Consider the following 144,179-nt stretch of genomic DNA (forward strand, 5'->3'; position numbering starts at 1 on the left):
TGTTCCTCCGCTTCCTTCTGGGCCTCTCATTGAAGTCCAATCAGACTCTCCTACGAGGCCTACTGACACAGACAAGTAGCAGCTCACAGACCAATGAAATGATTGTCAAGTACATCAAGGCAAAGATCAGGGACAAGCCCACCTCAGAGAGATGCATCAATCTGTTCCACTGTCTGAATGAGTTGAATGACCATTCTTTAGTGGAGGAGATCCAAAGCTACCTGAGATCAGGAAGTCTCTCAGAAGCCAGCCTCTCATCTGCTCATTGGTCAGCTCTGGTCTTTGTGTTGCTGACTTCAGAAGAGAAGCTGGAAGTGTTTGACCTGAAGAAATACTCCAGATCAGAGGAAGGTCTTGTTAGGCTGCTGCCAGTGGTCAAATCCTCCCGAACAGCACTGTAAGTACATGGATATTAAAAACATAAACATCTGAAATAATGTTTATATTTACACCACAATAAAACATAATTACTGTTTTTTTTTTTTATCAAATAACATGGCACGCACACAATTGTGAACATTTCCTATTTCTACTTTCCATTTAGGCTGAATGGATGTAACCTCGCAGACAGCTGCTGTGCTTCTTTGGCCTTGACTCTCAGCTCAAACTCCTCCCAACTGAGGGTGCTGGACCTGAGTAACAATGACTTGCAGGATTCATCAGGAGTGAAGCTGCTCTCTGCTGGGCTGGAGAGTCCACACTGTCAACTGGAGACACTGAGGTCAACATGTACTTATTATAGTTCCACTATACTGTAGGCTGATACACACTAAACACAAACGCTTCTGTGCCCAAAACAAAAGGGTTATTTGGCTTGTTGCCATAGTGGATCCCGTTTTGGTTCTCTATAGAACCTTTTATGAATGTTCTATAAAGAACCATGCTAATAAGGTTCTAAATGGAACCTATAATGAACCCTTTCCTATTCACCCCCAAAAAAGTTCCCCTTTCTTTGGTTCTTTAACAAACCTTTATGGAGAATGGTTCTATAGAGATAGATCCTATTGAAGAACCACACATATATATTTTTTTAAATTCTGGCTATCCATATTATACACATTTAAAAAACGGCTGAATAAGATTTGTTAGTTCTGTAACAGCAGGGAGTCTCTGAGGAGGTCATTATGAACTACTGAGTTACTCAACCGTTCTCAATTGACAGAAGGACATACAGTATATGACGCTATCCCAAGACACCGTCACAGGCCACAGTCATGTGATGGCCTAACACAACATTAGATATACTGGTAAACACTCTCACGAGTGCACAAAAAGAGCTGTTTGCAAACCACGCCCCAAAATATTAGAATGGGCCACCACCCTTACATTTTAATTATCACTCAAAGAGGAAAGGGACCCTTTTGTGAACCGCAAAGAACCATTAAAGGTCCCACATTTCCCAAAGAGCCATTAAAGGTCTCAAAGAGTTCTTAAAGGTCTCAAAGAGTTCTGCGAGGTTCCATTTTCCCAAAGAACCATTAAAGGTCTCAAATTTCCCAAAGAACCATTAAAGGTCTCAAAGAGTTCTGCGAGTCATTATGGTTCCACATAGAACCATCACACTTCCAAAAGAACCCTTGAGGAACCTTCTTTTCTTAAGTGTGTACCAGCCTAATATATTTGGGCATGAGAACTGAGTATTCACTGCTCCCAGTCTGTATTTTGTTTTAAAAAAAAGACTGCTTCCTTGTCATGTTCGTTATAGGAAGAGATGTATTAACTAAAATCAATGTACAATAAACCACTCATTCGCTTTTGTAATAAATAAATTAATAATATAATATAAATATATATAAATAAATTCATTGCAGTTGTTTATCTGGCAAAAAGAATGAAAAGATAGCTGCCCACTTAAGATTTTAGCAGTCCGTGTATAAAATAATGTTGGTGTGTAATGTGGAAATGCTTTACGTGTAGAAATGATGATCAACTCTCTGCAGGCTGTCAGGTTGCCTGGTCACAGAGGTAGGCTGTGCTTCTCTGGCCTTAGCTCTGAAGTCAAACCCCTCCCATCTAAGAGAGCTGGACCTAAGCTACAATCACCCAGAAGACTCAGCACTGAAGCTGTTCTCTGCAGGACTGGAGAAACTCAAGTATTTTGAGTGTTTCCCTCTATCAGTATTGTCTGCCTGCATGTGAGTGTGTTCCTGCATGCATGCGAGTGTGTTCCTGCATGCATGTGAGTGTGTTCCTGCATGCATGCGAGTGTGTTCCTGCGTGTCAAACCTGAGTTAGTAAGCAGCCTATCAGATGGAAGGAGACACTAGTGATCAAACCTGAGTTAGTAAGCAGCCTATCAGATGGAAGGAGACACTAGTGATCAAACCTGAGTTAGTAAGCAGCCTATCAGATGGAAGGAGACACTAGTGATCAAACCTGAGTTAGTAAGTAGCCTATCTTTGATAGAGTGGGCGCGGCTCGCCTTGTTCCTCCCGACAGTCAAACAAACAGTGAGATATAGATTTTTTTTTTCTTCATGAAAGTAACTCAACGTAATGTAACTAGTAATATAATGTGTTACTTTCCAGTCATATTGTCTGTAATATTGTTAAATGTAACGAGTAACTAATCCCAACACTTCATGTGTGTAAGTCTGATATATATGAATCATTAACTTTTTTTATCCTTTTTTTTACATCATCTTTTACAGTTTGGACAATGGTGAAGCGTGCCGGTTACAGCCAGGGCTTAAAAAATGTAAGTGATGAATGCTTAAGTTAAAAAATTTATTGAGCTGAAACAGGGCTGTGGAGGCTCTGATGCAAAGTTCTGATTCAAGTTCCATATAGTGACCTGCGTTTCTTCCTAGACTCTAGGGCAGGGCTTGGCAACCCTGTTCCTAGGCTGCGTTTCTTCCTAGACTCTAGGGCAGGGCTTGGCAACCCTGTTCCTAGGCTGCGTTTCTTCCTAGACTCTAGGGCAGGGCTTGGCAACCCTGTTCCTAGGCTGCTTCCTAGACTCTAGGGCAGGGCAAGGCAACCCTGTTCCTAGACTCTTCCTAGACTCTAGGGCAGGGCTTGGCAACCCTGTTCCTAGGCTGCGTTTCTTCCTAGACTCTAGGGCAGGGCAAGGCAACCCTGTTCCTAGGCGGCGTTTCTTCCTAGACTCTAGGGCGGGGCTTGGCAACCCTGTTCCTAGGCTGCGTTTCTTCCTAGACTCTAGGGCAGGGCTTGGCAACCCTGTTCCTAGGCTAGACTCTTAGGGCAGGGCAAGGCAACCCTGTGGGCGTTTTCTTCCTAGACTCTAGGGCAGGGCTTGGCAACCCTGTTCCTAGGCTGCGTTTCTTCCTAGACTCTAGGGCAGGGCTTGGCAACCCTGTTCCTAGGCTGCGTTTCTTCCTAGACTCTAGGGCAGGGCAAGGCAACCCTGTTCCTAGGCTGCGTTTCTTCCTAGACTCTAGGGCAGGGCTTGGCAACCCTGTTCCTAGGCTGCGTTTCTTCCTAGACTCTAGGGCAGGGCTTGGCAACCCTGTTCCTAGGCTGCGTTTCTTCCTAGACTCTAGGGCAGGGCTTGGCAACCCTGTTCCTAGGCTGCGTTTCTTCCTAGACTCTAGGGCAGGGCTTGGCAACCCTGTTCCTAGGCTGCGTTTCTTCCTAGACTCTAGGGCAGGGCAAGGCAACCCTGTTCCTAGGCTGCGTTTCTTCCTAGACTCTAGGGCAGGGCTTGGCAACCCTGTTCCTAGGCTGCGTTTCTTCCTAGACTCTAGGGCAGGGCTTGGCAACCCTGTTCCTAGGCTGCGTTTCTTCCTAGACTCTAGGGCAGGGCTTGGCAACCCTGTTCCTAGGCTGCGTTTCTTCCTAGACTCTAGGGCAGGGCTTGGCAACCCTGTTCCTAGGCTGCGTTTCTTCCTAGACTCTAGGGCAGGGCTTGGCAACCCTGTTCCTAGGCTGCGTTTCTTCCTAGACTCTTAGGGCAGGGCTTGGCAACCCTGTTCCTAGGCTGCGTTTCTTCCTAGACTCTAGGGCAGGGCTTGGCAACCCTGTTCCTAGGCTGCGTTTCTTCCTAGACTCTAGGGCAGGGCTTGGCAACCCTGTTCCTAGGCTGCGTTTCTTCCTAGACTCTAGGGCAGGGCTTGGCAACCCTGTTCCTAGGCTGCGTTTCTTCCTAGACTCTAGGGCAGGGCTTGGCAACCCTGTTCCTAGGCTGCGTTTCTTCCTAGACTCTAGGGCAGGGCAAGGCAACCCTGTTCCTAGGCTGCGTTTCTTCCTAGACTCTAGGGCAGGGCTTGGCAACCCTGTTCCTAGGCTGCGTTTCTTCCTAGACTCTAGGGCAGGGCAAGGCAACCCTGTTCCTAGGCTGCGTTTCTTCCTAGACTCTAGGGCAGGGCTTGGCAACCCTGTTCCTAGGCTGCGTTTCTTCCTAGACTCTAGGGCAGGGCTTGGCAACCCTGTTCCTAGGCTGCGTTTCTTCCTAGACTCTAGGGCAGGGCTTGGCAACCCTGTTCCTAGGCTGCGTTTCTTCCTAGACTCTAGGGCAGGGCTTGGCAACCCTGTTCCTAGGCTGCGTTTCTTCCTAGACTCTAGGGCAGGGCTTGGCAACCCTGTTCCTAGGCTGCGTTTCTTCCTAGACTCTAGGGCAGGGCAAGGCAACCCTGTTCCTAGGCTGCGTTTCTTCCTAGACTCTAGGGCAGGGCTTGGCAACCCTGTTCCTAGGCTGCGTTTCTTCCTAGACTCTAGGGCAGGGCAAGGCAACCCTGTTCCTAGGCTGCGTTTCTTCCTAGACTCTAGGGCAGGGCTTGGCAACCCTGTTCCTAGGCTGCGTTTCTTCCTAGACTCTAGGGCAGGGCTTGGCAACCCTGTTCCTAGGCTGCGTTTCTTCCTAGACTCTAGGGCAGGGCTTGGCAACCCTGTTCCTAGGCTGCGTTTCTTCCTAGACTCTAGGGCAGGGCTTGGCAACCCTGTTCCTAGGCTGCGTTTCTTCCTAGACTCTAGGGCAGGGCTTGGCAACCCTGTTCCTAGGCTGCGTTTCTTCCTAGACTCTAGGGCAGGGCTTGGCAACCCTGTTCCTAGGCTGCGTTTCTTCCTAGACTCTAGGGCAGGGCAAGGCAACCCTGTTCCTAGGCTGCGTTTCTTCCTAGACTCTAGGGCAGGGCTTGGCAACCCTGTTCCTAGGCTGCGTTTCTTCCTAGACTCTAGGGCAGGGCTTGGCAACCCTGTTCCTAGGCTGCGTTTCTTCCTAGACTCTAGGGCAGGGCTTGGCAACCCTGTTCCTAGGCTGCGTTTCTTCCTAGACTCTAGGGCAGGGCTTGGCAACCCTGTTCCTAGGCTGCGTTTCTTCCTAGACTCTAGGGCAGGACTTGGCAACCCTGTTCCTAGACTGCGTTTCTTCCTAGACTCTAGGGCAGGGCTTGGCAACCCTGTTCCTAGGCTGCGTTTCTTCCTAGACTCTAGGGCAGGGCAAGGCAACCCTGTTCCTAGGCTGCGTTTCTTCCTAGACTCTAGGGCAGGGCTTGGCAACCCTGTTCCTAGGCTATTTTTCTTTGGTAGACTCTAGGGCAGGACTTGGCAACCCTGTTCCTAGACTGCGTTTCTTCCTAGACTCTAGGGCAGGGCTTGGCAACCCTGTTCCTAGGCTGCGTTTCTTCCTAGACTCTAGGGCAGGGCAAGGCAACCCTGTTCCTAGGCTGCGTTTCTTCCTAGACTCTAGGGCAGGGCTTGGCAACCCTGTTCCTAGGCTGCGTTTCTTCCTAGACTCTAGGGCAGGGCAAGGCAACCCTGTTCCTAGGCTGCGTTTCTTCCTAGACTCTTAGGGCAGGGCAAGGCAACCCTGTTCCTAGGCTGCGTTTCTTCCTAGACTCTAGGGCAGGGCTTGGCAACCCTGTTCCTAATTTCCTAGACTCTAGGGCATTTAAAGGCAACCCTGTTCCTAGGCTGCGTTTCTTCCTAGACTCTAGGGCAGGGCTTGGCAACCCTGTTCCTAGGCTGCGTTTCTTCCTAGACTCTAGGGCAGGGCAAGGCAACCCTGTTCCTAGGCTGCGTTTCTTCCTAGACTCTAGGGCAGGGCAAGGCAACCCTGTTCCTAGGCTGCGTTTCTTCCTAGACTCTAGGGCAGGGCTTGGCAACCCTGTTCCTAGGCTGCGTTTCTTCCTAGACTCTAGGGCAGGGCTTGGCAACCCTGTTCCTAGGCGGCGTTTCTTCCTAGACTCTAGGGCAGGGCTTGGCAACCCTGTTCCTAGGCTGCGTTTCTTCCTAGACTCTAGGGCAGGGCTTGGCAACCCTGTTCCTAGGCTCGTTTCTTCCTAGACTCTAGGGCAGGGCTTGGCAACCCTGTTCCTAGGCTGCGTTTCTTCCTAGACTCTAGGGCAGGGCTTGGCAACCCTGTTCCTAGGCTGCGTTTCTTCCTAGACTCTAGGGCAGGGCTTGGCAACCCTGTTCCTAGGCTGCGTTTCTTCCTAGACTCTAGGGCAGGGCTTGGCAACCCTGTTCCTAGGCTGCGTTTCTTCCTAGACTCTAGGGCAGGGCTTGGCAACCCTGTTCCTAGGCTGCGTTTCTTCCTAGACTCTAGGGTAGCGCTTGGCAACCCTGTTCCTAGGCTGCGTTTCTTCCTAGACTCTAGGGTAGCGCTTGGCAACCCTGTTCCTAGGCTGCGTTTCTTCCTAGACTCTAGGGCAGGGCTTGGCAACCCTGTTCCTAGGCTGCGTTTCTTCCTAGACTCTAGGGCAGGGCTTGGCAACCCTGTTCCTAGGCTGCGTTTCTTCCTAGACTCTAGGGCAGGGCTTGGCAACCCTGTTCCTAGGCTGCGTTTCTTCCTAGACTCTAGGTGAAATGCTGGCAACCCTGTTCCTAGGCTGCGTTTCTTCCTAGACTCTAGGGTAGCGCTGTGTTCCTAGACTGCGTTTCTTCCTAGACTCTAGGGCAGGGCAAGGCAACCCTGTTCCTAGGCTGCGTTTCTTCCTAGACTCTAGGGCAGGGCAAGGCAACCCTGTTCCTAGGCTGCGTTTCTTCCTAGACTCTAGGGCAGGGCTTGGCAACCCTGTTCCTAAGCGGCGTTTCTTCCTAGACTGTACGTAAAAACAAATGGAAATAAGTTAGAAATTGTGCCACTAATGCACAAACACGTTTCGTAAAATTAATTATATTTTTCTTTGGTTAGCTTTTGGAAATTCTTCAGAAGTTCCAGCTAGGCAGGCTAACGTTAGATAGCTAATTCATGTGCTAGCTATCAAATTCAGAGTGTTACAGTTAAAATAAGTAGACATGCATTCATAATTGACTGTAGGGCATATAAAGCACCCACAAGCTACCAGCGGCTGAAAAAATAATTGCGGGACGAACGAGTGACGAATTCAGGGCAAGGGCGGTCCATTTCAAATTCATTCCTTCCTTCCTCGCCCCTTTGCCTGCAAGTGTGAACTCGTCAGACGTCGTGATACGTAATCAAAAGTGTCCGCTTAAATTTGTGGGCTGAGGGGAGAGGGTGCGTCTGTTAAGTGTTTGGAATGCAGCTCTGGAGTGGCGGAAGTTTGCAGGGTTTTGTTCCAACTCGGCACCACACCTGAACAACTGAGCTAATTGATCAGTTTAGTGATTGCCTAAATTCAACACACCTGGTTTTCATATCAAAAGTCAAATCAAATGTTATTCGTCACATGCGCCGAATACAACAGGTGTAGTAGACCTTACAGTGAAATGCTGAATACAACAGGTGTAGTAGACCTTACAGTGAAATGCTGAATACAACAGGTGTAGTAGACTTCACAGTGAAATGCTGAATACAACAGGTGTCGTAGACCTCACAGTGAAATGCTGAATACAACAGGTGTAGTAGACCTCACAGTGAAATGCTGAATACAACAGGTGTAGTAGACCTTACAGTGAAATGCTGAATACAACAGGTGTAGTAGACCTTACAGTGAAATGCTGATACAACAGGTGTAGTAGACCTTAGAGTGTAATGCTTACTGACGAGCCCTTAACCAACAATGCAGTTCAAATAAATAGAGTTAATAAAATATTTACTAAATAAACTAAAGTTTAAAAAAATCAAAACACATTTATGTTTTTTAAATGTCGTTCCACTTCATGATTGTGTCCCACTTGTTGTTGATTCTTCACAAAAAAATACAGTTTTATATCTTTGTTTGAAGCCTGAAATGTGGCAAAAGGTTGCAAAGTTCAAGGGGGACCGAATACTTTCGCAAGGCACTGTAGGTAGGGGTGTAGTGACTATGCATATATAAACAATAACCAATGTTGTTTATAAAGTTAGTTGACTAGATTGGACAAATGTAACTTGTAATGTGTTTTTGTTGGTTTCGCCATCAGATGAACTCACACTGGATCCAAACACAGCAGGCAGACAGCTCATTCTGTCTGAGGACAACAGAAAAGTGCCATCGGTGGAGAGTTTTAAGGACCGGCCACAGGTGCTGTGTAGAGAGGGTCTGAATGGGCGTTGTTACTGGGAGGTAGAGTGGAGTGGGGGAAAAACTCGCTTGGCAGTGACCTATAAAAGAAAAAGGAGTTTTGATTCCAATCTACTTGGAAGCAATGACATATCTTGGGGTCTGGGATGCTATAGTGATGGTTATACTGCCTGGCACAATGGTAATCACACGACCATACTGGCCCCTTACTTCAATAGAGTTGGAGTGTATCTGGACTGGCAGGCTGGTTCTCTTACCTTCTAGAGCATCTCCTCTGACACACTGACCCACCTGCACACATTCCACACCTCATTCAATGAGCCCCTCTATCCAGGGTTTTTGGTTGAGGAGACGGTGTCCCTGTGCAGGGTGATTTTTAGCTTGAGCTGCTAGACCTGTTAGACCTGCTAGACCTTATTGTTTCTTAGCAACTGGACCTTCCAGGTAAATCTCGCTATTCAAATCCTTCTTTCTTCTTCTTCTTTGGTACAAAATACAGTTTCCTCATCAATAGAAGAAAATGTTACGTAGCATATTATGTATTCAAGCCTACAGATATTATACAATTAAAAATAATTCAACATGAAGAAGAAAGTTAAGCGATGTTGCCATAGACCTGATATATTGACCTTTACACGGAACCCAAACCGGCTGCGCTGGTGCGCCATCGTGCATAAATGGATTTTGCCCCCCCCCCCCCCCCCCCCAAACCAAATGCAATCACGACACGCAGGTTACAATATCAAAACAAATTCTGAACCAATGACATTAATTTGGGGACAGGTCGAAAAGCATTAAACATGTATGGCAATTTAGCTAGTTAGCTTGCACTTGCTAGCTAACGTTAATTTGTCTTATTTAGCTAGCTTGCTGTTGCTAGCTAATTTGTCCTGGGATATAAACATTGAGTTGTTATTTTACCTGAAATGCACATCCGACAATTAATCCACACATAAAACGGACAACCGAATTGTTTCTAGTCGTCTCTCCTCCTTCCAGGCTTTTTCATCTTTGAACTTATATGGTGATCACATCTAAACTTTCAATGTATTACCACAACAACCGGCAACAAAGTTCATCTTTCAATCACCCACGTGGGTATAACCAATGAGGAGATGGCACGAGGGTACCTGCTTCTATAAACCAATGAGGAGATGGGAGAGGCATGACTTTCCGGGCGATCTGCTTCAGAAATAGGAATAACTTCTATTTTAGCCCTTGGTATCTAGACGTCATTGGCGCGCGCGAGCAGTGTGGTTGCAATAGTTGAATAACATGGATTTCTAAATTGATTTTGTGAAGCTCGCGCACGACATCTGGTCTGGTCAGCATGCAAGGTTAGATAATGGTAGCCTATGGACCTAATAGATAGGCCTAAGAATATTGAAACAGCTCAGACAGAGTCTAATGGCTTAATACTAGGTAGGTCTATCGATTGAATATACATGAAAGTGATGTCAATATATATCCTAATAATCTAGCTATTATATAATTCAGTTATTTTGCTTCGCTTGTTTTTAACATTGCAAACTTTTTAAGCAATTTATATTAAACTGTGACGTTTTTGGTGGTCACAGAGAGACAGATCACCGTTTATGAATATGTTTGTCTAACGATTAATTTAGCTGTTCTACGAGTTGTCTGAGGCAGGCGTTAGATTACGAGCAATTTCAAGTGCAATGTTAATAAAGACGGTTTTGGGAAACGCTCGGTAATGTAAATATGGTTTTTAAGAACGTTCTAACGATGAATTTAGCCTTAAGATGTATTTGGGAAACCGGGCCCTAATCGAAAAAAACATGTATGTTTTTACGGTATATGACTATGCACTTATGTTCCTCGTCAGTGTGAATGCCTATCCCTAAACCCAATTTACGGGTGTAGGGGTATACCGCCACCCTCTGCTCACTCCAGGGAATTTCAGGGTATTGGCAAATTACCTGGGCCTCGTTTCCCACTTGCGATGGAGCCTAATTTAAAGCAATACGATGATCGTACGCTACCAGCTTTCACATAGTGTATCGTTAGACAACCTGGTCTCATAGCTTTTCGTATTATTCTGTAGATCAATTCGATACACTCCACATAGTATTATTATTTTTGATTTAACCTTTATTTAACTTGGCAAGTCAGTTAAGAGCAAATTCTTACTTACAATGATAGCCTACCCCAGCCAAACGCTAACCTGGACGACGCTGGGCCCTATGGGACTCCCAATCACAGCCTGTTGTGATACAGCCTAGAATCAAACCAGGGTCTGTAGTGACACCTCTAGCACTGAGATGCAGTACCTTAGACTGCTGCGCCTCAGGAGCCCAAAATGATATGTTTTGTATGGTATGTATTAGTCCTAATTTGTGGATTTCCATCACCCATGTCGTATGAAATGTTATGAATTTGTAAAACGTATGATATGTTACGAATTTGTGAAACATGTTACGAATTTGTGAAATGTATATGTTACGAATTTAAAAAATGTATGATATGTTGTAAATTTGAAAAACATTATTATTATTTTTTTACATTTCATGTGTTACGTCTAGTCTATGAGACCAGGCTGCGTTAGACTGTAGATATTGATAGGATCGAAAGAAAATCAGTGCTGCTCAAGGATCAGATTTCTCCATTAAAATCTTACCTTTAACATTACAATTATACAACAATATTGATGACATAAGTTCCTAGTGAAATATTACCTATGGCTGCAAATATTGAAGGTGCTTGTTATGCTTAGCCAATAATAGATCTAATACATCACAGATTGGGCACATGTTGTCACACATCGTGAAACATTTTGAGGCAAAAATGACAGACTGTAAGTAGCCTAGTGGAAAAATATAACTCGATATGATTTCAAGGCTCAATTATCCAATTTATCTTTTTATGAAGTCATCTCGGTTTTCATTTGAAGCATTGTGTTATCTTTCATTTTTTTGCAGTGGCAACCCGTCATTTACCTGTTTAGCTTAAAAAATAAAAACGTTTGGTTGTTGTTGCCTATTTTGCATGTTATTTTGCCATTAATACGTGTCACATATCAGTTTGCAAACAATGTAAAATAAATAGATAATTGAGTTAATGAAGATGCATACAAACATGGTCTCTTTTTTGCTTTCTTGAGTAAGGCAGCTCCAAAATGCAGGTGTTTCAGCCTAGCTCAGTGCTTTCTGTGGTGTTGGGGCAGACAGCGGAAAATATGGAGTTTAGGGGATTGGTAATGTTCTCTAGTTGCGCTGTGATTGGCTCAGTGTTCTGTTACACATGGGGACACTACGTCACCGCAAAATCTACGGGTAGAGCTCGAAAATTCAAGCCCCTTGGGTGCTGCCATAGAGTTACATTAGAATTGCCTATCCAATAAGGCTCAAGGTCATTGGACAGATCGTCGTCAAATCACGTTATATCTACTTTAGCTTTGATTGGACACGTCAACATCATACTTACAAAAATCGTAGCTAGCAAGCTAGCAGTCATCATCATGAATCAAGTCGACAATCTACTGGCAAATCATTTTTAAGCCTTGTCATATGAATAGAAATTATAGATAATGTATCGGTGCTCATCGGCCATTGGACATAAGCATTATACGACAAGTTGGAAATCGACTATTCAACACTGAGTGGTTTGGAAGGAATCAGTGGGGTGGGTTTGTGGGCCAAGTCTCTTTTCCAAGCTTAAAATGATAAACATTCAACATTTGCCATGCTGTCAATCCAGAATGACTTCTGGAACGTCTGGAAACTTGGAACAGAGAAATCTCATACTTCAGTGAGTTCAAGACAACTGGGAACTCTGAAAAAAGAATGACTGGGAAAATACGTTTTGAACGGTCATCCAACTCGGAATTCCAAGTGAGGAACTCTGATCTCTTCCTAGAGCTCTGACCTGAAGATCACTAACATCATCATATTGGCAGCATTTGATTTAGTGGATCATGAAATCATTTTGACAAAATTAATGCATTATGGTATTAAGGAGGTAGCATTGAATTCGGTACAGTCATATCTCACTGACAGGAAACAGTCCACCTATATTAATGGTTAATTTTCTTCCCCTCATGTGTTAAACTGTGGAATACCGCAGGGCAGCTGCCTTGGGCCACTTCTTTATTTAACATATACCAACGACCTTCCCTATGCCTTGGTTGAAACTCAAGCTACTATATTTGCAGATGATACTACAATTTATGCAGCAAGACAATCGGTTCAACAGGTACAGCAAGCTTTACAAGGAGATTTGGAGATTATCAGGAAATGGGTTTGCCAAAACAAACTTGCTTAAAACACCCAAAAAACCAAAGTTATGTTGGTCTAATCAACTAGGAAAAGGCCAAAACAGCATGCGACACAATTAAGTATGGGAGGAGTACAAATTGAACAAGTGGCAGAAACCAAACAAGACAACTGCTTATCATGGTCGTCTCAAATAACTCATCTATGTAAAAAAAAAAAATGTTTTATTAAAACAGCATGCATAATCAGAAGGATAGCTAAATATTTACCAGGGAAAATCCTTCAGCAAATAACACAGGCATTGGTTGAGAGTCAAGTGAACTATTGTTCGGTAGTCTGGGGAAATGCATCATCTAGTGAAGTTAGGAGGCTGCAGAATGCACAGAATAAAGCAGCAAGGATTGATTTAAGGTGGAGATATGGTTCTCCTGTTGTAGTCATGCGCAGTGTTCTTGGTTGGTCATCAATTGACAAGGTAATAAAAAAAACATGCTTATTTTATTTTATAATATACATCATTTCAAACGGCCAAGTTCTATTCACAACGGTTTTCAGTTGGTAAGAGACAGACATTCAGTAAATACTAGGAATAGATTGTCCACCATCTATGCGTTATCCAGACAGAAAAGAGAAATAGGCAAAATAACATTTTGATTTAGAGCAATAAAGAAATGGAATAAATGAACTGAGCAAACTAGAAACCTTTCAATATATACATTTAAACATTATTTTAAAACAATAGAAATATAGTATATAGAAATGTTGTGGACTATAGTAGATGAAGAATCAATATTTTTTAGATTGAGTATTTATTAGGTCATTATGCTAGTATATTATGTATGTTGGTAATAGTGTGTTATATGTGGAAAAGTGTTTGTATTATAAATTGTATTTTAATGTTTAAGGACTCTTGGAAGATTAGTCCAAATGAGGACTAAAGGAGATCCTAATCAAATCAAATCATGATTTGACCTTGTTTTTTCCCCCCCAGAGTTCCCAGTTGTTTTACGGTTTGCCTCTTATCCTCTCGTCGTCCCCTTACGCCATAGTTTGGACATCTCAATTGTCAGTAGAAACCACATTTGTTTAAGCAAGTCAGCCATATTAGCTATGTGTGTTTTGTTTTTAAATCAGCTGAGGCATTAAATTAGGCTGCCAGACAAGACTCCGCTGAAAGCCAGGTGTAGCAGTGGTAAGGTGTCGGGACTCTGCTGTTGTAGGTGCTAACAGTTTGTGGGCACTGTTTGTCATGGTTATAGTATAAGTCATGTATTGTTTAGTGTTGTGTAGTGGCTTTGCTGGCATGCATCTAAAAAAATGTGGCTAGTTCGCCCCACCACGATTTACACAGTGGTGTAAAGAAAATAATGTAAAGTACTACTTCAGTTGTTTTTGGGGGTATCTGTACTTTGCTTTACTATTCATATTTTTGCTAACTTTTACTTTGACTTCACTACATTGCTAAAGAAAACAAGTGTTACGGCTTTCGTTGTGGGAAGGAGAGTCGGACCAAAATGTGGCGTGTAGATTACGATTCATGTTTAATGACAAACACACTAAACACAAACACTACAAAACAATAAACGTAACGAAAACCGAAACAGCCTATACTTGTGTAAACTAACACAGAATAAGGACAATCACCCACGAAACACTCAATGAATATGGCTGCCTAAATATGGTTCCCAATCAGAGACAACGATTAACACCTGCCTCTGATTGAGAACCACTTCAGACAGCCATAGACTTAACTAGAACACCCCACTAAGCTACAATCCCGATACAAACACGCCACATACAAAAAACCCATGTCACACCCTGGCCTGACCAAATAAATGAAGACAAACACAATATACTTTGACCAGGGCGTGACAACAATGTACTTTTTAGTTAATGCATTTTCACTGACACCCAAAAGTACTTGTTCCATTTTGACAGGAAAATTGTCAAATGTACACACTTATCAAGAGAACATCCCTGGTCATCCCTACTGCCTCTGATCTGGAGGACTCACTAAACAGAGAACGTCCCTGGTCATCCCTACTGCCTCTGATCTGGCAGACTCACTAAACAGAGAACGTCCCTGGTCATCCCTACTGCCTCTGATCTGGAGGACTCACTAAACAGAGAACATCCCTGGTCATCCCTACTGCCTCTGATCTGGAGGACTCTCTAAACAGAGAACATCCCTGGTCATCCCTACTACCTCTGATCTGGAGGACTCACTAAACAGAGAACATCCCTGGTCATCCCTACTGCCTCTGATCTGGAGGACTCTCTAAACAGAGAACATCCCTGGTCATCCCTACTGCCTCTGATCTGGCAGACTCACTAAACACAAATGCTTCGTTTGTACATTATGTCTGAATGTTGGAGTGTCCCCCTGGCTGTCCGTCGATAAATTTAAAAAAACAAGAGAATTGTGCCGTCTGGTTTGCTTAATGTAAGGAATTTGAAATGGTTTATACTTGTTATTTTTGATACTTAAGTACATTTGAGGAATTCCATTGGCTTTCAATACTTAAGTATATTAAAAACCAAATACTTTGACTTTTACTCAAGTAGTATTTTACTGGTTGGCTTTCACTTTTACTTGAGTCGTTTTCTATTAAGGTATCTTTACTTTTACTCAAGTACGACAATTGAGTACTTTTTCCACCACTGGATTTACATGCTAAAATCGCCACTACTTGTTTGTAACAATTGCAAATGTTTTATCAACTTTGTATGTGTAGTCAATTTAAAATTCTGAAGTTATAGATCGTCACAGTCAGACAGAACAGGCCAGAACATCTTGATTCTTTGTTTAGCGGAGATCTTCTGTGGAAAAAGTGTCGTGGAAGGGCAAAAATAAAAGTATCTAAGATACACTTTGGCTGCTCTATGAGGTAGTCTGAATCACTTGTAGATGTGGAAAGGTTTTAATGAGACAAAAAAAGGCTCTGGGAAACACCTTGGCTACTAAAGATTCATCATAAGATGGTTCTTTATTTACTTTTTTTTGCCCTTCCACGACACTTTTTCCACAGAAGATCTCCGCTAAACAGGCCAGGCATTAACATCTTGACTCTATCTTAATTAACTACTAAGCTCTGAGAGAGGAGGCCCTGTTCACATGTATTTTTGTATTTCTCATGCTTCCACCTCTGTTATAATTGTGCCACTAATTTCTTATAATGTACAGTGGGGCATAAAAGTATTTAGTCAGCCACCAATTGTGCAAGTTCTCCCACTTAAAAAGATGAGAGGCCTGTAATTTCCATCATAGGTACACTTCAACTATGACAGACAGAATGAGAGAAAAAAATCTAGAAAATCACATTGTAGGATTTTTAATGAATTTATTTGCAAATTATGGTGGAAAATAAGTATTTAGGACATCTACTTTGTGCATGACACAAGTTATTTTTCCAACATTTGTATACAGACAGATTATTTCACTGTATAACAATTCCAGTGGGTCAGAAGTTTACATACACTATGTTGACTGAGCTTTTAAACAGCTTGTAAAATTCCAGAAAAGGATGTCATGGCTTTAGAAGCTTCTGATAGGCTAATTGACATAATTTGAGTCAATTGGAGGTGTACCTGTAGATGTATTTCAAGGCATACCTTCAAACTCAGTGCCTCTTTGCTTGACATCATGGGAAAATCTAAAGAAATCAGCCAAGACCTCAGAAAACAATTTGTAGACCTCCACAAGTCTGGTTCATCCTTGGGAGTAATTTCCAAACGCCTGAAGGTACCATGTTCATTACATTTACATTTACATTTAAGTCATTTAGCAGACGCTCTTATCCAGAGCGACTTACAAATTGGTGAATTCACCTTCTGACATCCAGTGGAACAGCCACTTTACAATAGTGCATCTAAATCATTTAAGGGGGGGGGGGGGGTGAGAAGGATTACTTATCCTATCCTGGGTATTCCTTGAAGAGGTGGGGTTTCAGGTGTCTCCGGAAGGTTCATCTGTACAAACAATAGTACGCAAGTATAAACACCATGGGACCACACAGCCGTCATACCGCTCAGGAAGGAGACACGTTCTGTCTCCTAGAGACAGAATAGAACTGTTTGGCCATAATGACCATCATTATGTTTGGAGGAAAAAGGGGGAGGCTTGCAAGCCAAAGAACACCATCCCAACCGTGAAGCACGGGGGTGGCAGCATCATGTTGTGGGGGTGCTTTGCCGCAGGAGGTACTGGTGCACTTCACAAAATAGATGGCATCATGAGGAAGAAAAATGATGTGGATATATTGAAGCAACATCTCAAGACAAATGGGTCTTCCAAATGGACAATGACCCCAATCATACTTCCAAAGTTGTGGCAAAATGGCTTAAGGACAACAAAGTCAAGGTATTGGAGTGGCCATCACAAAGCCCTGACCTCAATCCTATAGAAAATGTGTGGGCAGAACTGAAAAGGCGTGTGGGAGCAAGGAGGCCTACAAATCTGTGTAACGCATGTGTCGTTGGATGTAGACCAAAGTGCAGCGTGGTGAGCGTACATTTTATTTTAAAATGTCGCCAACAAACGAAAGAAATAACCGTGGCACTTACAGGGCTAAGTGCCACAAACAAAGTTAACTACCCACACTCAAAGGAGGGGAAAGGGCTACCTAAGTATGATTCCCAATCAGAGACAACGATAGACAGCTGTCCCTGATAGAGACCCATACCCGGCCAAAACATAGAAATTAAGAAACATAGAAAACAAAAAATAGAATGCCCACCACACATCACACCCTGACCTAACCAAATAGAGAAATAAAACGCCTCTCTAAGGTCAGGGTGTGACAACCTGACTCAGATACACCAGCTCTCAGGAGGAATGGGCCAAAATTCACCCAACTTATTGTGGGAAGCTTGTGGAAGGCTACCTGAAACGTTTGACCCAAGTTAAACAATTTAAAGGCAATGCTACCAAATACTAATTGAGTGTATGTAAACTTCTGACTCACTGGGAATGTGATGAATGAAATAAAAGCTGAAATAAATTATTCTCTCTACTAATATTCTGACATTTCACATTCTTAAAATAAAATGGTGATCCTAACTGACCAAAAACGGAATTTTTACTAGGATTAAATGTCAGGAATTGTGAAAAACTAAGTTTAAATGTATTTGGCTAAGGTGTATGTAAACTTCCGATTTCAACTGTATATAATAAGCTTGCAAAGTCAGGATCAAGAGTTCAGTTACCACCAGAGCCCCCCATATGAAAATGGATCAAGAGTTCAGTTACCACCAGAGCCCCCCATATGAAAATGGATCAAGGGTTCAGTTACCACCAGAGCCCCCCATATGAAAATGGATCAAGAGTTCAGTTACCACCAGAGCCCCCCATATGAAAATGGATCAAGAGTTCAATTACCACCAGAGCCCCCCATATGAAAATGGATCAAGAGTTCAATTACCACCAGAGCCCCCCATATGAAAATGGATCAAGAGTTCAGTTACCACCAGAGCCCCCCATATGAAAATGGATCAAGAGTTCAATTACCACCAGAGCCCCCATATGAAAATGGATCAAGAGTTCAATTACCACCAGAGCCCCCCATATGAAAATGGATCAAGAGTTCAGTTACCACCAGAGCCCCCCATATGAAAATGGATCAAGAGTTCAATTACCACCAGAGCCCCCCATATGAAAATGGATCAAGAGTTCAGTTACCACCAGAGCCCCCCATATGAAAATGGATCAAGAGTTCAGTTACCACCAGAGCCCCCCATATGAAAATGGATCAAGAGTTCAATTACCACCAGAGCCCCCCATATGAAAATGGATCAAGAGTTCAATTACCACCAGAGCCCCCCATATGAAAATGGATCAAGAGTTCAATTACCACCAGAGCCCCCCATATGAAAATGTAAGTGTGCCGTACGTATTAAATACGCAATATGTCATGTTTTTGGCAACCCCACCAAATTCACTTAGAAATGTGAGTTATAGATCTGTCATTCTTATTGAAAGCAAGCCTAAGAAGCGGTAGATCTGTTCTATGTGCTCTATTTCTATGCTTCCTGTGTTTTAGTTTTTGTTCTTTTACTTTCGGGTTTGGACACCAGCTTCAAAACCGCTGAAAATACAATATTTTTGGTTATGGAAAACATTTTTCACCACATATTAGATGGTACAATGATTCTCTACACTATGACTGTTTGTTTTGACACATAAACTGAAATTAGGCAAAATATTAGAATTTAAGCAAACCAGGAAATGGCAGAGTGATTTCTGCTGCATATTGCACCTTTTAAAGCATTTGCTAAATGGCATACAGTATGTGATTCTATATTATTGCTATAGAAACATGTCAACATATTACACAGAGATCATCCAAAGTGAACACATTATGCCTATGATGTTTATCACTATGAGCTTTATTCAAACCTTCTGCACAAAATCAGCAAAGATAATCCAATCACGTTTCTGTCCTCCACCGTACAAATATCAACATAAAAATGTCAGAATATTACTGTGATCCATCATAACATGTAGATTTAAAAGCAGCTTTGACCTCAGTCGTACCTCAGCAACCTAACGTCTGATTCTGCTGTGCGGTTCATCACTAGGTTTATAGGATTCTACAACAAATGGCAAACAAGTCTTTAGCAAGAGCCCAATAGAGTTTCACTACAGTACATTTTCTGCATACACAAACATTAGGTAAAATAAACCAAAAATACGTTGGAAATGTGTCAATGAAGTCGCAAGCAGACACATCTATTCCAACTGTGACAGTGACAATAATGAGGTGACTAAGTATAGAATAGAATAAATATTATAGAATGGAATAGTATAGAATAGAATACAAGAGAATAGTATAGAATAGAATACAAGAGAATAGTATAGAATAGAATATTATAGAATGGAATAGTATAGAATAGAATACAAGAGAATAGTATAGAATAGAATAGTATAGTATAGAATGGAATAGTATAGAATAGAATATAATACAAGAGAATAGTATAGAATAGAATACAAGAGAATAGTATAGAATAGAATATTATAGAATGGAATAGTATAGAATAGAATACAAGAGAATAGTATAGAATAGAATACAAGAGAATAGTATTGATCTGAGTTATAGATCTGGGCTGTCAGTCTGGCATCTGAGTCATGGTCCCAACTGTCCAACAGGGGGGTAGAGACAATAGTCTGTCCCTGGCACACTGGGCTGTCAGTCTGGCATCTGAGTCATGGTCCCAACTGTCCAACAGAATGTCATGCAAGCCCTGCAACAGACAACCCATATTAATCAGTTTCCTAAAACCACAAGTGTAACATGCTTCACCTCATTGTCATTATTTCCAGGTGGTCTTTGAGCTAAAGATAATCTTTATGTTTTTGGGAAACTCGCCCCACAGGGTAGACAGTCATCACCTCTAATACTTTATACAACAACAGTAGTTAGACAGTAATAACCTGGGAATGATGTGTTTGTTTGTTTACTATCCTCTAGTCACTCAGTCAGGTCAGTCAGGTCAGACAGGTCAGACAGGTCAGACAGGTCAGTCAGGTCAGACAGGTCAGACAGGTCAGACAGGTCAGACAGGTCAGATAAATACTTGAAACTGAGTAGTTCCTAGAGAAATAACCTACCTGTTGCCAGTGTTTGGGTACTGAAGGACGTTCCCTTCTCTCAGATACATGGACTATGAGCTGCTCTAAAGAAGGACTGGCCCCGAGCTCCTCTTCATAAGGCAGTCTGTGTTCTGGCACTGGGCAGCCTGCAGGCGGAGACAGAGGTTAGGGTTAGGGTTAGTGTTAAGGGTTAGGGTTAAGGGTTAGGGTTAAGGGTTAGGGTTAGGGTTGGAGATGTAACTTCATAAGACAGTTTGATCTGGCACTGGGCAGCCTGCAGGCGGAGACAGAGGTTAGGGTTAGGGTTAAGGGTTAGGGTTAAGGGTTAGGGTTAGTGTTAAGGGTTAGGGTTAGGGTTAAGGGTTAGGGTTAGGGTTAAGGGTCAGGGTTAGGGTTAAGGGTTAGGGTTGGAGATGTAACTTCATAAGACAGTTTGATCTGGCACTGGGCAGCCTGCAGGCGGAGACAGAGGTTAGGGTTAGTGTTAAGGGTTAGGGTTGGGGTTAAGGGTTAGGGTTGGAGATGTAACTTCATAAGGCAGTCTGTGTTCTGGCACTGGGCAGCCTGCAGGCGGAGACAGAGGTTAGGGTTAAGGGTTAGGGTTAGTGTTAAGGGTTAGGGTTGGAGATGTAACTTCATAAGACAGTTTGATCTGGCACTGGGCAGCCTGCAGGCGGAGACAGAGGTTAGGGTTAGGGTTAGTGTTAGGGTTAGTGTTAAGGGTTAGGGTTGGAGATGTAACTTCATAAGACAGTTTGATCTGGCACTGGGCAGCCTGCAGGCGGAGACAGAGGTTAGGGTTAGGGTTAGTGTTAGGGTTAGTGTTAAGGGTTAGGGTTAAGGGTTAGGGTTGGAGATGTAACTTCATAAGACAGTTTGATCTGGCACTGGGCAGCCTGCAGGCGGAGACAGAGGTTAGGGTTAGGGTTAGTGTTTAGGGTTAGTGTTAAGGGTTAGGGTTAGTGTTAAGGGTTAAGGGTTAGGGTTAAGGTTAGTGTTAAGGGTTAGGGTTAGGGTTAGTGTTAAGGGTTAGTGTTAAGGGTTAGGGTTAGGGTTAGTGTTAAGGGTTAGGGTTAAGGGTTAGGGTTAGGGTTAGTGTTAAGGGTTAGGGTTAGTGTTAAGGGTTAAGGTTAAGGGTTAGGGTTAGTGTTAAGGGTTAAGGTTTAGGGTTAAGGGTTAGGGTTAAGGGTTAAGGGTTAGGGTTAAGGGTTAAGGGTTAGGGTTAAGGGTTAGGGTTAGGGTTAGGGTTAAGGGTTAGGGTTAAGGGTTAGGGTTAAGGGTTAGGGTTAAGGGTTAGGGTTAAGGGTTAGGGTTAAGGGTTAGGGTTAGGAGATGTAACTCTTCATAAGACAGTTTGATCTGACACCAGGCAGACTGCAGGGGGAGACACAGGCAGAGGGTTCGTGTTAGGGTTAGGGGGTAGTCTCCACTGACAAACATTTGTGGGCAGTGCACTTTGAGACCACAAGCGAGCTTAGGTTAACCTTAGGGTAACCCAATGATTATGATGGATGTCAGAAGGTGAATTCACCAATTTGTAAGTCGCTCTGGATAAGAGCGTCTGCTAAATGACTTAAATGTAAATGTAAAATGATAAACACTGAGAACTCTTAAGAGATTGAATTATCTCAGAACCAAATCTCACATGCGCTTGGCTAGCTAACAGTGAAACATAAATAATTAATTAACTAACTAGCAACGGAAGAGATTCTATAGTCCCAAAAGTAAAAACACAGCCAACCTGGCACTCCAGGAAGACTCAAGGAAGACTCAAGGAAACACTCAATAAATATTTAAAATACAATTTTGACCCCCCGGTTTGATATATAGCCTACCTATGAAAAGGTCTGAGCAGCGCATCAGCAGCTCCCAAAGCAGCGTTCCTAAGGAGTAGACGTCTCCCTGTATGAGACACCAGCCACTGCTCAGGTTCACACAGCCATCCAGGAGCTCGGGGGCCATATAGCACAACGTCCCCACCTGGCTCTGTAGATGGAGAGGAGAAAGGTTGAACGAAACTGAACACCGTGTGTATGATCCACTGCAATGACAACATCATTATCACCAATAACAACAACACGATCATCTCACTGCCTGGACGCTGGCCTATGGAGAGAGGAGAAAGGTTGATCTAAACTGAACACCGTGTGTATAATCTACTGCAATGACAACATCATTATCACCAATAACAACAACACGATCATCTCACTGCCTGGACGCTGGCCTATGGAGAGAGGGGAAAGGTTGATCTAAACTAAACACCGTGTGTATAATCTACTGCAATGACAACATCATTATCACCAATAACAACAACACGATCATCTCACTACCTGGACGCTGGCCTATGGAGAGAGGAGAAAGGTTGATCTAAACTGAACACCGTGTGTATAATCTACTGCAATGACAACATCATTATCACCAATAACAACAACACGATCATCTCACTACCTGGACGCTGGCCTATGGAGAGAGGAGAAAGGTTGATCTAAACTGAACACCGTGTGTATAATCTACTGCAATGACAACATCATCATCACCAATAACAACAACACGATCATCTCACTACCTGGACGCTGGCCTATGGAGAGAGTAGAAACAGAAGTTGCCTATCAAAAACATGTTTGTTGCTGTTGCTGCTATTAAAATGAGAGACTGGGTGGTGTAGCAGTTAAGGTTCCACAGCCTCTGGCATTATATACCAGCATTGTTTTGATAGGAGGGATAGAATCTCTCTGTCACTCTCTCTATATGTTCAATAAACTGAGAAAACATCGTAAAGAAGTAGAAGGGAGCCGGGGTTGGGGGACAGACAGGCCCACCTGTACGTTAACCATGTAGCGCTGCCAGCTGTGTGGACCGGCGCATGAGCGCAGGATGATGGAAGAGCCAAAGTCACACAGGACGCAGGTGCCATCGTCCCTCACTAGCACGTTGTTACTGCTGAGATCTCTGTGGGCCACCGCTGGCTTGTGCACCCCTGAGAACACAGGCATCAGACACACACAAACACACACTGTACAGCCACTGACAAAGGACATATAGGATTGGGGTCAGGCGTTATTCCTGACCACATGGTGAGAGCAGGAGAAGGTCTTCCTGGGCAGGTCACGTGGTCAGGAGAAACTGCAGTGGGGCTTTGGAGCTTTTTCCCGGTATGTTGTCTAAACTGTGACGTCCACAAATGATGCAGAAAAGCTCATCCAAATTAATCCATGCTTTTGTCACTTCTAGGTTAGACTACTGCAATGCTCTACTTTCCGGCTACCCGGATATGCACTAAATAAACTTCAGTTAGTGCTAAATACGGCTGCTAGAATCCTGACTAGAACCACAAAATGTGATCGTATTACTCCAGTGCTATCCTCTCTACACTGGCTTCCTGACAAGGCCAGGGATGATTTAAATGTTTTACTGTTAACCTACAAAGCATTACATGGCCTTGCTCCTACCTATCTTTCCGATTTGGTCCTGCCGTACATACCTACACGTACGCTACGGTCACAAGACCCAGGCCTCCTTACTGTCCCTAGAATTACTAAGCAAACAGCTGGAGGCAGGGCTTTCTCCTATAGAGCTCCATTTTTATGGAACGGTCTGCCTACCCATGTGAGAGACGCAAACTCGGTCTCAACCTTTAAGTCTTTATTGAAGACTCATCTCTTCAGTGGGTCCTATGATTGAGTGTAGTCTGGCCCAGGGGTGTGAAGGTGAACAGACACTGGAGCGACGAACCATTCTTGCTGTCTTTGCCTGGCCAGATCCCTTCTCTCCACTGGGATTCTCTTCCTTTGACCCTATTACAGGGGCTGAGTCACTGGCTTACTAGTGATTTCCCACAGTGGGGAAAAGTACTTAAGTAAAAATACTTTAAAGTACTACTTAAGAAGTATTGGTATCTGTACTTTACTTTACTATTTATATTTTGGCAACTTTTACTCCGCTATATTCCTAAATAAAATAAGGTACTTTTTAGTCCATACATTTTCCCTGACACACCCAAAAGTACTCGTTACATTTTGACAGGAAAATGGTCCAATTCACGCACTTATCAAGAGAACATCCCTCGTCATCCCTACTGCCTCTGATCTGGAGGTGTGCCCCTGGCTATCAGTAAATAAATAAATAAAAAAGACAATTGTGCCATCTGATTTGTTTAATATAAGGAATTTTAAATGATTTATACTTTGACTTTTGACACTTAAGTACATTTTAGCAATTCCATTTACTTAAGCATATTTAAAACCAAATACTTTTAGACTTTTACTCAAGTAGTGTTTTACTGGGTGACTTTCACTTTTACTTGAGTCATTTTCTATTAATGTATCTTTACTTTTACTCAAGTACGATAATTGGGTACTTTTTCCACCACTGCTCTCCCATGCCGTCCCTAGGAGGGGTGCATCACGTCGTGCTATACTCGACTTGAGTGGTTTGAGTCACTGACGTGATCTTCCTATCGAGTTTTTCTCCCCTTCGGGCTGGTGCGGGGGAGATCTTTGTGGTAGTGGGGTTGGTCGTCAGTTGATGGTTGAAGATATCCCTCTAGTGGTGTGGGGGAGATCTTCGTGGGCCATGTCTCAGGGTAGTAGGTTGGTGGTTGAAGATATCCCTCTAGTGGTGTGGGGGAGATTTTCATGGGCCATGTCTCAGGATAGTAAGTTGGTGGTTGAAGATATCCCTCTAGTGGTGTGGGGGCTGTGCTTTGGCAAAGTGGGTGGGGTTATATCCTGCCTGGTTGGCCCTGCACGGGGGTATCGTCGGGCGAGGCCACAGGGTCCCCCGACCCCCCCCCCTGTCTCAGTCTCCAGTATCTATGTTGGAATAGTCTATGTGCTGGGGGGCTAGGGTCAGTATGTCCTATCTGGTGTAATTCTCCTGTCTTATCTCATGTCCTGTGTGATCTTATGTATGCTCCCTCTAATTCTCCCACCTCTCTCTCTCTCTCTCCCTCAAACCAGAGGACTGGAGCCCTAGGACCATGCCTCAGGACTACCTGACGACTCCTGGCTGTCCCCACCCCAGTCCACCTGGTCGTGCTGCTGATCCAGTTTCTGCACCCTCTACAACCACTGTGATTATTATTTGACCCTGTTGGTCATCTATGAACGTTTGAACATCTTGAAGAACGATCTGGCCTTATTGACCATGTACTGTTATAATCTCTACCCGGCACAGCCAGAAGAAGACTGGTCACCTCTCAGAGCCTGGTTCCTCTCCACCCGGCACAGCCAGAAGAGAACTGGCCACCTCTCAGAGCCTGGTTCCTGTCCACCTGGCACAGCCAGAAGAAGACTGGTCACCTCTCAGAGCCTGGTTCCTCTCTACCCAGCACATCCAGAAGAGGACTGGCCACCTCTCAGAGCCTGGTTCCTTTCTACCCAGTACAGCCAGAAGAGGACTGGCCACCTCTCAGAGCCTGGTTCCTCTCTACCCAGCACAGCCAGAAGAGGACTGGCCACCTCTCAGAGCCTGGTTCCTCTCTACCCAGCACAGCCAGAAGAGGACTGGCCACCTCTCAGAGCCTGGTTCCTCTCTACCTAGCACAGCCAGAAGAGGACTGGCCACCTCTCAGAGCCTGGTTCCTTTCTACCCAGCACAGCCAGAAGAGGACTGGCCACCTCTCAGAGCCTGGTTCCTCTCTACCCAGCACAGCCAGAAGAGGACTGGCCACCTCTCAGAGCCTGTTTCCTCTCTACCCAGCACAGCCAGAAGAGGACTGGCCACCTCTCAGAGCCTGGTTCATCCTAGGTTCGTGCCTTTCTAGGGAGTTTTTCCTAGCCACCGTGCTTCTACACCTGCATTGCTTGCTGTTTGGGGTTTTAAGCTGGGTTTCTGTACAGGACTTTGAGATATCAGTTGATGTAAAAAGGGCTTTATAAATACATTTGATTGATTGATGATGATGATAGTGATTATAATAATAATGATGATGATAATAATAATGGTGATTATAATAATAATGATGCTGTCGATGATGATAATGATGACGATTGTGATAATGCGGATGGTAATGATGTTGATTATGTTGACAGTGATGATAATGCTTATGATGATGATAATGACAATGATGTTAAATAATAATAAAAATAATAATAATAATGATGTCGATGATGGTAATGATGTTGATTATTGTGTTGATTATAATAATGATGATGATGTTGATTATGATGATAATGATGATTATAATAATAATAATAATAATAATAATAATAATGATGTCGATGATGATAATGATGTTGATTATAATGTTGATTATAATAATGATGATGATAATGACAATAATGATGTTAACAATAACGATGATGTTGATGATTTATAATAATAATGATGATGATAATGATGTTGATAATGATGTTGATTATGATGTTGATTATAATAATGATGATGATGTTGATTATGATGATGATGACAATAATGATGATAACAATAACGATGATGTTGATGATTTATAATAATAATGATGATGATAATGATGTTGATTATGATGTTGATTATAATAATGATAATGATGTTGATTATAATAATGATAATGATGTTGATTATGATGATGATGATAATGACAATTACAATAACGATGATGTTGATGATTTATAATAATGATGTTGATGATGATGGCCCATACATACCATGCCTGTAGAAGTCAGAATGGAGGTAAGCCAGTCCCTCAGACAGAGACTGGGCCAGCTTCAGTGTTGTCGTCCAGTCACTGCTGTTCTTGGACAGGAAGGAGCTGAGAGAGCCCTGGATAGAAAGACAAGTCAAGAGTTTTTCCTTGTGTCACGTTCGTGTGGTTATCTAGTTAAAATGACCGTAACATAAATCAGTATTTAAACAAACAATAAACATGAAGCCTGGCATGGGAACTTTGGACAGTAAGCAGAATGAGGCTTTACGTCAAACCAAGCTAGAGAATCAGACAATTACTATGGTAACACTACGTATTAAAGCATCTGGTTATAAGGCTTTATAACTTGTTGTAATAAGCATGTATAAACCTTCATGTCTGATAAGAGGTATTTGACGTCGTCTCTCGGTGTAAACCGTGTTACTCACGCATGTGGCTAGCTCCAGGAGCAGGACACAGTCTCCACTATCTGACTTCCTGCCAGCTCCCAGGAAGTGTGCAATCCCAGCATGCACCAGGTGTGGTAGTCCGTACACTTCCCTCTCCACTGTGAACTCCTGTCTGCACCAGGTGGGGAACACCTTCACAGCCACCGTAGTCCCTTGGTAGCTTCCCTGCCACACCGACGCAAAGTGACCACTACCCACAATCTGAATGAATCAATAAATCAATGAATCAATCTGAAATGAGAATAGAAGACGTTCATAGAATGCCCACAATGTCCAGTGACCTACGTGAATACTTTCCTGTTGTAGTTCCATGCTGGTCAGGTCCATATCAGACTGTTTTGATGTGTGGCATGAGCACAGTGAGGTCAGAGATTCCTCTGGCAGAGATAGATGCTGCTTGTCATCTAAGAGGCGGGTGGAGAGAATTCATGTTCAGCCATTTACTGTTAATAAACGGGTGTATCCTAATTTAGGATAGGGTCGCATTTTCACTTAGTCTCCCATTGACATCAGTGCATAACTAAGTAAATGTTTGATTCTTCGGGAGGTTAGGATTCACCCTGTGGTAAAATACAATATAAACAAATAGACTCCGATATTTTAGACAATGTGACTTACTGATACAGTGTCGCATTAGTGTTGGGGCGTGCAGGTGGTCAGTCAGTCAGCCAGTCAGCCAGTCAGTCAGTCAGCCAGTCAGTCAGTCAGCCAGTCAGTCAGCCAGTCAGTCAGCCAGTCAGTCAGTCAGCCAGTCAGTCAGTCAGCCAGTCAGTCAGTTAGGCAGTCAGTCAGTCAGCCAGCCAGTCAGTCAGCCAGCCAGCCAGTCAGTTAGCCAGTCAGTTAGCCAGCCAGTCATCCAGCCAGCCAGCCAGTCATCCAGCCAGCCAGCCAGTCAGTCAGCCAGCCAGTCAGTCAGTCAGTCAGTTAGCCAGTCAGCCAGTCAGGAATGACTCAAAAGGAAAAGGAAGATAAGAAATCACGAGATTGAAAAAATAAATGAAAGACTGAAATGCAACAGCAGTGAAAAGTGCAAAGTGGTCTGAGGAAAAACCAAGGTCAGTGAACAAAAGAGGACAGTGTGTGGGAGGGAGGGAGGTAGAGAGAGAGAGAGAGAGAGAGAGAGAGAGAGAGAGAGAGAGAGAGAGAGAGAGAGAGAGAGAGAGAGAGAGAGAGAGAGAGAGAGAGAGAGAGAGAGAGAGAGAGGAGAGAGAGAGAGGGAGGGAGGGAGAGAGAGAGAGAGAGAGAGAGAGAGAGAGAGAGGGAGGGAGGGAGGGAGGAGAGGGGGAGGGAGGGAGAGGGAGGTAGAGAGAGGGAGGGAGGGAGGTAGAGAGAGAGAGAGAGGGGGGGTAGAGAGAGAGGGAGGGAGGTAGAGAGAGGGAGGGAGGTAGAGAGAGAGAGAGGGGGAGGGAGGTAGAGAGGGAGAGAGAGAGAGGGGGAGGTAGAGAGAGAGAGAGGGGGGGTAGAGAGAGGAAGGGAGGGAGGTAGAGGTAGAGAGAGAGAGAGAGAGGGAGGGAGGTAGAGAGAGAGAGAGAGAGAGGGCGTAGAGAGGGAGAGAGAGAGAGAGGGAGGGAGGTAGAGAGAGAGAGAGAGAGAGAGAGAGAGGGGGGTAGAGAGAGGAAGGGAGGGAGGTAGAGGTAGAGAGAGAGAGAGAGAGAGAGAGAGAGAGGGAGGGAGGTAGAGAGAGAGGGGGGGGTAGAGAGAGGAAGGGAGAGAAGTAGAGAGAGAGAGAGGGAGGGAGGGAGGTAGAGGTAGAGAGAGAGAGAGAGAGAGAGAGAGAGAGAGAGAGGGAGGGAGGGAGGTAGAGAGAGAGAGAGGGGGGTAGAGAGAGGAAGGGAGGGAGGTAGAAGTAGAGAGAGAGAGAGAGAGAGAGGGAGGGAGGTGGAGAGAGAGAGAGAGGGGGGGTAGAGAGAGGAAGGGAGGGAGGTAGAGGTAGAGAGAGAGAGAGAGAGAGAGAGAGAGGGAGGGAGGGAGGGAGGTAGAGGTAGAGAGAGAGAGAGGGAGGGAGGTAGAGAGAGAGAGGGGGGGGTAGAGAGGGAAGGGAGGGATGTAGAGGTAGAGAGAGAGAGAGAGAGAGAGAGAGAGAGAGAGAGAGGGAGGGAGGTAGAGAGAGAGAGGGGGGGGGTAGAGAGAGGAAGGGAGGGAGGTAGAGGTAGAGAGAGAGAGAGAGGGAGAGGGAGGGAGGGAGGTAGAGGTAGAGAGAGAGAGAGAGGGAGGGAGGTAGAGAGAGAGAGAGAGAGGGGGGGTAGAGAGGAAGGGAGGGAGGTAGAGGTAGAGAGAGAGAGAGAGAGGGAGGGAGGTAGAGAGAGAGAGAGAGGGGGGGTAGAGAGAGGAAGGGAGGGAGGTAGAGGTAGAGAGAGAGAGAGAGGGGGTAGAGAGAGAGAGAGAGAGGGAGGTAGAGGTAGAGAGAGAGAGAGGGGAGAATCTAGCTAGTAGGTTAATGGAATGATTCATAATAGTCATGTGAATGTAATTTCGGCCAAATCCCACATATCATTAACTCGATAACACCAACCCACAAGAGCGTTTTATCAATCTCTAGTGGCAGCCTACAACAAATATATATTTAATATACTTATGGGAAATACAAGGGATATATTTAAACTATTATGATGAAAATGACTAAAATGCTATAGAATACACTGAACAAAAAATAAAAAGCAACAATTTCAAAGATTTTACTGAGTGACAGTTCATATAAGGAAATCGGTCAATTGAAATAAATGCATTAGGCCCTAATCTATGGATTTCACATGGATGGGAATCCAGATATGCATCTGTTGGTCACAGATACCTTTAAAAAAAAGGATGGATCAGAAAACCAGTATCTGATGTCACCACCATTTGCCTCATGCAGCACAACACATCTCCTTCACATAGAGTTTATCAGGTTGTTGATTGTGGCCTGTGGAATGTTGTCCCACTCCTCTTCAACGGCTGTGAGAAGTTGCTGGATATTGGCGGGAACTGGAACACGTCGATCCAAAGCTTGTTTGGGAGCTCGATCCAGAGCTTCCCAAACATGCTCAATGGGTGTTATGTCTAGTGAGTATGCAGGCCATGGAAAAACTGGGACATTTTCAGCTTCCATGAATTGTGTACAGATCCTTGCGACATGGGACCGTGCATTATCATGCTGAATCATGAGGTGATGGCGGTGGATGAATGGCACAACAATGGGGCCTCAGGATCTCATCACGGTATCTCTGTGCATTCAAATTGCCATCGATTAAATGCAATTGTGTTCATTGTCCGTAGCTTATACCTGCCCATACCATAACCCCACCATGGGAACCCCACCATAATCACAACGTTGACATCAACAAACCACGCGCCCACAAGACGCCAAACACGCTGTCTGCCATCTGCCCGGTACAGTTGAAACCGGGATTCATCCGTTAACAGCACACTTCACTAATGTGCGAGTGGCCATCGAAGGTGAGAATTTGCTCACTGAAGTCGGTTACGATGCCGAACTGCAGTCAGGTCAAGACCCTGGTGAGGATGACGAGGATCTTGATGAGCTTCCCTGAGACGGTTTCTGACAGCTTGTGCAGAAATTCTTCGGTTGTGCAAACCCACAGTTTCATCAGCTGTCCGGGAGGCTGGTCTTAGACGATGCTGCAGGTGAAGAAGCTGGATGAGGAGGTCCTGGGTTGGCGTGGTTACACACGGTCTGCAGTTGTGAGGCCGGTTGAACGTAATGCCAAAATCTCTAAAACGGTAGAGAATTGAACATTAAATTCTCTGGCAACTGCTCTGGTGGACATTCCTGTAGTCAGCATGCCAATGGCACGCTCGCTCAAAACTTGAGACATTTGTAGCACTGTTTGTGTGACAAAACTGCACATTTTAGAGTGGCCTTTTATTGTCCTCATCAAAAAGATGCACCTGTGTAGTGATCATGTTGTTTTAATCAGCTTCTTGATATTCCACACCGATCAGATGGATGTATTATCTTGGAAAAAGAGAAACGCTTAATAACAGAGATGTAAACAAATTTTGGGCACAACATTTGAGGGAAACCTTTTTATTTCAAATCGTGAAGCATAGGATCAATACTTGACATGTTGCGTTTATAATTTTGTTCGGTGTATGTAGAATAAACTGAAATCAAAAGGGGATAAGTTAATATTATTCATATTTGATAAGTTAATAAAATAATATTTGTGTAAACATAAACTTACCGTAACCTCTGAAACGGTGTCTGCATTTAACTGCCACCACTAGGGTACACAGTAACATCCCAAGGACAACCACAGTGGCCGTGATCATGTCTGCAGACACAGTACAGTAACAGAATGCAGGACATGCTGTAGGTCAAATCTGCATTCGTAATGCCTACGGTACATGGCGCCATTGTGATAAATATATATATATACAGTATATGGATGACACCTTGCTATGTCTTTATGCAGCAGGGTAGATGTTTGTGTGACTGCGTGGGTGCAGACTGTGAGGAACAGGGAGTGAGGGGACGGGGGGGTGAGGAACAGGGAGTGAGGGGACGGGGGGGTGAGGAACAGGGAGTGAGGGGACGGGGGGTGAGGAACAGGGAGTGAAAGGGATGGGGACTTCACATGCTGGGCTTTGGTTCCAAGGTTAAACAACAGAACACAGAAAAGAGGAGTGGAAAGGGAGTGATCTCACAAGGTTGAATGGGCAGAGGAGAAAGGAAATGAATATGATGCCATCACAAAACACACATTAAACATGAACACTATTTAGGCGTTTACATATATATTTTTTTAATCACGAGTAAACAAAAAGTATCCCATACCTGCAGAGTGAGATGAGTGTTTGAGTTGAGGTTGCTTCTCTTCTGCGTTCCAGGTGATGTTGCCATTACAGAGGTTTGAGCTGCACTCACATCTGATGTAGTCTAAATGAGTGGTTGATGTAAAGCAGGCAGAATCTAGGCAGCCACCGACTACCATTTTGCAACCTACAGAGAATGACAAGATTAAAAAAGGTGTACACAAACGCCACTTTTAGGCTATTTGGATTTATTTTTGGACTGTTAATGAATGAGAGAGGTTTACATTTCGCCTGCTCCATTCCTCAGATTATCAAGCAAAGAGGCAGAAAAAATGATGTTGAAATTTCACAGTGTGCCTTTAATTTAAATCTGGTATCTGGTCGAATTGTGTCTGGTGTATGAAGGGTCTGTGGACATCTGTCACAAGGCCGTAACCATGGAGTCAACAACATAATCATGGGAAAACTCATTTCCTGCCATTCTAAAATATTTACAAATACACTAATCTATTGGCTGAACTTTTTAATTAATTTACATTTTTTTGGTAATAATATCTAATAATGTATCGTATTACATTTCTCTGTTTAATTATTATTATTATTTTATTTTTTAACCTTTTCTTGTTTCATTTTATGTAACGGCAGAGATGAGGAATTAATGAAGTACAACCATAACCCTAATCATATAAACAGAAATATATGCATTGTTATATGAAGACAAGTCCAGATATTGTGGCCAAGGTTTAGCAAATTGTTGTTTTTATTTATAAGTAAGCTTGGGCGGGCAGCAGGGGTGTTTGCTCTGCTCTCCTCTCCTCCTATCTTCTCCTCTCCAGCCCTCTCTCCTCCTCTCCTCTGGTCCTATATTCTCCTCTCCTCTCCAGTCATCTCTTCTCCTCTCCTCTCCAGTCATCTCTTCTCCTCTCCTATCCTCTCCTCTCCTCTCCTCTCCAGTCATCTCCTCTCCTCTCCTCTCCTCTCCTCTCCTCTCCTCTCCTCTCCTCTCCAGTCATCTCTTCTCCTCTCCTCTCCTCTCCTCTCCTCTCCTCTCCTCTCCTCTCCTCTCCTCTCCTCTCCAGTCACCTCTTCTCCTCTCCTCTCCTCTCCTCTCCAGTCATCTCTTCTCCTCTCCTCTCCTCTCCTCTCCAGTCATCTCTTCTCCTCTCCTCTCCTCTCCTCTCCAGTCATCTCTTCTCCTCTCCTCTCCTATCCTCTCCTCTCCTCTCCAGTCATCTCTTCTCTTCTCCTCTCCTCTCCTATCCTCTCCTCTCCAGTCATCTCTTCTCCTCTCCTCTCCTATCCTCTCCTCTCCTATCCTCTCCTCTCCTCTCCAGTCATCTCTTCTCCTCTCCTCTCCTCTCTCCTCCTCTCCTCTCCTCTCCTCTGGTCCTATATTCTCCTCTCCTCTCCAGTCACCTCTTCTCCTCTCCTCTCCTCTCCCCTGCTCTCCAGTCATCTCTTCTCCTCTCCTCTCCTCTCCAGTCACCTCTTCTCCTCTCCTCTCCTCTCCTCTCCCCTGCTCTCCAGTCATCTCTTCTCCTCTCCTCTCCTCTCCAGTCACCTCTTCGCCTCTCCTCTCCTCTCCTCTCCTCTCCTCTCCCCTGCTCTCCAGTCATCTCTTCTCCTATCCTCTCCTATCCTCTCCTCTCCAGTCATCTCTTCTCCTCTCCTCTCCTATCCTCTCCTCTCCAGTCATCTCTTCTCCTATCCTCTCCTCTCCTCTCCTCTCATATCCTCTCCTCTCCAGTCATCTCTTCTCCTCTCCTCTCCTATCCTCTCCTCTCCAGTCATCTCTTCTCCTATCCTCTCCTCTCCTCTCCTATCCTATCCTATCCTCTCCTCTCCTCTCCAGTCATCTCTTCTCCTCTCCTCTCCTCTCCAGTCATCTCTTCTCCTCTCCTCTCCTCTCCTCTCCTCTCCTCTCCTCTCCTCTCCAGTCATCTCTTCTCCTCTCCTCTCCTCTCCTCTCCAGTCATCTCTTCTCCTCTCCTCTCCTCTCCCCTGCTCTCCAGTCATCTCTTCTCCTCTCCTCTCCTCTCCAGTCACCTCTTCTCCTCTCCTCTCCTCTCCTCTCCCCTGCTCTCCAGTCATCTCTTCTCCTCTCCTCTCCTCTCCAGTCACCTCTTCTCCTCTCCTCTCCTCTCCTCTCCCCTGCTCTCCAGTCATCTCTTCTCCTATCCTCTCCTATCCTCTCCTCTCCAGTCATCTCTTCTCCTCTCCTCTCCTATCCTCTCCTCTCCAGTCATCTCTTCTCCTATCCTCTCCTCTCCTCTCCTCTCATATCCTCTCCTCTCCAGTCATCTCTTCTCCTCTCCTCTCCTATCCTCTCCTCTCCAGTCATCTCATCTCTTCTCCTATCCTCTCCTCTCCTCTCCTATCCTCTCCTCTCCTCTCCCCTCCTATCCTATCCTCTCCTCTCCAGTCATCTCTTCTCCTGAGCCGAAGTTGAAGTGTCAGATGAGCTGAATGATGCCATTTCTTCAAGGGCTGTCAGCATTGGGGCGACAGGTAGCCTTGTGGTCAGAGCGTTGGACTAGTAACCAGAAGGTTGCAAGTTCAGATCCCCGAGCTGACAAGGTACAAATCTGTCGTTCTGCCCCTGAACAGGCAGTTAACCCACTGTTCCAGGGCCGTCATTGAAAATAAGAATTTGTTCTTAACTGACTTGCCGAGTAAAATAAAGATTAAATAAAAAATTGACCCATACTGGCTGAGAACTGAGTGGATGGCAGAGGACTGTCCGCCTGGTGGGACAACGAGGTGAAACCATGCTTAGATTTTGCGATTTCCTGGTAAAATCAACTTGCCAGATTGATTAAAGAAGCCCCCCGATTCATGCACCAGACCCATTGAATCTCTTCCTAGTGGAGAGGCTACACAGGCAGCCTGCGTAACTAAGTTCACTCAGTGTGGACCACAGTGACAATACATAGCCAGCGGGTTGTTCTTTCCTTAAAATGTCTTGCACCCCCCTGCAATCGTCCAGCCATGCTTGCGGCACCTTCATAGGTTTGTCCTGGAAGTTGGGACAGAGGAAGGCCGAGACGCATCATCACATCACACACCATCTTGGCTGTATTTTGCCCTGTCGTTGATGACACTTCGTAGAGTCACAAGGATTTCTTTCTTTGGTTGTCGATCTGCAACTACAAAGAGTCAAACATATTCACTTCTGATCAATGCCTGATATATCCTGGGTGCGTTCAAACATATTGACTCCTGATCGACTCCTGATCAACTCCTGATATATCCTGGGTGCATTCAAACATATTGACTCCTGATCGACTCCTGATATATCCTGGGTGCCAACAAACATATTGACTCCTGATCGACTCCTGATATATCCTGGGTGCGTTCAAACATATTGACTCCTGATCGACTCCTGATATATCCTGGGTGCATTCAAACATATTGACTCCTGATCGACTCCTGATTTTCCTGGGTGCCAACAAACATATTGACTCCTGATCGACTCCTGATATATCCTGGGTGCGTTCAAACATATTGACTCCTGATCGACTCCTGATCGACTCCTGATATATCCTGGTGCATTCAAACATATTGACTCCTGATCGACTCCTGATATATCCTGGGTGCGTTCAAACATATTGACTCCTGATCGACTCCTGATATATCCTGGGTGCCAACAAACATATTGACTCCTGATCGACTCCTGATATAGCCTGGGTGCGTTCAAACATATTGACTCCTGATCAACTCCTGATATAGCCTGGGTGCGTTCAAACATATTGACTCCTGATGGTTGATTGATTGATTAGCACTCACAAATTGGCCCGTTTTCACCAAAAAAAATTGTTTCCACTCCATGCAATTACTGACACTTTGTAGCTATGCAAATGGTCTAATTCAAAACGTGGTCTAATTCAAAACCTAACTTTTTTCACTTTATAAATTAATTGAAACAATATGGCACTACTTTAACTAAAATGAAAAACAAAAAGGCAATTCAAACTTGTTGTATGATTAATGAATATAATTTGTTTGTTTAAGATTCCTGGCAATGTAAATAGTTTGTATGTATGCTTGTTTGCATGTGACTATTCCTCTTTTGCTAGTTGATATTTGTTAATATTTTTTTAACATAAAAAAATCTAAATAAATATCACCTTGTAGTTCTGCCACTGGCTGGCCCGCGATAATACGAAAGAAGCCGACACAGCAGTTAGTGTGGGCACAGTACTGGATTGTACCGTTAACGCGACCCTCCTCCATTTTCTTGGAGTTTCGGGAACTGGTCAGGAACACACAACTCCGTCCCTGCGCCACCGCTGGAGCAGGGACACACAGTGACAGACATCCTATACGAGAAAGGAAAGATACACCGAGTTTACAAAACATTAGGAACATCCATGACGTCGACTGACCAGGTGAATCCAGGTGAAAGTTATGATAACCTTAGTGATGTCACTTGTTAAATCCACTTCAATCCGTGTAGATGAAGGGGAGGAGACAGGTTAAATAAGGACTTTTAAGCGTTGAGAAATGGATTGGGTATGTGTGCCATTCAGAGGGTGAATGGGCAAGACAAAATATTTAAGTTCCTTTGAACGGGGTACGGTAGTAGGTGCCAGGTGCACCGGTTTGTGCCAAGAACTGCAACGCTGCTGGGTTTTTCCCTCAACAGTTTTCTGTGTGTATCAAGAATGGTTCACCACCCAAGGGACATCCAGCTAACTTTTACATATATATTTATTTTATTTCACCTTTATTTAACCAGGTAGGCTAGTTGAGAACAAGTTCTCATTTACAACTGCGACCTGACCAAGATAAAGCAAAGCAGTGAGACAAAAACAACAACACAGAGTTACACATGGAATAAACAAACGTACAGTCAATAACACAATAAAAAATAAAAATCTATGTACAGTGTGTGAAAATGTAGAAGAGTAGGGAGATAGGACATAGAGGTGAAAAATAATTACAATTTAGCATTAATATTGGAGTGATAGATGTGCAGATGATGATGTGCAAGTAGAGATACTGGGGTGCAAAAGAAAAAGAGGGTAAGAAATAATATGGGGATGAGGTAGTCAGGTGTGCTATTTACAGATGGGCTGTGTACAGGTACAGTGATCGGTAAGCTGCTATGACAGCTGATGCTTAAAGTTAGAGAGGGCGATATAAGACTCCAGCTTCTGAGATTTTTGCAATTCATTCCAGTCATTGGCAGCAGAGAACTGGAAGGAAAGGTGGCCAAAGGTATTGGCTTTGGGGATGGCCAGTGCATTATACCTGCTGGAGCGCGTGCTACGGGTGGGTGTTGCTATGGTGACCAGTGAGCTGAGATAAGGCGGGGCTTTACCTAGCAAAGACTTATAGATGACCTGGAGCCAGTGGGTTTGGCGACGGAATGTAGTGAGGGCCAGCCAATGAGAGCATACAGGTCGCAGTGGTGGGTATATGACTTGACACAACTGTGGGAAGCATTTGAGTCAACATGGGCCAGCATCCCTGTAGAACGCTTTCGACACCTTGTAGAGCCCATTCCCCGATGAATTGAGGCTGCTCTGAAGGCAAAAGGGCATGCAACTCAATATTAGGAATGTGTTCCTAATGTTTTGTACACTCAGTATGTAATAATTTAACTAAGCTAGAAACACTTACAATATTATTTCACTTGACTAGAATAGAACAGGACGAAACGAAACAGAACAGAATGATTAAATTACGTTAAATCAGGGAAAAACTGAAATTCAGGAATAGGTGTAACAGTTCAGCTTCCGTCCCTCTCCTCGTCCCTACCTGGGCTCGAACCAGGGACCCTCTGCACACATCAACAGCTGCCTCCTACAAAGCATCGTTACACATCGCTACATAAAAACCACCGCCCTTGCAGAGCAAGGCAAACAACTACTTCAAGTCTCAGAGCAAGTGACGTCGCCGATTGAAACCATACTAGTGCTCACCCCGCTAACTAGCAAGCCATTTCACACCGGTTACACAGACCTAGGTATACAATTATATAAAAACGGAGAAACTTCCTCAGAATTTTCCCATAAGAATTGCTTTCAAAACATTCTCATCCGTTTTCCTTTCTGCAAAAGTATGTAGGCTAAACTTTAAGGTCTTTGGTGATACACAAAGTACACAACAGAAACAATATTCTGCTTCAAAACCATGCACACTTCAAGGCCTTCAGATAGAAAACATTCAAACAGTGAATGGCAACTGATAGTCACATCAATAATTCTGCAATGATATTGAATTATGTATAAAATGTAAAGTATCCCAAATTGATAAAAACATAACTTACCAAAGATGACTAAATACAGCCCCATTTGTTCTGTCTCTCTGTGAGCTGGCTGTAGGCTAGGTCTGATGTATGTAAGCTGGCTGTAGGCTAGGTCTGATGTATGTGAGCTGACTGCTGGCTAGGTCTGATGTCTGTGAGCTGGCTGTAAGCTAGGTCTGATGTCTGTGAGCTGGCTGTAAGCTAGGTCTGATGTCTGTGAGCTGGCTGTAAGCTAGGTCTGATGTCTGTGAGCTGGCTGTAAGCTAGGTCTGATGTATGTGAGCTGGCTGTAAGCTAGGTCTGATGTCTGTGAGCTGGCTGTAAGCTAGGTCTGATGTCTGTGAGCTGGCTGTAGGCTAGGTCTGATGTATGTGAGCTGAATGCTGGCTAGGTCTGATGTCTGTGAGCTGGCTGTAAGCTAGGTCTGATGTCTGTGAGCTGGCTGTAAGCTAGGTCTGATGTATGTGAGCTGGCTGTAAGCTAGGTCTGATGTCTGTGAGCTGGCTGTAAGCTAGGTCTGATGTATGTGAGCTGGCTGTAAGCTAGGTCTGATGTCTGTGAGCTGGCTGTAAGCTAGGTCTGATGTATGTGAGCTGGCTGTAGGCTAGGTCTGATGTATGTGAGCTGGCTGTAAGCTAGGTCTGATGTATGTGAGCTGGCTGTAGGCTAGGTCTGATGTCTGTGAGCTGGCTGTAGGCTAGGTCTGATGTCTGTGAGCTAGCTGTAGGCTAGGTCTGATGTCTGTGAGCTGGCTGTAGGCTAGGTCTGATGTCTGTGAGCTGGCTGTAGGCTAGGTCTGATGTCTGTGAGCTGGCTGTAGGCTAGGTCTGATGTATGTGAGCTGGCTGTAGGCTAGGTCTGATGTATGTGAGCTGACTGCTGGCTAGGTCTGATGTCTGTGAGCTGAGCTGGCTGTAAGCTAGGTCTGATGTCTGTGAGCTGGCTGTAGGCTAGGTCTGATGTATGTGAGCTGAATGCTGGCTAGGTCTGATGTCTGTGAGCTGGCTGTAAGCTAGGTCTGATGTCTGTGAGCTGGCTGTAAGCTAGGTCTGATGTCTGTGAGCTGGCTGTAGGCTAGGTCTGATGTATGTGAGCTGAATGCTGGCTAGGTCTGATGTCTGTGAGCTGAATGCTGGCTAGGTCTGATGTCTGTGAGCTGAATGCTGGCTAGGTCTGATGTCTGTGAGCTGAATGCTGGCTAGGTCTGATGTCTGTGAGCTGGCTGTAAGCTAGGTCTGATGTCTGTGAGCTGGCTGTAGGCTAGGTCTGATGTATGTGAGCTGAATGCTGGCTAGGTCTGATGTCTGTGAGCTGGGATGGGAATGGAAGCTGAGTTTCCCACGCAGTCCAGCCCCCTTCACTATCACACACCTGTGACCTGCACACACAGACACGCACACACTGGCTGATAAGGAGGACACAAACACTAAATTGTTCAATAACAAATGCAGAGCAGCAAATTGTCTGCAATTAATAGCCTATAGCCAGGATTTTTTCTTCTTAAAGTAACTTTAGGTTATTAAAAAAGTTATTAAAATAACAAGTATGTGCGATATACTGTGTTACATTTCATTGTATAACATTACACACAATCTTAAATAGTTTGACATAAATGTATTTAATTTGTTCGTGTAAGTACCTTTATCAATGTGGCACGTTTCCTTCTCCTCCTTCTCCTCCTGTATGCCCCCTCATAGACAGCCCCTGCCCCCCTCACCTCATCTCTGTCAACCGTACCACAGACAGAAAGGGTAACTCAGATACGTCACAGGAGCTATAAAGTCGAAGCATCCGTTTAGAACGTTTTCTCACCCCCCAAATATGGTGGTGAGAGGAAGTCCAGTCGCGGGTAGTGGGAAAGGATGGAACTGGCTGAAAATGGGCCGACATTCTTCTAATTTTCTCATTGATGAAACATCTGATCTCAATACATTTTTCTGTTTCAAAAACTAGAATCTGTTACGAACACAGTGCACTATATTTTACAGATTTGACTCTTTGACAAATTAAAAAAAAATATATATATATATAAAAGGGCGCTGTTCAGAAGGAGTACAAGGTCTAAAGGAGATTCTGCGTACGCGCACTTCACAGAGGAGGCGTTCCCTAACGGAAATATGCAAATAACTGCTACAACGTGCCAATAGGATCTCGCAAGCTCGTGCTTGGCTCTGCCCACTTCCTTGCTTGTTCTGCCCACTATGCTTCATTTTCTCCCACTGAAAACGACACAGATTAACTATCTTCGGTTAGTTATAAATATATTTTTGACTGTACTGTTGAAAATAAGTAGGTTAGAGTAAAATTGTCCCGTTCCAAATCATCATCAATATGATATGTTAAAGGAACGATATTTAGTTTATGGTGCCTGACATAAACTAAATACGGTCTCGGAGCTCGTTTTTTCTCCCCGAGTTCCCAGTTGTTCGGAACGCTCGGACGTCGGATATATCCGCGTTCCCAGTGATTTTAACATGTGGAATGAATATTGGGTCATGTTCATTAAAGCAAGCAACGGAAAATATTTAGCAACGGAAAACAAACATTAACGTATTTTTATTGGACGCTAGGTAGTTCCTCTCTGTTTCAGTTCGTTTTCTTCCGTTTGGTGCCTAATAAACACGACCCTGATTAAGATTCATTTGAATAATTGGATAGGCTACCTTGCTCGGCTGATCAATAGGCTCCACAGCCAAGATTCTCAGTGCTGCATTTGACAAGAAATCAAACGCAATTGACAAAATGGAAAATGTAACTTTGTTTCGTCTTCTTTTGGTCTAAATGGATTCTAGTTACAATGTTTAACTGAACTAGTCGATATTTTGAATTGTTTTCTGTTCCACTTCTTCTAGACTGGTGATTTGGGATTATCTTTGCTCTCCAATAAACTCGCCGAGATTTTCACAGAAGATTCGGAAAATGACCGAACGTTCTATGGGTTTTCCGACTGTGAAAGTGATCTATGTGATAAGGTTTGCCATAAGTGTAATTTTGTGCATTTTATTTTGCACCTGTTTACGAATTATCCAGTCAATGAGTTTATGCTATTTAATCGGGTCCTGAAAAATCCTAATTTATACCCACAACGAGTTACTTTAGTAATAGGCCTAATTTCAAAATGTTTGGAGGGAATCAGATTTGTATGGACCTTGTTCTCATTCAGTGGTCCTATATGGTTGTCAAAAACGTGATAATATTCAGGTAGATTTGGTTATCAACTGTTTTTTTTCTATCTACCCGTCTTTCTACCAGAGTTCAGACAGTGGCAATCCAGTGGATCTCAAAGGCAGCCCCATAAAACAGCCTATACCCCATCGCTTCACATTACGGGTGGTACTGCGCCCCCGTAAACTAGCCACACCAACTCCTCACTCCAGTGAAGAAGAGGAAGAGAGGAAGAGGAAGGCTGAGAAGGGAACAGTCAGAGTTGAAGAGAAGCTGGTGACTGACGCAACACAGCCTGTTAAACAACAGTCGGGTTCGGATTCTGATTCTGATCTAGCAGAGTCTGGATCTTTTCTGGCCAAGAGGGCCCAGAACATCAAGACTAACAAAGCTATGGTAAACGTGCCTTGTGGTACAATTACCACACACTCCTGAGAGATGACACTCAAATAACGTCCCGTTTATCTGTACAACTAATGCTGTGTATGAACTTGTTTTAACTCCGTCTCCTGCAGTTGGCTCAGTTGATAGCAGACCTGCATAAGATGCCAGGAGAGGCCCTGCTGAAGAGTCACAAAGAAGGCAATCTTAAAAAGGAGAAAGGCTCTGTGAGTTGATTCCATGTTTCTTGCTCGCCATGGATGGGCATGTTCAATATATTGAAGTCCCTAGAGCGTATGCTTTGAATGCAGTGGAGTGAGGGAGATTGGGTGGGATAGATGCTGTTCAACTTTCAACACCTTTTCTATTGGCCAGCGCAGGTTTCTTCAGCTTTTCTATTGGCTAGTGCAGCTTCATTGCTCCTTGATCTCTTCCTATTTCCCCTGCAGCGAGCGCCCCGCTCCAAGGGCGCAGTAGGGAAGTCCAGGACGAGCCCTAACAGATCCTCCCAGAGACGAACCCGCTCCATGGGGGGGACTGAGAGCTTGGAGGCCCACCAGGAGGAGAGAGCGCTGGAGCTCAGCCTGGAGGAGGAACTATTGGAGGTTAACACCCTTTTGTCGCGATCATAACCAACCCAAACTGTGCCGCACCGAGGGTGGATGCCGTAACCAAGCTAGCTCAGTATTTCTTGGTTAAGTTCAGCTTTGTGTGTCCCCAGTACGGTACAATAACGTCTAGATTCACATAGTATGAAATGTAGCTTGTGATGTATAGAGATTTGTTCTGGTAATAGATTCATCAACGAGCTGTCCTCTTTCTGTTCCAGGTGCGTGGTGATCCGAGGCAGAGGCATGCTCCGCGTCCCAAACAGGCCAAACCTCACAACATAAGACCTGTGGAGGACATCACTGAGGATGTGCTACTGCTGGTGGCAGACCACACGACAGAGAAGGTGTACAACAGAGCCACAGTAAGTTTGGTCTCACCAAAGTCGAAGGGGTATTGTCTTGTGCACACGATACAATACAATTTTGTTGACCAATTTGCATCAAAAATGTATTTTTTGCGGGCTCTTGTTGATTTGACGTCTGCCTGATTCTCAGGGCTCAACGTGTCACCAGTGTCGCCAAAAGACTACCGACAGCAAAACGTGTTGCCGTAATGAGGAGTGTCGTGGTATAGTGGGACAGTTCTGTGGCCCGTGTCTGAGGAACCGATATGGAGAGGATGTCAGGAAAGCACTGCTCGACCCGGTAGGAACTCAATCACTGGTCTTTATACCCTTTTCATGTCAACCAAAATCTTACTGTGCTGGCTCTGATCTTTTTATTTTCTCACAGTTTCATAACCAGGCCAGCACAGTTAACGCCTGATGTGGCCTGGCTTGGTTCAGCTGTTGTGTGGGGAAAAAAAGCACTAATGATTCATCAATATTTTTTTAAGTCTTTAGTCTCCTTGCTCATAGAAAGTACTTCAGTGGGTAGTAGCCTACAGAGTTCATGGCTCCATTAACTATCCACATGGTAGCATGTGAATTGATTAACATGACCTTTAGAGCCAAGCTGCTTGCAAGAACTCTGTCGAGAGCCTATTGCAGGTGCATTGGGTATATGAGTCATTCGGACACTCTAAGGAGGTTATGAAAGTCTTAGTTAGACTGTATTTTTCATGTAACTATTCTTGTTGTCCCCTGCTGCAGGACTGGCGGTGTCCACCGTGTCGAGGCATATGTAACTGCAGTTTCTGCCGTGCCAGAGACGGACGCTGCCCAACTGGAATCCTGCTCCCTCTGGCTCAGTTCCAAGGCTTCTCTGATGTCCACTCTTACCTCAGCAGGTCAGCTCTACCCCCCTGAACCCTTACTCTCTCTGGCTCAGGATCCTGAGTGGCGCAGCATGAGGCGTCACTACAGACCCGGGGTTTGATCCCGGGCTGTATCACAACCGGCCATGATCGGAAGTCCCATAGGGCAGTGTAAAATTGGCCCAGCGTCAGGCTGCCATTGTAAATAAGAAATTGTTTAAAAAAAAAAATACCAGGGCTTTTGTCCACTCTTACCTCCGGTCGGGCCATGTGCATCTAGCGTCCGAGTGCTGATCTAGGATCAGTTTCATACATATGGCCCCTGAAATTCATCCTCTTATACTTTAGAATAGCAAGGGTTTTTCTTCCCTCGTATTGCAATTATGACATTGTATTTTTTTCTAGTCTTCACAGTAAACTGAGATGAGGACTGAGGATCTGAATGGGAGCCTCAAAGTCCTTCTGACCACCAGGGGTAGCAGTTGCAAATCACTGGTCCGGGAATACAGAAGTTTGGCACCTATCCAGATGAGGTTTATGTTCTATAGCTCTAACATGGTTTCTACTGCTGTTTTTGATATGAATGTTGATGATTTTAATCAGATTTTTTTTCAAATAAATGATTTGACGGTGTCTGATTTAGTCGTTCACTTTACTAAGGACTAGTCAACTCAGATGCTAAAGGGGCAGACAGGACGTCAGATTTAAAGAATATGCCATTTAGCAGACACTTACCCAAAGCAATTTAGTCACATGTGCATGGTTGGCCCCAGCGGGCATCAAACCCACAATCCTGGCGTTGTAGGTGCCATGCTCGACCAACTCAGTCAATAGGATCACAAATCTAAAAGAACAGAGCACACATTTTGTATTCATAATTTTTAATCCAGCTGTTGGCATTTGTAGTAATAACATTCAAAAAAAAAACTCCCTTTTTAAATGAAATAAACATTAAGGGCACTTGTCTGAACTAAATCGCAAGGATAGGAGTACAAATCAAATACTGAAACAATGCATTCAAATACATTTCCCACAACTTGTAGTTGATCAAGCTCGAAGTGGACATAAAGTCAAAAGGGAGTTAAGTACTTAACCCTCTTCAAATGTATCTAAAAATGGCACCCTACTCCCTCTAGGGCACTACTATTGACCAGGGCCCCATAGTACTACATAGGGAATAGGGTGCCATTTGATGCACACTTAGAACCCCAGCTAGTCAGTCTTCAATACATCTGTGACTGACCACACTACTGAAACTGACTGGATTAAAATAGTGACGAGGTCAAGCTTAACGTTTGATCGACCCTGGCTTTCTGTTTGAGACAACCTAATGATGCTGTTTACGTAATAAATCAGTACTTTCTTCCAAAACATGCAGGCCAATGCTGTTACAGAAGTAGGGTTGTATAAATGTGGTTTTCCAGAAGAGTTAAATTCCTGGAAAAGGGATTGCGTAAGCAGGAAATCCAGGAATACCTAACAAGATTTCATTAACCGAGGAATGTTACCGATCTTTTGCAACCATGATGCAGAAACCTAAGCTGTAATACTACCAGGTCCAGAGCCAGGTTATATTGACTGTCTAGAACTGATGACGAAACCTTCCATTCCACAGTTCTCTTAAAACAGAATATGGATTTTTGGTTTTAGCTGAATTGTTAGTTTTTTTGCATTATTTGGAAATAAGACAAAAAAAGGGTTAAAGTTGTCAAGGAAGAATTTGATATCCAAATGCATCAGAGAAAGAACTTGAGTATGAAGCAAATTGACAAATATACCAGAGAAGTAAATCATATGTACTGGGACTGGACTGTTGAATACATACATAGTTCATTCTATAGACAGAACACTTTTGAAATAGTTTAAACAAAATCTACATTTATATAAAAGTTTAGAATAGAAGTTTAAGATTGATTGTGTATGAGAGACTCACAACAGAAAGGCAATCTCTTGCAACCATATAAAGTTCAGTTGATCCTTCCTATGCTAAGAATTTCCGTAGCTTTACACGAAAGAGAAAAAAAAACATATGTACATACAAAAAGACTTGTCCCAAATGTTTTGTTTTTTGTTGCTATGATAAACGTATCAAAGCAGGATGGCTTGAGTGTGTACCTATATAATCATATAAAAAGGCAAAAAACAAGGAGATATTTCATGACGATTTTAGATTTGTGTCCCTGTTTAGTACGCTACTTTTGACCAGGACCCCATGTAGGTGATTGTGTCCCTCCCCCCTCCCTGCTGATTAATGCTTCTGGGGCTGGGCTGGATTCAGGGACATGAAACGTGCCAAACGCTGCAGATACAAATAGAAAAAAGAAACAAAGAGCCATTTCCTTTTTTTCTACACCATCTGAACGTTGTGTAACGTTACATCCTCCTGAACAGGCCCCAGAAGTCACTAGTGACCAAATAACCATGAGCCCCTCCCCCATCCACACTGGCCTCCAATGAGAAAGAACCAACGGTGATACCGGGCTAGACAAGAGAAGGTGTGAGAGACCAGGCGAAGGCCCAACCCACTCAACCAGCTAGTACAGTACTGAAGTTATCCCTGGTGTATACTGCACTATACCCAGACAGAGGGGGGTTGGACAAGAAGAGACCTGAGAGAGGGGGGGGACTGAGTAGCAGTAGTGCGTTTCTGCGTTATGTACAAATAGAGATTGGAAGTGATGGATTTGTATTGTGTTCCAGGGAAGGAGCCTTTGTGAATGTGTTACTAGGACAACCACTGTAGTAGTACCATTCATTCCCTTCCATCATCGATCAGATCTAGGTAACTAACATCTAGACTGCTCTCCACCCGACTCACAGCCAATGAAATGGGTAAGGTCATGGAAATGCACCATAGCAGTTTATCTGAAGGGACTCCCTGGATCCTGTCTCAGCTCTCAAAAATATCTAAACAGAGCTCTCCCCTCCCTTCCTATTATTAGCCCTTAGTTTTACTGTATATAATCTAGAAACATATAGCCCTTATAGATCAATGTCCGCTGCTCCACTACCGTCCTGATCCCCACATCCAATCAACCAATCAGTAATCAATATCCATTACTGTTGATGGAGTGCAGGTCAGCCACCTGCATCACGTTGATGCCGCTGCTGGCCAATCGGGCGATGCCCTCGGGCGACAGTGTCTCCATGGCAATGAGGGCGTGTTGGTCATTGACCACACCCCCGGCCCCGCCATCTGTGGCTCCGCCTCCACCCGACTGAGGGGCGGAGTTATCGGAGGTCACAGCGCCACCGGTGGCTCCTTTCTTGTTGAGGTGGGTCTTGAGGTGTTTGGAGAGGTGGTCGCTGCGCATGAAGCGCTTTGGACACTCCGTACACGTGAACTTCTTCTCACCTAGATGGCATGAAGAGGTTACAGGTTAGTAGTGATTATTCTTGTAACCTGGAGAAATGTCTCCTTCAAAACAGAACAAATGTCTGGCATCAGTGGTTTCTTTCATCATGATTATTCAGAAAATAAAAACAAAAAAACACATACCTAATCTGCACAGAGGTCAGTGTTATGTTGCGACCAATAGGAGAAAGACAAGTGTCTGTAAATCATTACGCAATAGGGTCTAAGGTTATTCCCGAGACCTGGTTATCACCATATAATAACCTAGTCAGAGGTTGTAACTAGGGCCCCAGAGTTGTTCCTCGTCCAGTCATCACAAGGTCAGCAGTGACAGGCAACAACCATAGAGATGCACTATGCAGATATCACTCCATTATTTCCTGGTTAGCGAGCCTAATTTCAGTTTGTGTGACAAAAAACAAACAAGTATAATGTAGAGAATCAGTCGATCTAAACCTCTCTGAAAAATCTAGCAGATCTACAGCGCACTCCTCGAGACCGATCTACAGCGCACTCCTCGAGACCGATCTACAGCGCACTCCTCGAGACCGATCTACAAATCAAATGTTTTTATATAGCCCTTCTTACATCAGCTGATATCTCAAAGTGCTGTACAGAAACCCAGCCTACAACCCCAAACAGCAAGCAATGCAGGTGTAGAAGCACTCACTACTCACTCACTCCTCTAGACCGATCTACAACTCACTATAGACAGATCTACAACTCACTATTCTATGTGAAATTGGTCAGGTCGCACAAAAGTGACATATTGCAGCTTTAAAATGACTAGAGGGGCCGTTTCAAACTCGGTCTCAGAATGGGGTGAAAATGAAAGCCATATTGGTCAGGGATATATCCAAACCAGTCGTGTGGTGAGGCTAGGTACGGTGACATTCACAACACCACCTTGTGATTCTGGATGGTCAGATAGCGAGTAACAATGACAAGAAACTGCCATATGGGGAATCCTAAGTGACCGATTTCAGCTAGTTTGACCTGGTTCTCGATACCATGTCATGTTATGAGGCTATTATGGACGTCACAGCTAACATTAGCTAGCTAGCCAACAACTGTAACAACGCATTAGAGAGAAGTGTTCAATATGCAACTTGATTTAATGTTTACAATAAAACATTGGAGATTAAATATATACTTTACATGTTGCCGACCCAGTCTGTTTTGCTCCACAGTTGCGTGCGTCGGTTTTGTCGCTAAACAACCAACCATCGTCTCTGTATAACTTATCAATAAAGATGTCATTTAAAAATCGGCTTTGGCCATCTCACCTGTGTGTGTCCTCTTGTGGCGTTGCAGTTCGTCTGAGCGAGTGAATTTCTTCCCACAGAAGGACCAGCCACAGACGAAGGGTCGTTCTCCAGTGTGCCAGCGAAGGTGAGCTCTCAGGTGAGATGTCTTACCGTACACCTTCCCACAACCTGGCATGTGACAGATATGCTGCTTCTTCTTATTGGGATCTCTGAACAGGAAAAAGGTAGAAATTGACAGTCATGTTGCTGTTAGGCTATTAGATGTGTGCCCAGTCTTCACATATCATGCCGCTCAAATATACTTCCCAACCGGTCTCTCCGATTAGCTTGCATTGTTATTATTTTATTATTCCCCCCCCCCCCCTCTCTCTCTGGCATCAGCATTTGTTTTATTCATCAGGATCACTCTTAAATGAAAATCTAATCTGCACAGAGGTCATTGTTACGTTGGGACCAATAGGATCAACACAGAAGTAAGTATGTGCATATGAGTCATAGGCAATAGTGTCAGTGGTTCTTCCTGAAAACTGGTTATAAACCACATAACCTGGTTCCTGGCTACATCATCGTAAAAATCAAGAGAAAGGCATTCAGGTGATTAAAAAAACCAACATTTGACCCAGCTCTTGGCGTTTCCCCGATAATGCAATAGCGTTGACAGACTCAGATGTTATGTACCTGGCCTCCCCGTCCTTGCAGAAGGGACAGGTGCAGGCTTCCCTGCGTGTTCGGCGGTTCTGAGGCTGGGGGGACGTGTCTCCCTCCTCCATGACTGTGCCGTCATCCAGACTGTCTCCCCCGGCCTGCAAACCCTGGTCTCCTGTGGAGGAATAAACAGGAACTTCTGCCGTTACAATAAACATACAGTATATTCAGTGTTTACAAACATCATTGGCCTTCCCGCTCATGAAAGCTTACTGTGACGAATCAATTGCGTTAGGTGTGTATCTAGAGCCATTGGGCATTACAGATACAAAATCACCTTCAAGTAAAATCAACATTTATTGGTCACGTACACAGTTTAGCAGATGTTCTAGCGGGTGCAGAAAACTGCTTAGCATAAAGAGAGCTGCTTAGCATAAAGAGAGCTGCTTAGCATAAAGAGAGCTGCTTAGCATAAAGAGAGCTGCTTAGCATAAAGAGAGCTGCTTAGCATAAAGAGAGCTGCTTAGCATAAAGAGAGCTGCTTAGCATAAAGAGAGCTGCTTAGAATAAAGAGAGCTGCTTAGAATAAAGAGAGCTGCTTAGAATAAAGAGAACCTCATGACAGTCAACAGACCAAATACAATAGCATGTGATTAATTATTCTGTCATTGTACTGTGGAGACTAAACCAGTTTAAACAACTTATTATCCTACCTACCCAAATTAAAATTACAAGTCCAACCAGTATGGTCAGGTTGAGGCATTGGGGAAATCCATGTTGAATTTCATGTCTAATTTCAGGACAGAAAAACTATAGCCAAGCCATAAAATGTAAATGCTGGTAGGAACAGGGCAAACTTGGACACGCCCACATAACGTGTGTCTGTCTGTGGGGGCCCGGATAAGACACTGACAGCATGGGTGGGGTGGTTACACCCCCTCATCTACTCCAACTGACTGCCTGACCAGACAAACCTCTTACTAGCTGACCAGACAAACCTCTTACTAGCTGACCAGACAAACCTCTTACTAGCTGACCAGACAAACCTCTTACTAGCTGACCAGACAAACCTCTTACTAGCTGACCAGACAAACCTCTTACTAGCTGACCAGACAAACCTCTTACTAGCTGACCAGACAAACCTCTTACTAGCTGACCAGACAAACCTCTTACTAGCTGACCAGACAAACCTCTTACTAGCTGACCAGACAAACCTCTTACTAGCTGACCAGACAAACCTCTTACTAGCTGACCAGACAAACCTCTTACTAGCGAATTGTCACTGACCGACGGAGGAGTAAAGGAAATGCTTAGTCAATGCCCGTCAGTTACTCTGAACACACACCATGTCGATACTAGCACCATGTAGCGTGAACAAGGCAAACCAGTTGGCTTACTTAGCGCTTACCTTCGCATTCCAGGCATCAAGCTACATTTGTTTGTTGACATGAAATAATTCAAAACCGATTGAATGAAAACCTTTCTTCTGATCACAACAGTTAAAGTGCAGATATGGGTCAGTGCAGATATGGGTCAGTCTACAACTGTGACCACCCGTACATCAAGCGAAGTAACATTAAAAAATAAAATTAAAACCTCCAGCAAAATCAGAAATGGGCTGCGTCTCAATCCACCACATCCGTCGAGGTCAGCCTTCCGCGCCGGCTTCGAAAACTATTATGACCAATCGACGGAAAGAGAATCTCGCGAACATGATGGCGTTCTCCATCGTGCACTACGACCTACACAAGTGTCACGAGACTCGTCTGAAGGACTCATACAAAACAGAAGTATGGAGGTAATTTGGTGCCCGCCCTCAAAAAAGGGGTTACACACACACACACATACATATAATTTTTTGAGCTCTCACATCTCCTAGACATAGTACAGACACTCCAAAACCTTCATTTATACCAGTCCTTTGTTTCATTTATGAATGCCTTTCTATGGGCTGTTAGTAAAAGACTAATTCAAATTCAATAGGATAAGTGTTAATTCAGTCCTCAGCAGAACACGTACCAGCTGTGTTAGAGATGGTGATGGGGACTCCTTGTAGCTGGTGCATCTGTAAACCAGAGTTCTGCAGTGTGTTGAGGTTGATGGTGTGCAGGCCAGGGAGTTGCATGGTACCTCCCTGGGCCTGGCCCAGCTGAGAGAGACCCTGCATGGGGGCCAGGGTGATCTGGGTCCCCGCTGGGCTCTGCAGCTGGAGGGTCTGCCAGCTCACCTGGAGGGATCAAATCAAATGTATTTATATAGCCCTTCGTACATGAGCTGATATCTCAAAGTGCTGTACAGAAACCCAGCCTAAAACCCCAAACAGCAAGCAATGCAGGTGTAGAAGCAGGATGAGGTAGAGGAATTGATTAGCAGATCGAGGAAGTCCGTATTGATCGATTAGGAACGGACACATTTAAGTTATATTTTCCATTTTGTTGGACTGAGATGAGTTTACAATTCTTTATTTTGTTCCCCTTTTGTTTTCTCGCTGGCATCAGTGGTTTCTTTCATCACAAACTATTCAGAAATTAAAACATCATACATCATCTGCACAGAGATCATTGTTACATTGGATCATTAGGAGAAAGACAGGAGTGTCTAAGTCAGTGGTTCCCAACCAGGGTACAACCAGGGTACCTAGTCTATCCACATGGAATACTATGATAAGACTCATGAGACCATAGGCCTTCTGGTACACTGCAAGAAGGGGTACTTCAGGGGTACTCCAGCCAGAGCAACATTCAGTTAGTTGGTGGTACAGTAAGGGGGAAAAGGTGCTAAATCACAAATGTAAGCTATAGGGCCAGGGGTTTATACCTCAGAACTGGTTATCATCTTATAATAACCTAGTCAGAGCCTGTAACTAGGGCGCCCAGCACTAATCAACAAATACATTCTGAAAAATCTTGAGGTGAACTCCTTCTAGCTCACCTGTCCGTTGAGCCCGACGGTCCTCAGCAGGATGGGAGAGGTGTTGGGGAGGGTCTGAATTTGCAGGTTCTGCAGGGCATCCTGGGTAAGCGTCGGGGTCGCGAACACCTGTCCCCCAGCTGAGATTGTCTGCAGCGAGGTCCCTCCTTGGATGAGCTGCTGGGGTTGAATGAGGAGCTGCTGTGGCTGATCTCTATTGTCTGGCTGGATGGGGATCCCGACACCAGAATTCTGGAAGCCGTTGGTGCTCTGAGTCTGCTGTGTCATGCCTCCATACGAGGTGCCTGTCTGAGTGGTGGTGGTGGTTGAGTTGGTATAGTACGTGCCAGAGGTTGACACTACCTGCTGCATCAGCTGCTGGTTAGAGCCTCCGTCCCCTTCAGACCCACTAGCTGCACTGACCGGAAGGAGGGTGATATTGCCATTTAGGAGACCAGGCATATTAGCCAATTGGAACTGGCCCTGGTTGTTCTGCAGGACGCTGTTACCCAGACCGAGGTTCTGTAGGGGGATGGCTTGCTGTAGGACCCCGGCAGGCATGGTTAGGATATTTCCTCCACTCCCTGTTCTAACCAGCTGCTGACCCCCGTTAGGCGAGGAGACGAGCTGGAACTGTCCTGCCCCAGCTGCATTCGGGTCCTGCTGCACCCCTGCCTGGGCAAACTGTAGATGCTGGCCATCCACCGTCTGGAACTGAGGGATCACCTGGTAATGGATGTTGGGCATGGACACAACCTGGCCCCCAGACATGGTGAGGACCTGCTGGCCCTGTAGAGAAGGAGCTGAGGACAGCACATACTGCTGCTGTCCTTGGTGCCCACTGGAGACCGACGTCAACACCTGTTGCCCCCTATTCTTCCCTGAGTCGCTCGCGGTCATGACCATGCCAGTGGAGTCGGTGGTGATGGTGTTGGAACCACTGGAGCTACCGAGACTGACAGGGATGATCTGCCAGCTCCCATTGGCTGTCTGGGTCAGCTGGGCTTGGCTTAGGTCTAACTGTTGTTCGGAGCCGGAGTCACTCTCGCCTGGGGTGTCGATTCTACTACAGGTCGCTGCCAACAGAGCTAAAGGAGAGGGCTGCTGGGAGTCCTGCAAAAAAAACAAAAAGTTGGATTTTTGTTGTGAAGCTACTAGTATACAAAACTCAACACATTGTTCACAGGAAGAGTAGCCCCTGCATGTGCAACAGCTAATGGGGATCTAATCAATAAGATACAGCATCACAAAACTTTACCAAAAGGGTTCTGTTTGATGTAACAATGTGATCTGCTTTTCAAGGTGTTCATAAGTGAAACCAAATCTTGTCTGAAAGAGTTCAATTAAAACAAATTAAACCACAGTGAAAGACAAACAATAATTAACACAATGTAAAATTCTTGTCACATTTGCCATGGTTTTAACATCACACCTACAGTGAAATGTGACAGTACACACAGCATTCCAGCGTATGTGCTGCAGCAGGCATGAGTGAGAGGGCAAGCCAAGGGAGAGGAAATGGGGGAGCGCCAGTGGCAAATGGGTGGGATCACTTTTTTTTTTTAAAGAGCAGCGGCGGGCTGAACTTCCCCTCCCCCAACCCACCCACACCTTTATCTTGCCCTATAAACTAGCTCACTCAGCCGAAGCCACCCCCTCCGACGCCAGCCAAAATGGGCTGTGCGAGCTGCTGTACGGGGCTGGCAGGAACTCCCCGTGTGGGATCATCCACCTCTACGACTGCCTATATCCCCACCCCGGTGACATGTGCTTGTGAGAAATCAACAACACTGATCAAAACCCATTCCCACCACTGACCACAGTTAAGCTACGAATTTATCCATAGCTAGCTAGATAAACATGTCTCATGCTTGGCTACTTTTCTATCTAGTTAACGTTACATGTCAGGAGGGGGGAGGAAAGGGGGTAACGTCTCTAGCAAACATCAGAGGAATACATTGAATGCACGTTATCTGGGAATGTGTAATGTTATTTGACTGGCAAACATACTTGTCCGGTATTTGTGTTTCGCTTTTGAAGGAAGCCTCCACCGCTTTCCACCATCGCGGCCATTTCATCCTGTTGGTCTGTAAATGTAACGTTGCAAATGGATTAGCTGCTAACAGTAGCTAACTACCTGATATTACTTGCCAGTTAAACAAAAGCAAGCTAGGATATTACAGCTGACACGACTATGATACTTTCATTAGATAAAATAAAAACACTGCTAATACCACGAATTAGCAAACTAAGTTATGTAAGTTTTTCAACAAAAAAAAAACAACAACCGCAAAACAGCTGCTAACTGGCTAAAGAAAGTAGCTAAATAGCTAGCTCGTAGCATGGGAACGATTAGTGGAGTCTTAATTACACAACCACAAGAGCTAACTAACGTTAGCTGCCTGACTAGCTAATGACATGATATTCGAAGAGTTGAAAATTGTTTTCCAACCTTAACTAGTTGTTAGCAAAGCTAGCTAATCTAGCTCATACGACTTTTCATCCTAAGTGACTGGCTAACCATTAGCTCGTTAACGTTAGCTAAGATTCAATAAATGGTTATCAAATTTAGAGCTGAAGAGTTAGAGACCTTGTAATTTCAAATTTGCCTAGCTTTATCTACTCCATAAACAATCACCTACCTATTAGTTAGCTTCATAGACTTTTACAAAACTACTGTAGCTACTTCTGAAAGGGGGGGAGAAGAGAGAAGAAAAAAAAGTTCACCTACCACTCATAATTTCGAGACGGGAGGAGTTTCTCGGGCTTCTTTCAGGTTGACATCAACTTTTTGCTCTTCAACCAAACATGCTGATTCTGCTACGAAGGAGAAAGGAGGAGATTTATTTTTTTATCCAATCAGATGTCGAATTGTGTTGTTGTGGGCCAATGAAAATGCTGTTTTCTTTCACAACTTAGACCTCCCCCCGGGGGGTTTCTACGTTGAGCAGTGTGAGTTTGATTTAGTAACTGAACTACATCGGCTTGTATATTTGCGCTTAAATTATTATTATTATTTTTTTTAAACCTGTGGAACGACTGTAATCTTGTTCCCGAAGTGCCTGCATGCCACACCGTGCAACTTGAATCAAGTGCACCCCATGTATGAGTGACATTAACCGCTACCTAAAGAAGAGTTGTAGTTATTCTAAAATGGGAAGAGCTGACCAATGGGGATGTGGTCATGGGCGGGTATTTGGGTGGGGTCAACAAATGGTAGGTTGTACCTTTTAGCGGCTACGTTGACTAGTGTTTTTTGGCGGAAAAGGCGCCATTGACAAACATGACCTAAATAAATTGTTGTTGACGAGCCCAACAGTAACAAAAATAGACCACATTCACAACGAAAGGCATCATACAATGTTTCATACATCCTTTACAACATAATGCAAATTACAGGAGGGAGGTTTAGAAATCGCTCAGCAACAGATGGGGCTAAACTTTTTCGCTGGCCACTCCCTGCCTGGATGAACATTGTGGGCTTGGGAACGTGCAAGGGGAGGGCTGGGACCGGGGTGGGTGGAGAGACCCTTCAATGTGGAGGGACTCGTTTTGATAGCGCTGGGAGGAGATTTGTCGTGGGTGGGAGGGTTTTTACGTGTGAGGGGGTGTCCGTGGAACACATGTGGCCGGGGTAAACATTTCATTCCCCTTAGGATGGAGTGTGGAGTTGCCAATGCTGGACAGCCACACACCCTCCGCCCTCCCATCAAAGTGGACCACCCCCTCCAGTCCATCAACTCCCTCCAGTCCACACTCCACCCCCAATCCATCGCTCAGTGGTACATCCCCAACTGTTCTCCAAAGCCCATCTTGTAGATATTCAGAAGCACATAGACGCTGTTTTTAGTAGCCTTTTTTTTTTATATCCCCACAGTGGATATTGACAATAATATTTAGGTTATAAATAGGTTTTAACGACCATATGTTTTCTTTTTTGAACCAACCTCCCAAGTTTATTAACAGAACACCTGTCATCCCATCACAACCCATCTGCATCGATGCCTAACCCTACTGTAGGGAATTGATTTTAATATGAAATAATAAATACAAATATGACTACCTTTTGAAAGATCATGGTCCCAAGTAGAATATATTTAAATTTTGTTTGAAGATCTTTAAAATAATGTTGTTATTATACAGGTAACTGCCAAAATAATGAAAACACAAACACCAGTCAGAACAGCTTCAATGCACCTTGGTATAGATTCTACAAGTGTTTGGAACTCTGTTGGAGGGATGCTGACACAGTTCTTCCATGAGAAATTCCATCTATTGGAGTTTTGTTGATGGTGGTGGAAAACATTGTTTTCAATTGGGTTGAGATCTGGTGACTGAGATGCCTTGGCATATGGTTTAGATTGTTGTCATGCTCATCAAACCATTCAGTGACCACTTGTGCCCTGTGGATGGGGGCATTGTCATCCTATGGAGGCATAGCCATGGTAACCAAAAGAATGGCCTGCTCATTTTATACATGACCCTAAGCATGATGGGATGTTAATTGCATCATGAACTCAGGAAGAACACTTGTGAGGAAGCACCTGCTTTCAATATACTTTTTATCCATCATTTACTCAAGTGTTTCAATTATTTTGGCAGTTACCTGTAGATTCCCTATAATAAAAAATATTTTTGCCAAATAGTTAGTAGTTTCAAGGGAAAGAACTTGAAGGGATACAGCACATACTGGATAACCTGTGCACGTCACAATCACTAGCCTCGTTTACACCTTGTGTTAACATGTACGTTTCGTAATCGGATCAATATGATCCAATCACTATGTAATCATGTACAACCAGAATGTGGAAATGATCAGGACAAAGGACGCGAGTTAGCACCAGATATAAACGAGGCTATACTGTGAGCTCTTCTTTATTAGCCTACGGTGTTTTTTGGCCTCTGTTACGCAGGGAGGATGTATGTCACAAGTGTTTCACACGCTCTTTTTTTTTCTTAAATTGAAACCACACGAACTTCCTTTTCTACCTTCCTTGTGTTGTATTTGCGCGTAAAGAGACAGTCAGAGGAATTGACAGCAATGATGTATATATTATACACATTGGTTTGAGAAAGAGAGGCGCGAACATGTAGCCTCGGCGTTGTGTTGATAAAGGTTGAAACATTTATCCAGGATGAACCGTTCCAGTAAATTGTCATCTGAAAAACAGAAGAAAACCTGGATGAAATATGCAGTGCCATGCTGACAACAAGATGCAACTCGAGACCGGTGAGCGCAGTGGGAGAAACCAGAATTGAAACCTGCGGTGCTTCAGTGAAGGTAGGCTTGGAATAAACATTTGCTTCTTTTTTTGAAACTTAAAAAAAACATTTGTCCTTGAAATACTGTAGTTTGGTGTCAGCATTTGCATGCGGTTTGTTTTTCAACCATGTTTTCTAAATATGTCCTTGTTTTTTTGCTTGAACAAATAGGCAGTGCAATCAAGTTTCATAACGTTTTACGTTAGACTGACGATGGGCACTGAAATATTTCTACCGATATTGGCAGTTGTTAGGCTATAGAAATTAAATAACTTGATTTTTTTCTCAGAGGGTACTTCTGTGATTGTCATGTAGGCTATGATTTTTCCAGCTCTGGTCAACATTAACATAATTACAAGCATTTTGTGAGTTTGTTACTATTACGATGATTATCAATGTTTTGTTCTGTTTTTCCTTGTATTATGCATATCGTTAATCTCTCTCTTGAACAATGCATCTTTCCTAAGGGCACGAAGCAAGAGAAAGTTAACCCGCACCTCTCCGATTCAGAGGTTTTGGGTTAAATGCGGAAGAAACATTTCATTTGAATGTATTCAGTTGTACAACTGACTAGATACCCCCCTTTTCCTCTGTATAAGAAGGGGATACAATCGGACCCTGGGAATTACAGTAGCTATCCTCAGTATAACATCAATGATCCTGGAGAGAATTGTTCATGAGCAAATGTATGAATATGTCAACAAACACATTCTAATGTATGATTTTCAGTTGGGTTTTAGAAAAACATACTCCACTGATTCATGTCTACTTTAGTTGATTGACTTCATCAGGAAAGAGATTGATGAGGGAAATCTCTGTGGAATGGTACTGCTTGACCTACAGAAGGCCTTTGATACAGTTCACCACTGTCTCCTAATCTCCAAACTGGAGGCACTGGGGTTAAGCAGTATCCCTCGAGGCTGGGTAAAGTCCTACTTGTCAGGTAGGGAGCAAGTGGTAGAGGTTAATGGTTCACTGTCTCAGGCAAAATCAATGAGTTGTGGTGTTCCGCAGGGGAGTGTGTCTAGGCCTCTATGGTTTTTACTGTATATAAACAATATGAAATATGCTTGTTCTTGCTCTCCTTTCCTTTGTTGTGGATGATTCTACACTTCTGGTGTCTCATAAAAGTAAAACTATGTTGGAGAGCACACTTAGCACAGAGTTTACTAACATTAGCAAATGGCTTGGATATAATAAGCGATCTCTGTATTTACTGTAGAGAAACCCGAGGCAGTTATTTTTGGGGCCAGACCTAAATTGTGTAGGTCCTCTGAAATCAGTGTAGTTAGGGAGTGAGGTGCTGACTACTAAAACCTCTGTTAGCTGCCTGGGAAGCATCCATGGTGGGAGCTTGGGGTTGTGAGCATGGTCACTAAAGTGCTAGGGAAGGTTACTGCCAGCACCAAGTTTTGGCTAAAAAGTCCAAGCTGCTTGATAAGGACTCCATGAGAGTGCTAGCCACTGCCCTCATTCAATGCCATTTTGACTACTCTAGTACTTCCTGGTTTGGGGGCTTATCTAAATTTATGAAGAGGAAGCTCCAGAAAACCCAGAATAAGATGATCAGGGTGGTATTGAAGGTGAGTCCACATAGGCAGGAGCTGCTTTCAGGATCTCAACTGGCTGCCTGTTGAGGCTAGGGTGTCCCATGTTAGATATGGCCTGGATTAATTAGGGTGTCCCAGATTAGACATGGCCTGGATTAATTAGGGTGTCCCATGTTAGATATGGCCTGGATTAATTAGTGTTTCCCAGATTAGACTGGGTTTTGATTAGTTAGGGTGTTCTAGGTTAGACATGGTCTGGATTAATTAGGGTGTCCCAGATTAGACTGGGTTTGGTTTAATTAGTGTTTCCCAGATTAGACTGGGTTTTGATTAATTAGGGTGTTCTAGGTTAGACTGGGTTTCGTTTAATTAGTGTTTCCCAGATTAGACTGGGTTTTGATTAATTAGGGTGTTCTAGGTTAGACATGGTCTGGATTAATTAGGGTGTCCCAGATTAGACTGGGTTTGGTTTAATTAGTGTTTCCCAGATTAGACTGGGTTTTGAATAATTAGGGTGTTCTAGGTTAGACATGGTCTGGATTAATTAAGGCGTCCTAGATTAGACTGGATTTGGTTTACAGGAATATTTATGGTTCTGCACCCAGATATCTAACTGGTTACTTTCCCTAATTTTGGGATGCACACAACCACAGCAACAGAACATGTGTTGCTGAGGTGTGTTTATACAGGTTCAGGAGTAATGCTGCGAAAGGTACTGTCTTGTATACTGGAGCCTCAGAGTGGAATGAGTTGCCTCTGACCGTTAAAACAATGTCCTCTCTGGGCAGCTTTAAATAATACAGTATGCTGTGGTCAATCTTCAATCGTGTGGATCTTGCCTAGCCATCTTGTCTGAAGAGGATCACTGTAACGCAGACGGAGGCAGTCAGGAAGCCGGTGCAGTCCGTGAGTTTAATCAGTGTGAATACAAAAAGATGGAGGGTCTAAACTTGGGGGGAAAAACAGGAAACAATACTACCTAACAAGTGATACAAACGGAGTGTTAGATAAAGGGGAAGTAATCAGGGAGGGATGGGAGTCCAGGTGTGCCTCAAAATGGGTTGCCAGGTGTGCCTCAAAATGGGTTGCCAGGTGTGCCTCAAAATGGGTTGCCAGGTGTGCCTCAAAATGGGTTGCCAGGTGCGCCTCAAAATGGGTTGCCAGGTGCGCCTCAAAATGGGTTGCCAGGTGCGCCTCAAAATGATGGGTTGCCAGGTGTGCATAATGATGGGTTTGAACATCTTGGCCATGTTCTGTTATAATCTCCACCCGGCACAGCCAGAAGAGGACTGGCCACCCCACATAGCCTGGTTCCTCTCTAGGTTTCTTCCTAGGTTCTGGCCTTTCTAGGGAGTTTTTCCTAGCCACCATGCTTCTACACCTGCATTGCTTGCTGTTTGGGGTTTTAGGCTGGGTTTCTGTACAGCACTTTGAGATATCAGCTGATGTACGAAGGGCTATATAAATACATTTAATTTGATGGGTTGCCAGGTGTGCGTAATGCTGGGTTGCCAGGTGGGCGGAATGCTGGGTTGCCAGGTGGGCGGAATGCTGGGTTGCCAGGTGGGCGGAATGCTGGGTTGCCAGGTGGGCGGAACGCTGGGTTGCTAGGACCGGCGGTTAGTAGACCGGCGACGTCGAGCGTCGGATTGGGAGTAGACGTGACAATCACAATGGAATAAGTCCCACACTTTGTGTTTTCCTCTATGATTTAACTAATGTGTATGTACGGCTTGTTTTATGTGTACTTGTTTTGGTCAAATTAATAAACTATCTAATTATAGATTGATTTGAGTGAGTGTGTGGTGTCAATTATTTTTTAAATGGCAACTATTCATTCCAATCATGTGATAAATTCCTAACCACTTCCAACCAACAGTACTAGATTATTAATCAGTGAATATGTGTTCCTGCTTGAAATGCCCGAGAGGCACCAGTAGCTTCACTGAAAATGTCATTAGCTGGTCATGATTTGGACATTTCTAGTATTATCAATAATAAGTCTATTGATGAAATTGTATAATACTAACTTCATTGTTTGGGTTCTACCAGTTTATGATTATTGAAGATATTCAATGAATTGGTGAGCTGCTGAGTGAGTGTAACGACGTCTGTGTGTAGCTGGTGTAGAGGAGTCAGGCGCAGGACAGCAGATATGAGTAAATAGACGTACTTTACTCAACATATACAAAAGAGAGCCCACATAAACGGACCGTACTACATACAAACAAATATGGGGGAACAATGGGTTAAATAATGAACAAGTAATTGGGGAATAGAAACCAGGTGTGTAAGACAAAGACAAAACAAATGGAAAATGAAAAGTGGATCGGAGAGGGACCGACGACAAGGAGAGGGACCGACGACAGCGGAAGTCGTGACAGTGAGTTATGCATATTTTAAAAGTGTCTCTGTTGTTGTCCCCATGCAGCCCCCCTCATCTGATGGAGAGGCCGTCTTCTACAACCAGGCGCCAGGCCTGGTTCCAGACCGGTCGCCAGTGGCCTACCCTGAAAGAACAAGATCCACAGGGACCTCCATCCACCCACCCGTCTGTTCCACACCAGTCTGCATCAGAGGATGATGTCTTCTCAGATGGTCAGTTCTCATTTTGGTAGTTCGATAAAGAGCTTACATTTTGAGTGACATTAAAAATTAAAAATAAAACGTTCCTTTATTTAACTAGGCACGTCAGTTATTTACAATGATGGCCTACCCCGGCCAAACCCGGACGACGCAGTGCCAATTGTGTGCTGCCCTATGGGACTCCCAATCACGGCCGGATGTAATCCAGCCTGGATTCGAACCAGGGACTGTAGTGATGCCTCTTGCACTGAGATGCAGTGCCTTAGACCGCTGCGACATTGATGCATTACTGTATAATATCTATTGAACAACAACAGGCAGGGGGCTAAAACTCCTTAACAGCAACTCTGTTTAGTCTGGTATATTTATGTTACAATATGTGGACGGCTGGCCTCTGCATGATGCATCACAGCTTTGCGACAGAACAGAGCAAAAAAAATGTGCGAAGTGTTAATCGTTTTAATGCTGAATGCTCACCCAGATTGTTCTATATCTACTGTTTCCACAGGATGCTCAGCAGGAAAGATTGAGAGCTGGCTGCTGGGCTGTGGGTGAGTGAGCATGCCGTGCAAGGTTTGACTTTGAAATGAAAAACTTCAGAGAGGAACTCAATAGGCAAGGATGATGCGTCAGTGGCAGCTAAAGGTTGATGGAAACCGCCCACAGTGTGGGGGAAATGTAACAGATGTGAATTGCCAGTATTAAGTTGTGCTCGAAAATAGATCTTTTCTGTTTAGGATATAGTTTCAGGTCAATGGCATGGCCCAAAGGGGATTCTTGAGTCATTTCCTGAAACACCTTGGTTCTAGAACTAGTTGTGTTCTATTTATACTGTTGGACATTCTTTTTCCAAACTTTCTTTGGTGTTGTGTTTTATAGTCCCAGGTTTCCATCATATTTGGTAGAATAGTACTGTTTTGTTCTGTTGATTCCTCCAGTTATGTTTAACAGAAAATAGCATCCATGTTAGCACAGAAAAGCAATTGTTGTATAACTGGATGGAAACTTATGTATTGTGTAATTACTTCTGTATTATTACCAATGATCATAGATGACTTGGTCGCGACTCTTATTGGCAACATGATGTCATGAACGCAAGTCAAATTGCTCAAGTAGTCTGAAACCACGACTAAAAGGGACGTGCAAACTTTTATTATTATTTTGTAGGTTTTTCAGTCGGATAAAGCGAGATAAGATAATGCTGGGGTGTTCTTACAGCATCTGGTTAACTTCACTATCTGACAATCCTCTTGAGAGCATTTCCTCTGTAGGAAGTGAAGAAACTTGTAAAAGCTGTAGCTCTGCTGGACAGACTGAGAGGATAGCTGGCTAGAGATGATCCCTGTAGGTCTGACCCTGTATAGTAAAGATACCAGTAGGTCTGGTTTGACCTGGATGTGTTTAATACAGAAGGCAAAGGTTAAACAACCATTAACAATCGATCTGACAGTAGTGTTTAATCATTCCGACTGCAGCTCATCACTGGGACTAAATAGTCAGATATATATATATATATAAACTCATTCAATGATTTTTCTTTATTTACTATTTCTACATTGTAGAATAATAGTGAAGACATCAGAATTATGAAATAAAACATAATCATGTAGTAACCCCAAAAAGAGTTAAACAAATATATTTTATATTCTTCAAAGTAGCCACCCTGCCTTGATGACAGCTTTGTACACTCTTGGCATTCTCTCAACCAGCTTCATGAGGAATGCTTTTCCAACAGTTTTGAAGGCGTTCCGACATGTGATTGTGGAGGCCAGGTCATCTGATGCAGCACTCCATTGCTCTTCTTGGTCAAATAGCCCTTACACAGCCTAGAGGTATGTTTTGGGTCATTGTCCTGTTGAAAAACAAATGATCTTCCCACCTAGCGCAAACCAGATGGGATGATGTATCGCTGCAGAATGCTGTGGTAGCCATGCTGGTTAAGTGTGCCTTGAATTCTAAATAAATCACTGACTGTGTCACCAGCAAAGCACCCCCACACCATCACACCACCTCCTCCATGCTTCACGGTGGGAACCACACATGTGGAGGTCATCCGTTCAACTACCCTGTGTCTCACAAAGACATGGCAGTTGGAACCAAAAATCTCAAATTTGGACTCAGACCAAAAGACAGATTTCCACCGGTCTAATGTCCATTGCCCGTGTTTCTTGGCCCAATCAAGTCTCCTCTTATTGGTGTCCTTTAGTAGTGGTTTATTTTCTTCAGCAATTTGACCATGAAGGCGTGATTCACAGTCTCCTCTTAACAGTTGATGTTGAGTCTGTTACTTGAACTCTGTGAAGCATTTATTTGGGCTTCAATCTGATCCTCTGCAGCAGTGGTAACTCTGGGTCTTCCTTTCATAGAGAGCCAGTTTCATCATAGCGCTTGATGGTTTTTGTGACTGCAATTAAAGAAACTTTCAAAGTTCTTGAAATGTTCCATATTGACTGACCTTCATGTCTTAAAGTAATGATGGACTGTAATTTCTCTTTGTTTTTTTGAGCTGTTCTTGCCATAATAAGGACTTGGTCTTTTACCAAATAGGGCTATCTTCTGTATACCACCCCTATCTTGTCACAACACATCTGATTGGCTCAAACACATTAAGAAGGAAAGAAATTCCACAAATTAACTTTTAACATGGCACACCTGTTAATTGAAATGCATTCCAGGTGACTACCTCATGAAGCTGGTTGAGAGAACGCCACGAGTGTGCAAAGCTGTCATCAAGGCAAAGGGTGGCCTTAAAGAATCTCAAATATAAAATATATTTTGATTTGTTTAACACATAATTCCATGTGTTATTTCATAGTTGATATCTTCACTATTATTCTACAATGTAGAAAATAGTAAATAAAATAAAAACCCTGGAACGAGTAGGTGTGTCCAAACTTTTGACTGATACTGTATATAGTAACTTCGGAAAGTAATCAGACCCCTTGACTTTTTCCTAATTTTGTTAGGTTACAGCCTTATGCTAAATTGATTAAATAGTTTTTCCCCCTCATCAATCTACATACAACAACCCATAATGACAAAGCAAAAACAGGATAAAACAAAAAATAATATATGAAATATCACATTTACTTAAGTATTCAGACCCTTTACTCAGTACTTTGTTGAAGCACCTTTGGCAGCGATTACAGCCTCGAGTCTTCTTGGGTATGACGCTACAAGCTTGACCTGTATTTGGGGAGTTTGTTCCATTCTTTTCTGCAGATCCTCTCAAGTTATGTCATGTTTGTCACGTTCGTTATAAGGATCGGACCAAGGCGCAGCGTTGTATGCGTACATTCTTATTATTTAAAGAATAAACACTGAACAAACTAACCAAAATAACACAACGACACGTGACGCTATACAAAAGAGTGTTGACAGGCAACTACACATAGATAAGATCCCACAAACACCAAAGGGAAATGGCTACCTAAATATGATCCCCAATCAGAGAGAACGATAAACAGCTGCCTCTGATTGGGAACCATATCAGGCCACCATAAACATACAAAACCCCTAGACAATACAAACCCCTAGACAATACAAACCCCTAGACAATATAAAACCCCTAGACAATACTAAAACTAGCGTACCCACCCTAGTCACATCCTGACCTAACCAAAATATAAAGAAAACAGAGATATCTCAGGTCATGGCGTGACAGTGTTGGATGGGGAGCGTTTCTGCAGAGGTATTTTCAGGTCTCTCCAGAGATGTTCGATCGGGTTCAAGTCCGGGCTCTGGCTGGGCCACTCAAGTACATTCAGAGACTTGTCCCGAAGCCACTCCTGCATTGTCTTGGCTGTGTTATTATGGTCGTTGTCCTGTTGGAAGGTGAACCTTCGCCCCAGTCTGAGATCCTGAGCGCTCTGGAGAAGGTTTTCATCAAAGATCTCGCTGCTCCGCTCTCCATCTTTCCCTCGATCCTGACTAGTCTCCCAGTCCCTGCTGCGGAAAAATATCCCCACAGCATGAGGCTGCCACCACCTCCATACAATCCTGTCTCGGAGCTCTACAGACAATTCCTTTGACCTCATGGCTTGGTTTTTGCTCTGACATGTACTCTCAACTGGGGAAACTTTTATATAGACAGGTGTGGGCCTTTCCAAATCATGTCCAATCAATTGAATTTCCCACTGGTGGACTCCAATCAAGTTGTAGAAACATCTGAAGGATAGAAACAGGATGCACCTGAGCTCAATTTCAAGTCTCATAGCAAAGGGTCTGAATACTCATGTAAATAAGCAATAAATAAATAAGTTTAAAAAATATATATATTTGCTGAAATTTCTAAAATGCTGTTTTCATTTTGTCGTTATGGGGTATTGTGTGTAGATAGACGAGGGAGGAAAAAAAACACATTTTAGTACAAGGATGTAACGTAACGTAACAAAATGTGTAAAAAGTCAAGGGGTCTGAATACTTTCCCAATGCACTGTATATCCGCCTTACAATTTTGAATAGATAGACCAATGGTGTTTATATAAATAGTGAATAGTTAACAGGTCCCAAGATCGACCCCTGTGGAACACCTGTTATACCTTTATTCAGACTTAACCCCATCAATCAGGTGTCTGAGCTCAGGCCTATCGAGGACAACTTTATTCAATAAAACAGCATGATCAACAGTATCAAAAGCTTTTGACAGATCCACAAACAAAGCATTTCATTTCATTGTTTTAAAGCATTAACAAAGATCATTAACAACTGAAGTGGTTGCTGTAATAGTGCTCTGCCCAGCACTAAACCCTGATTGGTTTACATTCAAAATACATTTCTCAGATGCACAACTTTTTTTTTTTTTTTTCATTTACCAATGATTCTAGAATCTTAGCCAAACAAGGAAGTGTTGAAATGGGGTGATAAGTATGATCTCTACTATCTCCGTGCGTATGGAGTGGCAGCACAAGAGATGATTTCTATACTTTTTGATTATTTCCTGATAATAATGTTAAATGAAAAAATGGTTGGTTATTGAGCCAACAATGATGGGTTCTGCACACTTTAAGCAGACTGGGATCCAATTGGTCGGTTCCTGTGGATTTGGTGTTGTCTATTGCTACCAAGGCATCCAGGACTTGTTTTTCTGTAAATAGTCTGCATTTAGCCGGGTTCCCATTACAATCTGAAAGAGAGGTTACATAATAATCAGATTTAGCCTTTTCTGATTTAAAAAAAAATATATATTTTTTACATAATGATACCTCAGTTGCTTAAAAGCTTGCCTGTCTGGGCTTAAGCTTCTGTTCCTGTCCTTGACCCAATGTAATGGTCCAGTGTGTAGCTGGTGTATAGAGTCAGGCGCAGGACAGCAGATATGAGTAATCAACGTACTTTACTAAAAAAAATACATATATACAAAGCAACATAGCGAGCCCACAAAAACTGGGCAATAGTCACTGTCCTGGGTGAAGACACCAGTAGGAAATATTTATCTGGTGTATCGGTTAAAATAAGAACAATCAGAGTTGATTTTGAAGGATCTTTAGAGTTGGGCCGTGTGGGTTTAGTCACCATCTGGGTTAGGTTTAGATTGTCTGCATTTCCCAAATCACAATTTAGGTCACCCAGGATAATAACTTCTGATTTTAGTAAAATAAAAACTCCTCATCGAGTGCGCAAAGGTTAGCCGGGGGAGGACAGTAGACCCCTATAACAGTTATGGATGACATTTTTCCCCAGACAAAGGCTTAAAGATATACTGAACAAAAATATAAACACAACATTCAACAATTTCAAAGATTGTACTGAGTACACTTCATATAAAGAAATTAGCCAATTGAAATAAATAAATTAGATAGATAAATTATCTAAATTGGATTTCACATGACTGGGAATACAGATATGCATCTGTTGGTCACATGTACTTTAAAGAAAAGGTAGGGGCGTGGATCAGAACCAGTCAGTATCTGGTGTGACCACCATTTGCCTCATGCAGCGTGACATCTCCTACGCATAGAGTTGATCAGGCTGTTTATTGTGGCCTGTGGAATGTTGTCCCAATCTTTTCAATGGCTGTGTGAAGTTGCTGGACATTGGCAGGAATTGGAACACAACTTTGACATCAGGAAACCGCTCGCCCACATATGCGGTTGTGAGGCCGGTTGGCCATACTGTCAAATTCTCAAAAACGATGTTGGAGGGGGCTTATGGTAGAGAAAGGAAATTCTGGCAACAGCTCTGGTGGACATTCCTGCAGTCAGCTTGCCAATTGCACGCTCCCTAAAAACTTGAAACATCTGTGGCATTGTGTTGTGTGACAAAACAGCACATTTTAGAGTGGCCTTTTATTGCCCCCAGCACAAGGTGCACCTGTGTAGTGATCATGCTGTTTAATTAGCTTCTTGATTTGCCTCACCTGTCAGGTGGATAGATTATCTTGGCAAAAGAGAACTACTCAGTGTAGTAGCTAAAAAAAGTCAGTCCTGAACACATAACCCTTATTATTAATATCATAGTGCAGAATGTCCCCAGAGATCAAAGTTTCAGTCAATACCAGAATGTCCGGATGTGCCTGCATAGCCTGGATCTTAATGTAATCCAGTTCAGGAAGTAATGTCCGGATGTGTCTGCATAGCCTGGATCTTAATGTAATCCAGTTCAGGAAGTAAGGTGCTAATGTTCAGATGCATCAACCCAAGTCCTTTACGTTTTTTAAAGTCACATGGAAACTCCAATTCAACAGGCGCTGTCTGATGGTTGATGTCTATACAGTTGCTGTGGCTATAATATTGCATAGAACTGCTCCATTTTGTCTATCCCTATTAGTAATGGAAGAAAGAGAAGACATTGGAATGCCCTGGGGTTTGGCACCGTGGGGCCTGGGGCCGCAACCAACGTCAATATGAGGAACTCTCTGAGTAACCAATGATGGAATAAAGCAAATCAGATGTAATTTTATTTGTCACATACACCGAATACAACAGGAATACGACCAACATTGAAATGCTGAATACAACAGGAATACGACCAACAGTGAAATGCTTACTTTACAAGCCCTTAACCAACAATGCTGTTTTAAGAAAATACCCCCCAAAAAAAGGCTATATACAGGGGGTACTGGTACAGAGTCAATGTGGAGGCTATATACAGGGTATTACGGTACAGAGTCAATGTGGAGGCTATATACAGGGGGTACTGGTACAGAGTCAATGTGGAGGCTATATACAGGGGGTACTGGTACAGAGTCAATGTGGAGGCTATATACAGGGGGTACACAGAGTCAATGTGGAGGCTATATACAGGGGGTTCCGGTACAGAGTCAATGTGGAGGCTATATACAGGGGGTACAGAGTCAATGTGGAGGCTATATACAGGGGGTTCCGGTACAGAGTCAATGTGGAGGCTATATACAGGGGGTTCCGGTACAGAGTCAATGTGGAGGCTATATACAGGGGTTCCGGTACAGAGTCAATGTGGAGGCTATATACAGGGGGTACCGGTACAGAGTCAATGTGGAGGCTATATACAGGGGGTTCCGGTACAGAGTCAATGTGGAGGCTATATACAGGGGGTTCCGGTACAGAGTCAATGTGGAGGCTATATACAGGGGTTCCGGTACAGAGTCAATGTGGAGGCTATATACAGGGGGTTCCGGTACAGAGTCAATGTGGAGGCTATATACAGGGGGTTCCGGTACAGAGTCAATGTGGAGGCTATATACAGGGGGTTCCGGTACAGAGTCAATGTGGAGGCTATATACAGGGGGTACTGGTACAGAGTCAATGTGGAGGCTATATACAGGGGGTACAGGTACAGAGTCAATGTGGAGGCTATATACAGGGGGTACTGGTACAGAGTCAATGTGGAGGCTATATACAGGGAGTACTGGTACAGAGTCAATGTGGAGGCTATATACAGGGGGTACCGGTACAGAGTCAATGTGGAGGCTATGTACAGGGGGTTCCGGTACAGAGTCAATGTGGAGGCTATATACAGGAGGTTCCGGTACAGAGTCAATATGGAGGCTATATACAGGGGGTACCGGTACAGAGTCAATGTGGAGGCTATATACAGGGGGTACCGGTACAGAGTCAATGTGGAGGCTATATACAGAGGGGTACCGGTACAGAGTCAATGTGGAGACTATATACAGGAGGTACCGGTACAGAGTCAATGTGGAGGCTATATATAGGGGGGTACTGGTACAGAGTCAATGTGGAGGCTATATACAGGAGGTACCGGTACAGAGTCAATGTGGAGGCTAGATACAGGGGGTACTTCAATGTGCAGGGGTGTTGAGGTAATATTTACATGTAGGTAGAGTTATCAAAGTGAATATGCATAGATAATAATAGAGTGGTAGCGTTCCGGGGGGGGCAATGCAAATAGTCTGGGTAGCCATTTGATTAGCTGTTCAGGAGTCTTATAGCTTTGGGGTATAAACAATTTAGGATCCTCTTGGACCTAGACTTGGCGCTCCGGTACCCCTTTGCCATGCGGTAGCAGAGAGAACAGTCTATAACTAGGGTGGCTGGAGTCTTTGAAAAATGTTTAGGGCCTTCCTCTGACTCCGCCTGGTATAGAGGTCCTGGATGGCAGGAAGCTTGGCCCAGGTGATGTACTGGGCCGTACACACTACCCTCTGTAGTGCCTTGCGGTTGGATGCCGAGCAGTTGTCATACCAGGCTGTGATGTAATAATAAAGGTTTTTGTTTTGGTGTGTATGTCTTATTATTTTTTTAAACTTTATGATTAGTAACAACATGTAACCCTCGTCTTCTCATTAGGCTGGAGACGGACTCAGAAAACTCTAGACACAATATGACTGTTGGTAAGTCTGACAACAAAGCCACCGTCACTGAAATCTACTGTCAGCATGGAGCAATGATGTTATATCCTACTGGTCACAACAGAACACTGATTTTAGTCTCCTCCTCCGTTCTTCCAGAGTCTCTGCTGAAATCGAAAAGTTTTGAAGATAACCTGAGTCTGGGGGCTGAGGGTGAGGATGAAAGAGAACATAAACCCGTTGGCACAGATTTACATGCAGGCGCACACACACACACACTGAGAGAAAACACACCATAGGAAATAATCAAAGCAGGAAATAGTTTTGTAGGAAAATTAGGAGAGCATCACGAATGTTTTGGAAATGGATGGTCTGTGTATGTGTGTTACTTTGTGAAGTCCCATTATACCTGTTTTGTCTAGTGGAAGGCTTTCATTATTTTGCCATTTTTAATAAATCCAGGGTACAGGTCTGTGCAATGTGAGTGAGATACACCGTTCTCATGGCATAGGACTGTTTCTCCACTGCTAGTACATCAACGACATGTAGTTACACTGAAACAAAACAATAGGCTCATTGTGGCATCTAACCTTCAGCCTTCACCTCTTTAATTGAGTGTCTGACATGCTGGTGCATGTTATTTAGCTGCTGACTGACGGACTCTCCCTAAGACTGGCCCGATTTTTATTTTTATATAAAGCAAAGATGAGGGCGTGTCTGAAAAGAGACAAACCATTGGTCACTGAAGTCTCGTCACAACACAAAGGGACACATGTCACAGGAAATGTACCAAATCTTCTGGGGGAAAACACACACACCAGTGGTTTTCTTTTCACTCAAACGTTACTTTTCTTTAATGTTTTACAGCGACAGTATTAAATGTTGAGGAAGGAGTCTCAGACCTGAGGTAAGACCATATTTAACCAGAATATGTGGTTTAATTACATAAATTCTGTCTTAAACGTCTTTCCAGTTTTAGAGGGAGGTTTAGTCAAGTATGGTTGAAGAGACGTAAGTTGACCTGCTTTTATCTCCCAATGGTGGTGCCTGCTGGCTAAATGGTGCCTGCTGGCTAAATGGTGCCTGTGTAGCAGCTGCCCACTGCTGTTTCCGCCACCCAAACATCCTCACAGAGGAGTCACCACCAGGTCAGTGGCCACTGGCCACCCACAGTAGATCTGTCAAATTTACAAAGTACTACACATGGCAGGCTAAATTTATAGTCTGGAGTTGTTTTTGTTTGTTTATGCATTTTTTTTTTCCCAGCTACTAGTACATTTTAAATACAGGTACATTAAGATATGACTTCTGTTTTAATACAGGCATAATAATAAATAATAGCATGCAACTACTATCAACTACTATTACAAAGTTATTAGAATATTTCTGGTTTGTTTTGTCCATTGTTTATTTTTGGCTGACACAGGTTTGTCTTTGATTCCTGTTCTGTATCTGCAGTACACCCCGCCAGAGGCTGGCTCTGCCCCTTCTCCACCTGGGTCACAGTCTGGCCTCCAGCGGGCTCTCCAAAAGCACCAGTAAAGCATCGAGGCGAGTTGGGACCAACCACTCTCAACCTGATGTTTACAGTCTAACAGAGCCAATACAACGTCACTGAAGAATGTTTCAACTGAAGTGCAGTCAGTAACTCTCTCTCTCGCTCTCTTCCTCTTTATCTCCATCCCCATCCCCTTTCTCTTCTTCTGTCTGTCTCTCTGACTCATCACTTACACACACACACACACACCCTAGTGTGTCAGAGGCCCTGCAGATGTGTGCGGAGGATGCAGAGGAGACTCTGTACCAGTTAGGGTTTGGTTGTGATGAGCCTGAGGTCACGGCCCGTATCCCTATCCGCTTCATCAACTTCCCCTCCCATGCCCACGGCATCAACCTCCGCCTCTTTCTTCAGTCCCAACTGCACCGGCTCCGACAGGAGGACCCAGGACTCTCCCTGGCCAGTAAGACAAAACACACACCATTGTGTGGGACTCCCACCCACACTACTGTGGTCATCACCATCATGCAACACCCACAGCCAAGATATAGATAGTGTCTGAATATGACTCAGCTATAATTTACATAATAACTGTAGTTATGTAGCACTCAGCTTCATTTACGTAGTAACTGTAGTTATGTAGCACTTTTCATGCAGTTGAAACAGTTTAATCACTAAATCAAAGTGTACAATAGACAACTACGTCTACAGACTGATAGTGTCTATATAACTTAGTGTGGTATACAGGGCCTTCAGAAAGAATACACACCTCTTCACTTATTCCACCTTTTTGTTGTTACATCCTGAATTTACATTGAAAATTAAAAATATATTTCTCACCCATCTACACACAATACCCCATAATGACATCACAATACCCCATAATGACATTACAATACCCCATAATGACATCACAATACCCCATAATGACATCACAATACCCCATAATGACATCACAATACCCCACATAATAACAAAGTGAAAACATGTTTTTAGAAAGTTTAGCTAATTTATTGAAATTGAATTCAGAAATACAGTGCCTTGCAAAAGTATTCACCCCCTTGGCGTTTTCTCCTATTGTGTTGCATTACAACCTGTAATTTAAATGGATTTTTATGTGGATTTCATGTAATGGACACAAAACGGTCCAAATTGGTGAAGTGAAATGGAAAAAAAAAGACTTGTTTCAAAAAAAAGTAAAACAATAAAAACTGGAAATGGGGTGTGTGCGTATGTATTCACCCCCTCTGCTATGAAGCCCCTAAATAAGATCTGGTGCAACCAATTACCTTCAGAAGTAACATCATTAGTTAGATTGCACACAGGTGGACTTGATTTAAGTGTCACATGATCTGTCACATGATCTCAGTATACACTGTATACACCTGTTCTGAAAGGCCCCAGAGTCTGCAACACCACTTTTCTTTTTCTTTGGGGGGGGGGGTAGTTATGCACATCCACGTTTCAGTTTTTTTTTGTCTTATTTCTTGTTTGTTTCACAATAAAAACATCTTTTGCATCTTCAAAGTCATAGGCATGTTGTGTAAATCAAATGATACCACCCCCCCAAAAAAAATCTATTTTAATTCCAGGTTGTAAGGCAACAAAAAAGGAAAAATGCCCAGGGGGTGAATACCTTCGCAAGCCACTGTATCTCATTTATACTGAACAAAAAATAAACACAACATGCAACAATTTCAACAATTTTACTGAGTTACAGTTCATATAAAGAAATCAGTCAATTCAAATAAATTCATTAGGCCCTAATCTATGGATTTCACATGACTGGGCAGGGGCACAGCCATGGGTGGGCATAGGCCCACCCACTGGGAACCGGGCCCAGCCAATCAGATTGAGTTTTCCCCACACTGACTTTTCTATCAACAATTCACATCTCCCATTTTCCTCTGTGTTGGGCAGCATTCCAGACAGTATAATATTCTCATTGTTCTCTGTGTTGGGCAGCATTCCAAACAGTACAATACTCTGTCCTCTGTGTTGGGCAGCATTCCAAACAGTACAATACTCTGTCCTCTGTGTTAGGCAGCATTCCAAACAGTTCAATACTCTGTCCTCTGTGTTAGGCAGCATTCCAAACAGTTCAATACTCTGTCCTCTGTGTTAGGCAGCATTCCAAACAGTTCAATACTCTGTCCTCTGTGTTAGGCAGCATTCCAAACAGTTCAATACTCTGTCCTCTGTGTTAGGCAGCATTCCAAACAGTTCAATACTCTGTCCTCTGTGTTAGGCAGCATTCCAAACAGTACAATACTCTGATTGTCCTCTGTGTTGGGCAGCATTCCAAACAGTATAATATTCTGTCCTCTGTGTTAGGCAGCATTCCAAACAGTACAATACTCTGATTGTCCTCTGTGTTAGGCAGCATTCCAAACAGTACAATATTCTGATTGTCCTCTGTGTTGGGCAGCATTCCAAACAGTACAATACTCTGTCCTCTGTGTTAGGCAACATTCCAAACAGTACAATACTCTGTCCTCTGTGTTAGGCAACATTCCAAACAGTACAATACTCTGTCCTCTGTGTTGGGCAGCATTCCAAACAGTACAATATTCTGATTGTCCTCTGTGTTGGGCAGCATTCCAAACAAACTGTTCCTTTCTCTGAACGTGTCTTCCCCCCTGCAGGCCGTTTCAGGCAGGTAGAGGTGCTGACAGCCATGGCCAACGCCTTCTACTCCCTCTACTCACACGTGTCCCGCACGCCCCTCCAGAAGCTCGCCCCTCCTGACTTCAGCTTCTCCCCCACCGCTGACGGGCAGATTGGACGACGCTTCATGGGAAGTGTCCGCAGCGAACCGAGGTCTCCAGTGGAACGACTCAAGGATACGGTTTCTAAGATGTGCCTGTATACTGGCTCTGGGGCTTCTGCCCGGCTGGGGTCGGACTCTGCCTGCCCCCGACCAGGACTCTCCCCCGGGCCTGGGTCGGCACCCAAGAAGAGAAGCAGCCTTCCTGACTTGGTGGGTCTGGTCCTGGAGAACACCAAGGCAGAGCCTTTATCCAGAGACATGGAGGAGGATAATCAGGATACAGGGGACCGTAATGAGATGAGTGCTGCTGTGGACACGATGGTGAGAGAGACAGAGACACCGGGACACATAGACGGGGAGGGGGAGCAGGGGTTGTTTTCGGATGTACAGGATATGGACACTGGGGATAGTAACAAGACGTGTGCTGTGGGCACACGTATGTTCAGGGACAGAGAGACAGAGACACCGGGACATAGAGACACAGTCAGGGACAAGGAGTTGGAGCAGGGATCGTCATCAGATGGGGGTGGAGTTGATGTAGAGAGAGAGCGACATCCTGACAGAACACCCAACCTTGGGGCATCATCACTTTCAGAATCAGGTCATCAAAGAGAGCCCAGTAGTAGGAAGAAGCTGGACTTTGGCCTCACTACTCCAAGACCTACTTGTGAAGTTGGAGAAACTCAAAACACAATTCATCCCACAGGCTGGGCAACAGTAGTGGCACCGGTCACCAAGGTTACCCATGACATCACCCGTCCTCAGATCGTTGAGTGTGTTCACCAGGCTCCGTACAGCAGTCAACTTCAACCGAGGAATAGTAACACACAGGCGGAGGACATTTTGTCCTCTGAGAACGTCAGGAGATCTGACCGATCCTTCACCACGTCAGACGGACCACACAAACCCAGGGAGGAGGATTTCTTAACTCCCAGGAACACAGCCAAGAGTTCAGAGGTCACAGTAACTCCCATGTCTAAGGTGGAGTCTAGTTTGGGAGAAACTGGAACACTGGTTGTGTCTATAGAGCACCTTAGTTGCAGGAAGTCCCCTTGTCTCATCACTGTTACTGATGTGACACCTAGTTCTTTAGACACAGATGCACCTGAGATGATTCTCCCTGCCAGTGGTGGGAGCACAGTGGAGCCTCCAGCAGCCCAGTATTATCCAGGTGTATGGAGGAACAAGAGGTACCTGAGTCCTCTGAAACCAACACCACTCCAGGGGCAGGTCTCCCACACTATTCAACAGGCCAACTCCTTTGAGCTGGAGGAGGTAAGTGACAGAACTGTTTTGGATTGACCTATATGGCACACTGTACTCCGGTCTCTGAATTCCTAGGGCTCATACACACATCTATCTGGTGTAGTCCATTATCCGTCCTTGGCTGCCTGACTCAAATCAAACTTTGTCCAATGCACCGAATACAACAGGTGTAGACCTTACAGTGAAGTGTTTACTTACAAGCCCTTAACCAACAGTGCAGTTCAAGAAGAGTTAAGAAAATATTTACCAAATAAACTGAAGTAAAAAATAATAATAAAAAGTAACACAATAAAATAATAATAATAATGAGGCTCTATACAGGGGGTACCGGTTAGTAATGAGACTATATACAGGGGGTACCGGTTAGTAATGAGACTATATACAGGGGGTACCGGTTAGTAATGAGGCTCTATACAGGGGGTACCGGTTAGTAATGAGACTATATACAGGGGGTACCGGTTAGTAATGAGGCTATATACAGGGGGTACCGGTTAGTAATGAGACTATATACAGGGGGTACCGGTTAGTAATGAGGCTCTATACAGGGGGTACCGGTTAGTAATGAGGCTCTATACAGGGGGTACCGGTTAGTAATGAGGCTATATACAGGGGGTACCGGTTAGTAATGAGGCTCTATACAGGGGGTACCGGTTAGTAATGAGGCTATATACAGGGGGTACCGAGTAATGAGACTATATACGGGGGTACAGGTTAGTAATGAGGCTATATACAGGGGGTACCGGTTAGTAATGAGACTATATACAGGGGGTACAGGTTAGTAATGAGGCTATATACAGGGGGTATAGGTTAGTCAGTATATACAGGGGGTACAGGTTAGTAATGAGGCTATATACAGGGGGTACCGGTTAGTAATGAGACTATATACAGGGGTACAGGTTAGTAATGAGGCTATATACAGGGGGTACCGGTTAGTAATGAGGCTATATACAGGGGGTACCGGTTAGTAATGAGGCTATATACAGGGGGTACCGAGTCAGTGTGCGGGGTACAGGTTAGTAATGAGGCTATATACAGGGGGTACCGGTTAGTAATGAGACTATATACAGGGGGTACCGGTTAGTAATGAGGGTACAGGTTAGTAATGAGACTATATATACAGGGGTACAGGTTAGTAATGAGACTATATACAGGGGGTACCGGTTAGTAATGAGGCTATATACAGGGGGTACCGAGTCAGTGTGCGGGGGTACAGGTTAGTAATGAGACTATATACAGGGGGTACCGGTTAGTAATGAGGCTCTATACAGGGGGTACCGGTTAGTAATGAGACTATATACAGGGGGTACAGGTTAGTAATGAGACTATATACAGGGGGTACCGAATCAATGTGCAGGGGGTACAGGTTAGTAATGAGACTATATACAGGGGGTACCGAGTCAGTGTGCATGAGGTTCTAATGAGGCTACAGGGGGTACCGGTTAGTAATGAGACTATATACAGGGGGTACAGGTTAGTAATGAGACTATATATACAGGGGGTACCGAGTCAGTGTGCAGGGGTACAGGTTACTCAAGGTGATTTGTACATGTAGGTAGGGGTGAAGTGACTATGCATACTTGGGCCAGGAGTTTTTCCTGACTACCTGTTTTTCAATAGGTACAGAGCGCAGGGGAGGAAGACTTTGGACAGCAAGAAAGTATAAGGTCAACATCTTTGTCACGGTCCACTGTCAATCAAAACAAAGGTGAGTTCATAGTCTTGATTGATATGTGGTCATAGTCAGCTGATACCTACTGATATTAACAGTCTATATCTGCTCACTACGCTCTTAGGGAAAACAAAGAACCTAAAACGGTTGCTGTCCCCAAAGGGGTAGACCTGAGGTTCTTTCTGTAGGTCTGTGTTAAAGCCATGAGGAGAGTATGGCTGTGTGTAGACCTGAGGTTCTCTCTCTGTAGGTCTGGTGGTTCGAGGTGACAGCATGCAATCAGACAGCAGTGGCTACGCTGATGACGAAGGCAACTCCCCTGACAGAGACCAGAGCTGACGAACAGACCCTTGGGGAAATGGACTCCGGGAACTATTCTTTATACGAGTCACACAAACCTATTCAACCGCTGAAGGTACAGGCAACAGATACGGACTGTTATTGTGAATGACATCGTGAAATCGGGTGGCGTTCTGACCACACCCACTTCGACATCACACTCGTGCTTCAACCGAGTTCAACGTTGTCTTCCGTTAAAACGCATTGCCCCCATAGGCATATTTAAACACACAGATCAAGTTTCCTAACCTGATGCGCAGGCATTGCCTCAACCAACAGTTGTGTGCCAGACGACATGTTTAAATACTTGTCCAGGCGCCGTAAGATCTGGCATGAGTCTTCAGTGTCGTCGGACAGGAACTCAACCCTTCGGTTTGATTGTGTAGACTGTCCTGTGTCCAGTGTTTCTGTTGACAGTCATTAATCCATGCTAGTGCTGTGCCTTTTGTGAAAGTCATTATTTATGAATGTTAAAAAAAGAACTGTTTTATAAATGAAGTGATTTCAATAAACATTTTATTTGCACTGAAATCAAGTGTTTTATTTAAAAAAAAAGGGTTAAACCACGTTTCAGTTCAACTATGCATTTGGGCAACACTTCCCACAATTGTCAAACATTGTAAAAGGGGGGGGGGGAAGAGGATACCTAGTCAGTTGAACAACTGAAATGGGTCTTCCACATTTAACCCAACTAATCAGATGCGGTACGTTATGTGTTTCTCTCACTGCTTGCTCATCGTGAGATGTAGCAGCGACCAATAGTCACCCTACTACAGCCAGTATACTTCAGACACTTGCTACCAATACTATTCTTGACTCAACCTCCCATATGAAACCATGAAGGCTTGACTATCTGAACTGGTGGGAGTAAACATGGGAGGATATAAGAGTTCAGGCTATACCATTAGCATGTAACAGGAAGTAGAAGAGCAGATTAGTCAGCCGTTTGTGCAAGAGAATCAAACTTAAGATGGTCTACTATATTAAATGCAGCGATACAATTCCATCTCAATTAGATGCTAGCCTGGTTCCAGATCTGTTTGTGCTTTTGGCCTACTCTATTGTCATTGTATTCACATTGCAATTCCATAAGTAGTGGGTAAGAGACCTTGAACAGACTGGCACACGGGCTAATTAGATGGTCCACTTCAGACATTATGAACAACCACAGTTGAAGGGAGGAGATATTATGAAGTCATTGACACGGTTTTACGAGAGCAACCAGCTACTCAAAACAGCTATTAACATCTAAAGTTACCAATTTTAAATCACAAAACAGGGTTTTGTGAGATCTAACAAAGAAAAAAAATCTATGGTAAAGTACACAATGTTAAATGTAATTCCAAAACGCAATAACATTTTGCATTTCAGATGTTTAAGCAATCACAATTTAAAAATGTACACCTTTTAACAGTTATCTGATGACTCTTCTTTAAAAATTAAAAAAAAAAAAAAGTAAATTAACACAAATGACAAGACGGACAGATGGGCTGGATCTTGTCAACTTGGCAATAAAAGTACACAAGTCTCTAATTTAAGAATACATGTCGTTAAAAGGTCCACTTTTCAATGTCCAAAATTAGACTTCATTCAGGCCAAGACTTCTTCAACGGGGGGGGGGTATTTTTGGTTGACGACGAAGTACTTACCAGCTAATGAAAAGGCAACCAAAGCCAATCATTGTAGATGTGGCAACAAATAAAAGTCAATGAGGCTACAGTCAAAACGGGGGTCGTTGTCAAATGTATTTCACCCTTTCCCTGCAGAGTATCTCTCTAGGCCTGTGACCGCAGAGGAGGTGGGTGACTGACCATCCAAATAAATGGTGTAGCCAATCAAGAGGACAATGTGGGATATCTTCAAGGCATAGGGACAAATTATCGAGGGCTATGTGGGATATCTTCAGGGGGCATTCAGGAATGAACAGACCAGATATAACAACAGGGCTGTGGGGGGGGGGCAGAAAAATTCCAATTCCCACATCATGGGTACTTCTGGATCAATCAATGGTTACTTCCCTTGACCACCATTGGTTGGAAGATGCATCCACCCTCCGAGGTGGATGTGTCATGGTCACTTCCCCCCAGCCATGATTTTGAGGTATTGCAGTGCATTGTGGGCTGCACTGGCGCGGGCACCGTCCTGATTGGGTGCAAAGCCGTGGCACACTGTGATTGGCTGAGTGGATAGCTCTACCAGACACTGGCACAGACCGGTCAGACTGCGCTCCTCTGGCGAAATAAGGAAACACATTAGGTTCATACATCACAGCCTGGTCACATTCACACATCACAGCCTGGTCACATTCACACATCACAGCCTGGTCACATTCACACATCACAGCCTGGTCACATTCACACATCACAGCCTGGTCACATTCACACATCACAGCCTGGTCACATTCACACATCACAGCCTGGTCACATTCACACATCACAGCCTGGTCACATTCACACATCACAGCCTGGTCACATTCACACATCACAGCCTGGCCACATTCACACACACAGCTGGTTTAGGATCAGTTTACATATCATCAGCCTGGTCACATTCACATCATTTCACAGCCTGGAAAAATTATATTTCTTAGTTAAATTAATAATACATTCAGTATAAAACAGGAAATCAAAGTGGACCTGCACTCCCAGCCTGGTCCACATCCAGCCCACATTCCACATCACAGCCTGGTCACATTCACACATCAGACCTCCATGCCACATTCACACATCACAGCCTGGTCACATTCACACATCACAGCCTGGTCACATTCACACATCACAGCCTGGTCACATTCACATCCATGCCTGGTCACATTCACACATCACAGCCTGGTCACATTCACATCACAGCCTCACAGCCTGGTCACATTCACACATCACAGCCTGGTCACATTCCACCCACACACCTCCATGGTCACATTCACACCTCACAGCCTGGTCACATACACCTCCATGCCCACTGGTCCACATTTCCATGCCCATCACCTAGGTCACATTCCATCCATTTCACCCCCCACATCCATGCCCACTGGTTTAGGATCAGACCTCCATATTTATCCCTGTAAGACCTCCATTGCCCCCAGACCTTATAGCCCCCCAAATTACCTCCCAGCCCCCCCCCCACTCCCCTAGCCCACTATAGACCTCCTAGCCCCAATAATACACTCCCCTAGCCCACTCCCCCAGACCTCCTAGGCCCCAGACCTCCACTCCCCTAGCCCCCCCCCCAGACCTCCAAGCCCCCCTCCCCCCCCAGACCTCCAGCCCACTCCCCCAGACCTCCAGCCCCCCCACACCTCCATGCCCACTCGCCCCACACCTCCATGCCCACTCCTCCATGCCCACCCCCCAGACCTCCATGCCCAGACCTCCTAGCCCCCAGACCTCCCAGCCCCCCCCCCTAGCCCACTCCCCCACCCTCCTAGCCCCCAGACCTCCCAGCCCCCCTCCATGCCCACTCCCCCCAGACCTCCCAGGCCCCCATGCCTCCCCCAGCCCCCCCTCCCCCTAGCCCACTCCCCCCAGACCTCCTAGGCCCCAGACCTCCCAGCCCACTCCCCCCAGACCTCCTAGCCCCCCCCCCACTCCCCTAGCCCACTCCCCCAGACCTCCTAGCCCCCCCCACTCCCCTAGCCCACTCCCCCCAGACCTCCATACCCACTCCCCCAACCCCAGAAACCATGATCCACCTTTCCCACCTCCCCTAGCAACTAGGGTTTGCTCGTCAGTCACACCCCAGACCTCTTCCAGGCAACCAGAGAGAGAACCCTCCCCATACCACCCCTTCCCCATGTGACTATTTAGTATTGTTTGGGCTTTATGGATTGTTTATTTGTATGTGTGTGTGTGGGGCTTTAGCCAAGATAATTGTTTAGAGTCAAGTATATCAGTCCTTTCTGGAGCCCAGTAGCATTTTTGATCACAAAGAAAAATGTATATAGACAGTGATGTGATCGTAGATAAAACGCGCCTACCTCAAAACAGGAATCTGTATGTGAATTGGCCTCAGTGATGAGGGGATTTTATTTACCAATGTCGAGGTAGCTGACGTCAAAGCGCTGCTCCTCCGAGAGGTCGTGTAGCAGAGAGCAGAAGTCAGAGCTGGGCATGCCCAGAGGGTGGCTCCTTAGCTGCAGCATCTTCTCCCCAGCAGAGTTCCTCAGAGAGTCCCAGGTACAGCCCAGACCTTTACACTTCCCTGCCTCCACCCTGCCTCCACCCATGTTCTGACCACCAGAGGAGACAGTGGTACCATGATTCAGACACCTCACATTCATTTTAATAAAGCATTTCGCTATACCTTCAATATCTGGCTAAACATGTGTATTCGACCAACAATATTTTGATTTATTTATAAACAGGAAATTCTTAAGAACAGACACTTATTTGCAATGATGAACTGTCAGGAAGCGAGCACAGCAGCAATATTGTCTTAGAAAGGCCATCAACAGGTCGCTGTCTCACCATGATAAAAGTGTCATCCTCAGGCTCAGTCTCGTGGCTGCTCCTCAGGTCTACAGGAACATCGTGGATCCTGGACAACATCTTAGCTGCTGCATTGCGCTTGGCTAGTTTCTTCGATGTGCCACTGCCTGTGGGACAGAGGCTGGATGTTAGTACCAAGACACAGAATTGCTTCTTGTATCCCCTCAGTCACTCCATGGATTCTATTCCAGAACTAGCATGCCTGATTTCACTTCCTGGTTAGTTGACCAATTGAATCATGTTGCTACACAAGGACATACAATATTTTTATTTATTTATTTATAATGGTGTAATGTAAAAAAAAAAACTAAAACAAATCCATGACATTGAAAAGGGCAGAACCCAAGTTAGATTTACCAATTTCAACAAATCTCTCCACCCGGCACGTCATGGTGAACTCCTTGCGGTGGGCAGGTCCCGACTCCTGGGTCACGGTGTACTCTGGCAGACGCCAACCTTTCTGAACCACCAGCTCCTTTCAGTGAAACACACAAAGTCATGTATCCATAAAGTGGGAGATTCATTTACCTTTAAAATGTTTTGCTTCACAATTAACGCCATTATCCTCTGTAAAGGTAGGAGGGTTTGGGAAACGCGGTTCGAAGACTGACACAGTATACATCTATAGCCGGGCTCCTCCAACCCCGTTCCCGGAGAGCTACCCTCCTGTAGGTTTTCGCTCCAACCCCGTTCCCGGAGAGCTACCCCCTGTAGGTTTTCCCTCCAACCCCGTTCCCGGAGAGCTACCCCCCTGTAGGTTCCCCCTCCAACCCCGTTCCCGGAGAGCTACCCCCTGTAGGTTTTCGCTCCAACCCCGTTCCCGGAGAGCTACCCTCCTGTAGGTTTTCCCTCCAACCCCGTTCCCGGAGAGCTACCCTCCTGTAGGTTTTCCCTCCAACCCCGTTCCCGGAGAGCTACCCTCCTGTAGGTTTTCGCTCCAACCCCGAGCTACCCTCCTGTAGGTTTTCGCTCCAACCCCGTTCCCGGAGAGCTACCCTCCTGTAGGTTTTCGCTCCAACCCCGTTCCCGGAGAGCTACCCTCCTGTAGGTTTTCCCTCCAACCCCGTTCCCGGAGAGCTACCCTCGTAGGTTTACGCTCCAAACAAAGCTCTACAAATGTTTAAAATCAGTTTATCAACTAGCTATTAGAATCAGGTGTGCTCGATTAGAGTAAAAACCTACAGGAGGGTAGCTTTCCAGGAACAGGGTTGGAAAACCCTGATCTATACATAGTGTATTGAGAAAGTATTCAGACCCCTTAACTTTTCCACAGCAGTATTCTAAAATTGATTTACTTGTTTCCCCCCCCCCCCCCTCTCTTATCAATCTACACACAATATCCCATAATGACAAAGCCAAAACGGGTGTATAACATTAACTGATATCACATTTACATACAGTACCAGTCAAAAGTTGACAACTACTCATTCCAGGGTTTATTTTTTTACATTGTAGAATAATAGTGAAGACAAAACTGAAACATATGGAATCATGTAGTGTAAAAAAAATAAAAAGTTTATATGTTCCATATTGACTGACCTTCATGTCTTAAAGTAATTCACTGCCATTTCTCTTTGCTTATTTGAGCTGCTCTTGCCATAATATGGACTTGGTATTTTACCAAATAGGGCTCTTCTGTATACCACCCCCACCGTGTCACAACAATGACAGAAATTCCACAAATTATCAAGGCACACCTGTTAATTGAAATGCATTCCAGGTGACTACCTCATGAAGCTGGTTGAGAGAATGCCAAGTGTGTAAAGTTGTCATCAAGGCTAGGGAGTTTTTTCTAGCCACCGTGCTCCTGCACCTGCATTGCTTGCCGTTTGGGGTTTTAGGCTGGGTTTCTGTACAGCACTTTGATATATCAGCAGATGTACGAAGGGCTATTTAAATACATTTGATTTGATATCGACTTTGAATAAAATAAAATATTTTGATTTGTTTAACACTTTTTTAGGATACTACATGATTCCATATGGCATTTCATAGTTGTCTTCACTATTATGTGAAGACCATCTGCAATGTAGAAAATAGTAAATAAATAAAAACTCTGGAATGAGTAGGTTTGTCCAAACTTGACTGGTACTGTAAGTATTCAGACCCTTTACTCAGCACCTTTGGCAGCGATTCCAGCGTGAGTCTTCTTAGGTATGACACTACAAGCTCATACCTGTATTTGGGGAGTTTCTCCTATTTTTCTCTGCAGACCATCAAGCCATGTCCGGTTGGATGGGGAGCGTCGCTGCACTGCTATTTTCAGGTCTCTCAATATATTAGATCGGGTTCAAGTCTGGTCTCTGGCGGGGCAACAAGGACTTGTCCCGAAGCCAGTGCTGCGTTGTCTTGCTGTGTGCTTAAGGTCGTTGTCCCGTGAACCCTTTCCACAGTCTGAGGTCCCGAGCAAGTTGTCATCAAGGATCTCTGTACTTTACTCTGTTCATCTTTGCATCGATCCTGACCAGTCTCCCAGTCCCTGCCGCTGAAAAACATCCCCACAGCATGATGCTGCCACCACAATGCTTCACCGTAGGGATGGTGCCAGGTTTCCTTCATTCGTGACACTTGGCATTCAAGCCAAAGAGTTCAATCTCGGTTTCATCATGGTCTGAGAGTCCTTTAGGTGCCTTTTGGCAAACTACAAGATTGGTGAGTGCTGCAGAGATAGTTGTCCTTCTGGAAGGTTCTCCCATAGGAACTCTGGAGTTCTGTCAGAGTGACAATCAGGTTCTTGGTTACCTCCCTGACCAAGGCCCTTCTCCCCCGATTGCTCAGTTTGGCTGGGCGGCCAGCTCCAGGAAGAGTCTTGGTGGCTCCAAATTTCATCCATTTAAGAATGATGGAGGCCAGTGTGTTCTTGGGGACCTTCAACGCTGTAGACATTTTTTGGTACCCTTCCCCAGATCTGTGCCTCAACACAATCCTGTCTCTGAGCTCTACGGACAATGTCCTCGTGGCTTGGTTTTTGTTCTAACATGCACTGTCAACTGTTGGACCTTATATAGACAAGTGTGTCTTTCCAAATCATGTCCAATCAATTGAATTTACCACAGGTGGACTCCAATTAAGTTGTCGAAACATCAAGGATGATCAATGGAAACATGATGCACCTGAGAATTTTTTTGTCTCATAGCAAAAGGTCTGAATACTAAGGTATGTTTTTAGTTTTTTTTTGTATTCAATTTGCAAAACCCTTTAAAAAAAACAGTTTTCGCTTTATCATAATGGAGTAGTGTGTGTAGATTGAGGAAAAACATGAAGTCTTACTCAAATGGATAAAATTAACGTAACAATGTGAAACAAGTCAAGGGGTCTGAATACTTTTCGAATGCACTGTGTACATATGTACACATTAATAGCAATAAAGCTTATTGAACGGAGTTGAAAGGGGTTCAAAATGTAGTTCCCGAGAGGACCTGAGTTCATCTGTAAATGAACTCCGGATGCATCTCACCTGCAGAGCTCCCACAGGGTTGCATTCTGACTGCTGAGATGTGCCGCTACCTGAAGTCTTCATCTCTGACGGAGAACTAGGGAGGGAAAACAGCAGAGGAAAGACCTTATTTACCTCAGACTGACCAAGAGCACACGATCTATCAGAATTATAAAAATGGTTGGCAAGGAGGTTTTGCAACTTTACCAAAATAAGAGGCACTTGTCTACAGTGTTTTTGCGTCCTGGCTTCCAATAGATAGTCTCTCTACATTACTCTCGCCACATTAGCCATTGAAGCCAATTATCACTGTGTTCAACTACCCATTTTCTCTGGATTCAAACGTGTATAATCCACTCACCTGTCCCCATCCAAAGGCTCTTCCGCCCCAATAAACCCTTCTCCCAATCCCTCTCCCAGCACCACTGGTCCCCCTAGTCCTCCTTTCATCATCTTCAGGGCGGCCTCTGCTGCCTTGTGTTTGGCAGCCTTCTTGCTGGGCCCCTGGCCGGTGCAGCTGATCTCTCCCACGGACACGCGGAACGTAAAGTTGGGTTGGTGCGCCTGGCCCTCGGCCTTGAGCAGGTCATACACTGGGGTGTTACCTGGAACAAAAGGATTGGTAGTGTTGCAGCACAGACACTTGAGATCCTACCATGCTACTACCATAGAGATCCTATTAAATTACTAGAGGGGTTATGTCAAACCCCCGATCTCAGAATGCGGTGAAGATGGCAGCCATATTGGCAGCCATTTTGAATTCAGGCTGTAACATAATACTGTAACAAAATGTGGAATAAATCCAGGGTGTGAATATTTTGCCGGCACTAATTATAAATACAATTCATACAGGTTTTTATACCATTTCTGTACAAATAGCCTCAAATATATGTAAACAAACCATAAATGTCCATGTTTGTTTTTTCTTGGAAAGCTGTGAGTGCTATATGATACAATATCAGTACTTGTTGCATGTACAACTTGTCTGTCCTATCAGCAACTGATTTCAGCCAGCGTATGCTTGGCTGTGGATTGACTTGTTTGAATGGAATGTGGTTGCGGTTTATGCTAAAGGTTGCTAACAACAGCGCGGAGTTAGCAAGCTCGCTTAATCACAGCACAATCCTCTCGATGCTACTGTAGTGTCCCTCTTTTTTTTTTTGTTCGAACAAAAACATCTCAGCTTCCACAACTTCCCCAAAAGGATGAGACTTTAAGTGACAGCAATTAGAACAGACGAGCGCCCAGACTTCACTATTTTACATGGGAGCATCTTTAATCAATAGCCTGCATTTTAACCTGGCCAACATCTACTTAACACCAAAAGGCCATGCACATACTGAGACGGGGACCGTTCCCTGTCGGTTCTCCTGGAACTGGGGAGGGAGCCTGCATTCTTGGGTCTATCCCTTTGATAGAGACTGGGAACAGGAGGTGGATGTCTCAGCTATTCACAAGTGTTGGTCCCTCTGCACTGACTGCAGAGGCCCATGACTAAGCCCTCCTCTCCCTGGTGAGTAACGCGAACTTAGGTTTTCCAGATGGTTGGTGTTGTAGCTCAGCGTTGTAGTTCTGCAAACAGTTGCTATAGTTCAGGTATTACATTAGCTGTATCGAGCTAACTGGCTAGCCAGGTTGCATGTCTTTTCTCCCACTCTGCACTCCAACTTAAGCCCCTCCTTTGGCAGTACGTCCAACCGGCCTCACAACCTCAGACCGTGTGTAACGATGCCAGTCCAGGACCTCCACGTCCAGCTTCTTCACCTGCGGGATCGTCTGAGACCAGCCACCCAGACAGCTGATGGAACTGAGGAGCATTTCTCTTAAATAAAAGCTCTTGTGGGGAAAAAAACTCATTCTGATTGGCTGGGCCTGGCTCCGGTTCCCAATTGGGTGGGCCTAAGCAATCCAAGACCCACCCATGGACGTGCCCCTGCCCGGTAACGTGATATCCATAGATTAGGGCCTAATGTATTTATTTTAATTTACTGAACTTGTTGAAATTGTTCATCTATTTTTGTTGTTCAATATACAATCGATCATTATAAATAGGTGTGTTGAATGCTGTATTGGATGGAATCAAGGAACAAGCGCTTCAAGTCCAACAGTTTTTTTTTGTACACCTCCAGCTCCAAAACTCCTGTGCAGCCAATGAGGACTTCAGGTAGCCGGTTCCATTCAGAGAAGATCTTCATGGTGTTCTGGGAGTCTATTGCCCCCTCTGACCTCCAGGATGAATCTACTGGGCCAAGGCACAGAAGACTGGAATGGGAAGTGCAACACCAAGCCCCACCAGGAAGCTGCCACTCATTGACAAATGATTTCTGTAATGCTGTTGAGTAGCAACTGGGCTGCATAAGGTGTTGGCGGACATCTTCGGCGTGAGTGTCCCTTCAAAATGAACCACATAATAACCTGGACCAACTACCTGCATCTTGTCTCAGGCTCTGCGCCCATTTACATGCCATAGGATCAGTTCCAGGTGGACTGTCCAGAGGTCAGAGTTAACCTGGACTGCACAGATCTGAGATGTGCCTGATTGGGATTTTGCACCTCGTTGAGGCATCACTTCTGTATCCAAACTCTTTGCTGATCAGGAGATCACGAGTCTCTCAGGAATCTTCCAGCCTGGTCATGGATGCTGGATTCAGAGAGGATGCTGGATTCAGAGAGGATGCTGGATTCAGAGAGGATGCTGGATTCAGAGAGGATGCTGGATTCAGAGAGGATGCTGGATTCAGAGAGGATGCGGTCAGATGTGGGGGCATCACATCATTTCCCCCATTGAAGAGAGCAGCAACTCAGCTAACGTGGAAGGACAAGAGCGAAAGCAAATCAATTGCACGTCAGTATGCTAGTAGAGAGCACTGTATCTGGGACAAGATTATCCCACTCATTCTGGTAGGCTGTCAATCAACTGTGGAACAACTGCTGCTTATTGGTGAACTACCAGAGACCTCTGGATCTCAAGGGTGATCGGCCAGTGTGAAAACATGGTCAAGCACAAGACACAAATGATTTTAGTTCAATTAATTAGATCATGATAAATAACAGCTTTAAACCAGTGTACTTTTTTTTAATTATAAATTGATCTATTCACAAACAATATGAATTTGGGATCATTTTTATATGGAATATGTACTGATAAAGGGGTTATGAATAACATGGGTTTTTGGGATGTAGTGTTTGTTAAAGAGAACTTTATTTGAAGATTTTATTCAATAAATACATTTGACACGTTAAGTCATAAAATAAAATCACAATTACATCAGTAACTCACTCTAATTCAATGTCAATTACATCAAGTCATTTAGCAGATGCTTTTATCCAGAGCGACATACAGTAGTGACTGCATACATTGATACTTGTGTTCCCCCGTGGGGATCGAACCCACAACCCTGGCGTTACAAGGCGCTGCAGAAGGGCCATAAACTTTCTCATCATGGTTTGCCCCGAGATGGGGTGCATCTGGGTGCACAACAAAACCACAACATTTGACTGAGACATCAAATCGTTCTGGAGAACCTCTGGCTTAAGCTCAAGACCCCTTCACCTCGAAACATTCTCATGGCTAGGGCCTGGCTAGATGATACCCCACGCACGTGGCATGCCTCCCTAAACTGTCTAGCAATCACACGTGGTTTCCTCATTTCCTTCCATAGTTGACAGACAAGACTGCTCGACGGTGCCCTTCTCAATAGCAGATGACAATGCTGGTGACACCTTTAAGCTCTCCAAGTGGTAAAACTGAGTGCAAGTAGGGACAAAGTTTAAATTACTGTACAATTTACTTGATTTTACTGAGAGCTGGAGGAACACAGGAGCATCTGGGTGTTTTAGAATCTCTGGTGACAGTACTGACCCATGGAGCATTGGACCAAATCTAGAGTCACCCAGAGTAATTTCTTTGAGTCCATGCAGCACCGTGGCAACAGTAGGCTGTGGTCACATGCTCCTCAAACTTTGTTCAGCAGACACAGTAATGTCAAGAAGGGCCCCTGAAACACAGACAAGGGATGAGTGTCAACCAAGATTGTAAAACTTTAGTTCAAGCAATTTCAACACAAGTGAAAGCAACGTGAGCGTAATGGGGACGCCAACTTGTTTAAAAGACAGTTTAACTCACAGGGAATGCTTGGTAAAGAGTGGCTTTTATGCCACTCCTGCCCGATGTCCTTGGCTTCCTCAGAACCATTTCATCCCATGGGCTCTGGTCAAATCCCCTGGTAAAACATTTTTTTTTAATTTTTTTAATGCATTAAAAAGATTCAGGATGAATTTAACACTATGTGCAGTAATATGAGTTAACAAAAATGCTAAATGGGTGTTCTCTATGACAATATGAATAATCCACACATTCAAAACGCATCTGAGGCCTTGGCCAATGACACAACTACAGAGTCTCCGTGCAAGGCAATGGTGCTGACACGGTCTACAACCCCATTGTGGTGTAATGTGCAGTCTGGAAGAGTAGAGCCACCACATTGCACAAAGCGCCCTCAGCTCAACAAGGTAAGCCGTTTACAATGACAGGCTTCTTGGGTGCTTGCAATGTAATCTAAAATAACATGTGGGTGGGTGGGTCATACAATGTTTTTGATAATCTGCAGCAGCAAGATCATGTTTGCTTCTCATCAATTCTAACATTAAAAACATAACACTGACCAACTGTAATGAAAGTGGACTATACGACACGTTATGGTTGTCCAGCTTCAGATCAGTAACAAAGGAACTATGCCTACGGTGAACAGATACAGAGTTGGATTATTTTGAACAAAATACAGGCAAACTGCCCATCATCTCGTAACCTGCAGTGACTGGAGCTCCTCAGTCACATGTGACACCTTGCCCATACGACCACTGCCCCCTCCTGGTCTACCATATTTCACAATGCATATTCAGAAGAGCAGAGCATGTAAGAACGTTAGGTGACAAATATTAAAATTGATGTATGCAAGTAAGTTACCACTGCTACTGTTAACAAATAGATTACAGTGGCTGGTCAGATAACGTTAATAAGTTAGCTAGCTAACTAAGTCTGACAAATCGTATGTAACGTTAGGTAACTCATGATAGCACTAACCAATGATAGCACTAACCAATTTGGTAATGTCTTAGCTATCGTTAGCTAGCTATATATCTCAACTGGTCACTTCAAGTACTAACTTACCTTGATCGTTGAAGACATTCTTTGTGGAAGAACTTGGGTAAACTCCAATGTTTGAATTTCGCAGAAGACTACAGACAACCGGATATCGTCGCACACTTCTCGGCGTAGAAGGAAGTGGTCTTTCGGGGGCGTGAAAAATGCCTATTGACTCACTGTATTGTTTGAAAATTAATGTTGGCATCTTGGCAGTTCATTTCATTAAGTTAAGGAATTATTCCTCTGAAACTGACTGGCTAGCTAACAAAAAGTGCAGATAAATTCTTCAAATGCATTATTTACACTATCTTATTGCAGCACTGGTAAACTAGGGTTGACCAACTCTGACCAAAATGTCTGACCTTTATCCCATCATAAGACTGGCCATGTCCATATTCTAGTACTCAAATTCAGAATTCTATGGCTTCTACAGTATAAAATATATATTTGACTAGTGACCAGCAGGTACCTGTATTCTTTATTTTACTAGGCAAGTCAGTTAAGAACAAATTCTTATTTTCAATGACGGTCTAGGAACAGTGGGTTAACTGCCTTGTTCAGGGGCAGAACGACAGATTTTGTACCTTGTCAGCTCGGGGATTTGAACTTGCAACCTTTCGGTTACTAGTCCAATGCTCTAACCACTAGGCTACACTGCCCCCCCTTTGCAGTGTGTTAATTCTACTAAATAAGCAGATGATAAACCAGTCCATTTGGTATAGTTGTAGCTAGCTAGCTAGCTAAGACAGAACAGAATGAAACCTTACCTAGACTCTGAGACAGAAGAGGAAGCATTCCTAGACCATCTCTGCCTTACCTATCCGCGTTCCATACTCCTGTAGCAGACTGATGGGTGTCTTGCCGGGGTTCACAGCCAGCATTTGCTCAATACTGAGGACAAAAAGATGGGAGAGATTATATTGTCATTCAGCAGTTCAGAGGAACGATATGTTGTTTCTCTCCGAGGAACTATGACATGAAGTGATTAACAGGCAGGTAGACAGACAATTGTTGTCTAGTTGGGAGGTTTGTTAGCCAACAGATCCAACCCACTTGCAGCTGCACGAGGGTCAAACAGCATTCTTGCATGTAATTAAGACATTTTGAAGCTGGCATGAGATATGGCTCAGGAAAGCAATTATTAAAATGCTTGACATTGAATGGTAAATTAATCTATCGGTTTACTTTGCTACACAATTTGTGCATGGAGGACACTTAGTTAGCTAAACTAGGTGAGATTCTGGACCGCCTAACTAGCTACATATGGTAGCTAGCTATCGCTACACGCTTACCTGGAGCACCCAGAGTTTTTCTTGCAACTGCCCGGTGTTGTCTCGTCATTCATTCCCTATCGACAGAGATGAAGCCAATGATTGCAAATCCCCCCCCACAAATACTGACACTTGATTTCATGAGCTGTTTTCCAAGTCAGTGGAGGCAGCGACATGTGAAGAGACACCTCGCTCTCCCAGTCCCACCAGAAAACAGCTTCTGTTTGGCGAATTTTTATGACGTCGTCAATACGCACCGGGAATCGTTTCAATCTCGACAGTTCATTGGTCCGCTAGAGACCTACGATCCGCTCGTTTTACACGGCGGCGTGTCCCGTTTCGGGGTAATGCAATTTTACTCATATTACATTTACCTCAAGGGGGCAGCAGACTGATTAAAACATTTTTTAATGAACTTTAAGGCCGAGGACGAGTGTTTTGCGGCCCCAGTCCTTTGGGGCCTCAGGGGCTCCTGGTTTCAACTTTGGCTCTCACTCCTCCTCCTCATCCCACAACATGGAATGGAAGTGATGATGATTGAGATACATATTTGCTAACTGAGTGAACTAAAGAAAGGAAGGATATTTTTTTTAAAACTTGAATTTAGTCAAACTAACCACCATATAAAAAAAGACACGTGACACTAGACTTTAGTTTCACAATACAAAGCCGTAATCTATCAGTCTTTCTCTTGGTTGGTTTGAGTCAGTTGAATGTCATGAGAACCCCTTTCACACCCTTTCATTCTTCATTCTCTCTCCTTTCTGATAATATTTGGATATTATTGTGAACAAGTATTGGATCCTCTTATGGATATTCAAAATTCTACTTTGTTACACAAGGGTCGGTGCTCAGCCCTCCAACTCAATCATCAAGTTTGCAGACGACACAATAGTGGTAGGCCTGATTACCAACAATGACGAGACGGCCTACAGGGAGGAGGTGAGGGCCTTGGCGGAGTGGTGCCTGGAAAATAACCTCTCCCTCAACATCAACAAAGCGAAGGAGGTGATCGTGGACTTCAGGAGACAGCAGAGGGAGCCACGCCCCTATCCACATCGACGGGACCACAGTGGAGAAGGTGAAAAGCTTCAAGTTCCTCAGCGTACACATCACTGATGATCTGAAATAGCCTACCCACACAAACAGTGTAGTGAAGAAGGCACAACAGCACCTCTTCAACCTCAGGAGGCTCAAAAATTTGGCTTGGCCCCTAAGACCCTCACAGATGCACTATTGAGAGCATCCTGTCGGGCTGTATCGCCGCCTGGTACGGCAACTGCCCCGTCTGCAACCGCATGGCTCTCCAGAGGGTGGTGAGGTCACACTGCCTGCCCTCCAGCCGAGCCACGGCCTGTTCACCCGGCTATCAAGAAGGCGAGGTCAGTGCAGGTACATCAAAGCTGGGACCGAGAGACACTGAAAAACAGCTTCTATCTTACGACCACCAGACTGTTAAATAGTCATCACCAGGCAGCCTCCACCCAGTTCCCTGCCCTGAACTTAGTCACTGTCACTAGCTGGCTACCACCCAGTTAATCAACGCTGCACCTTAGAGGCTGTTGTCCTATGTACATAGTCATGGAACACTGGTCACTTTAATAATGGAACACTAGTCACTTTAATAATGGAACACTAGTCACTTTAATAATGTTTACATAGTTTTATTTTTATTTTACCTTTATTTAACTAGGCAAGTCAGTTAAAGAACAAATTCTTATTATCAATGACATTCTAGGTACAGTGTGTTAACTGCCTGTTCAGGGGCAGAACAACAGATTTGTACCTTGTCAGCTCAGGGATTTGAACTTGCAACCTTCTGGTTACTAGTCCAACACTCTAACCACTAGGCTACCCCATAGTGATTTATCCATTTCATATATATATACAGTATTCTAGTCAAAGCCCACCCTATTCAACTATTACTGTACTGTTAATCTATCCTACGTAGACTACAGAAATACTACACATATATGCTGAACAAAAATATAAACGCAACACGTAAAGTGCTGGTCCCATGATTCATGAGCTGAAATAAAAGATCCCAGAAGGTTGAATTCATTTAAATGGACTGATTTCCATATATTAACTGTAACTTAGCAAAATGTTGCATTTATATTTTTGTTCAATATATATATATATATATTTATATTTATACTCCAACATTGCTCTTCCTAATATTATATTCCTTAATTACATTATTTTATTTTTTAGATGTGTGTGTATTATTGTGAATTGTTAGATACTACTGCATTGTTGGAGCTATGAACACAAGCATTACGCTACACTCACAATAACATCTGCTAAATATGTGTATGCGACCAATAACATTTGATTTGATTTGATTGATACGTTGTGTACAGCTGTACAGCTGTGTATGTGTCTAGGTTTTTTTTGCCTTGGCTGTGTGTGTACTGTAGTGGTATTTTGTAGTGGGTTGTAGTAGTGTTGGGTGTATGTTATTATAAATATTTAGAGGGTGGGTTGTAAAGTCTGGTCTGTCCCTGTATATAATCCCCTGCAGTAAAGTGGGGGGGTGGTGGTGGGGGGGATGGCATCAGCAGTGGTCTCCCATGGAGTAATAGGTGTGAGTGAGGATGTCACCACAGCCCAGCCCAGCCCAGCCAAGCCCTGCCCCAGCCCAGGCAGAGAGCACCACAGACAGACGAGGGGAGGGGGAGGGGGAATTGGAAACATATGGATGGGCCTGAGTGCTGTCTGCTCTTTCCTGGCCCCTCCTCCTCTGTCTGGTCCTTGGTCTCTCATTCCTTCTCCAGTCCAGACAGTGGCTGAATGTACCTCATATGTCCAGTCTACGTATACAGTACCTTGGTAGAATCAATTTGTTTTCCTCTGCACTCACATCCAGACCCAGGGACACAACAGAAGCATTAGGGGCCACTGAGCGTTACAATTCGCTGTATGAATGTCTCACAGACACACATCCAGCTGTTTCCTTCCTCCGTGCACCCCGGTTGGACTGCGAGGTAGCAACACCATTTCATTTCTTCCTCCACACTCACATCCAGGCACACTAAGACAAGACAAGGTCCTCCCTGTCTCCATGTTGTTTTGTTATTCTTTAACTTCTTATGACCCAACTGTAGGAAGCTCTAGGAATATCTTCTTTAGTAACAGCATGACGACCAAAACCCAACACTACCCACCCCACCACTGCCACTCCAAGGATAACATCAAAATACTCGCCACATCGCTATTGCAGAAAACATGAAGTGACAAGAAAGCCCTTTCAAAGTTTCACATTAAAACAATTACCGGGGAAAGAACTGGGAATATTTCTGTGCTCGTGTGTCTGGAGTGTGTGTTTGATTCTGCATGTATAAGATGTGTGTGTGTGTGTGTGTGTGTGTGTGTGTGTGTGTGTGTGTGTGTGTGTGTGTGTGTGTGTGTGTGTGTGTGTGCAAAGTAAGTAAGGGAGTATGTATGATCAGTGTGGTGATGGTGGTGGTGGGTTGGAGGGGGTCCGACACAGAGAGACAGACGCCAGGCTGGGTTTGGAACAGATCCTGTTGAGGGACTGTGGCTGACGGAGTGTGGAGGGACTGGCGAGGAGGAGAAGGGATGGTAGGTTAGGGAGGAGTGATGCCGGGAGTGGGGCGGACAGACGGACGGAAGGGGAGGTTGGGGGAGTGGGGTGGGGTGGGGGCTAATTAACTAGTGCTAGGGTGACTTGGAGTCCCAGTGACTTGGAGTCCCAGTGGTTTGGAGTCCCAGTGGTTTGAAGTCCCAATGGTTTGGAGTCCCAGTGGTTTGGAGTCCCAGTGGTTTGGAGTCCCAGTGGTTTGAAGTCCCAGTGGTTTAGAGTCCCAGTGGTTTGAAGTCCCAGTGTTTTGGAGTCCCAGTGGTTTAGAGCCTCAGTGGTTTGTAGTCCCATTAGTTTTATATTCCAGTGGTTTGGAGTCAGTGGTTTGGAGTCCTCGTGGTTTGAAGTCCCAGTGGTTTGGAGTCCCAGTGGTTTGGAGTCCCAGTGGTTTGGAGTCCCAGTGGTTTGAAATCCCAGTGGTTTGTAGTCCCAGTAGTTTTAAGTCCCAGTGGTTTGGAGTCAGTGGTTTGGAGTCCCAGTGGTTTGGAGTCCCAGTGATTTGGTGTCCCAGTGGTTTGGAGTCCCAGTGGTTTGGAGTCCCAGTGGTTTGAAGTCCCAGTGGTTTAGAGTCCCAGTGGTTTGAAGTCCCAGTGGTTTGGAGTCCCAGTGGTTTGGAGCCTCAGTGGTTTGTAGTCCCATTAGTTTTATATTCCAGTGGTTTGGAGTCAGTGGTTTGGAGTCTCCGTGGTTTGAAGTCCCAGTGGTTTGGAGTCCCAGTGGTTTGGAGTCCCAGTGGTTTGGAGTCCCAGTGGTTTGAAATCCCAGTGGTTTGTAGTCCCAGTAGTTTTAAGTCCCAGTGGTTTGGAGTCAGTGGTTTGGAGTCCCAGGGGTTTTGAGTCCCAGTGATTTGGAGTCCCAGTGGTTTGGAGTCCCAGTGGTTTAGAGTCCCAGTGGTTTGAAGTCCCAGTGGTTTGGAGTCAGTGATTTGGAGTCCCAGTGATTTGGAGTCCCAGTGGTTTGAAATCCCAGTGGTTTGGAGTCTCAGTGGTTTGCATTCAACCACATGCTGCTTTTGATGAGGGCTGAATCCTCAAGCTCAATCAGTCTCACATGAAGCCAACTGAGAGAGAGTGGGGGATAGAAAAGGAGTGGAATGAAGAGAGAAGGAGTGGGAAGAGGAGTGAAGGAGTGAGGAGGGGAGTGAAGAGATGGGAAGTGGAGTGAAGGTGTGGGGAGGGGAGTGAAGGGGCAGGGAGAGGAGTGAAGGAGTAGGGAGGGGAGTGAAGGGGTGGGGAGAGGAGTGAAGGGGTGGGGAGAGGAGTGAAGGGGTGGGGAAAGGAGGGGGGTGGGGAAGGGGGTGGAGAGAGGGAGTGAAGGGATGAAGGGGTGGGGAGAGGAGTGAAGGGGTGGGGAGAGGAGTGAAGGGGTGGGGAGAGGAGTGAAGGGGTGGGAGGGGAGTGAAGGGGTGGGAGGGGAGTGAAGGGGTGGGGAGAGAAGTGAATGGGTGGGGAGAGGAGTGAAGGGGTGGAGAGAGGAGTGAAGGGGTGGGGAGAGGAGTGAAGGGGTGGGGAGAGGAGTGAAGGGGTGAGGAGAGGAGTGAAGGGGTGGGAAGAGGAGTGAAGGGGTGGGGAGAGGAGTGAAGGGGTGGGGAGAGGAGTGAAGGGGTGGGGTGGGGAGAGGAGTGAAGGGGTGGGAGGGGAGTGAAGGGGTGGGAGGGGAGTGAAGGGGCTGGAGGGGAGTGAAGGGGTGGGGAGAGGAGTGAAGGGATGGGGTGGGGAGAGGAGTGAAGGGGTGGGGAGAGGAGTGAAGGGGTGGGTAGAGGAGTGAAGTGGTGTGGAGAGGAGTGAAGGGATGGGGTGGGGAGAGGAGTGAAGGGAAAGGGATAGGAGGAGAAGAGAGAAATGGGGAGGAAGTCCCAGTGGTTATACGATTTATAGGAATGAAATGACAGCCTTGGAAGAATAACTGTGTCATTATGAAACAAAATCCAGAATATCACTTCACCTCTCAATACAGTCTCAATACAGTCTTAAAGCAGTCTCAGTAAAGTCTCAATACAGTCTCAGTAAAGTTTCAATACAGTCTCAGTACAGTCTCAGTAAAGTCTCAATATAGTCTCAGTACAGTCTCTGTAATGTCTCAGTAAAGTCTCAATACAGTCTTAAAGCAGTCTCAGTACAGTCTCAGTAAAGTCTCAATACAGTCTTAAAGCAGTCTCAGTAAAGTCCCTAACAGTCTCAGTAAAGTCTCAGTAAAATCTCAATACAGTCTCAATACAGTCTCAATACAGTCTTAAAGCAGTCTCAATACAGTCTCAGTAAAGTATCAGTAAAGTCTCAGTACAGTCTCAGTAATGTCTCAGTAAAGTCTCAATACAGTCTCAAAACAGTCTCAATACAGTCTCAGTACAGTCTCAGTACAGTCTCAATACAGTCTCAGTACAGTCTCAATACAGTCTCAGTAAAGTCTCAATACAGTCTCAAAACAGTCTCAATACAGTCTCAGTAAAGTCTCAATACAGTCTCAAAACAGTCTCAATACAGTCTCAGTAAAGTCTCAATATAGTCTCTATACAGTCTCAGAACAGTCTCAATACAGTCTCAGTACAGTCTCAATACAGTCTCAAAACAGTCTCAATACAGTCTCAATACAGTCTCAAAATAGTCTCAATACAGTCTCAATACAGTCTCAGTACAGTCTCAATACAGTCTCAGTACAGTCTCAATACAGTCTCAATACAGTCTCAATACAGCCTCAATACAGTCTCAGTAAAGTCTCAATATAGTCTCAATACAGTCTCAGAACAGTCTCAATACAGTCTCAGTACAGTCTCAATACAGTCTCAAAACAGTCTCAATCCAGTACTGTTCGCTGTACAAAACTGTTTACATAATTATCATATTTGACAGTATGTTTGTCTCAGGGTAAGGCTGAAGGAGCGCTGTATGTGTACTGTAGCTGTGTGACTATGCATATCTTTGCATGTCAGAGTGTACATACAGTATATAGTAATTGTACTGTGTGCGTGTGTGTGTGTGATCGTGTGGCATGGCGTCATGGTGCTGGTTGAATGTGGCACCCATTAGTGGTTCTCCTGAAGAGCTCACAGACACACACGCACACACACGCACACACACACGCACACACACACACACACACACACACACGCACACACACACACACACATACGCACACACACACGCACGCACGCACACACACACACACACACACACACACACACACACACACACACACACCCTTGCAGGACGAAAGCAACTCAATATATTTCCCCCGTCACAGTCCCGAGTGGCAGGAGTCTCAGCACCCTCTTCATTCTCTCTTCATTTCTTTATTTAAAGTTACGTTCTGTAGAAAGTGATTCATTGCTCTTCTCGTTAAGGGCATAATTCGTACGCATTTAATTAAATCAAAACATCTCCCTGCTTCCCCTCTCAACTGTGTACACTCTTAGATTTAGGTGTGACTCAAGGAACCCTGGAGTTCTTCAAGGAAACATTGCAGTCAATAGGTTAATATTTGCACCTTTGGTTAGTTGAAGGGTTAACGGAGAAACCTTTAATGTTTCAATGTAGCAAAGGCATCCTGGAGGAACCACTTTGCTGGCACGTGCAGAGCTCTTTGAATTAATTTAGCTGTTGGATTTGTTGCGCTGCCAGACTCAGACGAAGATGAAAATATGTGGTTTTTGGGATAGCTAGCGACCTGTAAACAAATAGCCATTCCTATATGAGTACCATTTTACCAGCCAGGTTTAATTCTGAAAAGTTTTTTATGATGATAATGACGTTTGTTTATGATGATAATTATTAGGTGTTGGCTTAGGTCGCTAGCCAGCTACAGAATCTTCAACCTACTGTAGCCTACACTCTTAAAAATGCTTGGTTGTTTGATTGACCAAAGTACTGGGTTGTTTGATTGACCAAAGTGCTGGGTTGCAGGCATCGGGTCACTTAGTTTAGTTGTTTTCTTTAAAAAGAGCCAGGTTGGGTTGATGCTGGGTTATTAAAATATGACCCAGTGGGTCCGATCTGAGGACTGGGGGCGTGGCTTAGTAGATACATGGCTTTCAGATAATTAACTTTGACCATCGTGAGAGTAAATTACATTCCTGTTAATCTGTTTTGTAGTGTATTGTCATCTCATGTTAAGGTTGAACAGTGACCGTTTTGTAGTGTATTGTCATCTCATGTTAAAGTTGAACAGTGACCGTTTTGTAGTGTATTGTCATCTCATGTTAAAGTTTAACAGTGACCGTTTTGTAGTGTATTGTCATCTCATGTTAAAGTTGAACAGTGACCGTTTTGTAGTGTATTGTCATCTCATGTTAAAGTTGAACAGTGACCGTTTTGTAGTGTATTGTCATCTCATGTTAAAGTTGAACAGTGACCGTTTTGTAGTGTATTGTCATCTCATGTTAAAGTTGAACAGTGACCGTTTTGTCATCTCATGTTAAAGTTGAACAGTGACCGTTTTGTAGTGTATTGTCATCTCATGTTAAAGTTGAACAGTGACCGTTTTGTAGTGTATTGTCATCTCATCTCATGTTAAAGTTGAACAGTGACCGTTTTGTAGTGTATTGTCATCTCATGTTAAAGTTGAACAGTGACTGTTTTGTAGTGTATTGTCATCTCATGTTAAAGTTGAACAGTGACCGTTTTGTAGTGTATTGTCATCTCATGTTAAAGTTGAACAGTGACTGTTTTGTAGTGTATTGTCATCTCATGTTAAAGTTGAACAGTGACCGTTTTGTAGTGTATTGTCATCTCATGTTAAAGTTGAACAGTGACTGTTTTGTAGTGTATTGTCATCTCATGTTAATTGGTTGAACAGTGACCGTTTTGTAGTGTATTGTCATCTCATGTTAAAGTTGAACAGTGACCGTTTTGTAGTGTATTGTCATCTCATGTTAAAGTTGAACAGTGACTGTTTTGTAGTGTATTGTCATCTCATGTTAAAGTTGAACAGTGACCTTTTGTAGTGTATTGTCATCTCATGTTAAAGTTGAACAGTGACCGTTTTGTAGTGTATTGTCATCTCATGTTAAAGTTGAACAGTGACCGTTTGTAGTGTTTTGTAGTGTATTGTCATCTCATGTTAAGGTTGAACAGTGACCGTTTTGTAGTGTATTGTCATCTCATGTTAAAACAGTTGAACAGTGACCGTTTTGTAGTGTATTGTCATCTCATGTTAAAGTTGAACAGTGACTGTTTTGTAGTGTATTGTCATCTCATGTTAAAGTTGAACAGTGACCTTTTGTAGTGTATTGTCATCTCATGTTAAAGTTGAACAGTGACCGTTTTGTAGTGTATTGTCATCTCATGTTAAAGTTGAACAGTGACTGTTTTGTAGTGTATTGTCATCTCATGTTAAAGTTGAACAGTGACCGTTTTGTAGTGTATTGTCATCTCATGTTAAAGTTGAACAGTGACCGTTTTGTAGTGTATTGTCATCTCATGTTAAAGTTGAACAGTGACTGTTTTGTAGTGTATTGTCATCTCATGTTAAAGTTGAACAGTGACCGTTTTGTAGTGTATTGTCATCTCATGTTAAAGTTGAACAGTGACCGTTTTGTAGTGTATTGTCATCTCATGTTAAGGTTGAACAGTGACTGTTTTGTAGTGTATTGTCATCTCATGTTAAAGTTGAACAGTGACCGTTTTGTAGTGTATTGTCATCTCATGTTAAAGTTGAACAGTGACCGTTTTGTAGTGTATTGTCATCTCATGTTAAAGTTGAACAGTGACCGTTTTGTAGTGTATTGTCATCTCATGTTAAGGTTGAACAGTTTTAATTTGTAGTGTACAAACTTAATGTGATGAACAAAACAGTATCAATCTTCAACCAAAACAAGCATTTCGCTATACACAAGCATTTTGCTACACTCGCATTAACATCTGCTAACCATGTGTATGTGACAAATAAAATTTGATTTGATTTGATTTGAACAGGAATGACATTTACTCTCAAGTGTGGCCAAAACTATCTGAAAGTCAAACCCTCCAATCTTCTAATAGGCTGCTGCCACTACATTACATTATGAAAAAGGTTGAATCCCTCCAATCACAAACAAGGTTCCTGTTTGAACCTTTACACAGGCAGCCCAATATCAACGTATAAATGTCAATCTGTGAAGGTTTTGCACAGAAAAATGCATCATATCACAGGGGTTCCCCCACAGGGATTTCCCCACATTGGCAATCTGAACCCTAAAAGGTTCTTTGAGGCTCCTTTACTTCTAAGAGTGTAGGGTCTCTGTAAGTCTACAGCCTCCTGTAAGTCTACTGCCTCTTGTAAGTCTACAGCCTCCTGCAAGCCTACAGCCTCCTGTAAGTCTACAGACTCCTGTAAGTCTACAGACTCCTGTAAGTCTACAGACTCCTGTAAGTCTACTGCCTCCTGTAAGTCTACAGACTCCTGTAAGTCTACTGCCTTCTGTAAGCCTACAGCCTCTTGTAAGTCTACAGCCTCCTGTAAGCCTACAGCCTCCTGTAAGTCTACAGCCTCCTGTAAGTCTACAGCCTCCTGTAAGTCTAGAGCCTCCTGTAAGTCTACTGCCTCCTGTAAGTCTAGAGCCTCCTGTAAGTCTACAGACTCCTGTAAGTCTAGAGCCTCCTGTAATCCTACCACCTCCTGCAAGCCATATGAAGAGTTTAATTCCAAAATGCTATATATCCATTTTCAAAATTGTTGGTAAATTTATTTTTATTGTTTAAAACCTTCTATATGTAAAGTCCTCTGTTTTGGGGACCTGTGTGGTTCTGGTATTGGTTCTGACTGCCATATTCACTTATGTATGGGCACCATTAATGGAAATGGCTTGCATTGAGAGGTAGCCCTGATTCTCACGGACACAGGAGTATGTCTCTTCTGCCTGTGTGAAGCAGGACGTGAAATCTGACACCACTTGAAGCTGGGATGTCCCTCCTACCATTTCATTCGCTCTACCGACTGTTCATCAATTCCTGGCTAAACCCTACAGCCACTAACATGTCACGCCTTGGTCTTAGTATTTAGTATTTAGTATTTAGTATTTAGTATTTTAGGATCCGCCAGTCAGCCAGACTCTTCCAGATCTGCCAGTCTTCCAGATCTGCCAGTCAGCCAGACTCTTCCAGATCTGCCAGTCAGCCAGACTCTTCCAGATCTGCCAGTCAGCCAGACACTTCCAGATCTGCCAGTCAGCCAGACTCTTGCAGATCTGCCAGTCAACCAGACTCTTCCAGATCTGCCAGTCAGCCAGACTCTTCCAGATCTGCCAGTCAGCCAGACTCTTCCAGATCTGCCAGTCAGCCAGACTCTTCCAGATCTGCCAGTCAACCAGACTCTTCCAGATCTGCCAGTCAGCCAGACACTTCCAGATCTGCCAGTCAGCCAGACTCTTGCAGATCTGCCAGTCAACCAGACTCTTCCAGATCTGCCAGTCAGCCAGACTCTTCCAGATCTGCCAGTCAGCCAGACTCTTCCAGATCTGCCAGTCAACCAGACTCTTCCAGATCTGCCAGTCAGCCAGACACTTCCAGATCTGCCAGTCAGCCAGACTCTTGCAGATCTGCCAGTCAACCAGACTCTTCCAGATCTGCCAGTCAGCCAGACTCTTCCAGATCTGCCAGTCAGCCAGACTCTTCCAGATCTGCCAGTCAGCCAGACTCTTCCAGATCTGCCAGTCAGCCAGACTCTTCCGGATCTGCCAGTCAGCCAGACTCTGCCAGTCAGCCAGACTCTTCCAGATCTGCCAGTCAACCAGACTCTTCCAGATCTGCCAGTCAACCAGAATCTTCCAGATCTGCTAGTCAACCAGACTCTTCCAGATCTGCTAGTCAACCAGACTCTTCCAGATCTGCTAGTCAACCAGACTTTTCCAGATCCGCCAGTCAGCCAGGATCTTCCAGATCTGCTAGTCAACCAGACTCTTCCAGATCTGCTAGTCAACCAGACTCTTCCAGATCTGCTAGTCAACCAGACTCTTCCAGATCCGCCAGTCAGCCAGGATCTGCCAGAACTGCCAGCCAGCCAGGATCTGCCGGATTCAACTGCCTGGCTGGGCTTCCTCTCAGTGCTGGGCTGCCCCTCAGTCACGAGCTACTCCTCAGTTCAGTGGGGTTCTGGGTGAGGACTATTAGGCCATGGTCGGCGGCGAGGGTGGATTATCCCAGGACGCGAAGGGGAGGAACTATGACATTTATGGAGTGGGGTCCACGTCCCAAGCCGGAACCGCCACCATGGACAGACACCAACCCGGACCCTCCCTATGGTTTTGAGGTGCGTCCGGGAGTCCGCACCTTAGGGGGGGTTCTGTCACGCCTTGGTCTTAGTATTTTGTGTTTTAGTTAATTAGTTGGTCAGGCCAGGGTGTGGCATGGGTTTATGTTATTGTGTTGTCGTATTGTTTTTTTTGTAGGCATTGGGATTGTGGTTGATTAGGGGTGTGTTTAGTTTAGGTTTGGCTGCCTGAGGCGGTTCTCAATCAGAGTCAGGTGATTCTTGTTGTCTCTGATGGGGAACCGTATTTAGGTAGCCTGGGTTTCACTGTGTATTTCGTGGGTGATTGTTCCTGTCTCTGTGTAGTGTTCACCAGATAGGCTGTAATAGGTTTCACGTTCCGTTTGTTGTTTTTATTTATTAGCTATTTCATGTATCGTTCCGTTTTTTCTTCATTAAAGCCATGAGTAACCACCACGCTGCATTTCGGTTCGACTCTCATTCAACAAACGAAGAACGCCGTTACATAACAATCCGTAACGCAGCAGGAGAGAGTAGGAGCACATTCTCTGTAGCACATTCAGAGATCGATTTATAGCCAGTAATCTAAAATAATTAATAGATTTTAAACAAAAAAACATGTCTGTTTATACTGTGTACTTGAGCTTGGGTCCTCAAAAGTGACTACATCTCAGCAATTTATAACTACTTTTTTAACAGAAAGGTGAAATAGGATCCTTTCTTGGGGCATGCAACATTACTAGTTATTGTTTATGGCCCTCTCATGATAAATACTTTCTTTTGGGGATTATGTAGATTACATTTTGGATTACATTTAAAAGGTTAAAGAAATTATGAAAGAGATTGGTGTGTTTTTTTTCCATATCTAATCATGGCATGGGGTTGTTCAATGACAGACATGCATTTATTTAAAATCTATCACTTGATGGTTTCATTTCAGAGAGAAAAATAATCATGCTTTCCCCCCCCCCCCCAACATGCTATATATTCACCTCACTGCTGGGTTTTACACAGTCTAATGTATCAAATAACAACCTTTTTGTTACTAAAGTAATTTAGCAGATGCTCTTATCAAGAGCGATTTACTACATGAAGTGTATTAACTCGGTGAGACAACCACACAGGAAAATATGAAAGGACATCAACATTTCATTCCAGAAATACAGCTGGAAATACAGCTGGATATACAGCTGGATATACAGATGGAAATACAGCTGGAAATACAGCTGGATATACAGCTGGAAATACAGCTGGAAATACAGTTGGAAATACAGCTGGAAATACAGCTGGAAATACAGCTAGAAATACAGCTGGAAATACAGCTGGAAATACAGCTGGATATACAGCTGGAAATACAGCTGGAAATACATCTGGAAATACAGCTGGATATACAGCTGGATATACAGCTGGAAATACAGCTGGATATACAGCTGGATATACAGCTGGAAATACAGCTGGAAATACAGCTGGAAATACAGCTGGATATACAGTTGGAAATACAGCTGGATATACAGCTGGATATACAGCTGGATATACAGCTGGATATACAGCTGGATATACAGCTGGAAATACAGCTGGATATACAGCTGGAAATACAGCTGGATATACAGCTGGAAATACAGCTGGAAATACAGCTGGATATACAGCTGGAAATACAGCTGGATATACAGCTGGAAATACAGCTGCCCTAAAAAAGTATTTGCCTATTTTCAGATTTGTTTTTCTTTTAAACTGAATGTTATCAGATCTTCAACCAAAACCTAATTTCAGATAAAGGGAACATGAGTTTACAAATAAGAAATCTAATTTATTTGACTTTATTTTACTTATTTCATAAACAAAGTTATGCAACACCCAATGCCCCTGTGTGAAAAAAGTGATTGTCCCCTGACACTCAATAACTGGTTGTGCCTCCTTCAGCTGCAACGACTCCAACCAAACACTTCCTGTAGTTGTTGATCAGTCCCCCTTCAGCTGCAACGACTCCAACCAAACACTTCCTGTAGTTGTTGATCAGTCCCCCTTCAGCTGCAACGACTCCAACCAAACACTTCCTGTAGTTGTTGATCAGTCCACCTATAACTGCAATGACTCCAACCAAACACTTCCTGTAGTTGTTGATCAGTCCACCTTCAGCTGCAACGACTCCAACCAAACACTTCCTGTAGTTGTTGATCAGTCCACCTTCAGCTGCAACGACTCCAACCAAACACTTCCTGTAGTTGTTGATCAGTCCACCTTCAGCTGCAACGACTCCAACCAAACACTTCCTGTAGTTGTTGATCAGTCCACCTTCAGCTGCAACGACTCCAACCAAACACTTCCTGTAGTTGTTGATCAGTCCACCTTCAGCTGCAACGACTCCAACCAAACACTTCCTGTAGTTGTTGATCAGTCTCTCACGTCGCTGTGGAGGAATTCTGTCCCACTCTTCCATGCGGAACTGCTTTAACTCAGCGACGTGTGGGTTTTCAAGCATGAAATGCTCGTTTCAAGTCCTGCCACAACATCTCAATTGGGACTCTGGATTAGGTCTGAACTTTGACTAGGCCATTCCAATCTTCAAATGTGTTGCTTTTTAGACATTTTCATGTAGACTTGATTGTGTGTTTTGTCTTGCTGATTGTGTGTTTTGTCTTGTTGATTGTGTGTTTTGTCTTGTTGATTGTGTGTTTTGTCTTGTTGATTGTGTGTTTTGTCTTGTTGATTGTGTGTTTTGTCTTGCTGATTGTGTGTTTTGTCTTGTTGATTGTGTGTTTTGTCTTGTTGATTGTGTGTTTTGTCTAGCTGATTGTGTGTTTTGTCTAGCTGATTGTGTGTTTGTCTTGTTGATTGTGTGTTTTGTCTTGCTGATTGTGTGTTTTGTCTTGTTGATTGTGTGTTTTGTCTTGTTGATTGTGTGTTTTGTCTAGCTGATTGTGTGTTTGTCTTGTTGATTGTGTGTTTTGTCTTGCTGATTGTGTGTTTTGTCTTGTTGATTGTGTGTTTTGTCTAGCTGATTGTGTGTTTGTCTTGTTGATTGTGTGTTTGTCTTGTTGATTGTGTGTTTTGTCTTGTCGATTTTGTGTATTGTCTTGCTGATTGTGTGTTTTGTCTTGTTGATTGTGTGTTTTGTCTTGTTGATTGTGTGTTTTGTCTTGCTGGTTGATTGTTTTGTCTAGCTGATTTTGTGTTTTGTCTTGCTGATTGTGTGTTTTGTCTTGTTGATTGTGTGTTTTGTCTTGTTGATTGTGTGTTTTGTCTTGTTGTTTGTGTGAACATCAAGACTCTTAGAAGAATGTTCTAGAGACAGATGAGTCAGAAGTATAACGTTTTGGACAACATGAGTCCCACAACCAGTTATTGAGTGGAAGGGGGCAACTACTTTTTCACATAGGGACATTGGGTGTTGCATACATTTGTTTATGAAATAAATGAAATAAAGTATGTAATTGTTGTGTTATTTGTTCACTCAGGTTCCCTTTATCTAATATTAGGTTTTGGTTGAAGATCCAATAACATTCAGTATCAAAACTATACAAAAGTATAGAAAATGAGAAAAGGGGGAAAATATTTTTCAAAGCACTGTATAACGGTTCGCAAAAAAACAAAAAAACATTTTCATACACATCTAAAATCTATGAATTAAAAATCTGAGAACAGCACACACACGTTTGACATACCCATAACCATTTCTGATTAAAAATATATATACTGTATACTGTATATATATATACTGTATACTTCCAAATTATATTCTCCTAACTAGCAACTCAAAAACACCAGCATCCAGGTATATTTGATCTTGTCTTTGTATTTTAAACTTTTTATCTAATTAGAATAGTAAGCCCAAATAAATCTACATTCAACATCTTTTTTTCTGCTTTTCAAGGCCTTTTTGTAGTTGTATTTATTAGGGATCCCCACTAGCTTTTAATTTGATTTATTTAACCTGTATTTAACTAGGCATGTCAGTTAAGAACAAATTCTTGTTTACAGTGACGACCCTCCCAAGGCAGCAGCGACTCTTCCTGGGTTCCAAACAGATTAAGACACATTAAGGCACTAGGTTTTTTTTATTTATTTATAGATAACATGGACTAACAACTGTATAAAAGTTCAGATAAAAAGGGTAACACTGCTATACAAACTGAGGATCATATCTGAATGTAATCCTGAAGCCTGGGTGTATTCTGACGTCTACGCTCTCAGTTGAATCCCCTTACATTTACATTCAAGTCATTTAGCAGACGCTCTTATCCAGAGCGACTTACAAATTGGTGAATTCACCTTCTGACATCCAGTGGAACAGCCACTTTACAATAGTGCATCTAAATCATTTAAGGGGGTGGGGGGGGTGAGAAGGATTACTTATCCTATCCTAGGTATTCCTTGAAGAGGTGGGGTTTCAGGTGTCTCCGGAAGGTGGTGATTGACTCCGTGTGCTTCTCTGCTTTCAGGTTTCTTTAAGGCTTTCCTTAATTGGTGCCAGTTTCCATTTTTATTTCCCCAAAAATAATTACAGCGTATTTTTACTCTTTTGTGTGTTTATATGTGTGCTCGTGCATGCATACGAATGTGTACTGTATTTTTTTTATGCGAGCATAAAAGAAAAGATGAAGACAGACAGGGGGAGAATTTGTAAGTCGCTCTCCAATTTGTAAGTCGCTCTGGATAAGAGCGTCTGCTAAATGACTTAAATGTAAATGTAAATGTGAGAAGAGCCTTTAAGATACTAGTGTGTTTGTTCTACATGAGTAAAGGGAGTGTACATATGTATATTATACAACATTGATGTGTACTGTGGATATGCATCTCTCTGATTAATATCTTTGTACGTTGTTGTTTATGTGTGTATGAGATGACTCACCCACCCTAGCTGGAGCTGTGGTGAGCATGAGAAACAGAGAGAACACTTTACTGCAAGTCAGTTTGTCTGTCAACGGAAAAAACCGAAGAGTTTTTTTTCTCTTCTTTTTAGACAGCAGAGGAGGGGTCTGAAGGGAACAGCACATCAGTCTCCCCATGTAGGAGTAAACTACACACAAATACACACACTGACCACAGAGAGCACTAAAGCCACTATGATGGAGGAGCAGAGAAATAATACATCATTTTGGATAAACACGTGCATGGTTGCTGAGAAAATAAACACAACAGACATAGTCTGCAGAGGGATACCTCAGGAGGGAGGAGAGAGAGATCAGTGGGATACTTCAGGAGAGAGGAGAGAGAGATCAGTGGGATACTTCAGGAGAGAGGAGAAAGAGATCAGTGGGATACTTCAGGAGAGAGGAGAGAGAGATCAGTGGGATACTTCAGGAGAGAGAGATCAGAGGGATACTTCAGGAGAGAGGAGAGAGAGATCAGTGGGATACTTCAGGAGGGAGGAGACAGAGATCAGAGGGATACTTCAGGAGAGAGAGATCAGTGGGATACTTCAGGAGAAAGAGATCAGTGGGATACTTCAGGAGAGATCGGAGGGATACTTCAGTAGAGAAGTAGAGGAGAGAGGAGAGAGGAGAGAGGAGAAAGATGTCAGTGCAGTGGGGAGAGGGTAGCATAGAGGAAAGGAGGGAGAGGAGAGAGAGGAGGGGTAAGGGGATCTGTTTATCTAAAATTTGCCATATTCTAACTTACTGTGAAACGTTATTAATATACTATTGGCCATGCATTCATGGATTTTCAAACACATTAAAATAATGTATATTGTCATAAAATGGAACTAAAGGATAGTTTTATAGTATGTCTCTGAGGAAAGAACATTGCAGTCTCATGTCAAGCCACTTTCTAACTAGCTTTACCTATTTTAAATCCCAGGTTTATTTCCATTCACAATATCCATTCAGCAGATGACTATTGTCGGGCTGCTGCTTCCCTATATGACTACTGTTGAACTGCTGCCTCCCTATATGACTACTGTTGGACTGCTGCCTCCCTAGATGACTATTGTTGAACTGCTGCCTCCCTAGACTACTACTGTTGAACTGCTGCCTCCCTATATGACTACTGTTGAACTGCTGCCTCCCTATATGACTACTGTTGGACTGCTGCCTCCCTAGACTACTATTGTCGGGCTGCTGCTTCCCTATATGACTACTGTTGAACTGCTGCCTCCCTATATGACTACTGTTGGACTGCTGCCTCCCTAGACTACTATTGTTGGGCTTCTGCTTCCCTATATGACTACTGTTGAACTGCTGCCTCCCTATATGACTACTGTTGGACTGCTGCCTCCCTATATGACTACTGTTGGACTGCTGCCTCCCTATATGACTACTGTTGGACTGCTGCCTCCCTATATGACTATTGTTGGGCTGCTGCTTCCCTATATGACTACTGTTGAACTGCTGCCTCCCTATATGACTACTGTTGGACTGCTGCCTCCCTATATGACTACTGTTGGACTGCTGCCTCCCTAGACTACTATTGTTGGGCTTCTGCTTCCCTATATGACTACTGTTGGACTACTGCCTCCCTAGACTACTGTTGGGCTGCTGCTTCCCTATTGACTCGGAACTGCTGCCTCCCTATATGACTACTGTTGGACTGCTGCCTCCCTAGACTACTATTGTTGGGCTTCTGCTTCCCTATATGACTACTGTTGAACTGCTGCCTCCCTATATGACTACTGTTGGACTGCTGCCTCCCTAGACTACTATTGTTGGGCTTCTGCTTCCCTATATGATGTTGGACTGCTGCCTCCCTACTACTGTTGGACTGACTGCTGTTGAACTGCTGCTTCCCTAGACTACTATTGTTGGGTTTCTGCTTCCCTATATGACTACTGTTGGACTGCTGCCTCCCTAGACTACTATTGTTGGGTTTCTGCTTCCCTATATGACTGCTGTTGAACTGCTGCTTCCCTAGACTACTATTGTCGGGCTGCTGCTTCCCTATATGACTACTGTTGGACTGCTGCTTCCCTAGACTACTATTGTTGGGCTTCTGCTTCCCTATATGACTACTGTTGAACTGCTGCCTCCCTATATGACTACTGTTGGACTGCTGCCTCCCTAGACTACTATTGTTGGGCTTCTGCTTCCCTATATGACTACTGTTGGACTGCTGCCTCCCTAGACTACTATTGTTGGGTTTCTGCTTCCCTATATGACTGCTGTTGCTTCCCAATATGACTACTGTTGCTTCCCTAGATGACTACTGTTGCTTCCCTAGATGACTACTGTTGGACTGCTGCTTCCCTAGACTACTATTGTTGGGCTTCTGCTTCCCTATATGACTGCTGTTGCTTCCCAATATGACTACTGTTGCTTCCCAATATGACTACTGTTGCTTCCCTAGATGACTACTGTTGGACTGCTGCCTCCCTATATGACTACTGTTGGACTGCTGCCTCCCTAGACTACTATTGTTGGGCTTCTGCTTCCCTATATGACTACTGTTCCTTCCCTAGATGACTACTGTTGCTTCCCTAGATGACTACTGTTGGACTGCTGCTTCCCTATATGACTACTGTTGAACTGCTGCCTCCCTAGACTACAATTGTTGGGCTTCTGCTTCCCTATATGACTACTGTTCCTTCCCTAGATGACTACTGTTGCTTCCCTAGATGACTACTGTTGGGCTGCTACTTCCCTAGATGACTACTGTTACTTCCCTAGATGACTACTGTTGCTTCCCTAGATGACTACTGTTGCTTCCCTAGATGACTACTGTTACTTCCCTAGATGACTACTGTTGCTTCCCTAGATGACTACTGTTACTTCCCTAGATGACTACTATTGGACTGCTGCTTCCCTAGATGATTACTGTTGCCTGATGCTTCCCCAGATGATCAACAATGATCATGAGTCACAGAGAACAGACAGAACAGAGGGCTGGACAAAACACACACAGTTTATCTGAGGTAACGGAATGGGAAAAACACACATACCACATATCACTCTCAATATCTCTCTCTCACTCTCTCTTTCTTACTGACTCTCCCTTCTCGCTCTTGCATACACACGCAAGCATACACACACACACACACACACACACACACACACACACACACACACACACACACACACACACACACACACACACACACACACACACACACACACACACACACACACACACACACACACACACACACACACACACACACACAACACACCTCACACACTATTTCTTTATACTATCCTTATAAAATCCTATTTTCCATGACCCCTAACCCTTAACCCTTAATCCTCACTCCTAACCCTTAACCTAACCCCCAAACCCTTACCCTAATTCTAACCCTTAACCCTCACTCCTAACCCTTAACCTAACCCCCAAACCCTTACCCTAATTCTAACCCCTAACTCTTATTCCTCACTCATAACCCTTAACCTAACTACTTAACCCTTAATCCTCACTCCTAACCCTTAACCAACCCTTAACCCTTAATCCTCACTCCTAACCCTTAACCCCTAATCCTCACTCCTAACCCTTAACCCCAATCCTCACTCCTAACCCTTAACCTAACCCCCAAACCCTTACTCTAATTCTAACCCTTAACCCCTAATCCTCACTCCTAATGCTTAACCTAACCCCAAACCCGTTTCCATAATTCTAACTCCTTAACCCTGTTCCTCACTCCTAACCCTTAACCCCTAATCCTCATTTTAATTGTTAACCCCTTTTGTCTTGTTCCCCGCACACCTAATTCCCTAATCTAACCCTTAACCCTTAATCCTCCTCATAACCTCTTAACCTAACCCTTAACCCTTTTGTCCTCACTCCTAACCCTTAACCCCTAATCTAAACGGTTTTCCTCCGGGTACTCCTAACCTTTAACCCCTAATCCTGACTTTAACCCTTAACCCTTAATCTCACTTTGTTAACCCTTAATCCTCACTCCTAACCCTTAACCTAACCCCCAAACTCCTTACCCCTAACCTAACCCTTAACCAGTAACCCCAATCCTGCCTCCTAACCCTTAACCTAACCCCAAACCCTTTGCCTAACCCCCTAACCCTTAACCTAACCCCCAAACCCTTAACCTAACCCCTAACCCTCTACTCTCCTGCCCTTAACCCTTAACCTAACCCCAAACCCTTGCCCTAATTCCCTAACCCTTAACCTAACCCCCAAACCCTTACCCTAACCTAACCCTAACCCTTAATCACACTCCTAACCCTTAACCCTTACCCTAATTCTAACCCTTAACCCAATCCTCACTCCTAACCCTTAACCTAACCCCCAAACCCTTACCCTAATTCTAACCCTTAACCCTCACTCCTAACCCTTAACCCTTACCCTAATTCTAACCCATACCCTGATTGGAACCTTATACATAAACCCAGTGGTGTAAAGTACTTCATAAAAAATATTTGAAAGTACTACTTAAGTAGTTTTTTTTGTGTATTTTACTTCACTCCATTCCGAAAGACAATAGTGTACTTTTTATCCCATACATTTCCCCTGACACCCAAAAGTACTCCTTACATTATGAATGCTTAGCAGGACAGGAAAATGGTGAAATTCACACACTTATCAAGAGAACATCCCTGGTCATCCCTACTGCCCTGATTTGGCGGACTCACTAAACACAAATGCTTCGTTGTCACGATTTCCGCCGAAGTCGGCTCTCTTCCTTGTTCGGGCTTCTCGCCATTGCCGCTCCCATTTTTCATTGTTCCATTTGTTTTGTCTTGTTCCCCGCACACCTGGTTTACATTCCCTAATCAACTGCATATATATATATATATATATATATTCCTCTGTTCCCCCCATGTCTTTGTGTGGGATTGTTTTGTTACGTGTTTTCTATTGAGGTGCTAAACTGGTTTTTCCTCCGGGTACTATGTTTCAACCCGGACTATGTTTAATTGTTGGACATTTCTTGCTTATTTGTGACTTTGTCGCGCTTTTCACTTTTGCCTTTGGCTGGAGGTTTGTTGGACACTGTTGCGTCCGTCTGTTGTTTGCTTCTGCAGAATAAAGTGTGCGTCTGAGCACAACTCTCTGCTCTCCTGCACCTGACTTCTACACCAGTAGAGCACAACTCTCTGCTCTCCTGCACCTGACTTGTACACCAGTAGAGCACAACTCTCTGCTCTCCTGCACCTGACTTCTACACCAGTAGAGCACAACTCTCTGCTCTCCTGCACCTGACTTCTACACCAGTAGAGCACAACTCTCTGCTCTCCTGCACCTGACTTCTACACCAGTAGAGCACAACTCTGCTCTCCTGCTCTCCTGCACCTGCTCTCCTGCACTTCTACACCAGTAGAGCACAACTCTCTGCTCTCCTGCACCTGACTTCTACACCAGTAGAGCACAACTCTCTGCTCTCCTGCACCTGACTTCTACACCAGTAGAGCACAACTCTCTGCTCTCCTGCACCTGACTTCTACACCAGTAGAGCACAACTCTCTGCTCTCCTGCACCTGACTTCTACACCAGTAGAGCACAACTCTCTGCTCTCCTGCACCTGACTTCTACACCAGTAGAGCACAACTCTCTGCTCTCCTGCACCTGACTTCTACACCAGTAGAGCACAACTCTCTGCTCTCCTGCACCTGACTTCTACACCAGTAGAGCACAACTCTCTGCTCTCCTGCACCTGACTTCTACACCAGTAGAGCACAACTCTCTGCTCTCCTGCACCTGACTTCTACACCAGTAGGGCACAACTCTCTGCTCTCCTGCACCTGACTTCTACACCAGTAGAGCACAACTCTCTGCTCTCCTGCACCTGACTTCTACACCAGTAGGGCACAACTCTCTGCTCTCCTGCACCTGACTTCTACACCAGTAGAGCACAACTCTCTGCTCTCCTGCACCTGACTTCTACACCAGTAGAGCACAACTCTCTGCTCTCCTGCACCTGACTTCTACACCAGTAGAGCACAACTCTCTGCTCTCCTGCACCTGACTTCTACACCAGTAGAGCACAACTCTCTGCTCTCCTGCACCTGACTTCTACACCAGTAGAGCACAACTCTCTGCTCTCCTGCACCTGACTTCTACACCAGTAGATCACAACTCTCTGCTCTCCTGCACCTGACTTCTACACCAGTAGGGCACAACTCTCTGCTCTCCTGCACCTGACTTCTATACCAGTAGATCACAACTCTCTGCTCTCCTGCACCTGACTTCTACACCAGTAGATCACAACTCTCTGCTCTCCTGCACCTGACTTCTACACCAGTAGAGCACAACTCTCTGCTCTCCTGCACCTGACTTCTAAACCAGCAGCTCATACGCTGACATTCGTTTGTAAATTATTGTGTTGGAGTGTTGGAGTGTTGGAGTGCTGGAGTGCTGGAGTGTTGGAGTGTTGGAGTGTTGGAGTGTTGGAGTGCTGGAGTGCTGGAGTGTTGGAGTGCTGGAGTGTTGGAGTGTTGGAGTGTTGGAGTGCTGGAGTGTTGGAGTGTTGGAGTGTGCCCCTTGCTATCCGTAAATTTAAAAAACAAGTAAATGATGCCGTCTGGTTTGCTGAATATAAGGAATTTTAAATGTATTTATACTTTTACTTTGACTTTTGATACTTAAGTATATTTAAAACAAAGTACTTTTACTTTTATTCAAGTAGTATTTTACTGGGTGACTCACTTTTACTTGAGTCATTTTCTATTAATGTTTCTTTACTTTTAGTCAAATATGACAATTGAGTACTTTTTCCACCTCTGCATAAACCTAACCCCTAAGCCTAAAATAGTATTTTTCCACCTCTGCGTAAACCTAACCCCTAAGCCTAAAATAGCATTTTTCCACCTCCACGTAAACCTAACCCCTAAGCCTAAAATAGTCTTTTTCCACCTCTGCGTAAACCTAACCCCTAAGCCTAAAATAGCATTTTTCCACCTCCACGTAAACCTAACCCCTAAGCCTAAAATAGTCTTTTTCCACCTCTGCATAAACCTAACCCCTAAGCCTAACCCCCTAACCCCTAAGCCTAAAATAGCATTTTTCCACTAAAACCTAACCCCTAAGCCTAAAATAGTCTTTTTCCACCTCTGCGTAAACCTAACCCCTAAGCCTAAAATAGTCTCTTTCCTTGTGTGGACTGGTGAAATGTCCCCACTTGTCCAAATTTTCATTGTTTCAATATCTTTTTGAGGACTTCTGGTTCTCACAAGGATAGTAAAACCAAACACACACACACACACACACACACACACACACACACACACACACACACACACACACACACACACACACACACACACACACACACACACACACACACACACACACACACACACACACACACACACACACACTGGCTGGCTGGTGAAAAAGGAAGAGAGACAGAGCCCCCTGCCTTCCCCGGCCTCCAGCATATTATTTGGCAGCTCTTTCCTGTTAATGTGATAATTATACGCTGCCAGAGTCACAGAACAGTTGGAATACACAATCCCAGCTACATGTTGTTGTCCTCTAAATACACAAACCCAGCTACATGTTGTTGTCCTCTAAATACACAAACCCAGCTACATGTTGTCCTCTAAATACACAAACCCAGCTACATGTTGTCCTCTAAATACACAAACCCAGCTACATGTTGTTGTCCTCTAAATACACAAACCCAGCTACATGTTGTTGTCCTCTAAATACACAAACCCAGCTACATGTTGTTGTCCTCTAAATACACAAACCCAGCTACATGTTGTTGTCCTCACAAACCCAGCTACATGTTGTTGTCCTCTAAATACACAAACCCAGCTACATGTTGTTGTCCCTCTAAATACACAAACCCAGCTACATGTTGTTGTCCTCTAAAAACACAAACCCAGCTACATGTTGTCCTCTAAATACACAAACCCAGCTACATGTTGTCCTCTAAATACACAAACCAAGCTACATGTTGTCCTCTAAATACACAAACCCAGCTACATGTTGTTGTCCTCTAAATACACAAACCCAGCTACATGTTGTTGTCCTCTAAATACATGTTGTTGTCAAACCCAGCTACATGTTGTTGTCCTCTAAATACACAAACCCAGCTACATGTTGTTGTCCTCTAAATACACAAACCCAGCTACATGTTGTTGTCCTCTAAATACACAAACCCAGCTACATGTTGTTGTCCTCTAAATACACAAACCCAGTTGTTGTCCTCTAAATACACAAACCCAGCTACATGTTGTCCTCTAAATACACAAACCCAGCTACATGTTGTTGTCCTCTAAATACACAAACCCAGCTACATGTTGTTGTCCTCTAAATACACAAACCCAGCTACATGTTGTCACAAACCTAACATGTTGTCAAATACACAATCCCAGCTACATGTTGTTGTCCTCTAAATACACAAACCCAGCTACATGTTGTTGTCCTCTAAATACACAAACCCAGCTACATGTTGTTGTCCTCTAAATACACAAACCCAGCTACAGCTAAATACACAAACCCAGCTACATGTTGTCCTCTAAATACACAAACCCAGCTACATGTTGTTGTCCTCTAAATACACAAACCCAGCTACATGTTGTTGTCCTCTAAATACACAAACCCAGCTACATGTTGTTGTCCTCTAAATACACAAACCCAGCTACATGTTGTTGTCCTCTAAATACACAAACCCAGCTACATGTTGTTGTCCTCTAAATACACAAACCCAGCTACATGTTGTTGTCCTCTAAATACACAAACCCAGCTACATGTTGTTGTCCCTAAATACACAAACCCAGCTACATGTTGTTGTCCTCTAAATACACAAACCCAGCTACATGTTGTTGTCCTCTAAATACACAAACCCAGCTACATGTTGTTGTCCTCTAAATACACAAACCCAGCTACATGTTGTTGTCCTCTAAATACACAAACCCAGCTACATGTTGTTGTCCTCTAAATACACAAACCCAGCTACATGTTGTTGTCCTCTAAATACACAAACCCAGCTACATGTTGTTGTCCTCTAAATACACAAACCCAGCTACATGTTGTTGTCCTCTAAATACACAAACCCAGCTACATGTTGTTGTCCTCTAAATACACAAACCCAGCTACATGTTGTTGTCCTCTAAATACACAAACCCAGCTACATGTTGTTGTCCTCTAAATACACAAACCCAGCTACATGTTGTTGTCCTCTAAATACACAAACCCAGCTACATGTTGTTGTCCTCTAAATACACAAACCCAAATACACAAACCCAGCTACATGTTGTCCTCTAAATACACAAACCCAGCTACATGTTGTTGTCCTCTAAATACACAAACCCAGCTACATGTTGTTGTCCTCTAAATACACAATCCCAGCTACATGTTGTTGTCCTCTAAATACACAAACCCAGCTACATGTTGTTGTCCTCTAAATACACAAACCCAGCTACATGTTGTTGTCCTCTAAATACACAAACCCAGCTACATGTTGTCCTCTAAATACACAAACCCAGCTACATGTTGTTGTCCTCTAAATACACAAACCCAGCTACATGTTGTCCTCTACAATACACAAATGTTGTTGTCCCAGCTACATGTTGTCCTCTAAATACACAAACCCAGCTACATGTTGTTGTCCTCTAAATACACAAACCCAGCTACATGTTGTTGTCCTCTAAATACACAAACCCAGCTACATGTTGTCCTCTAAATACACAAACCCAGCTACATGTTGTTGTCCTCTAAATACACAAACCCAGCTACATGTTGTTGTCCTCTAAATACACAAACCCAGCTACATGTTGTTGTCCTCTAAATACACAAACCCAGCTACATGTTGTTGTCCTCTAAATACACAAACCCAGCTACATGTTGTTGTCCTCTAAATACACAAACCCAGCTACATGTTGTCCTCTAAATACACAAACCCAGCTACATGTTGTTGTCCTCTAAATACACAAACCCAGCTACATGTTGTTGTCCTCTAAATACACAAACCCAGCTACATGTTGTCCTCTAAATACACAAACCCAGCTACATGTTGTCCTCTAAATACACAAACCCAGCTACATGTTGTCCTCTAAATACACAAACCCAGCTACATGTTGTTGTCCTCTAAATACACAATCCCAGCTACATGTTGTTGTCCTCTAAATACACAAACCCAGCTACATGTTGTTGTCCTCTAAATACACAAACCCAGCTACATGTCTAACACAAACCCAGCTACATGTTGTCCTCTAAATACACAAACCCAGCTACATGTTGTCCTCTAAATACACAAACCCAGCTACATGTTGTTGTCCTCTAAATACACAAACCCAGCTACATGTTGTTGTCCTCTAAATACACAATCCCAGCTACATGTTGTTGTCCTCTAAATACACAAACCCAGCTACATGTTGTTGTCCTCTAAATACACAAACCCAGCTACATGTTGTTGTCCTCTAAATACACAAACCCAGCTACATGTTGTTGTCCTCTAAATACACAAACCCAGCTACATGTTGTTGTCCTCTAAATACACAAACCCAGCTACATGTTGTTGTCCTCTAAATACACAAACCCAGCTACATGTTGTTGTCCTCTAAATACACAAACCCAGCTACATGTTGTTGTCCTCTAAATACACAAACCCAGCTACATGTTGTTGTCCTCTAAATACACAAACCCAGCTACATGTTGTTGTCCTCTAAATACACAAACCCAGCTACATGTTGTCCTCTAAATACACAAACCCAGCTACATGTTGTCCTCTAAATACACAAACCCAGCTACATGTTGTTGTCCTCTAAATACACAAACCCAGCTACATGTTGTTGTCCTCTAAATACACAAACCCAGCTACATGTTGTCCTCTAAATACACAAACCCAGCTACATGTTGTCTTCTAAATACACAATCCCAGCTACATGTTGTTGTCCTCTAAATACACAAACCCAGCTACATGTTGTTGTCCTCTAAATACACAAACTCAGCTACATGTTGTTGTCCTCTAAATACACAAACCCAGCTACATGTTGTTGTCCTCTAAATACACAAACCCAGCTACATGTTGTTGTCCTCTAAATACACAAACCCAGCTACATGTTGTCCTGTCTACATCCTAAATACACAAACCCAGCTACATGTTGTTGTCCTCTAAATACACAAACCCAGCTACATGTTGTTGTCCTCTAAATACACAAACCCAGCTACATGTTGTCCTCTAAATACACAAACCCAGCTACATGTTGTTGTCCTCTAAATACACAAACCCAGCTACATGTTGTTGTCCTCTAAATACACAAACCCAGCTACATGTTGTTGTCCTCTAAATACACAAACCCAGCTACATGTTGTCCTCTAAATACACAAACCCAGCTCATGTTGTTGTCTCTAAATACACAAACCCAGCTACATGTTGTTGTCCTCTAAATACACAAACCCAGCTACATGTTGTTGTCCTCTAAATACACAAACCCAGCTACATGTTGTTGTCCTCTAAATACACAAACCCAGCTACATGTTGTTGTCCTCTAAATACACAAACCCAGCTACATGTTGTTGTCCTCTAAATACACAAACCCAGCTACATGTTGTTGTCCTCTAAATACACAAACCCAGCTACATGTTGTTGTCCTCTAAATACACAAACCCAGCTACATGTTGTTGTCCTCTAAATACACAAACCCAGCTACATGTTGTTGTCCTCTAAATACACAAACCCAGCTACATGTTGTCCCTCTAAATACACAAACCCAGCTACATGTTGTTGTCCTCTAAATACACAAACCCAGCTACATGTTGTTGTCCTCTAAATACACAAACCCAGCTACATGTTGTTGTCCTCTAAATACACAAACCCAGCTACATGTTGTTGTCCTCTAAATACACAATCCCAGCTACATGTTGTTGTCCTCTAAATACACAAACCCAGCTCCATGTTGCTGTCCTCTAAATACACAAACCCAGCTACATGTTGTCGTCCTCTAAATACACAAACCCAGCTCCATGTTGCTGTCCTCTAAATACACAAACCCAGCTACATGTTGTCCTCTAAATACACAAACCCAGCTACATGTTGTCCTCTAAATACACAAACCCAGCTACATGTTGTCCTCTAAATACACAAACCCAGCTACATGTTGTTGTCCTCTAAATACACAATCCCAGCTACATGTTGTTGTCCTCTAAATACACAATCCCAGCTACATGTTGTCCTCTAAATACACAAACCCAGCTACATGTTGTCCTCTAAATACACAAACCCAGCTACATGTTGTTGTCCTCTAAATACACAAACCCAGCTACATGTTGTTGTCCTCTAAATACACAAACCCAGCTACATGTTGTTGTCCTCTAAATACACAAACCCAGCTACATGTTGTTGTCCTCTAAATACACAAACCCAGCTACATGTTGTTGTCCTCTAAATACACAAACCCAGCTACATGTTGTTGTCCTCTAAATACACAAACCCAGCTACATGTTGTTGTCCTCTAAATACACAAACCCAGCTACATGTTGTTGTCCTCTAAATACACAAACCCAGCTACATGTTGTCCTCTAAATACACAAACCCAGCTACATGTTGTTGTCCTCTAAATACACAAACCCAGCTACATGTTGTCTTCTAAATACACAATCCCAGCTACATTTTGTTGTCCTCTAAATACACAAACCCAGCTACATGTTGTCCTCTAAATACACAAACCCAGCTACATGTTGTCCTCTAAATACACAAACCCAGCTACATGTTGTTGTCCTCTAAATACACAAACCCAGCTACATGTTGTTGTCCTCTAAATACACAAACCCAGCTACATGTTGTCCTCTAAATACACAAACCCAGCTACATGTTGTTGTCCTCTAAATACACAAACCCAGCTACATGTTGTTGTCCTCTAAATACACAAACCCAGCTACATGTTGTTGTCCTCTAAATACACAAACCCAGCTACATGTTGTTGTCCTCTAAATACACAAACCCAGCTACATGTTGTCCTCTAAATACACAAACCCAGCTACATGTTGTCCTCTAAATACACAAACCCAGCTACATGTTGTTGTCCTCTAAATACACAAACCCAGCTACATGTTGTTGTCCTCTAAATACACAAACCCAGCTACATGTTGTTGTCCTCTAAATACACAAACCCAGCTACATGTTGTTGTCCTCTAAATACACAAACCCAGCTACATGTTGTTGTCCTCTAAATACACAAACCCAGCTACATGTTGTTCTCCTCTAAATACACAAACCCAGCTACATGTTGTTGTCCTCTAAATACACAAACCCAGCTACATGTTGTCCTCTAAATACACAAACCCAGCTACATGTTGTTGTCCTCTAAATACACAAACCCAGCTACATGTTGTTGTCCTCTAAATACACAAACCCAGCTACATGTTGTTGTCCTCTAAATACACAAACCCAGCTACATGTTGTTGTCCTCTAAATACACAAACCCAGCTACATGTTGTTGTCAAATACCCAGCTACATGTTGTTGTCCTCTAAATACACAAACCCAGCTACATGTTGTTGTCCTCTAAATACACAAACCCAGCTACATGTTGTTGTCCTCTAAATACACAAACCCAGCTACATGTTGTTGTCCTCTAAATACACAAACCCAGCTACATGTTGTTGTCCTCTAAATACACAAACCCAGCTACATGTTGTTGTCCTCTAAATACACAAACCCAGCTACATGTTGTTGTCCTCTAAATACACAAACCCAGCTACATGTTGTTGTCCCTCTAAATACACAAACCCAGCTACATGTTGTTGTCCTCTAAATACACAAACCCAGCTACATGTTGTTGTCCTCTAAATACACAAACCCAGCTACATGTTGTTGTCCTCTAAATACACAAACCCAGCTACATGTTGTTGTCCTCTAAATACACAAACCCAGCTACATGTTGTTGTCCTCTAAATACACAAACCCAGCTACATGTTGTTGTCCTCTAAATACACAAACCCAGCTACATGTTGTCCTCTAAATACACAAACCCAGCTACATGTTGTTGTCCTCTAAATACACAAACCCAGCTACATGTTGTTGTCCTCTAAATACACAAACCCAGCTACATGTTGTTGTCCTCTAAATACACAAACCCAGCTACATGTTGTTGTCCTCTAAATACACAAACCCAGCTACATGTTGTTGTCCTCTAAATACACAAACCCAGCTACATGTTGTTGTCCTCTAAATACACAAACCCAGCTACATGTTGTTGTCCTCTAAATACACAAACCCAGCTACATGTTGTTGTCCTCTAAATACACAAACCCAGCTACATGTTGTTGTCCTCTAAATACACAAACCCAGCTACATGTTGTTGTCCTCTAAATACACAAACCCAGCTACATGTTGTCCTCTAAATACACAAACCCAGCTACATGTTGTTGTCCTCTAAATACACAAACCCAGCTACATGTTGTTGTCCTCTAAATACACAAACCCAGCTACATGTTGTTGTCCTCTAAATACACAAACCCAGCTACATTGTTGTCCTCTAAATACACAATCCCAGCTACATGTTGTTGTCCTCTAAATACACAAACCCAGCTACATGTTGTTGTCCTCTAAATACACAAACCCAGCTACATGTTGTCCTCTAAATACACAAACCCAGCTATGTGTTGTCCTCTAAATACACAAACCCAGCTACATGTTGTTGTCCTCTAAATACACAAACCCAGCTACATGTTGTTGTCCTCTAAATACACAAACCCAGCTACATGTTGTTGTCCTCTAAATACACAAACCCAGCTACATGTTGTTGTCCTCTAAATACACAAACCCAGCTACATGTTGTTGTCCTCTAAATACACAAACCCAGCTACATGTTGTTGTCCTCTAAATACACAAACCCAGCTACATGTTGTTGTCCTCTAAATACACAAACCCAGCTACATGTTGTTGTCCTCTAAATACACAAACCCAGCTACATGTTGTTGTCCTCTAAATACACAAACCCAGCTACATGTTGTTGTCCTCTAAATACACAAACCCAGCTACATGTTGTTGTCCTCTAAATACACAAACCCAGCTACATGTTGTTGTCCTCTAAATACACAAACCCAGCTACATGTTGTCCTCTAAATACACAAACCCAGCTACATGTTGTTGTCCTCTAAATACACAAACCCAGCTACATGTTGTCCTCTAAATACACAAACCCAGCTACATGTTGTTGTCCTCTAAATACACAAACCCAGCTACATGTTGTTGTCCTCTAAATACACAAACCCAGCTACATGTTGTTGTCCTCTAAATACACAAACCCAGCTACATGTTGTTGTCCTCTAAATACACAAACCCAGCTACATGTTGTTGTCCTCTAAAATACACAAACCCAGCTACATGTTGTTGTCCTCTAAATACACAAACCCAGCTACATGTTGTCCTCTAAATACACAAACCCAGCTACATGTTGTCCTCTAAATACACAAACCCAGCTACATGTTGTTGTCCTCTAAATACACAAACCCAGCTACATGTTGTTGTCCTCTAAATACACAAACCCAGCTACATGTTGTTGTCCTCTAAATACACAAACCCAGCTACATGTTGTTGTCCTCTAAATACACAAACCCAGCTACATGTTGTTGCTACATGTTGTTGTCCTCTAAATACACAATCCCAGCTTCATGTTGTTGTCCTCTAAATACACAAACCCAGCTACATGTTGTCCTCTAAATACACAAACCCAGCTACATGTTGTCCTCTAAATACACAAACCCAGCTACATGTTGTCCTCTAAATACACAAACCCAGCTACATGTTGTTGTCCTCTAAATACACAAACCCAGCTACATGTTGTTGTCCTCTAAATACACAAACCCAGCTACATGTTGTTGTCCTCTAAATACACAAACCCAGCTACATGTTGTTGTCCTCTAAATACACAAACCCAGCTACATGTTGTTGTCCTCTAAATAACAAACCCAGCTACATGTTGTTGTCCTCTAAATACACAAACCCAGCTACATGTTGTCCTCTAAATACACAAACCCAGCTACATGTTGTTGTCCTCTAAATACACAAACCCAGCCATGTTGTTGTCAGCTACATGTTGTTGTCCTCTAAATACACAAACCCAGCTACATGTTGTTGTCCTCTAAATACACAAACCCAGCTGTCCTCTAAATACACAAACCCAGCTACATGTTGTTGTCCTCTAAATACACAAACCCAGCTACATGTTGTTGTCCTCTAAATACACAAACCCAGCTACATGTTGTTGTCCTCTAAATACACAAACCCAGCTACATGTTGTTGTCCTCTAAATACACAAACCCAGCTACATGTTGTTGTCCTCTAAATACACAAACCCAGCTACATGTTGTCCTCTAAATACACAAACCCAGCTACATGTTGTCCTCTAAATACACAAACCCAGCTACATGTTGTTGTCCTCTAAATACACAAACCCAGCTACATGTTGTTGTCCTCTAAATACACAAACCCAGCTACATGTTGTCCTCTAAATACACAAACCCAGCTACATGTTGTTGTCCTCTAAATACACAAACCCAGCTACATGTTGTTGTCCTCTAAATACACAAACCCAGCTACATGTTGTTGTCCTCTAAATACACAAACCCAGCTACATGTTGTTGTCCTCTAAATACACAAACCCAGCTACATGTTGTTGTCCTCTAAATACACAAACCCAGCTACATGTTGTTGTCCTCTAAATGCTACATTTGTTGTCCTCTAAATACACAAACCCAGCTACATGTTGTTGTCCTCTAAATACACAAACCCAGCTACATGTTGTTGTCCTCTAAATACACAAACCCAGCTACATGTTTGTCCTCTAAATACACAAACCCAGCTACATGTTGTTGTCCTCTAAATACACAAACCCAGCTACATGTTGTTGTCCTCTAAATACACAAACCCAGCTACATGTTGTTGTCCTCTAAATACACAAACCCAGCTACATGTTGTTGTCCTCTAAATACACAAACCCAGCTACATGTTGTTGTCCTCTAAATACACAAACCCAGCTACATGTTGTTGTCCTCTAAATACACAAACCCAGCTACATGTTGTCCTCTAAATACACAAACCCAGCTACATGTTGTCCTCTAAATACACAAACCCAGCTACATGTTGTTGTCCTCTAAATACACAAACCCAGCTACATGTTGTTGTCCTCTAAATACACAAACCCAGCTACATGTTGTTGTCCTCTAAATACACAAACCCAGCTACATGTTGTTGTCCTCTAAATACACAAACCCAGCTACATGTTGTTGTCCTCTAAATACACAAACCCAGCTACATGTTGTTGTCCTCTAAATACACAAACCAGCTACATGTTGTTGTCCTCTAAATACACAAACCCAGCTACATGTTGTTGTCCCAAATACACAAACCCAGCTACATGTTGTCCTCTAAATACACAAACCCAAAATACACAAACCCAGCTACATGTTGTTGTCCTCTAAATACACAAACCCAGCTACATGTTGTTGTCCTCTAAATACACAAACCCAGCTACATGTTGTTGTCCTCTAAATACACAAACCCAGCTACATGTTGTTGTCCTCTAAATACACAAACCCAGCTACATGTTGTTGTCCTCTAAATACACAAACCCAGCTACATGTTGTTGTCCTCTAAATACACAAAACCCAGCTACATGTTGTCCTCTAAATACACAAACCCAGCTACATGTTGTCCTCTAAATACACAAACCCAGCTACATGTTGTTGTCCTCTAAATACACAAACCCAGCTACATGTTGTTGTCCTCTAAATACACAAACCCAGCTACATGTTGTTGTCCTCTAAATACACAAACCCAGCTACATGTTGTTGTCCTCTAAATACACAAACCCAGCTACATGTTGTTGTCCTCTAAATACACAATCCCAGCTACATGTTGTTGTCCTCTAAATACACAAACCCAGCTACATGTTGTTGTCCTCTAAATACACAAACCCAGCTACATGTTGTCCTCTAAATACACAAACCCAGCTACATGTTGTCCTGTCCTCTAAATACACAAACCCAGCTACATGTTGTGGTCCTCTAAATACACAAACCCAGCTACATGTTGTTGTCCTCTAAATACACAAACCCAGCTACATGTTGTCCTCTAAATACACAAACCCAGCTACATGTTGTTGTCCTCTAAATACACAAACCCAGCTACATGTTGTTGTCCTCTAAATACACAAACCCAGCTACATGTTGTTGTCCTCTAAATACACAAACCCAGCTACATGTTGTTGTCCTCTAAATACACAAACCCAGCTACATGTTGTTGTCCTCTAAATACACAAACCCAGCTACATGTTGTTGTCCTCTAAATACACAAACCCAGCTACATGTTGTTGTCCTCTAAATACACAAACCCAGCTACATGTTGTTGTCCTCTAAATACACAAACCCAGCTACATGTTGTTGTCCTCTAAATACACAAACCCAGCTACATGTTGTTGTCCTCTAAATACACAAACCCAGCTACATGTTGTTGTCCTCTAAATACACAAACCCAGCTACATGTTGTTGTCCTCTAAATACACAAACCCAGCTACATGTTGTTGTCCTCTAAATACACAAACCCAGCTACATGTTGTTGTCCTCTAAATACACAAACCCAGCTACATGTTGTCCTCTAAATACACAAACCCAGCTACATGTTGTCCTCTAAATACACAAACCCAGCTACATGTTGTTGTCCTCTAAATACACAAACCCAGCTACATGTTGTTGTCCTCTAAATACACAAACCCAGCTACATGTTGTTGTCCTCTAAATACACAAACCCAGCTACATGTTGTTGTCCTCTAAATACACAACATGTTGTTGTCCTCTAAATACACAAACCCAGCTACATGTTGTTGTCCTCTAAATACACAATCCCAGCTTCATGTTGTCCTCTAAATACACAAACCCAGCTACATGTTGTTGTCCTCTAAATACACAAACCCAGCTACATGTTGTCCTCTAAATACACAAACCCAGCTACATGTGGTTGTCCTCTAAATACACAATCCCAGCTACATGTTGTTGTCCTCTAAATACACAAACCCAGCTACATGTTGTTGTCCTCTAAATACACAAACCCAGCTACATGTTGTTGTCCTCTAAATACACAAACCCAGCTACATGTTGTTGTCCTCTAAATACACAAACCCAGCTACATGTTGTTGTCCTCTAAATACACAAACCCAGCTACATGTTGTCCTCTAAATACACAAACCCAGCTACATGTTGTTGTCCTCTAAATACACAAACCCAGCTACATGTTGTCCTCTAAATACACAAACCCAGCTACATGTTGTTGTCCTCTAAATACACAAACCCAGCTACATGTTGTTGTCCTCTAAATACACAAACCCAGCTACATGTTGTTGTCCTCTAAATACACAAACCCAGCTACATGTTGTTGTCCTCTAAATACACAAACCCAGCTACATGTTGTCCTCTAAATACACAAACCCAGCTACATGTTGTCTTCTAAATACACAATCCCAGCTGTCCTCTAAATACACAAACCCAGCTACATGTTGTTGTCCTCTAAATACACAAACCCAGCTACATGTTGTTGTCCTCTAAATACACAAACCCAGCTACATGTTGTTCTAAATCACAAACCCAGCTACATGTTGTTGTCCTCTAAATACACAAACCCAGCTACATGTTGTTGTCCTCTAAATACACAAACCCAGCTACATGTTGTCCTCTAAATACACAAACCCAGCTACATGTTGTTGTCCTCTAAATACACAAACCCAGCTACATGTTGTTGTCCTCTAAATACACAAACCCAGCTACATGTTGTTGTCCTCTAAATACACAAACCCAGCTACATGTTGTCCTCTAAATACACAAACCCAGCTACATGTTGTTGTCCTCTAAATACACAAACCCAGCTACATGTTGTTGTCCTCTAAATACACAAACCCAGCTACATGTTGTTGTCCTCTAAATACACAAACCCAGCTACATGTTGTCCTCTAAATACACAAACCCAGCTACATGTTGTTGTCCTCTAAATACACAAACCCAGCTACATGTTGTTGTCCTCTAAATACACAAACCCAGCTACATGTTGTTGTCCTCTAAATACACAAACCCAGCTACATGTTGTCCTCTAAATACACAAACCCAGCTACATGTTGTTGTCCTCTAAATACACAAACCCAGCTACATGTTGTTGTCCTCTAAATACACAAACCCAGCTACATGTTGTTGTCCTCTAAATACACAAACCCAGCTACATGTTGTTGTCCTCTAAATACACAAACCCAGCTACATGTTGTTGTCCTCTAAATACACAAACCCAGCTACATGTTGTTGTCCTCTAAATACACAAACCCAGCTACATGTTGTCCTCTAAATACACAAACCCAGCTACATGTTGTTGTCCTCTAAATACACAAACCCAGCTACATGTTGTTGTCCTCTAAATACACAAACCCAGCTACATGTTGTTGTCCTCTAAATACACAAACCCAGCTTGTTGTCCTCTAAAAACACAAACCCAGCTACATGTTGTTGTCCTCTAAATACACAAACCCAGCTACATGTTGTTGTCCTCTAAATACACAAACCCAGCTACATGTTGTTGTCCTCTAAATACACAATCCCAGCTACATGTTGTTGTCCTCTAAATACACAAACCCAGCTACATGTTGTTGTCCTCTAAATACACAAACCCAGCTACATGTTGTCCTCTAAATACACAAACCCAGCTACATGTTGTCCTCTAAATACACAAACCCAGCTACATGTTGTTGTCCTCTAAATACACAAACCCAGCTACATGTTGTCCTCTAAATACACAAACCCAGCTACATGTTGTTGTCCTCTAAATACACAAACCCAGCTACATGTTGTCCTCTAAATACACAAACCCAGCTACATGTTGTTGTCCTCTAAATACACAATCCCAGCTACATGTTGTTGTCCTCTAAATACACAAACCCAGCTACATGTTGTTGTCCTCTAAATACACAAACCCAGCTACATGTTGTTGTCCTCTAAATACACAATCCCAGCTACATGTTGTTGTCCTCTAAATACACAAGCTACATGTTGTTGTCCTCTAAATACACAAACCCAGCTACATGTTGTCCTCTAAATACACAAACCCAGCTACATGTTGTTGTCCTCTAAATACACAAACCCAGCTACATGTTGTTGTCCTCTAAATACACAAACCCAGCTACATGTTGTCCTCTAAATACACAAACCCAGCTACATGTTGTTGTCCTCTAAATACACAAACCCAGCTACATGTTGTTGTCCTCTAAATACACAAACCCAGCTACATGTTGTCCTCTAAATACACAAACCCAGCTACATGTTGTCCTCTAAATACACAAACCCAGCTACATGTTGTTGTCCTCTAAATACACAAACCCAGCTACATGTTGTTGTCCTCTAAATACACAAACCCAGCTACATGTTGTCCTCTAAATACACAAACCCAGCTACATGTTGTTGTCCTCTAAATACACAAACCCAGCTACATGTTGTTGTCCTCTAAATACACAAACCCAGCTACATGTTGTTGTCCTCTAAATACACAAACCCAGCTACATGTTGTTGTCCTCTAAATACACAAACCCAGCTACATGTTGTTGTCAAATACACAAACCCAGCTACATGTTGTTGTCCTCTAAATACACAAACCCAGCTACATGTTGTTGTCATGTTGTTGTCCTCTAAATACACAAACCCAGCTACATGTTGTTGTCCTCTAAATACACAAACCCAGCTACATGTTGTTGTCCTCTAAATACACAAACCCAGCTACATGTTGTCCTGTCCTCTAAATACACAAACCCAGCTACATGTTGTTGTCCTCTAAATACACAAACCCAGCTAAATACATGTTGTTGTCCTCTAAATACACAAACCCAGCTACATGTTGTTGTCCTCTAAATACACAAACCCAGCTACATGTTGTTGTCCTCTAAATACACAATCCCAGCTACATGTTGTTGTCCTCTAAATACACAAACCCAGCTACATGTTGTTGTCCTCTAAATACACAAACCCAGCTACATGTTGTTGTCCTCTAAATACACAATCCCAGCTACATGTTGTTGTCCTCTAAATACACAAACCCAGCTACATGTTGTTGTCCTCTAAATACACAAACCCAGCTACATGTTGTCCTCTAAATACACAAACCCAGCTACATGTTGTTGTCCTCTAAATACACAAACCCAGCTACATGTTGTTGTCCTCTAAATACACAAACCCAGCTACATGTTGTTGTCCTCTAAATACACAAACCCAGCTACATGTTGTTGTCCTCTAAATACACAAACCCAGCTACATGTTGTTGTCCTCTAAATACACAAACCCAGCTACATGTTGTTGTCCTCTAAATACACAAACCCAGCTACATGTTGTTGTCCTCTAAATACACAAACCCAGCTACATGTTGTTGTCCTCTAAATACACAAACCCAGCTACATGTTGTTGTCCTCTAAATACACAAACCCAGCTACATGTTGTTGTCCTCTAAATACACAAACCCAGCTACATGTTGTTGTCCTCTAAATACACAAACCCAGCTACATGTTGTTGTCCTCTAAATACACAAACCCAGCTACATGTTGTCCTCTAAATACACAAACCCAGCTACATGTTGTTGTCCTCTAAATACACAAACCCAGCTACATGTTGTTGTCCTCTAAATACACAAACCCAGCTACATGTTGTTGTCCTCTAAATACACAAACCCAGCTACATGTTGTTGTCCTCTAAATACACAAACCCAGCTACATGTTGTTGTCCTCTAAATACACAAACCCAGCTACATGTTGTTGTCCTCTAAATACACAAACCCAGCTACATGTTGTTGTCCTCTAAATACACAAACCCAGCTACATGTTGTTGTCCTCTAAATACACAAACCCAGCTACATGTTGTCCCTCTAAATACACAAACCCAGCTACATGTTGTTGTCCTCTAAATACACAAACCCAGCTACATGTTGTTGTCCTCTAAATACACAAACCCAGCTACATGTTGTTGTCCTCTAAATACACAAACCCAGCTACATGTTGTTGTCCTCTAAATACACAAACCCAGCTACATGTTGCTGTCCTCTAAATGTTGTCCTCTAAATACACAAACCCAGCTACATGTTGTTGTCCTCTAAATACACAAACCCAGCTACATGTTGTTGTCCTCTAAATACACAAACCCAGCTACATGTTGTTGTCCTCTAAATACACAAACCCAGCTACATGTTGTTGTCCTCTAAATACACAAACCCAGCTACATGTTGTTGTCCTCTAAATACACAAACCCAGCTACATGTTGTTGTCCTCTAAATACACAAACCCAGCTACATGTTGTTGTCCTCTAAATACACAAACCCAGCTACATGTTGTTGTCCTCTAAATACACAAACCCAGCTACATGTTGTTGTCCTCTAAATACACAAACCCAGCTACATGTTGTTGTCCTCTAAATACACAAACCCAGCTACATGTTGTTGTCCTCTAAATACACAAACCCAGCTACATAAATACACAAACCCAGCTACATGTTGTCCTCTAAATACACAAACCCAGCTCATGTTGTTGTCCTCTAAATACACAAACCCAGCTACATGTTGTCCTCTAAATACACAAACCCAGCTACATGTTGTTGTCCTCTAAATACACAAACCCAGCTACATGTTGTTGTCCTCCAAACTAAATACACAAACCCAGCTACATGTTGTCCTCTAAATACACAAACCCAGCTACATGTTGTTGTCCTCTAAATACACAAACCCAGCTACATGTTGTCCTCTAAATACACAAACCCAGCTACATGTTGTTGTCCTCTAAATACACAAACCCAGCTACATGTTGTTGCTACATGTTGTTGTCCTCTAAATACACAAACCCAGCTACATGTTGTTGTCCTCTAAATACACAAACCCAGCTACATGTTGTTGTCCTCTAAATACACAATCCCAGCTACATGTTGTTGTCCTCTAAATACACAAACCCAGCTACATGTTGTTGTCCTCTAAATACACAAACCCAGCTACATGTTGTTGTCCTCTAAATACACAAACCCAGCTACATGTTGTTGTCCTCTAAATACACAAACCCAGCTACATGTTGTCCTCTAAATACACAAACCCAGCTACATGTTGTTGTCCTCTAAATACACAAACCCAGCTACATGTTGTTGTCCTCTAAATACACAATCCCAGCTACATGTTGTTGTCCTCTAAATACACAATCCCAGCTACATGTTGTCCTCTAAATACACAAACCCAGCTACATGTTGTTGTCCTCTAAATACACAATCCCAGCTACATGTTGTTGTCCTCTAAATACACAAACCCAGCTACATGTTGTTGTCCTCTAAATACACTAACCCAGCTACATGTTGTCCTCTAAATACACAAACCCAGCTACATGTTGTTGTCCTCTAAATACACAAACCCAGCTACATGTTGTTGTCCTCTAAATACACAAACCCAGCTACATGTTGTTGTCCTCTAAATACACAAACCCAGCTACATGTTGTCCTCTAAATACACAAACCCAGCTACATGTTGTTGTCCTCTAAATACACAAACCCAGCTACATGTTGTTGTCCTCTAAATACACAAACCCAGCTACATGTTGTTGTCCTCTAAATACACAAACCCAGCTACATGTTGTTGTCCTCTAAATACACAAACCCAGCTACATGTTGTTGTCCTCTAAATACACAAACCCAGCTACATGTTGTTGTCCTCTAAATACACAAACCCAGCTACATGTTGTTGTCCTCTAAATACACAAACCCAGCTACATGTTGTCCCTCTAAATACACAAACCCAGCTACATGTTGTTGTCCTCTAAATACACAAACCCAGCTACATGTTGTCCTCTAAATACACAAACCCAGCTACATGTTGTTGTCCTCTAAAAACACAAACCCAGCTACATGTTGTTGTCCTCTAAATACACAAACCCAGCTACATGTTGTTGTCCTCTAAATACACAAACCCAGCTACATGTTGTTGTCCTCTAAATACACAAACCCAGCTACATGTTGTTGTCCTCTAAATACACAAACCCAGCTCATAAATACACAAACCCAGCTACATGTTGTTGTCCTCTAAATACACAAACCCAGCTACATGTTGTCCTCTAAATACACAAACCCAGCTACCTCTAAATACACAAACCCAGCTACATGTTGTCCTCTAAATACACAAACCCAGCTACATGTTGTTGTCCTCTAAATACACAAAACCCAGCTACATGTTGTCCTCTAAATACACAAACCCAGCTACATGTTGTCCTCTAAATACACAAACCCAGCTACATGTTGTTGTCCTCTAAATACACAAACCCAGCTACATGTTGTTGTCCTCTAAATACACAAACCCAGCTACATGTTGTTGTCCTCTAAATACACAAACCCAGCTACATGTTGTTGTCCTAAATACACAAACCCAGCTACATGTTGTTGTCCTCTAAAAACCCAGCTACATGTTGTCAAATACACAAACCCAGCTACATGTTGTTGTCCTCTAAATACACAAACCCAGCTACATGTTGTTGTCCTCTAAATACACAATCCCAGCTACATGTTGTTGTCCTCTAAATACACAAACCCAGCTACATGTTGTTGTCCTCTAAATACACAATCCCAGCTTCAAATACACAAACCCAGTTGTTGTCCTCTAAATACACAAACCCAGCTACATGTTGTTGTCCTCTAAATACACAAACCCAGCTACATGTTGTCCTCTAAATACACAAACCCAGCTACATGTTGTTGTCCTCTAAATACACAATCCCAGCTACATGTTGTTGTCCTCTAAATACACAAACCCAGCTACATGTTGTTGTCCTCTAAATACACAATCCCAGCTACATGTTGTTGTCCTCTAAATACACAAACCCAGCTACATGTTGTTGTCCTCTAAATACACAAACCCAGCTACATGTTGTCCTCTAAATACACAAACCCAGCTACATGTTGTCCTCTAAATACACAAACCCAGCTACATGTTGTTGTCCTCTAAATACACAAACCCAGCTACATGTTGTTGTCCTCTAAATACACAAACCCAGCTACATGTTGTTGTCCTCTAAATACACAATCCCAGCTACATGTTGTTGTCCTCTAAATACACAATCCCAGCTACATGTTGTCCTCTAAATACACAAACCCAAATACACAATCCCAGCTACATGTTGTTGTCCTCATGTTGTCCTCTAAATACACAAACCCAGCTACATGTTGTCCTCTAAATACACAAACCCAGCTACATGTTGTTGTCCTCTAAATACACAATCCCAGCTACATGTTGTTGTCCTCTAAATACACAATCCCAGCTACATGTTGTCCTCTAAATACACAAACCCAGCTACATGTTGTTGTCCTCTAAATACACAAACCCAGCTACATGTTGTTGTCCTCTAAATACACAAACCCAGCTACATGTTGTCCTCTAAATACACAAACCCAGCTACATGTTGTTGTCCTCTAAATACACAAACCCAGCTACATGTTGTTGTCCTCTAAATACACAAACCCAGCTACATGTTGTCCTCTAAATACACAAACCCAGCTACATGTTGTTGTCCTCTAAATACACAATCCCAGCTACATGTTGTTGTCCTCTAAATACACAAACCCAGCTACATGTTGTTGTCCTCTAAATACACTAACCCTGCTACATGTTGTTGTCCTCTAATTCTCCTTAACAAAACCATTCAGTTGTTCAGAGTGTCAATACGGAATGTGTTATAATGACTTAAAAATATAAAAATAAAAATAAATATAATGTAATGTCTAACAGCACACTTACAGTAGGCCTACACTACAGTGTGTGTGTGTGTGTGTGCGTGCGTGCGCGTGCGTGCGCGTGTGTGTGTGTGCAAGTGTCTGCGTGCCTCTGTGTAAGTGTGTGTTCATGCTTTGGTGTGTGCCTCTGTGTGAGTGTGTGTTTATGCGTGCCTGCATATGCGTGCTTCCGTGTGTGTGTGTGTTTGTGTGTGTGTGTGTGTGTTTGTGTGTGCTGGCAGGCTAGAGCATCATTGTGCAGCAGCTAAACCACAGGCCCTCCTTCCCCCAAATCTTTCCCCCTAACCCTCCACAACAAAGAGCAATTAAGGGCTGCTGCCTTGCCAGCTGAGGAGCCGACCGCCAGCCACACTTCCACAAACAGGCAGATCTGTTTAAACCCAGAGGAGAGAAGCTATAAAGCAGAACCTATACCCGAGAGAAGAGGAGAGGAGAGGATGAGAGAAGGAGAGAGGAGAGGAGAGAGGGTAGGAGGAGAGGAGAGAGGAGAGGATGAGAGAGGCAATAAAGCAGAACCTATACCTGAGAGAAGAGGAGGGAGAGGAGAGGATGAGAGGAGAGAGGAGAGGAGTGGAGAGGGTAGGAAGAGTGGAGGAGAGGAGAGAGAGGAGCGGATGAGAGAAGGAGAGAGGAGAGGAGTGGAGAGGGTAGGAAGAGTGGAGAGGGTGAGGAAGGAAAGGAGAGGAGAGAGGGTAGGAGGAGAGGAGATGGTAGGAAGAGTGGAGGAGAGGAGAGAGAGGAGCGGATGAGAGAAGGAAAGGAGAGGAGAGAGGGTAGGAGGAGAGGAGATGGTAGGAAGAGTGGGCAAGAGAAGGAAAGGAGAGGGAGAGGGTAGGAAGAGTGGTAGGAAGAGTGGAGGAGAGGAGAGAGAGGAGCAAGAGAAGAGGAGAGGAGTAGGAAGAGTGGTAGGAAGAGTGGGCAAAGAAGAGGAGAGGGTAGGAAGAAAAGAAGAGGAGAGGGTAGGAAGAGTGGACAAGAAAGAGAAGAAGAAAGGAAAAGAGGAGAGGAAAGGAGGAAAGGCCCCCGTCCACTGATTCAAACCAGTAGGCTACCAACTTCCCCCAACACCCACTAACTCTCTCACTCACTCCCCACGATCCAAACACTCAATACACATTAGAGTTAGACGTTAAGGAAATAGTTATTAACTGGATTTGAAGCAGTTGGCCAGAATAAGCTAATAAGCTGAACAGGTCAGTATGAAAAACTATGAAAAATCTTACTACCGGCAATGGAAATAACATGCTCAAACTACAGGCGTGTCCTTTTGTCTGTAGAGGCCTTTTCCCAGTGAGATAGCGTACGACTTTGAGATTGACTACATTGCAGTACGACTGAAGAGCAGTGGAGGCTCCTCAGAAGAGGAAGGGGAGGACCGTCCTCCACAGTGAAATTCATAAAAAATAATTATAGTGAAACATTTAAAAAAGTTTTCCTTTTAATATAAAACCATATTAAATATATTCACATGCAACCAAATAATTGATTAAAACACTATATTGCAATGAGGGTCTACAGTAGCCTCAACAGCATCTCTGTAGGGTTGAACCATGGTGGAGCTGGAGGACAGCTAGTGCCTGTCCTCCTCTGGCTGCATTGACTTCAATACAAAACCTAGGAGGCTCGTGACATCTCCTATGCATAGAGTTGATCAGGCTGTTGATTGTGACCTGTGGAATGTTGTTCCATCTTTTTAATGGCTGTGTGAAGTTGCTGTATATTGGCAGGAACTGGAGCACACTGTCGTACGGGTCGATCCAGAGCATCCCAAACAAGCTATGTCTGGTGAGTATGCAGGCCACATTTTCAGCTTCCAGGAATTGCGTACAGATCCTGGTGACATGGGGCCGTGCGTTATCATGCTGAATCATGAGGTGATGGCGGAGGATGAATGGCACAACAACGGGCCTCAGGATCTCGTCACTGTATCTCTGTGCATTCACATTGCCATCGATACAATGCAATTGTGTTTGTTGTCCGTAACTTACCCCTGCCCATACCAGAACCCCACCGCCACCATGGGACACTCTGTTCACAAAGTTGACATCAAGCAAACCGCTCGCCCACACAACGGGCCGTACACACTGTCTGCCATCTGCCTGGTACAGTTGAACCCGGGATTCATCCGTGAAGAGCACACTTCTGCCAGTGGCCATCAAAGGTGAGCATTTGCCCACTGAAGTCGGTTGAAATGCCAAACTGCAGCCGACACACAGATGAGTTTTCCTGAGACGGTTTCTGACAGTTTGTGTATAAATTCTTTGGTTGTGCAAACCCACACTTTCATCAACTGTCCGGGTGGCTGGTCTCAGATTGAACCTGCAGGTGAAGAAGTTGGATGTGGAGGTATATTGGTTGGCGTGGTTACACGTGGTCTGCGGTTGTGATGCCGGTTGGTCGTACTGCCAAATTTTCTAAAACGACAATGGTAGAGAAATTACCATGAGATTCTCTGGCAACATCTCTGGTGGACATTCCTGCAGTCAGCATGCCAATTGCACGCTCCACAAAACTTGAGACATCTGTAGCATTGTGTTGTGTGACAAATCGGCACATTTTTAAAATGAACCTTTTATTGCCACCCCCCCAGCACAAGGTGCACCTATGTAATGATCATGTTGTTTAATCATCTTCTTGATATGCCACACCTGTCAGGTGGATGGATTATCTTGGCACAGGAGAAATGCTCATTAACAGAGATGTAAACAAATTTGTGCACAAACATTTTAGAGAAACAAGCTTTTTTTGTGTGCATGTGTCAGATTTCTGGGATCTTTTATTTCAGCTCATGAAACATGGGTCCAAAACTTTACATGTTGCGTTGATATTCTTGTTCAGTATAGTAGTAGTTTGGTGATCTCCAGAGAGCCAGCCTTACCCTATAGCTCCTTTAGGGGGCAGTAGCAGCAGCAAGGCCAGGCCAGGTTGCTCTAGCGTGGGCCGTATCATCTCGTCTCGTGGTGTCTCTGGTCAGGCAGCCTGGAGCCCTTGGGTGCTGGCAAGGGGTGCGGCTGGCCGGGAGGGGCCCCCTCAAAAGCCATCTACGAAGGACCACACCCACAGGCCCATTACGGCGAAGGGCTGTTCTGGGCTTTCCTTCCCGAGAAGAACCGACGACGGCCATTTTTAGAGAGACCACATGCTGTGGCTTTAGGTTTAGACAAATGAGGGAAGGGATGTTTTTCTTCTTTATTTTCAGATGAGTCGTAGTCTTAGTTTCTACACAACACATCTTTGGGAGAATTTTTCTATTTCCTTTATTATCCTACTCAGTAAAGTTTTTCAACGTTATGAATCGAAAAGAGAGAGAAAAAAGACGAATGTTTTAAATAAAAAATAGATTTCCCCATAGTTTCAGTATCTCCACATAATTGTTTTAATTGAGTCGTTTACAGGTTGTTGATAAGGACATCCATGTAATTACAGTTTGTCTTCTTTTGTGGTTTTTAGTTAAAAAAAACAGAGAGATTAAATTAAAAAATTAAAAACTAAGAACCCAAGATATTGTAATGTTTGTATTTTTGTCATTGAAACACGTGAAGTTTTGTTGAACTTTTAACTCGCTCGAGCATCTCTCTATTTTCCAACAGGGCAGTAGCAGGGTGTGGGTGAAGGAGAGAGACGCTGGGTGGTCTAAAGGAGAGAAAACGTTAGCTTCCTCTGCTTCCACACATATGGTGCGGCTTGCCCTTTTTGTTTTGTTTTAAGGGGTTTAAGTCATAAACTTCTCTTTAGGTACGATATGCTTATTTTACCTACCTATAATGTTATTCTATTTTTGAATTCTGTTCCTAGCTCTCTCTCTGTCTCCGTCTCCATCTCTGTCTCTGTCTCTGTCTCTCTGTCTCTGTCTCTCTCTCCGTCTCCGTCTCTGTCTCTCTCTCTGTCTCTGTCTCTGTCTCTCTGTCTCTGTCTCTGTCTCTCTCTCTGTCTCTGTCTCTCTGTCTCTCTCTCTGTCTTTGTCTCTCTGTCTCTCTCTCTGTCTCTGTTTCTGTCTCTCTCTCTGTCTCTGTCTCTGTCTCTGTCTCTCTCTCTGTCTCTGTCTCTGTCTCTGTCTCTGTCTCTGTCTCTGTCTCTGTCTCTGTCTCTGTCTCTCTCTCTGTCTCTGTCTCTCTGTCTCTGTCTCTCTGTCTCTGTCTCTCTCTCTCTCTCCGTCTCCGTCTCCGTCTCTCTCTCTCTCTCTGTCTCTGTCTCTGTCTCTGTCTCTGTCTCTCTTTCTGTCTCTGTCTCTGTCTCTGTCTCTGTCTCTGTCAATTCAATTCATTTCAAGGGCTTTATTGGCATGGGAAACATATGTTTACATTGCCAAAGCAAGTGAAATAGATAATAAACAAAAGTGAAATAAACAATCAAAAATGAACAGTAAACATTACACTCACAAAAGTTTCAAAGGAATAAAGACATTTAAAATGTCATATTATGGCTATGTACAGTGTTGTAACGATGTACAAATAGTTGAAGTACAAAAGGAAAAATAAATAAACATAAATATGGGTTGTATTCACAATGGTGTTTGTTCTACACTGGTTGACCTTAACTTCTTCTTCTTCTCTCTCTCTCTCTCTCTCTCTCTCTCTCTCTCTCTCTCTCTCTCTCTCTCTCTCTCCCCTCTCCCCTCTCTCTCCCCCCACTCTCTCTCTCCCCTCTCCCCTCTCTCTCCCACCACTCTCTCTCCCCCACTCTCTCTCCCCTCTCTCTCCCCCCACTCTCTCTCTCTCTCTCTCTCTCTCTCTCTCTCTCCCCTCTCCCCTCTCTCTCCCCCACTCTCTCTCTCCCCACTCTCTCTCTCTCCCCTCTCCCCCTCTCTCCCCCCCACTCTCTCTCTCTCCCCCCACTCTCTCTCTCCCTCTCTCCCCCCTCTCTCTCTCTCTCTCTCTCTCCCTCTCCCCTCTCTCTCCCCCTCTCTCTCCCCCTCTCTCTCTCTCTCTCTCTCTCTTTCTCTTTCTCCTGCAGTTTTGACTTTATGAAATATACAATTTGGGTGTTGAGTTTTTAGTGCAATGGTTTTCCACATTTGTTTGATTTCGTGTCTTGCTCCTTTTCTTCATCATTCCATTCTCCTTTTCTGTTCTCCGTGTTCTCATAGATCTTTACTTTTCTACAATCCTTCTAAGTTTAATTAACCACTAGCCTTGACAGTGTTGAACCTCTGTAAGGTCTCCTAAGCCTACTCTAACTCTGTCTCTCGTCTCTTCTGATCACTATCTATAGGAAGTGGAGCCACATCAATCGTCCTCCACAGACCAAACACAAGTCATGAATCCTTCAGTCCCTCCCCTTTCACAGTCAGTCTCTTAAACGTGAGTACATCTGATACTGTTGGTCACCCTTTAGTAAATAGAGATGAACGGCACACTCCTGGCCTGGCTGAAGATATTATCCCCGCTGAGGCAATATGTCTCCCATAAATAAATGATACAGTCCCCATCCCAAACCACATCGTTACAGACCCAACATCAGATTAAAGCTTTGAACGATCCTCTGTTTCAGCAGAGGAAACATGGAGGCATCACCCTGTGAGGCAGAGACCACAGAACTGGTCTTTATGAAGATTTTTTTTACAGAAACGACTATAGTTATAAATAGACACTTATGTATCAGACTGGGACACGATTGTTTTCTTGTATCAAACTTTGAGTGCAGCCAGGCTCAAGTAAGACTTGAACCATTGTATTGATCTTATATAAGTTCTACAGTATACGGTAAGCGTTTTGACAGAAGAAACATGTATTCACATCATACATGCAGTTTAATAGAGTACACAGAACTATATATGTAGAGAGGCCTGGCACTAGAAGTGGTTCGGCATCGATAGAGAAATCCCTACATTTCACTGAATCATTGAATGTTAAAACTATTTTGTGCTCTGGAGTTTTTGGACGCCATGGCAACAGCAAACTACGATAGATTTAAATCTCTGAACTCATTCCCCCGAAATGATGGCGAGTCTTATTTTTATTAATCAGAACGGTCTATCAGATTTAAAAATAATTTTATGATACTATTACCTTACACTGGAATATTAATTCAAACACACACACACACACACACACACACACACACACACACACACACACACACACACACACACACACACACACACACACACACACACACACACACACACACACACACACACACACACACACACACACACACATATAGGAAGTTGTTTCCAGGACAAGGACCAACCAATGAGGAGAGGGGCTGCCTGCTACCACACATGGAACAGATCATGTTGTATGCAGTAAGATCTCTGACCAATACCAAATAAAATAACCAAAAAAGAAAACCCCAATTTAGTCTGAAACCTCCCCTCCCGTTTGGCAGCCCTCCAGTCGGGGGTAATGAGCTCCAAAGCCAAACCTCAGCAGCTGTGGGTCTGGGGGCATCCAGCACCCGGTAATACCACTACCCATCCTGGGGGAAGGTGGGCAGGGCTACCCCACCCCACCACACCACCCCATTGGGCTACCCAGCCTCCTCTCATACAGGCCCATGAAGACTCCATTAAAACAGTCAACATGAAAGATCAAGTGGTAGCTAATTGTTCAGAAGGATTCAAGTCATAATGACACAGATCACATGAAAGACACGGCGCAAGGCACACACACACACACACACACACACACACACACACACACACACACACACACACACACACACACACACACACACACACACACACACACACACACACACACACCACCACCCAGACTCCCGTCTTTCTTTTTATTGTGGTGTCCCCAATTTTTTTTTTTTTTTTTTTTTTGCACGTGTCTCCCCTTTACCTCCTCTGTCGTTGTGGGGTTTTTTTCTTGGAAGTTTTATAACGAGGTGTTTCATCAATGCTTGATGTCACAGACACTCTCAAAAAAAAAAGATTTCTTGGTGCTGTTAATGTCCCTAAACACGGCAGTTACATAGGCAGGTACAGTGTAATTACAGTGTAGGTACACGTTGTTACTTACAACTAAACATTGATTGAGTTGTCCCCCCCCCAGCAGTAAAGCTATAGCAGAGTAGATAGAGCCTTTGGTCCTGTCCTCTTTCTGACTGTCCCCAGTACCCAGACCCAGACAGACAGATTATAGACTACCCTTCAGCGTGTATATAGAGAAAAGGAGGCTGTGTTTGAAGGTGACGTAATTGAAGTATATCAGTGTTTGTAAAAAAAAACATATTTTTGTTGTATGTAATAGTCTATATATAATAGCCTCCACTACATTCAGCATGTCTCCGTTGTCTGATTGTGTTGCCTATAAAGGAATGAACTAGACTTGTGTGATGACCAGTAACTATGCCTCTGGTTCGTCCTAAAGCCTACAGTTATATCCCAGTGGACCAATAGTATTGAGTGGTACTGACCCATACACCACATTCTCTACACCCACTTGGTCACATTTCTAGTGTGTGTGTGTGGGGGGGGGGATCACTTTTAAGACTTTCTGTCTATGGAGATGACTGATGATCATCAACGTGCCTGTTGACTGATCACATTGTGCCACTGGTTGACATGCAGTCTGGTGGTTACATTGTTACATTAGAGGAAACCACCGACATGCTGTAGACTACATACAGACAAACTCAGCATTTCATTGCAAGCAATTATTCATATTCATTGGGTCAAAGCTATATTGTTCAGCTGCACACAAATCTACGATCAAGGAGTGTAAGTAACTATAGCTTAATATCAATCATTTTTAATATGAATACCACTGCCTATTGTTATGTAACGTAATTAATGTTTCAGTATTCCTTGCCATATCTTAAATATTCCCTTTCTCTCATCCCTCTTCCTCTCTCTCTCTCTCTCTCTCTCTCTCTCTCTCTCTCTCTCTCTCTCTCTCATCCCTCTTCCTCTCTCTCTCTCTCTCTCTCTCTCTCTCTCATGCCTCTTCCTCCCTCTCTCTCTCTCATCCCTCTTCCTCTCTCTCTCATCCCTCTTCCTCTCTCTCTCTCTCTCATCCCTCTTCCTCTCTCTCTCTCTCATCCCTCTTCCCCTCTCTCTCTCTCTCTTCTCTCTCTCTCTCTCTCTCTCTCTCTCATCCCTCTTCCTCTCCCTCTTCCCTCTTCTCTCTCTCTCTCATCCCTCTTCCTCCTTCTCTCTCTCTCTCTCTCATCCCTCTTCCTCTCTCTCTCTCTCATCCCTCTTCCTCTCTCTCTCTCTCATCCCTCTTCCTCTCTCTCTCTCATCCCTCTTCCTCTCTCTCTCATCCCTCTTCCTCTCTCTCTCTCTCATCCCTCTTCCTCTCTCTCTCTCTCTCTCTCTCCCTCCATCTCTGTCTCATTCTCTCTCGTTTTCCGTTGACATGCCTCTGATCCGTTGACCACACAGAGTAGGAAAATAACCCAGTCATATTGCCTGCAAGGCAAAAACTCATTCTGTCCCTGACCCTGGTTCTGTATCACCACATTTCCATCACCAGGCAAGTAAAACACATCTAATAATTTCAATTTTCCCCCTCCATTGCAGTATTATTAACATTGTTAATTTTCTGAGGGCTACAGACCCAGGGAGGAATGTGAAGTTAAATGCATTACCCAGAGAGCGAGAGAGAGTGATCTTCCATTGATTTCCCTTCTGATTCACTAAGTACAGTTGGCAGCTGTTCCTAATGCCATAATGACATCTAGGAACCAATTCAACCAATGCAAAAAAAAACAGTTAAAGCCATTTGGTGTACGCAGCATGGAAGATGTAGAAGCAAGACCATGTATTTACAGACAGACATGCTGGCATATGATTAGTTAGTTTCAGAATCGGGATAGAATCGCTGAATGGAATATTGCCAAATCTCTATTCTGCCCCTTTGCATTGTAAACATAAGTACATATTTGGGGTGGCAGGGTAGCCTAGTGGTTAGAGCATTGGACTAGTAACTGGAAGGTTGCAAGTTCAAACCCCGAGCTGAGAAGTTACAAATCTGGCGTTCTGCCCCTGAACAGGCAGTTAACCCCACTGTTCCTAGGCTGTCATTGAAAATAAGAATTTGTTCT

At 43.7% G+C, this 144,179-nt stretch overlaps 6 protein-coding genes across 12 annotated transcripts in view; 3 read left to right on the top strand and 3 right to left on the bottom strand.

The window, feature by feature from the left end:
- The window catches only part of LOC135540394 (NLR family CARD domain-containing protein 3-like), an 11,517-nt gene extending 1,571 nt beyond the window's left edge, over positions 1-9,946 (top strand). The window contains exons 1-5 of the mRNA XM_064967010.1: positions 1-397; positions 545-721; positions 1,941-2,093; positions 2,651-2,697; positions 8,265-9,946. The exon at positions 1-397 is cut by the window's left edge and continues 1,571 nt beyond it. Of these exons, the coding sequence (XP_064823082.1) occupies positions 1-397; positions 545-721; positions 1,941-2,093; positions 2,651-2,697; positions 8,265-8,629 (1,139 nt within the window). The 3' untranslated portion in view covers positions 8,630-9,946. The remainder of the gene's footprint in view (positions 398-544; positions 722-1,940; positions 2,094-2,650; positions 2,698-8,264) is intronic.
- A 9,014-nt stretch (positions 9,947-18,960) lies between these two features.
- LOC135540396 (bone morphogenetic protein receptor type-2-like) lies at positions 18,961-44,463 on the bottom strand. 5 transcript variants are annotated; one of them, XM_064967015.1, is made up of 13 exons: positions 40,080-40,296; positions 39,907-39,991; positions 38,289-39,645; positions 36,142-36,333; positions 32,037-32,201; positions 31,444-31,533; positions 27,545-27,663; positions 27,239-27,460; positions 26,812-26,926; positions 23,005-23,162; positions 22,021-22,171; positions 20,204-20,331; positions 18,961-19,836 (listed from the first exon to the last, which is right to left on the bottom strand). In XM_064967015.1, the coding sequence occupies exons 3-13, from the start codon at positions 38,311-38,313 to the stop codon at positions 19,702-19,704; spliced, it is 1,500 nt and encodes a 499-aa protein (XP_064823087.1). In that variant the 5' UTR covers positions 38,314-39,645; positions 39,907-39,991; positions 40,080-40,296; the 3' UTR covers positions 18,961-19,701. The 5 variants fall into 5 exon arrangements, with proteins under 5 accessions (XP_064823087.1, XP_064823086.1, XP_064823088.1 ...); XM_064967014.1 differs by having other exon boundaries at positions 39,907-40,296; XM_064967016.1 differs by lacking the exons at positions 38,289-39,645; positions 39,907-39,991; positions 40,080-40,296 and adding an exon at positions 44,355-44,463.
- On the top strand, positions 42,254-44,252 carry LOC135528078 (cell division cycle-associated protein 7-like). The gene is made up of 5 exons (XM_064956864.1): positions 42,254-42,418; positions 42,643-42,786; positions 42,920-43,069; positions 43,516-43,652; positions 44,025-44,252. The coding sequence occupies exons 1-5, from the start codon at positions 42,341-42,343 to the stop codon at positions 44,044-44,046; spliced, it is 531 nt and encodes a 176-aa protein (XP_064812936.1). The 5' UTR covers positions 42,254-42,340; the 3' UTR covers positions 44,047-44,252.
- A 20-nt stretch (positions 44,464-44,483) lies between the features above and the next one.
- On the bottom strand, positions 44,484-54,611 carry sp1 (sp1 transcription factor). Of its 2 annotated transcripts, none has more exons than XM_064967011.1 (7): positions 54,529-54,611; positions 53,808-53,884; positions 51,819-52,910; positions 50,907-51,114; positions 48,921-49,062; positions 48,261-48,451; positions 44,484-46,974 (listed from the first exon to the last, which is right to left on the bottom strand). In XM_064967011.1, exons 1-7 carry the CDS (start codon positions 54,533-54,535, stop codon positions 46,667-46,669), a joined length of 2,025 nt encoding a protein of 674 aa, XP_064823083.1. In that variant the 5' UTR covers positions 54,536-54,611; the 3' UTR covers positions 44,484-46,666. The 2 variants fall into 2 exon arrangements, with proteins under 2 accessions (XP_064823083.1, XP_064823084.1); XM_064967012.1 differs by having other exon boundaries at positions 54,440-54,529.
- A 6,435-nt stretch (positions 54,612-61,046) lies between these two features.
- On the top strand, positions 61,047-77,998 carry LOC135540397 (protein ITPRID2-like). Its single transcript, XM_064967019.1, has 11 exons — positions 61,047-61,207; positions 61,704-61,746; positions 69,925-69,968; positions 70,086-70,139; positions 70,794-70,833; positions 71,018-71,074; positions 71,385-71,477; positions 71,679-71,887; positions 74,070-75,469; positions 77,078-77,165; positions 77,380-77,998. Exons 1-11 carry the CDS (start codon positions 61,054-61,056, stop codon positions 77,466-77,468), a joined length of 2,271 nt encoding a protein of 756 aa, XP_064823091.1. The 5' UTR covers positions 61,047-61,053; the 3' UTR covers positions 77,469-77,998.
- Positions 77,999-78,016: 18 nt separating this feature from the next.
- On the bottom strand, positions 78,017-92,026 carry tarbp2 (TAR (HIV) RNA binding protein 2). 2 transcript variants are annotated; one of them, XM_064967020.1, is made up of 8 exons: positions 91,827-92,026; positions 91,352-91,425; positions 85,750-85,993; positions 85,410-85,485; positions 82,310-82,427; positions 81,932-82,059; positions 81,498-81,693; positions 78,017-79,699 (listed from the first exon to the last, which is right to left on the bottom strand). In XM_064967020.1, exons 1-8 carry the CDS (start codon positions 91,877-91,879, stop codon positions 79,542-79,544), a joined length of 1,047 nt encoding a protein of 348 aa, XP_064823092.1. In that variant the 5' UTR covers positions 91,880-92,026; the 3' UTR covers positions 78,017-79,541. The 2 variants fall into 2 exon arrangements, with proteins under 2 accessions (XP_064823092.1, XP_064823093.1); XM_064967021.1 differs by having other exon boundaries at positions 91,302-91,425; positions 91,827-91,852.
- Between the last annotated feature and the right edge of the window lie 52,153 nt (positions 92,027-144,179).

The sequence above is a fragment of the Oncorhynchus masou genome, chromosome 5, assembly GCF_036934945.1.
Source record: "Oncorhynchus masou masou isolate Uvic2021 chromosome 5, UVic_Omas_1.1, whole genome shotgun sequence".
NCBI lineage: Eukaryota > Metazoa > Chordata > Actinopteri > Salmoniformes > Salmonidae > Oncorhynchus > Oncorhynchus masou.

Excerpts from the sequence above, each read along its gene's own strand:
- LOC135540396 (XM_064967015.1), bottom strand. The coding sequence starts at position 38,313 with ATGGGGCTGTATTTAGTCATCTTTG. Across the intron at positions 32,202-36,141 it reads GCCAGTGGCAGAACTACAAG|GTTGCAAAATGGTAGTCGGT; the intron begins GTGATATTTATT and ends CATTCTCTGTAG. Across the intron at positions 20,332-22,020 it reads CTGCTCAGACCTTTTCATAG|GCTGCCCAGTGCCAGAACAC; the intron begins GTAGGCTATATA and ends CTCCGCCTGCAG.
- LOC135528078 (XM_064956864.1), top strand. The coding sequence starts at position 42,341 with ATGGGGGGGACTGAGAGCTTGGAGGCCCACCAGGAGGAGAGAGCGCTG. Across the intron at positions 42,419-42,642 it reads TGGAGGAGGAACTATTGGAG|GTGCGTGGTGATCCGAGGCA; the intron begins GTTAACACCCTT and ends TTTCTGTTCCAG. Across the intron at positions 42,787-42,919 it reads AGGTGTACAACAGAGCCACA|GGCTCAACGTGTCACCAGTG; the intron begins GTAAGTTTGGTC and ends CCTGATTCTCAG.
- sp1 (XM_064967011.1), bottom strand. Across the intron at positions 52,911-53,807 it reads GAAACACAAATACCGGACAA|GACTCCCAGCAGCCCTCTCC; the intron begins GTATGTTTGCCA and ends TTTTTTTTGCAG. Across the intron at positions 49,063-50,906 it reads CACCATCTCTAACACAGCTG|GAGACCAGGGTTTGCAGGCC; the intron begins GTACGTGTTCTG and ends ATTCCTCCACAG.
- LOC135540397 (XM_064967019.1), top strand. The coding sequence starts at position 61,054 with ATGGAGAGGCCGTCTTCTACAACCAGGCGCCAGGCCTGGTTCCAGACC. Across the intron at positions 61,747-69,924 it reads AGCTGGCTGCTGGGCTGTGG|GCTGGAGACGGACTCAGAAA; the intron begins GTGAGTGAGCAT and ends TCTTCTCATTAG. Across the intron at positions 75,470-77,077 it reads ACTCCTTTGAGCTGGAGGAG|GTACAGAGCGCAGGGGAGGA; the intron begins GTAAGTGACAGA and ends GTTTTTCAATAG.
- tarbp2 (XM_064967020.1), bottom strand. The coding sequence starts at position 91,879 with ATGAATGACGAGACAACACCGGGCAGTTGCAAGAAAAACTCTGGGTGC. Across the intron at positions 91,426-91,826 it reads AAAAACTCTGGGTGCTCCAG|TATTGAGCAAATGCTGGCTG; the intron begins GTAAGCGTGTAG and ends TTTTGTCCTCAG. Across the intron at positions 85,994-91,351 it reads GGAGTATGGAACGCGGATAG|GTAACACCCCAGTGTATGAC; the intron begins GTAAGGCAGAGA and ends CTTTTGTTCCAG.